Source organism: Diorhabda carinulata, chromosome X (assembly GCF_026250575.1).
Source record: "Diorhabda carinulata isolate Delta chromosome X, icDioCari1.1, whole genome shotgun sequence".
In the NCBI taxonomy this organism is placed as follows: domain Eukaryota; kingdom Metazoa; phylum Arthropoda; class Insecta; order Coleoptera; family Chrysomelidae; genus Diorhabda; species Diorhabda carinulata.
The window spans coordinates 1,832,453-1,954,348 of NC_079472.1; the positions used below are offsets into that span (position 1 = coordinate 1,832,453).

The following is a 121,896-nucleotide window of genomic DNA, read 5'->3' on the forward strand; positions in this document are numbered from 1 at the left end:
GATATACAATTAGATTCGATGGGATTTGTTGGAACTCTCGTTATGAAAATTTACTTCTGTTAAAACTTAATTTTGAACAAATTGCTCCTTGTATCATGTATACCTTCACGCTTTTCTGTGCTCCTGATATACAATTAGATTCGATGGGATTTGTTGGAACTCTCGTTATGAAAATTTGCTTCTGTTAAAACTTAATTTTGAACAAATTGCTCCTGGTATCATGTATACCTCCACGCTTTTCTGTGTTCCTGATATACAATTAGATTCGACGGGATTTGTTGGAACTCTAGTTATGAAAATTTACCTCTGTTAAAACTGAATTGTGAAGAAATTGCTCCTGGTATCATGTATACCTCCTCACTTTTCTGTGTTCCTGATATACAATTAGATTCGATGGGATTTGTTGGAACTCTCGTTATGAAAATTTACTTCTGTTAAAACTTAATTTTGAACAAATTGCTCCTTGTATCATGTATACCTTCACGCTTTTCTGTGCTCCTGATATACAATTAGATTCGATGGGATTTGTTGGAACTCTCGTTATGAAAATTTGCTTCTGTTAAAACTTAATTTTGAACAAATTGCTCCTGGTATCATGTATACCTCCACGCTTTTCTGTGTTCCTGATATACAATTAGATTCGACGGGATTTGTTGGAACTCTAGTTATGAAAATTTACCTCTGTTAAAACTGAATTTTGAAGAAATTGCTCCTGGTATCATGTATACCTCCTCACTTTTCTGTGTTCCTGATATACAATTAGATTCGATGGGATTTGTTGGAACTCTCGTTATGAAAATTTACTTCTGTTAAAACTTAATTTTGAACAAATTGCTCCTTGTATCATGTATACCTTCACGCTTTTCTGTGCTCCTGATATACAATTAGATTCGATGGGATTTGTTGGAACTCTCGTTATGAAAATTTGCTTCTGTTAAAACTTAATTTTGAACAAATTGCTCCTGGTATCATGTATACCTCCACGCTTTTCTGTGTTCCTGATATACAATTAGATTCGACGGGATTTGTTGGAACTCTAGTTATGAAAATTTACCTCTGTTAAAACTGTATTTTGAAGAAATTGCTCCTGGTATCATGTATACCTCCTCACTTTTCTGTGTTCCTGATATACAATTAGATTCGATGGGATTTGTTGGAACTCTCGTTATGAAAATTTACTTCTGTTAAAACTTAATTTTGAACAAATTGCTCCTGGTATCATGTATACCTTCTCACTTTTCTCAGTTCCTGATTTTGAATTAGATTGGATCAAATTCGATTTGAATAGTTTCCCATGGTACGTCTTCTATATTTCTACACTCCCTATAGAAATTTCATTTCAACTATATTTGGTGAAACTTTGATTTTTAAAAACCTCCTCGCTTTTCTGTGTTGCAGATAAAAAAATAAATTCGACAGGATTTGTTGGCACTCTGGTTATGAAAAGTTACTTATGGTACGTCGTATTCAAAATTAAACATGATGGAATTTGGTAAAACTTAATTTTGAACAATAAACCTCCTCACTTTTTTGGACTCCTGATATTGGTGAAGGATCATTTAGGAAAGGGGGATAAGTAATGAAACAATTTTTTTTGGTATTTTCCGTTTATTTTATTATAATTAAAAAAATTAAATTGGTCCTAATAAGGATAAAATAACATTATTATATATATGTATGTGAATTATACACATTGTACCAAATGGTTTGCTTATAGAAAAAAAAAACCCAACAGTAATAATAAAAAATGTAAAAACTCTGTCTACAACGCCGTTTCGTTTGTGCCCGTACATGCAGGACCAAATTTTCGAAACAATTTTTGCGAAAAAAAAACCAAAATCTAACAATATTTTTCCATAAAATTATTGGTAGATTGTATTTACCCCTGTTATCCTATCAGAAGTTAATGAATCAAATTTAAACAAATATATAACACGGAGTTTTGGAAATAGTTACTTCTGGTACTTCATATACCTCCTTGTATTTATGTTTTCCCGATACAAAATCAATTTCAAAGAAATTTTAGATACAATTTTCAAGAAATAGTTGCTCCTGGTACGTCGTATACATTTTCGTTCTTTTGGTAGGAAAAAAAATTAGACAAAATTTGAATAAATTAGACTTTAAGAAAATAATTATTCCTGTTGTTCATGTTTTCCTAGTACATAATCAATTTTAAATAAAATTTTGGAGGAATAGTAACTTCTGGTACGTCGTATACCTCCTAGTTCTCTTGGTGTAAAACCTAATTGGACAAAATTGAAAGAAATTAGATTTTGAGAGCACAACTACTCCTGATACATCATATAGCTCCTCGTATGTATGTTTTCCTAGCCCAAAATGAATTTTAGACATTTTAGAAATAATTTTAGACATTTTAGAAATAATTTTAGTCATGATTACTTCTGGCAAGTCTTACACCTCCTCATTTTCCTGATACCAAACCAAATTTGACAAAATGCGATGAAATTGGATTTTGAAACCACAATTACTCCTGCTACATCGTGGTACTTTTCCCCCCTTTCTACCTCCTGCTGCTTATTACTACTTATTATTCTTTTTCCTGTTGCCTCGTTTATATTATGCCTCCAGTTACTTCGTATATCTTTTCACCTCCTGTTATTTCTCACATCTTTCTACCTCCTGTTACTTTTTCCCCCTTTCTACCTCCTGCGACTTCTTCCATATTTTTATTTCCTGTTTCCTCGACAATATTTTAACTCCTGTTACTTCGTACATCTTTCTAGTTCTTGTTACCTCGCACATTATTTTGCCTCCCGTTACTTCCTACATGTTTTTATCTCCTGTTACCTTATATACCTTTCAACCTCGTCCATCTTACTACCTCCTAATATTTGGTACATCTTTTTACTTCCTATTACCTCATACATCTTTTTATCTCCTGATACCTAATCTACCTTTCTGTCTCCTGTTATTTCGTTCATATGTTTGCCTCCTGTTACCTCTTCCTTCCTGATATGATACCTCCTCGTTTTTTGCTGATCAAATAGTGATTGTATTGAAAATAGTGATTTTTTTGCAAAAAAATTGTTCCGGTTCAGTTGATCGCACAATTGTTCTATTATTTTATACAGGGGTTAATATAAATATAATTCTCAAATAGATGTTTGTGTATATAGTAACATGTTTACAACCGGTATAAATGCAGTAACAAACCATACAAAAAATATATAATAATGGCATTGTAGAGATCAATAAAGTTTATATATCAAAAAAATAATAATAATTTGAGAAATATATTACAAGTTATATTACTTTGACGCCCCAAAATGATTCATTTAGGTAAAAGGAACGTTCACAGATTATATATACAAAAAGTATTACAGGTAATTAGAACAAAAGGCCATATTTCCGTATTTACCCATCTAAAACTTGTTAGTTTAGCGTTTTCGATAATGTAGAATCCATTTATCGAAGTACAACATATCGGAAATAAGTAATAAATGAATTGGTCGTCATCCGGTTCGTATTTATTATTGGAGGGGATATTTTTAGAATTGGATTTCGATAAATGGATTCTGCGTTATCGAAAACGTCGAATTGGCGTGTTGTTGTTGAATCGGGTAGATTCGGAAGTATTTCCGGAAAATATATGAAATAAATAACCGACATCTTTAAACCCTGTAAATTTATAATAGTCGTATAAATATTTTTAACTAATTTAGGTAAAAATTGTTATAAAATTTATAAAACACGCAAAATTTCGCTACATCTGTTGAAATTTTAACTAGGTCCGATCAATTTCGTACACGAAAGTTTAACAAAAACCAAAAAAAAAATGTTACTATGTATAAAAATGGAATGAAATGAAATTTTTGATTAGACGGTTTTTTTACCGGATCGTCTATACGCACCTTAAACAATAACTTAGTGAAATAATACATAAAACACGGTACTTTTGAAAAAAAACCGGTGAATTCTTTTGTTGGACGGTTTTTTCACCGGATCGTGTATACAAATCTTAATAGATTTGATTTAAGATAATTTATGAGAAATAATGTGAATTTGAGAAAATAAGATTGGGGATGGTAAGAAACGTTTTAATATTTCCTCAAGATAAAATTTGAAACGAATTTGGAGAGAAAATAGACGGTATTTCTGCCGGATCGTGTATACACATCTTAAAAACTGGGATATTTCATGAAAAATGATGCGAAATTGTTAATATAACATTGAGGATTGTGAGAAACGTTATGAAATTTCGTCAAGAATAAATTTAAATTGAATTTGGAGAGAAAATAGGCGGTTTTTCTGCCGGATCGTGTATACACATCTTAAAAACTGGGATATTTTATGAAAAATGATGCGAAATTGTTAATATAACATTGAGGATTGTGAGAAACGTTATGAAATTTCGTCAAGAATAAATTTAAATTGAATTTGGAGAGAAAATAGGCGGTTTTTCTGCCGGATCGTGTATACACATCTTAAAAACTGGGATATTTTATGAAAAATGATGCGAAATTGTTAAAATAACATTGAGGATTATGAGAAACGTTTTAAAATTTCCTCAAGATAAAATTTGAAACGAATTTGGAGAGAAAATAGGCGGTTTTTCTGCCGGATCGTGTACACACATCTTAAAAACTGAGATGTTTCATGAAAAATGATGCGAAATTGTTAAAATAACATTGAGGATTATGAGAAACGTTTTAAAATTTCCTCAAGATAAAATTTGAAACGAATTTGGAGAGAAAATAGGCGGTTTTTCTGCCGGATCGTGTACACACATCTTAAAAACTGAGATGTTTCATGAAAAATGATGCGAAATTGTTAAAATAACATTGAGGATTATGAGAAACGTTTTAAAATTTCCTCAAGATAAAATTTGAAACGAATTTGGAGAGAAAATAGGCGGTTTTTCTGCCGGATCGTGTACACACATCTTAAAAACTGAGATGTTTCATGAAAAATGATGCGAAATTGTTAAAATAACATTGAGGATTATGAGAAACGTTTTAAAATTTCCTCAAGATAAAATTTGAAACGAATTTGGAGAGAAAATAGGCGGTTTTTCTGCCGGATCGTGTACACACATCTTAAAAACTGGGATATTTCATGAAAAATGATGCGAAATTGTTAAAATAACATTGAGGATTATGAGAAACGTTTTAAAATTTCCTCAAGATAAAATTTGAAACGAATTTGGAGAGAAAATAGGCGGTTTTTCTGCCGGATCGTGTACACACATCTTAAAAACTGGGATATTTCATGAAAAATGATGCGAAATTGTTAAAATAACATTGAGGATTATGAGAAACGTTTTAAAATTTCCTCAAGATAAAATTTGAAACGAATTTGGAGAGAAAATAGGCAGTTTTTCTGCCGGATCGTGTACACACATCTTAAAAACTGGGATGTTTCATGAAAAATGATGCGAAATTGTTAAAATAACATTGAGGATTATGAGAAACGTTTTAAAATTTCCTCAAGATAAAATTTGAAACGAATTTGGAGAGAAAATAAGCGGTTTTTCTGCCGGATCGTGTATACACATCTTAAAAACTGGGATATTTCATGAAAAATGATGCGAAATTGTTAAAATAACATTGAGGATTATGAGAAACGTTTTAAAATTTCCTCAAGATAAAATTTGAAACGAATTTGGAGAGAAAATAGGCGGTTTTTCTGCCGGATCGTGTACACACATCTTAAAAACTGGGATATTTTATGAAAAATGATGCGAAATTGTTAAAATAACATTGAGGATTATGAGAAGCGTTTTAAAATTTCCTCAAGATGAAATTTGAAACGAATTTGGAGAGAAAATAGGCGGTTTTTCTGCCGGATCGTGTACACACATCTTAAAAACTGGGATGTTTCATGAAAAATGATGCGAAATTGTTAAAATAACATTGAGGATTATGAGAAACGTTTTAAAATTTTCTCAAGATAAAATTTGAATCGAATTTGGAGAGAAAATAGGCGGTTTTTCTGCCGGATCGTGTATGAACATCTTAAAAACTGGGATATTTTATGAAAAATGATGCGAAATTGTTAAAATAACATTGAGGATTATGAGAAGCGTTTTAAAATTTCCTCAAGATGAAATTTGAAACGAATTTGGAGAGAAAATAGGCAGTTTTTCTGCCGGATCTTGTGTACACATCTAAAAAATTGTTTTTTAATAAAGTTTTTCCTGATTTTTTCATATTATGAATATGAGGCGAAAAGAAGAACCATTTTGTTTTTTTGGCGTCTAATTTCGTATACGAACGTATCGGACGTTTCGTAAGCACCATCAATGTTTGACATATTATTATTTTTTTTTATAATTCATAAATAATTTAACTACAATTTTAGAATTATATATACAAAAAGGATTATTCGCAATTCAACGTGTCCAGTATTACAAAAACTAATTTAAGAAGTTCCTTGACGTGTACACTCAAGAAAAAAATGGCACAATAAATTTAAATCACATCCAGATGCAGACTCTTCCTTCAGGCTGGCAGTTTAGGTGGTGTTTAAATCACAAAAAGAGGTAAAATAAACTCAAATAGTCTTGTCATCAATCCTTGTTAAAAAAATTACAGGTTAAAAGTACGTTTATACAACGCGGTTTTAATGGGACGTGTAAACCAAGCTTTAAATATCGAATAAATATGATTTAAATAATATTTTGATATTGAAATCAGAGGATTGGATAATTACTTTTCCAGTTATTGTATATTTTGAAGCTTAAATAAATGCACGCATATTTAAATGCAGTTTCTGTTGATAATATTTCGAATCATCAGAATCTACTTCACCGGCTCGTGTATAACTACCTTTACAAGTGATTTAGATAATGGATAAGGTTGAAATAAAAGAAAAATATTTTTTTTATTGGAACAACATCTGGGAAACCCACGGAAAATAGATAAAAATGGAGATCTATGTTTGCCGGATCGTATAGGACGTCTTTAAAAATGTTTAAATTATGCAATCACTAAACTAACTGTAGAAAATGGATAAACAAAGAAAGAAAAACACAATTTTTTAAATGGGAATCAAATTTAGTGCTACGGTATTTTGCAATAAGATTATTCATGAAATTTTAAGATATGAACAAAACCCAAGATAATAATAGAATTTATAAATTTACACAGAATTTTTTTATTCGACAGGTTTTTCTGCCGGATCGTGTATATACACCATGAAACAATGAAATATTTCGTGAAACTTATTTTAAAAAATGCGCAAGTGGCACTGTAAGAAGCGTTATGATGATACCACAAAAATAAATTAAAAATTAATTTCGAGAGAAGATAAATCGGTTTTTCTACCGGATCGTGTAACCACATCTTAAGATATTACGTATTTCAAGAGAACATAAAATATCACTTTAGTATTATATAATCCTTAAACATAAAGAAAGTATAAATGAATTTAGGGAGAAAATTGGCGGTTATTTTGCCGGATCGCGGATATATACCTTAAACAATGAGATATTGCAAAGAAATGCACAACGTTATCGATACGTACTATTCTAAAAAAAAGTTCATTATTTAAACGATTTTTCCATAACTATATTTCATCAAGATTCAATTTTTTGGACGGTTTTTTTTCCGGATCGAGTATACACCTCTCAAAAAAACGAGATTTTTGAGAAAAATAATAATAAAATGCTTTATCACACTAAAAAAGGTTACTGATAGTTAGCAATTTTATTATACATTTTTTTTACCGGATCGTGTATAAGCCCCTTAATCAGTCAAACGGTTTAGAACCAAAATTTAATTAAAAATGTGTGGTTTTAGATTCTGTTGATTAGAAATCCGAAATAACAATCAATTTATTGACGATTAAAAGCAAATGACTCGGTCGAGTTGTTGAAAATCAATATTTTATCGAATTATTTCAAAAAGAAATTCAGTCAAAACGAAGCAATTAGCGATTATATATGAATGGTCACCGTATACAAGGACCTGATATGCCAAAACTCGAAAAGTCATCAGAAAATCGTCTTTTTAGGCCATTTCAACAATTTTCGTTTCACTACCAAACAAATTTCAACCGAATCCGTTTCGCGATAGCAGAATTTCCGAAAATGTTTTTCATTTCTGCTAGAAACAGTGGCAACCAAAACGATTTTCTGACACGATCAAATCTCACGCGCCAATTTGAGGTTATTTTCCACGATTTGTATCAACACACGCAGCATCAGTAAGTCTTTGGAGTGGTTAGATGCGTAGTTTCGCTACGTTTCGGAGGCGGCGGCGGCGGCGGTCGTTTGGATTTCATCGAATCCATCGACGATACCGACGATCTGATTTCGTTTCTAACGTGTACCGGACTGGTGGCGTATTCGACGACAGCATCGGGATTATTATCTCGATAGATGTTCTCGTAAACGTTGTTCGGTCCGTAATGTTCCTGTACCCAATTCGAAACGTTGTGTTCCTTGTAATCGGGTAGAAGGACGGGGGGATCGCGGAAACCAAGTACTTCGTGCGGCGTTGTTTCCGGTTCCAGTTTGCATTTCTGAGCTACCTGTATAAACAAAAAGAAAAATTTCATTATTTATTGTAGAAAAAGAAGAAGAAACTTTTTCTTCGTTTGTTGTAAATACTGGTTTGAGTAGAAAGTTCAAAAAGAAGAAGAAAAGTTGAATATAGTCGTGTTCAAAAAGAAATAGAAAAATGTCTACTGGAAAAACCTAAAAAGAAGAAGAATTGTTAAGTGTGATTTTGTTTTTCTTATGTATATGTCAAAAAGAAAGTCAAAATGGTCAAAAAAGTTTCAAAAATGGGTACTTAATTTTACGTATCAACCAATGGTACAAATCGTCAAAAAAGAAGAAGTATTTATAGATAGCTGTTGTCATATGTTGTCAAAAAGTTAAGAAGAAGAAGTATCGTAAGTACCTAAGTCAAAGAGAAGTTGACAAAGATGTATTTCATTTTACATATCTGTCAAATAAGAAGTCGGTATGACAAAAGTAGCTGTTCTTTTGTCGTGAATGTCAAAGAAAAATTGAGCAAAGAAGAAAAAGTGTTGAAAATGGCTATTTTCCATAGTTCTTCTTAAAGGAGAAATCGTTAAAAAAAAATAGAAGTGTCAGAGAAGACTGTTTTTACGTACCTAACAAAAGAAAAGTGGAAAAAAAATGAAAAAGGAAGTTTTTGCTTTGACATATGTGTCAACAAAGAAGTTTCGAAGTATCAAAAATGGCTGATTTTTGTATATTTATGTCAAAGGAGTCGAGAAACGAGGAAAACTGTCCAAATAACTGTTTTCATCACATAACTACTAAATAGTTCTTTTTTATGTATATATATGCTAGAATAAAATCGAAAAAAACAGAAAAATGTCAACATGACTACCAAAAAAGTCAAAGAAGAATAAATGTCAAAATAGCTAGTTTTTACAAATATCTACCAAAGAAGTTGTTGAAAAAGAAAGAAGAAAAGTGTCAAAATGACTTTTCTGTCACATACCTACTAAGAAGTGTCAAAAATTATTGTTTTCGACAAATACCTACCAAAAAGAAAAAAAAAATACCAAAAATGAAGTACATACCAATCATAGAAGAAGTCTAAGATTAAAAAGTGTTGAAAATGGCCGTCTTAGTATATAGCAGCCAAATAAAAAATAAAATAGAAGAAAAAGTGCTGAAAATGGCTGTTTTTCTACATATTTACCAAAAAAAGTTGAAATACGATCAAAAAATGTCAAAATGAACTTTTTTGATATTAACGTAATAAAGAAGAGGTTGAGAAGAACATGAACTTCTATTTTTTCATACACCATTCATAGGAAAAGCAAAAAAAGAAGAAAAAGTGTCAGAAATGGTTATTTTTATCAAAAATGGAATCTAATAAGAAAAAAAAAGGAAAAAAACATCTATTTTAGTATATATCAATAAAAGAAGAAGAAAAAAACCTAAAATGGCAGCTTTGGTGAATTTTTAACTTAAAAAGAAGTCGAAAACAAACAAAAAGTGAAAAAACGACTGTTTTTGTCATAAACTTAATAAAAAAGAAGTCAAATAAGAAGATAAAATAACAAAAATGTCTATGTCATCATATATCATTGATAGAAGAAATGAAAAGAAAAGAAAACGTGCCAAAAATGGCCGATTTTGTAGATATATGCCAAAAAAGATGTCGAAAACAAACAAAAAACGTCAAATTCACTTTTTAAAAAAGAGGTTTTTACCAAATAAGAAGAAAAAGTGACAGAACCATCTATTATAGTACGTACCAACCAAAGAAGAAGAGAAAGAAGAAGAAAAAAAGCCAAAATTGGTTATTTTTATAGATGTATACCAAAAAAGAAGTCGAAAACTAGGAAATATGTCAAAATTGGCTATTTCTCTACATAATTACAAAAAAGCTAGTAAAAAATCGAAGAAATATCAGTTATAGTTTGTACTGGTCAATAAAAAAGATTAAGAAAGAAGAAATAGTGTTAAAAATGGCTGTTTCTGTAAAAATTTACCAAAAAAAAAGTCGAATTAAAATCAAAAGTGTCATAAATGTCTAAACCAATTAAAGAAGATGTCAAAAAAGAAGACAAAGTGACAGAACCATCTATTTCAGTATATACCAAACAAAAAAGAAGAGAAAAAGAAAAGAATCTGACAAAAATTGCTGTTTTCGTAGATATTTACCGAAAAAGAAGTCGAGAAAGAAGAAGTGGTAGTGAAAATGCCTATTTTATCATTCACAAAAAATTGTGAAAAAAGAAGAAATAGTGTCAAATAAGAAGTGAAAAAAGAAGAAAAAGTATCGAAAATGGCAGTTTCTGTACATATTTACCAAATAAGATGTCGAGAAAGAAGAAATAGTGCCAAAATGATTATTTCTGCTCATATTTACCAAGAGAAGATAACCAAAAAAGATCCAAAAATGGCTATTATAGTCCATTACAGTTTGTACAAGTCAGAGAAAGGGATAAAAAAGAAGAAACAGTGTTAAAAATGGCTGTTTCTGAACGTATTCACCAAATAAGAATTCGAGAAAGAAAGACAAGTGTCAAAATGGTTATTTCTGCACATATTTACAAAAAGAGGAAGTCAAAAAAGAAGATAATAAAATATTCTTATAATACACATATCAACCTAAGAAGAAAGGAAAAAAAAAAGAAAAAATGCCAAAGATGGTTATTTGTGTAGATATTTACCAAAAAATCAAAAAGGAAGAAAAAAAGTAAAAAATGACTGATTACATACATAACTTTCAAAAAGACAAGAAAAAAATGTCAACCTGTCTACCTGTCAAAGAAACCTCAAACAAATATACCAAAGAAGAAAATCCCCCTCCCCCCAAAAAAAGAAAACATTACCAAAAATGGCAACGCCCTTTACCGTCGAGTACACCAATCAACATACCTGCCATTTTTTTCTCATAACCCTTTGCAAATCCTTCAAAAATTCCACCGGCGGTTCGACCAACTTTTTCGGACTAGTCAATTTGGTGGTTTCCGCCCTTTTAGGCGGCGGCGGTTTTTTCGGTAAAGGCGGCACTTCCTGCGGCGTCAAATTAAAACTAATCTTTTTGCCAGTCTTCTTAGGACTAGGGGGCTCCTGGAAATTCACCTTCCTCTGTATACCGGGCGAATTCCGGTAGGTGTTGCCGGAAGACGAACCCGAACTGTTACTCGACGCTATACTATTACAAGAAATCTGTCTCGGTAAAGAAGAAGAAGACTGTCTAATGGAAGACCGAAGACCCGCGGTACCGTACAACATCTCCTGACCGTTGACGCATCTATGCGCCGTCACATTGAAATTAACCGGCGGATTTCCTTGAATAGGCGTACTACAACCGCTTCCGGCGTTCGATTGCGGAGGACTACAAACCGGTGTATTCAATCTCGAATGGGTTGGCGTTAAATCCGGCGACAAGGCTCCGCCGATCCTTTTCCTTATAGCGGTATCCTCTCCGGGCGGCGGCGGTAGCGACATGAGCGACAATTGGCTACCGGTTAATTCGGCGCCGGTAATCGGCGGTAAATCGATCGGATTCGGAGGCGGCGGAAGACTATCGAGGGAAAGATTCGAATTGTATACTTCGGGAGGCGGCGCCGGTAAGGAATAATTATTTATTATTATATCGTCGTGGTTTTCGGGGGGCGGCGGCGGTAACGACGTTATGGAATCCGTCATAACGGTCGATAAGTAACCGTTTCCGGTAGTATAATCCGGTAAAGTACCGCACAAAGGCGTCGTATTTCCGCTTCTGTTTCCCGTAGATTCGACGGATCCTCTGGATTTGTAGGAATGTTGCCTTTTTAGGGTACCGCTGTTGGAGGAATCGTCCGATTGGTTGGATTTCCTTCGGTTATGACCTCGCGTTAAAGTACCGGAATTTGTGTAGATTATGGGACTGGAGGGTAATGGGGTTCCGTCGGTTTCGTCCCTAGTTTCGCCGACTTCTTTCAATTGTCGAGTGATATTGGTTAACGGTAAACTGGGTTTCATCGATGGTTTTCTTTTGATGGTACCTAAAATGAATGAAAACATTTTTTATATTTAAATTTTTTTCAATTTTCCAATAGTTTTAGGTGTGTATTTACCCATGGGAAATTCGGAATCGAAAGCGTTTTCGCAACTGGACGGGGCGCTGTCCGACATACAACCGCTGGAACTGGAGCTACTAGCTCTGCTGTGTCTTCCCGAGCTCATATCGGTCGATGTGGAATATGTTTCGCTTTGGGTTCCATAACCGGCTTCGCTACTTTGATATCTATAATATTTACAACGAACAATTAGTACATAACAAAAAAAATGAAATGAAAGGAGAATCGTCGGAATAATGGAAGAGAAATCCGTTTTAAATGGAAAAAACCAAATGGGGTATGTTAAAATTGGGGAAGATGAAATTAAACTCTGAAGGAAAAGGAGTATTGAAGAAGTAATAGAATGGGAATCCTTAAAAACGATAGAATAAGATAAAGGAAGATAAAACAAAAGAAAGAAGTATCGAAACAGGAATGAAAAAGAAATCGTTTGTAAATGAAAGATCTAAAAGAGATAGGACGAGAAAAAGGTGTCAAAGTGACATTTTTTTGTACATAATTACCAAAAGAGAAGTCGAAGAAGAAGAAAAAATGTCAAATTGACTGTTTTCGTACACAATTAGAAAAAGAGAAGTCGGAAAAGAAGGAAAAGTAGAAAATTTTCTGTTTTTTGTAAAGATCCACCAAACAAGTAGACGAAAACGATCCAAAGTGTCAAACTAATCATTTTTTGTATAAAGAAGAAGTTAAAATGACAGTTATTTTGTACATATTGTCGAATAAGAAGAAAAAGTACTAAAATGACATATTTACCAAAAGAAAAGTAAAAGAAGGAGGAAAATGTCAAACTGACAGTTTTTGTAGACAATTAGAAAATTCATCAAAGAAAGAGTCAATAACGAACATTAAATATCAAATTGACTATTTTTTGTACAAAAAAGAAATTGAAAAAGAAGAAAAAGGTCAAAAATGGTAGAATAAGAATAGAAAGTGTGGAATTGATTATTTTTTGTATACATAAGATGTCGATAAAGGATAAAAAGTGTCAAACATGCTCGAAGAAATCGAAGAAAACAAATGTCAAATTGACAGTTTTTTTTGTATAAAACAGAAGTTGGGGAAGGAAAAAAATATAGTATTGACTGTTTTCTCACACAACTACCATACGAATCCAGCAAAAAATGTTGATAACGTGAAACAAATGTCAAAAATGACAATTTTTGATATATATACACCCAAAACAAAGTGGACAAAGCACAAGAAATGTCAAAAATGACAGTTATCGTACATACCCACCCAAAACAAAGTCAACAAAGCACAAAAATGTCAAAAACGATAGTTTTTGGTACATATACACTCAAAACAAAGTCAACAAAGCACAAGAAATGTCAAAAACGATAGTTTTTGGTACATATACACTCAAAACAAAGTCAACAAAGCACAAGAAATGTCAAAAACGATAGTTTTTGGTACATATACACTCAAAACAAAGTCAACAAAGCACAAGAAATGTCAAAAACGATAGTTTTTGGTACATATACACTCAAAACAAAGTCAACAAAGCACAAGAAATGTCAAAAACGATAGTTTTTGGTACATATACACTCAAAACAAAGTCAACAAAGCACAAGAAATGTCAAAAACGATAGTTTTTGGTACATATACACTCAAAACAAAGTCAACAAAGCACAAGAAATGTCAAAAACGATAGTTTTTGGTACATATACACTCAAAACAAAGTCAACAAAGCACAAGAAATGTCAAAAACGATAGTTTTTGGTACATATACACTCAAAACAAAGTCAACAAAGCACAAGAAATGTCAAAAACGATAGTTTTTGGTACATATACACTCAAAACAAAGTCAACAAAGCACAAGAAATGTCAAAAACGATAGTTTTTGGTACATATACACTCAAAACAAAGTCAACAAAGCACAAGAAATGTCAAAAACGATAGTTTTTGGTACATATACACTCAAAACAAAGTCAACAAAGCACAAGAAATGTCAAAAACGATAGTTTTTGGTACATATACACTCAAAACAAAGTCAACAAAGCACAAGAAATGTCAAAAACGATAGTTTTTGGTACATATACACTCAAAACAAAGTCAACAAAGCACAAGAAATGTCAAAAACGATAGTTTTTGGTACATATACACTCAAAACAAAGTCAACAAAGCACAAGAAATGTCAAAAACGATAGTTTTTGGTACATATACACTCAAAACAAAGTCAACAAAGCACAAGAAATGTCAAAAATGACAGTTTTTGTACATACCCACCAAAAACAAAGTGGACAAAGTGGACAAAGCACAACAAATGTAAAAAATGTCAGTTTTCGTACATATTCATCAAAAACAAAGTCGAAAAAGCACAACAACAGTCAAAAATGACATTTTTGGTACATACCCACCAAAAACAAAGTGGACAAAGCACAACAAATGTCAAAAACGACAGTTTTTGGTACATATACACTCAAAACAAAGTCAACAAAGCACAAGAAATGTCAAAAATGACAGTTTTCGTACATATTCATCAAAAACAAAGTGGACAAAGCACAACAAATGTCAAAAACGACAGTTTTTGGTACATATTCATCAAAAACAAAATCAAAGGATAAAAAATCTAGTAAATATTAAAAAGGGAAACGATTATTTACTAATTCGAGAATGGTACAAAGAGAAATGACTAAAAAATTAATTGTTAATAAAATAATGAAATGAAAATTTTGGAAAAAAAAATCAAAATATTGGTCAAATATTGTTTCCATAAAACAATAATACACACAACTCGATATTTTTAACGCCTTAAATAAAGTTTCAATATTTTTTTCTAAGCCCGTACGCCAACAAATTTTCCAAAACATTTCTGGAACATACCAGAACGTTCAGAACTTCAAAAAGGCGAAAAACCGACACGAGTAAACATTTAAGGAAAAAACGAAAGATTATACGGGGGTTAAACGACACTTACCCTTGCGTAGGTGTGGTAACATTAGACGGAAACGATTGAACGGCGATGGAACTAACAGAACAACTCCTGGCGTTGGCTAAAATGTCCAAATCCTCTTGGGCCAGCTCGTCGACGAGACTCCTGTAATTATCCATCAATTGTTTACCGAATTTCGCTATCCTCATACCGACCATCCACCTTTCCAACGTGTTCTGGTCCTCGGCGCACAAATATTTTATGTACTTCGTCGATTTCGGTTCTTGTAATCTGAATTAAAAAAAAAATTATGTATAATTTTATCTTCTTTGACCCCAAAGTTCGAATTCCGCTGATAATTCCGCGTTTACCTCGGATGTTTAACGGCGAAACAAAAATCCGTCGGAGCCTTGTACTTTTTCTTCCATCCCAAGCCGTAATAGATGTGGTTGTTGTCGAATGTGGCCAGGCAGACCAAATCCTTGGCCGATTTCGCTTTATCCTTCGGGTAATAATACAATCCCGACGCCCGGAGAACGAAATGGTGTTTTTTCCATCCTTTCTTCGAATCCGCCTTCAAATAGAGAGGTCCTTCCACTTCGGGCGGATTGTTCGAGGAGAAGTATTCTTCCAATAACATATTTCTGAAATGTTCGTCGTAGTCCTGATCTTCCTTTTTGTCGGTAGACGATAAGAGGAATCTTTCCGGTTGGGAAAACAATTTGATCTTATCTTCTCTTTCTACGAAGTAGATTTTGTTTTTGGAATCGCGTGTCCAAAGTAGGAGATTGTCCACTAGGAGTTCGTGGTCTTCGTAGAATCTCTCTGGAATGTGAATGGATGAAATATAAGAAAAGAAATGGAATAGAAAATAAGTTATCGAGATGAAAAGGAAAATAAATAAAAAAAACTAGTAGAGAAAATCGATGGGAAGAATGTAAAAGTAGAAGACAGGAGGAAAAGAAAGCAAAGAATTTACGGAGACAAAAAGAACTAAAAAAAAAAAAAGAAATAATAGAGAAATAGATAATAAAAGAGACTAAAAATAAAAAAAAACTGTGTTGTAAGTGGACATAAAGTTGAAAAACATGATTTAACGTAGTAAGAAAACATAATTCGAAGAAAAGGAGACGTATGAAAATGATTAGAATGAAAGTAATAGAAGAATAAATAAAGACGAAGACGACGAAAAACTAAAAGATATAATTTTGGAAAAAAGGTTTAGAAGAGAATGAAATTATCAAAAGAATAATTGATAAAAAACACAAATGAAAAAGGAAAATAGCCAAAATAAATTGAAGAGAATGAGAATAAAAGACAACAAACGAGGAGGAAACGTTAAATTAATGGATATAACATTGGAAGACACGATTTAAAAGTCAATGAGGCTAAATATACAAAAGGGGGTTGAACAAAATTATTTCTAAAAGAATAGACGGAAAAAGAAGTAAAGGACGAGGAATAAATGCATAAAGAACGAAAAGACATTTCTAGATTGACAAATGGATCAAAGAAACGCGTAAAAAGGGAAGGAATCGAAAGATTAAATAAAAGAGAAGACGAGGAAGAAGAAAAAATGTCAAATTGACTGTTTTGTAGACAATTAGAAAAAGAAGAAATACAATCGAAAATCGGCAATTCAGAGTGCATTTCTGGAGCTGCTATTGGGAGTTTTAAGGTAAATTCGGTCAAAAATGGAACTGCTAAGTCTAATTTTGGCAGAAAATTGGCTTAACCAAGTTAAATTGGGTCGGAAATGATTTTTTTCGAGGTTAATTTTATCAAAAATTGGAAGTACTTGGGTATATTCGGTCAAAAATAGGCGTTTCTAAGTTTAATTGGTCAAAAATGGTCTATTCTGAAGTAAATTGTATCAAAAATGGGAAATACTACGGTTAATTTATTCAAAAATTGGCTTTTCTAATTTTAATTGGTCAAAAATTGATTGTTCTGAGGCCAATTTGTTGAAATATTGAATTCGATAAGTTAAATTCGGCCAAAACAAATTTACTAGTGCAAAATGGTCTTTCTCAAAAATTAGTCTTATCGAAAATCGGATATTTAGTCAAAAATTGTATTTTGAATTCGTCCAAAACCAATATAATCAAAAATTGGACTTCTAGAATTTTAATTCGCTCTGAAATCGGATTTTTTAGGTCCCAATTTGATTTAGACATTTCTAGATTGACAAATGGAACTAAAAAACATGTAAAAAGGGAAGTAATCGAAAGATTAAATAAAAGAGAAGTCAAGGAAGAAGAAAAAATGTCAAATTGACTATTTTTGTAGACAATGAGAAAAAGAGAAGTCGTTTTTTGTAGAGTCAATGAGGCTAAAAAGAGGAAAAGGTTGAAAAAAGATTATTTCTAAAAGAATAGACGAAAAAAAGACATAAAAAAGAAGGAAAAAGAAAGAAAAAAGAGAAGCAATCAGAATACTAAATAGACTGAAACTAGTGTAAGCTGAAAAAATGATAAAATATGTAAATGACGCGAGAAAAACTCAAGTAAAAAACGCAAAACGTAAAAAAAGTTTAGAACAGAATGAAAAAGGAAAAAAGTGGAAATAAATAAAGTTTTTCTAAAAGAATACATGATAAAACACAGACAAAAAGGAAAAGAACGTGGTATAAATGAATTTAGGTTTAAAAAACATAACTAAAAGTGGAACTAAAACAAAAAAACATGCCAAAAAAATAGAATAAAATGAAGATAAGGAAAAAATAATGCGAGGAATAAAAGACAGAAAAAGTGAAATTAATAAATATAACATCAAAAAAGACTATTAAACTTATTACTAGTGCTAAAACATAATTTAAAAGAGAAGAAGATTGAAAAAAGAGTAAACGAAACAAAAAAAAAACAAGTAAAAAGGAAAGTAGTCGAAAGACTAAAGAAACAAAATAGTGGAAGCTGGAAAACATGATAAAAACAGTAAATGACGTTTGAAAAGATAAAGTAAAAAACAGGAAACGTAGAAGTTGTATAAAATTGATAAAACAGTACAATGCAAAAGACACAAAAGAATAAAAACGTGTGGAAGAAATCAATAAAATGTAGAAAAACTCGAGGAGGGTCGATAGAGAATGAAGTTAATTGAAAAATAAAAGATATAAAGAGAAATATGCGATGAAAATGGTTGAAAAGATGAAAAAAGTGATTAAAAAGAAAAATTGATCAAAAAACATAAATAAAAACGGGAGAGAGTGTGGAATAATGGATATAAAATTGAGGAAAATACCAGAATCGAAAGATAATGAAGATAGAAGAAAGAAAACAGACAGAAATAAAGAGAAACGGTGATAAAAATAGATAAAACGTCGAAAAACGTGATAAATAAGAATAAAATAAAATAAAAATTAGAAAAACGTGAGTAGAAACGGAAAAAATCGAAAAGAAATGACAAAAACAGTAACCAAAACAAAAAAAAGAATAAGAACAAACATAAGAAAAAGTAAGTTAAAAATAAATATAAAGTGTTTAATAACATGATTAAAGATATAAAACGAGACAAAAAACTTTTTAAAAACATTATAAACAAAAAAATTTTGATGAAACATCCGGAAAAAATATTAATTTTACTCACCCATATATAAATCGGGTAAATGTTCGACTATAGCCCATTTGGGTTCCATCTGCACGTGATTTTTGTCGGCCAACAATCTCGTTACGTACGAACACACCATTTTTTCATCGACCAATAACGATTTAGCCGAACCGTCTACGGTGAACACTTTCAAAAATAATTTCTGTATATTAGCTTCCTTGATCTTCTCCATGGCCATTTTGATTTTTTCCGCTTTAAGTCTCGAAGCGTCGTCCTGCTTAAAACAACATTAAAATCAACCGTTGCGTAAATTTAATTGCTCCAAAATTGGTCTTTTTCTGATTTTAATATAATCGAAAATTGGACGTTTTTGATCAAAATTGGCTTGCCGATTTTAAATTCGAGTTCGATTCGTTAGAAAAAGGATCCTATGAGTTTAATTTGGTCATATATCGGTTTATTTGAGTTTTATTCGTCAAAAAATTGGCCTTTTTGAGTTTAGTTGGGTCCAAATGGACTTTTTAGTTGAAAGTTCTAAATGGAATTCGGTCAAAAATAAATTTTCTGGGTTTGTTTCGGTTATATATTGATTTTGGCATTAGCCTTGATCTAAGTGAGGTTAACTGGGACAAAATAATGAAAAATTGGTCATTCTCGAACAAAATTGGATTGTAGAACTTCAGTTCGTTCTGAAACAACTTTTCTGGGTTCAATTTGCCTAAAATATACGTTTCATTTGGTCCAATTTTGTCTTTTTCGTGTTTAATTTGATAACAATTGGATGTTATAAACTCAAATTGGTCAAAAATTGGCAAAAATTTGGCTTTTCAAAGTTCGATTTGACCGACATGGGCTTTTCTACTTTTAATTTGATTCAATTTCGTTTTTAAAGAGTTTAATTTAGTAACAATTGGATGTTATAAACTTAAATAGGTCAAAAATTGGCTTCTGGAAACTTAATTCATTCTAAAATTGGCTTTTCAAAGTTAGATGTGTCTTTTCTGATTTTTATTGATCTGAAATTGTCCAATTTGTTGAAAAATTGAATTCGATAAAGTTGCATTCGGCCAAAAATCCAAAATGGTCCTTCTCAAAAGTTAGTTTGATCGAAAATCGGATATTTGGTCAAAAATTGGATTTTCTTGTTTGAATTTGTTCAAAATGATCTCAATTTTGTCCAATTTGGTCCTTTATGAGTTTCATTTAATGAAATGGACAATATAAGTTTAAATTGTTAAAAAATTGGCTTCCGAAAATTTATTACATTCGAAAATCGGCATTTCAGGGCTGCTATTGGGAGTTTTATGGTAAATTCGGTCAAAAATGGAACTGCTAAGTCTAATTTTGTCAGAAAATTGGCTTTCCCGAGTTAAATTGGGTCAGAAATGATGTTTTTCGAGGTTAATTTTATCAAAAATTGGAAGTACTAAGCTTATACCTGTCAAAAATAGGCGTTTCTAAGTTTAATTGTTCATTCTGAAGTAAATTGTATCAAAAATTGGCTTTTCTAAGTTTAAATGGTCAAAAATTGATTGTTCTGAAGCCAATTTGTTGAAATATTGAATTCGATAAAGTTGCATTCGGCCAAAAATCCAAAATGGTCCTTCTCAAAAGTTAGTTTGATCGAAAATCGGATATTTGGTCAAAAATTGGATTTTCTTGTTTGAATTTGTTCAAAATGATCTCAATTTTGTCCAATTTGGTCCTTTATGAGTTTCATTTAATGAAATGGACAATATAAGTTTAAATTGTTAAAAAATTGGCTTCCGAAAATTTATTACATTCGAAAACCGGCATTTCAGGACTGCTATTGGGAGTTTTATGGTAAATTCGGTCAAAAATGGAACTGCTAAGTCTAATTTTGTCAGAAAATTGGCTTTCCCGAGTTAAATTGGGTCAGAAATGATGTTTTTCGAGGTTAATTTTATCAAAAATTGGAAGTACTAAGCTTATACCTGTCAAAAATAGGCGTTTCTAAGTTTAATTGGTCAAAAATTGTTCATTCTGAAGTAAATTGTATCAAAAATTGGCTTTTCTAAGTTTAAATGGTCAAAAATTGATTGTTCCGAGGCCAATTTGTTGAAATATTGAATTCGATAAGTTAAATTCGGCCAAAAAAAATTTACTAGTGCAAAATGGTCTTTAGTCTTATCGAAAATCGGATATTTAGTCAAAAATTGTATTTTGAATTCGTCCAAAACCAATATAATCAAAAATTGGATTTCTAGAATTTTAATTCGTTCTGAAATCGGATTTTTTATGTCCGATTTATCCAAAATGGACTGATATGTTTTTCATTATATCCAATTTGATCTTTTATGAGTTTCATTTGAAAAAATGGCAATATAAGTTTAAATTGGTCGAAAATTGACTTCTGAAAATTTAATTCATTCTAAAATTGGAATTTCAGAGTGCATTTTGTCCAAAATTGGTTATTCTGGAACTTCTATTAGAGTTTTAAGGTAAATGCGGTCAAAAATGGAACTGCTAAGCCTCATTCGTCAGAAATAATCTTTTTCAATGTTGATTTTATCAAAAATTGAATGTACTTGGGTATATTCGGTCAAAAATCAGCGTTTCTAAGTTTAATTGGTCAAAAATGGTCTATTCTGAAGTAAATTGTTCAAAAATTGACTTTTCTAAGCTTAATTGTTCTAAAATTGATTGTTTTGAAGCCAATTTTTTGGAAAATTGAATACATAAAGCTTAATTGGGCCAAAAAAAAAAGTTTCGTGTGGTTTATTAGTCCAAAATGATCTTTCCAGGTTAATTCGTAGAAAATCGGATTTTCCGAGTTTAATTTCAACAAAAATTCATTTAAACTGGCGAAAATTGAGTGCTACGAGTCAATCATTGACATTTTTCGATCGTAAATCGGCACTTCCGCGATCAATTAGTACAAAAATGGAACTTTCCATAATAAATTCGTTGAAAAATTCGTATTTTCGATTTCGGTGAAAAAATATATGAAAAAATAAAAAAGAAAAAATTTAACCTGTTGTACGTTTTGCAGTCTCAGAGTTTGAGGTTTGGCTCCGCTGCCGCCGCTGCTCGCCGACGATTCGCTGGACAACATGGAAACCGTATCGCTAAAAGCCGAATCGTTATCGGGCGATTCCGTACGTCCCGAATCGCTTTTCATAAGCAGATTATCGTCGTTATCAATTTTCATTCTCGAAGCTTCCGATAACGATCTGTTGTGCGTTCGATTTTCGATTTGAGTCTGAGAATCCGAAATCGCCGATTGTATTTTATCTCTGGCTTGTCCGATTTCTCTATCGCAAACGGTTTCCAAAGCGCAGAGTTCCCCTAGGATAGCGTCGAGGTCGACGTCTTGGGAATCTTCGAGGTTAGCCATGGAGAATCTGTAGCTGTCTATCCTAGGAGCGGTTATATCGGAATTTAGTGGACGCAAGTGAGATGCGGAATTGGTGGGATCTAAACCCTGTAATAACAAACACAATTATTAGATAATTTATTGAAATTCTGATTAGAAATCTTTTCGTACGACCCACGTATTGCTCTCACGTGACTGATCATCGTCTATTTTCGAAAGCAGAGAAAGTGGAAGGAATTTTTGAAAATTATCATTATCGGTATAGTAACTGAATCTTATTGTATATAGGGTGAGTCATAAAAGAGTGTATATACAAAGGGAGATTGAAAAGTAATGATTCAAATGCAGAAATTTCTTATACATTCGTTTATTTAGTTTTACCATATAAAAAGTGAAAAAATAGAATGTTTCAACGTTTCCAAAATATAAAGAGAACCGAATTAATATTTTTCAATGTTTGATTTCGTTGTAAATTGGCTTTGTTGAAAAAAAATTGGTTTCTACACATTTGATTTGTTTTTTGGAGTTTAATTTATAATTTATGAACAAAATTGGATTTTTTTATCGTAAAAATGGAATGTTCTCCAAGTACCATTTGATGAAATGAAGTTTCAGTCGTCAAAAAAATTGGCCTTACTGAGTTCTTGATCAAAATTCGCTTATAGAAATTCGATTCGGTATGATATACACTTAATCGAGTCAAAATGGTGTTTTTTGAGGTTAATTTTATCAACGATTGTTATTTCCAAGTCGATTCGGTAAAAAAAATTAGAAATTGGACGCGTTCTTGGTCTTTCTCAAAAGATAGTTCGATCGAAAATCGGATATTTGGCCAAAAATTGGATTTTCTAGTTTGAATTAGTCCAAAATAATCTTTTTTGAGTTCAATCTAATTAAAAATCGGACGTCCTTGAACAAAATTGGCTTCTAGAAATTTAGTTTGTTCTGAAATCGAATTTTCCAGGTTCAATTTGTTCAATTTGATCCTTTAGGAGTTTCATTTAATGAAATGGTCAATATAAGTTTAAATTGTTAGAAAATTGGCTTCCGAAAATTTATTACATTCGAAAATCGGCATTTCAGGACTGCTATTGGGAGTTTTAAGATAAATTTTGTCAGAAAATTGGCTTTCCGAGTTATATTGGGTCTGAATGATTTTTTTCGAGGTTAATTTTATCAAAAAATGGAAGTGCAAATCTAAATTCAGTAAAAAATTTGGCTTTCTTAAGTTATTTGGGTCTAAATGGTCTTTTTTGAGGTTAATTTTATCAACGATTGAACCTTCCAATCTAATTCGGTAGATAATTGGCTTTTTTAAAGTTTGATAAGTCCAAAATTGGACGTTCTTGGTCAAAATTGGTTTTTATAAATTCATTTAGACTTTTCTGAGTTTAAATTGAGTCAAAATGATCATTTTTGAGGTTAATTATATCAACAATTGAAAATTCCAATCTGATTCGATTAATAATTGGCTTTTTTAAGTTCAATTGGTCCAAAATTGGTCTTTTTCTGAGTTTAATATAATCAAAAATTGGACGTCCTTGATCAAAATTGGTTTATAGAAATTCAATTCGGTATGAAATAGACTTTTCTCGGTTCAATTTGTCCAAAAAAGATGTTCTGGCTTAGATTTTACCAAATATTAGTTTTTTTAAGTTGTAGTCGCCAAAAAATTTGGTCTTACTTCAATTTTTAATTGATCCAAAATTGATCCGAGTTTAATATGTCAGAAATTGGACGTTCTTGGTCATAATTCGGTCTAAAATCTACTTTTCCGAGTGCGTTTTGTCTTCTGAGTTTAATTCGGTCATATATTAGTCAATTTGATCAACAATGGAAACTTCTGAGCATAATTCAGTAAAAAATTGTGTTTTTCTTAGTTTAATTGGCCCATTTTGAGTTTAAATTAATCAAAAAATATCAGTTTACAATTTTTAAGTTAATGACCTTCGATATAAACATTCCGCCATCTAATGTGCAAATTTACAATTTCAGACCGATCTAAATTTTGAAAATGTAACGATCGAAATACAAAAATAAATCCGAAAATTCGATTATAAGCGAATAAAACTATTTTTACGAAAATTTAAAAAAATGTCCGATAGATGTCGCTATCTACGCCGTTTGTATTAATATAGGCGAATGATAAGTTGGGTGAACGACTGTGTTTTTGTATGTCCAATTTTCTGACAAAATTAGACTAAGCAGTTCCAATTTTGACCGAATTTACCTTAAAACTCCCAATAGCAGTTCCAGAAATGCCGATTTTCGAATGTAATAAATTTTCGGAAGCCAATTTTCTAACAATTTAAACTTATATTGTCCATTTCATTAAATGAAACTCATAAAGGACCAAATTTGACAAATTGAACCTGGAAAATTCGATTTCAGAACAAACTAAATTTCTAGAAGCCAATTTTGTTCAAGGACGTCCGATTTTTAGTTAGAATTGAACTCAGAAAAGATTATTTTGGACTAATTCAAACTAGAAAATCCAATTTTTGGCCAAATATCCGATTTTCGATCGAACTAACTTTTGAGAAAGACCAAAAACGCGTCCAATTTCTAATTATATTAAACTCAGTAAAACACCAATTTTGGACCAATTAAACTTGAAAAAAGCCGATTTTTTACCGAATCGACTTGGAAATATCAATCGTTGATAAAATTAACCTCAAAAAACACCATTTTGACCCAAATAACTTAAGAAAGCCAAAATTTTTACTGAATTTAGATTTGCACTTCCATTTTTTGATAAAATTAACCTCGAAAAAAATCATTCAGACCCAATATAACTCGAAAAGCCAATTTTCTGACAAAATTTATCTTAAAACTCCCAATAGCAGTTCCAGAAATGCCGATTTTCGAATGTAATAAATTTTCGGAAGCCAATTTTCTAACAATTTAAACTTATATTGTCCATTTCATTAAATGAAACTCATAAAGGATCAAATTGGACCAATTTCAACCTGGAAAATTCGATTTCAGAACAAACTAAATTTCTAGAAGCCAATTTTGTTCAAGGACGTCCGATTTTTAGTTAGAATTGAACTCAGAAAAGATTATTTTGGACTAATTCAAACTAGAAAATCCAATTTTTGGCCAAATATCCGATTTTCGATCGAACTATCTTTTGAGAAAGACCAAGAACGCGTCCAATTTCTAATTTTTTTTACCGAATCGACTTGGAAATAACAATCGTTGATAAAATTAACCTCAAAAAACACCATTTTGACTCGATTAAGTGTATATCATACCGAATCGAATTTCTATAAGCGAATTTTGATCAAGAACTCAGTAAGGCCAATTTTTTTGACGACTGAAACTTCATTTCATCAAATGGTACTTGGAGAACATTCCATTTTTACGATAAAAAAATCCAATTTTGTTCATAAATTATAAATTAAACTCCAAAAAACAAATCAAATGTGTAGAAACCAATTTTTTTTCAACAAAACCAATTTACAACGAAATCACAACACTGTGTCAAATATATATCCTCGATTTCAATAAAATTTTACATTTAAAATGTTAATTGATCATTGACAAGTATACGAGGGTTGAAAGAAATATGAGGGAGTCAAATCGAATGAACCGATAAATCGTAACTAAGAGAAAAACATTTTTATTTAAATCACCCTGTATATGTGAAAAGAACGATATTTTATTGTTTATTCACGCTTTTTAATGTATCACACTGTATTTCATATTCGAAATAATAAATCGAGTAGTAGGAAACGACATTTTTTTTGTAGTAAAAACGACACGTTCATATTTTATTTTTCTGTCGACAGTTCGGTTGCGACTTTCAGGCGACGTCTAATGAAAAAAATCAACAATTCATTATCTTTCTCGGTTCAACATCTTTTTAGTTCAATGTACTTTGTATTGTCATTTACATGAACGTGTTCACTTATTAATGTAAACGTTGTAAACGACGATTATCCCAAAAGTACCTGGCCTGACATATAGATGGCGGTAATTGCTTGAAAAGTACACAGCGTTTTATTCGAGTTTGAAGACGCGCGAGTTAGCAGATTATTTGGCGATGTTTCACAAAATTAAAACCGCTCACATACAACGTTGTAGTACTTTTAATTATATTTTTTTTTTTTAGGTTAGTTTTGGAAATGTTTTATCGATAGTAATCAAAGAAAATTGGTTCAAAATGTCAAATTTGGTCTTTTCCGAGTTTAATTTGATAAAAAATTGGATATTATAAGCTCAAATTGGTCAAAAATTGGCTTCTGGAAATTCAAGTCGTTCTAAAATCGATTTTTCATAGGCAATTTGTCCAAAATTGGATTTTTCTTAGTTTAATTTGGTTCAATTTGGTATTATATGAATTTAATTTGATAAAAAATTGGATTTCATAAGCTCAAATTGGTTTCTGGAAATTCAAGTCGTTCTAAAATCGATTTTTCATAGGCAATTTGTCCAAAATGGACTTTTCTGGGTTTAATTTGGTCCAATTTGGTCTTTTCCGAGTTTAATTTGATAAAAAATTGGATTTTATAAACTCAAATTGGTCAAAAATTGGCTTCTGGACATTCAAGTCGTTCTAAAGTGGATTTTTCATAGGCAATTTGTCCAAAATTGGATTTTTCTTAGTTTAATTTGGTCCAATTTGGTCTTTTCAGAGTTTAATTTGATAAAAAATTGGATTTTATAAACTCAAATTGGTCAAAAATTGGCTTCTAGACATTCAAGTCGTTCTAAAGTGGATTTTTCATAGGCAATTTGTCCAAAATTGGATTTTTCTTAGTTTAATTTGGTCCAATTTGGTCTTTTCAGAGTTTAATTTGATAAAAAATTGGATATTATAAACTCAAATTGGTCAAAAATTGGCTTCTAGACATTCAAGTCGTTCTAAAGTGGATTTTTCATAGGCAATTTGTCCAAAATTGGATTTTTCTTAGTTTAATTTGGTTCAATTTGGTATTATATGAATTTAATTTGATAAAAAATTGGATTTCATAAGCTCAAATTGGTTTCTGGAAATTCAAGTCGTTCTAAAATCGATTTTTCATAGGCAATTTGTCCAAAATGGACTTTTCTGGGTTTAATTTGGTCCAATTTGGTCTTTTCCGAGTTTAATTTGATAAAAAATTGGATTTTATAAACTCAAATTGGTCAAAAATTGGCTTCTGGACATTCAAGTCGTTCTAAAGTGGATTTTTCATAGGCAATTTGTCCAAAATTGGATTTTTCTTAGTTTAATTTGGTCCAATTTGGTCTTTTCAGAGTTTAATTTGATAAAAAATTGGATTTTATAAACTCAAATTGGTCAAAAATTGGCTTCTAGACATTCAAGTCGTTCTAAAGTGGATTTTTCATAGGCAATTTGTCCAAAATTGGATTTTTCTTAGTTTAATTTGGTCCAATTTGGTCTTTTCAGAGTTTAATTTGATAAAAAATTGGATATTATAAACTCAAATTGGTCAAAAATTGGCTTCTAGACATTCAAGTCGTTCTAAAGTGGATTTTTCATAGGCAATTTGTCCAAAATTGGATTTTTCTTAGTTTAATTTGGTTCAATTTGGTATTATATGAATTTAATTTGATAAAAAATTGGATTTCATAAGCTCAAATTGGTTTCTGGAAATTCAAGTCGTTCTAAAATCGATTTTTCATAGGCAATTTGTCCAAAATGGACTTTTCTGGGTTTAATTTGGTCCAATTTGGTCTTTTCCGAGTTTAATTTGATAAAAAATTGGATTTTATAAACTCAAATTGGTCAAAAATTGGCTTCTAGACATTCAAGTCGTTCTAAAGTGGATTTTTCATAGGCAATTTGTCCAAAATTGGATTTTTCTTAGTTTAATTTGGTCCAATTTGGTCTTTTCCGAGTTTAATTTGATAAAAAATTGGATTTTATAAACTCAAATTGGTCAAAAATTGGCTTCTAGACATTCAAGTCGTTCTAAAGTGGATTTTTCATAGGCAATTTGTCCAAAATTGGATTTTTCTTAGTTTAATTTGGTCCAATTTGGTCTTTTCCGAGTTTAATTTGATAAAAAATTGGATTTTATAAGCTCAAATTGGTCAAAAATTGGCTTCTGGAAATTCAAGTCGTTCTAAAGTGGATTTTTCATAGGCAATTTGTCCAAAATTGGATTTTTCTTAGTTTAATTTGGTCCAATTTGGTCTTTTCCGAGTTTAATTTGATAAAAAATTGGATTTTATAAACTCAAATTGGTCAAAAATTGGCTTCTAGACATTCAAGTCGTTCTAAAGTGGATTTTTCATAGGCAATTTGTCCAAAATTGGATTTTTCTTAGTTTAATTTGGTCCAATTTGGTCTTTTCCGAGTTTAATTTGATAAAAAATTGGATTTTATAAACTCAAATTGGTCAAAAATTGGCTTCTAGACATTCAAGTCGTTCTAAAGTGGATTTTTCATAGGCAATTTGTCCAAAATTGGATTTTTCTTAGTTTAATTTGGTCCAATTTGGTCTTTTCCGAGTTTAATTTCATAAAAAATTGGATTTTATAAACTCAAATTGGTCAAAAATTGGCTTCTAGACATTCAAGTCGTTCTAAAGTGGATTTTTCATAGGCAATTTGTCCAAAATTGGATTTTTCTTAGTTTAATTTGGTCCAATTTGGTCTTTTCCGAGTTTAATTTGATAAAAAATTGGATTTTATAAGCTCAAATTGGTCAAAAATTGGCTTCTGGAAATTCAAGTCGTTCTAAAATTGATTTTTTATACGCAATTTGTCCAAAATTGGATTTCTCTTAGTTTTCTTTGGTCCAATTTGGTATTTTATGAGTTCGATTCGATAAAAAATTGGATATTATGCGCTTAAACTAATCAATGATTGGCTTTTAAAAATTTGCTTCGTTTTAAAAACGACTCTTCAAAGTCCGATTTGTCCAAAAAGGCGCTTTTCAGAATTTACTTGGACCAAAATGGCCTCTTCCGAGTTTAATTTTATCGAAAAATTGCGATTCTGACCTTACTTCGGCAAGAAATAATTTTTAGAAGGTCCGTCAAGTCAAAAATCAACTTTATGTCCAAAACTACATTCTCAAAATTAAAATCTGTGAATAAATGATGTTAGTCAAGCAAGAATTTGACGTTCTAAACTTAATTAGGTCGAAATAGTCTTTTCTGAATTTAATTTGGAAAAAAATTTGATATTCTAAGCTAACTGCGGTAAAAAAATGTTTTTTTTAGGTTAATTTTAAAAATTCGTATCTACTTTATAAATTCTAGGTACATTTCATCAATATATATATTCAATTAAATCAATTCTTTAATTCTAATTATTTAAAAATATTGGAGTTTGCAACATACGAAAGAGCCAGTAGGGTCCTGTTACAAATAATCGATGACGATCTAGTCCTTGACACATATTTTACGTAGTGTTCATAATCACAATTACGTCACCTTCGGAATAATAATTTTCACTTCAACATATTTGCCTTAAAACAATAATCATTTATTTTTTTCGTTAAATAAGACAAATAATGACAACGAAAAAAATTATAAAAATGCTAGTTATTACAAATAATTATTACTGGAATGTGTACAACGATTTCGTCCTTGACACAAATTCGAACGCCGCATCGTATTTGTGGGCGTTGTACTTATTTTATGAGAAATTATATGTAACGGCGGTGGTGGCTACGATGCAATTCGAAACATTCGTTATAATAAATAAAAAAGAAGAAGTATCGTTTTTCAACATTCACTACATTTCATAGAGTTGATATTAAAGATAGAACGGAATTAAAGTGAAAGTCTACTTGTTGTTAGAAAGAGAGAGAGAGAAAAATAATCGGTTTACCACCACTCCCCGTTTCCCTTTATTCGATGCTGATTGGTGTGTTTGACGTATAGTTGATATTAAACGATCTGATCAGAATAGAATAGTGCGGTAAATTGATGTTTCTCTCTCTTTTTATCTTCAATATTATTTCTTCGCTTCCTTTTCAGATTTATTTATACAAAATATGGAAAATGAACAGCGCACAATAAATCACATCGCTTTTTTTTTAATCTACAGGGTCTTATGTTATTTAGAAGCTTGTATCATGAGAAAAAATGTTTGTAAAATATTTTTTTTATATTTGTTTATTTAGTTTATTGTTTAAAGTAGAATAACATGAAAAATTAGAAAAATTTAATAATTTTTCGATTCATACAAAGTATAAAGAGAACCAAACTGTTTTTCTATGTTTAATCCATTTGAAAATTGGCTTTCTTCATAAAAAAATGACTTGTTTATCTTTAGTTTGGTTTTTGGGGTTTGATTTATAAACAAAATTGGTCCAAAATGGCCTTTTTGGGGGTTAATTTTGTAAAAAGTGCCATTGCTAAGCTGATTTCGATCAAAAATCGGCTTTTATAAATTTAATTGGTACAAAATTATCTTTTTTCACTTCAATTTCATCAAAAATTGGAAGTTCTCGGGTATAATCGATCAAAAAGCAGCGTCTCTAAGTTTAATTGGTCTAAAATGGTCTTTTTTGAGGTTAAAATTCGAACTGATAAATTTAATTCGGTAGAAAATTGGCCTTTCGGAGTTTAATAGATCCAAAATTGGTTTTTCTGAGCTCAATGTTATCAAAAATTGGATCTTTTAAGCTTGATTCGGTAAAAAATCGATTTTTCTAAGTTATTAAACAATAATTGGACGTTCTTGGTCAAAATTGGATTTTACAAATTCATTTCGAATTTTATGAGCCAAATTGATGTTTCCTGAGGTTCATTCTATTAAAAATTGGAAATGCCAAATTAAATCAGCGCAAAATTGGCCTTCTTGACTTTTATAGGTCCAAAATTGGTTTTTCTGAGCTTAATGTTGTAAAAATTGGAATTTCTAAGCTAAATTCGGAAAAAAATCGGTACAAAATGGTCTTTTTTGACGATAATTTTATAAAAACTGCAAATGCCATTATAATTTTGGTTAAAAATCGGTTTTCTGAGTTTAATTGGTCCAAAATGGTGTTTTTTGAGGAAAATTTTATAAAAATTGGAATTTCTAAGGTATATGCGGACAAAAATCGGTACAAAATGGTCTTTTTTGACGACAATTTTATAAAAATTGCAAATGCCATACTGATTTTGGTCAAAAATCGGTTTTTCTGAGTTTAATTGTTTCAAAATGGTCTTTTCTGAGGTTAATTTTATCAAAAATTGAAACTGCCAAATTCAATTCGACAGAAAATTGGCCTCCCTAAATTTATTAGATCCAAAATTAGTTTTTCTGAGCTTAATGTTATAAAAATTGGAATTTCTAAGGTATATCCGGACAAAAATCAGTACAAAATGTCTTTTTTGACGATAATTTTATAAAAATTGCAAATGCCATACTGATTTTGGTCAAAAATCGGTTTTTCTGAGTTTAATTGTTTCAAAATGGTCTTTTCTGAGGTTAATTTTATCAAAAATTGAAACTGCCAAATTCAATTCGACAGAAAATTGGCCTCCCTAAATTTATTAGATCCAAAATTAGTTTTTCTGAGCTTAATGTTATAAAAATTGGAATTTCTAAGGTATATCCGGACAAAAATCAGTACAAAATGTCTTTTTTGACGATAATTTTATAAAAATTGCAAATGCCATACTGATTTTGGTCAAAAATCGGTTTTTCTGAGTTTAATTGTTTCAAAATGGTCTTTTCTGAGGTTAATTTTATCAAAAATTGAAACTGCCAAATTCAATTCGACAGAAAATTGGCCTCCCTAAATTTATTAGATCCAAAATTAGTTTTTCTGAGCTTAATGTTATAAAAATTGGAATTTCTAAGGTATATCCGGACAAAAATCAGTACAAAATGTCTTTTTTGACGATAATTTTATAAAAATTGCAAATGCCATACTGATTTTGGTCAAAAATCGGTTTTTCTGAGTTTAATTGTTTCAAAATGGTCTTTTCTGAGGTTAATTTTATCAAAAATTGAAACTGCCAAATTCAATTCGACAGAAAATTGGCCTCCCTAAATTTATTAGATCCAAAATTAGTTTTTCTGAGCTTAATGTTATAAAAATTGGAATTTCTAAGGTATATCCGGACAAAAATCAGTACAAAATGTCTTTTTTGACGATAATTTTATAAAAATTGCAAATGCCATACTGATTTTGGTCAAAAATCGGTTTTTCTGAGTTTAATTGTTTCAAAATGGTCTTTTCTGAGGTTAATTTTATCAAAAATTGAAACTGCCAAATTCAATTCGACAGAAAATTGGCCTCCCTAAATTTATTAGATCCAAAATTAGTTTTTCTGAGCTTAATGTTATAAAAATTGGAATTTCTAAGGTATATCCGGACAAAAATCAGTACAAAATGTCTTTTTTGACGATAATTTTATAAAAATTGCAAATGCCATACTGATTTTGGTCAAAAATCGGTTTTTCTGAGTTTAATTGTTTCAAAATGGTCTTTTCTGAGGTTAATTTTATCAAAAATTGAAACTGCCAAATTCAATTCGACAGAAAATTGGCCTCCCTAAATTTATTAGATCCAAAATTAGTTTTTCTGAGCTTAATGTTATAAAAATTGGAATTTCTAAGGTATATCCGGACAAAAATCGGTACAAAATGTCTTTTTTGACGATAATTTTATAAAAATTGCAAATGCCATTATGATTTTGGTCAAAAATCGGTTTTTCTGAGTTTAATTGTTTCAAAATGGTCTTTTCTGAGGTTAATTTTATCAAAAATTAAAGTTTTCAACTTGATTCGGTCAAAAATTGTTTTATTTTTGTTTCAATTGGTCCAAAATTGTGTTTTCTGGGTTTAATACAATCAAAAATTGGACGTACTGGATCAAAATTGTATTTTATAAATTTATTTCGACTTTTCAACATAATTTTGATCATATATTAGTTTCTCTTAGTTTTATTCATCAGAAAATAGTCGTTCCTGTGTTAAATTGAGTCAAAAATGATGTTTTTTGGAATTAATTTTATCAAAAATTGGCTTTTCTAAATTTGATTGATCTAAAATTAATTGTTTTGAGGTCGATTTGTTGGAAAATTGGTTACAAAAAATTTAAATCACTCAAAAATTAAGTGTGGTCTTCCCTTGGGTTAATTTGTTCGAAAATCCGATACATAATTAGGTAAAAATAAAAATTTCATTCAAACATTCATAAAATTATTAAAAAATTGATCATTATGAGTAAACTTGATGAAAAACTGACAATTTTCAATCAGAAATCGTATTTCCCACGATTAATTCCAACAAATATAGAACTTTCCATAATAAATTCGATCAAAAACAATATCATGTATTGATCTATATAAAATTTTCAAGACAATTTACCTTATTTACAAATTTCCACCCCTTAAACATCCTCCCCCATAATGGAAGTTGTTACAATCTCGAGTACTACCCGACGACCGCGTGTTGATACCGCAAACAACCGACTAACACTCTCAAGGTCAAAGTAAAACAAATTTCCATAGTTACTTAAACGCCACTACGAAATATCATGAGGAAACGTTCGACGTATTTAATGGAAAACGAGAGAAAATCGAATCCGGACGGACAACAGCCCCGCGACCGGCTAAACGGCATGGACGGATCTGGCAACGTGATGCTTCCGCGTGTGACGTCACACTGCCAGGGATCGTCGGCGAGTCCCTTTCCGTAGAGATAAAGAAGTTATTAACACCCGGAACGATATTACAAAATAATACCGTAAAATGTATCACAAAAAAAAATTGAATTAAATAAATGTAAATTTAAAAAAAAAAACATCTTCAAATTAATATCAATAAAAATTGCTAGTTTGGTTAACTACATTTCGACGTAACTGATTCAGTTTGATAATGAAATAACTTTCCGCATCTCTAATCATCGGAAATGAATCGTGAAGTTTCGTGGACGATCGGATGCTGGGGATTGGTATAAAAACATGACGTGCACGAATTGTTTAAACAGTTTAGGGGATAATTACAACTTATTATCATTTACAGGGGGTGTTGAAATGTCGATAATTTCATAATTAAAACCAGGTAACGTTTTATTCGATTTCTTCTTTCTCGATTAGATTTTTCACCCTTAATCGTGACTTAACTTCCTGGTAATTGTCTTACAAGTTGCCGGTGGATCTGATAAATACGAAAAAGGATTATAAACAAGATTTTTTGCGAAGATAACGTTGAAGGATTTAGGTCGATGAGGTCAGTTTAATGTAACCTCTGTCTAGACAAAGCCAGAACCGGATCGAGGATTTATTTATGTTTATTAAGAAATTGCGATTCGATTACGTATGTTTGGGGTACTTGAAACTGTCAAAAAGTATTTAATAAAATGACAGGATCAATTTCAATATATAAAAAATTAATTTTATCCACGTTGAACATTGTAATTAGTGGAAATTGATTTCGTGGAAAAATAAATTAAGTAACTTGTAGAAAATTGAGTTTTGAGGGTTCAATTTGGTTGAAAATTCATCTTTTCGAATTAAATTAAATCAAGAATTTGCTGTTGATACGCTGAAATTGGTCAATTGGCTTCTAAAAATATAATTCAGTGTAAAATCTGAGTTCAATTCGACCAATATCAACTTTCCTGATATTGATTTGACCATACATTGGTTTCTATTGGTTTCATTTTGAGAAAAATGACTTTTCCGAATTTATTTGATCCAAAATGTGCTTGTTTGGGTTAAATTTGGTTCAGAACTGAGTTTTCGGAGTTTTTTCTCAACCACAATTGTGTTTTTCTGAGTTGAATTGGACCGAAATTGTCTTTTCTGAATTTGTTTTGATCCAAAATGTGCTTGTTTGGGTTAAATTTGGTTCAGAACTGAGTTTTCTGAGTTTTTTCAACCACAATTGTGTTTTTCCGAGTTGAATTGGACCGAAATTGACTTTTCCGAATTTATTTGATCCAAAATGTGCTTGTTTGGGTTAAATTTGGTTCAGAACTGAGTTTTCTGAGTTTTTTTCAACCACAATTGTGTTTTTCCGAGTTGAATTGGACCGAAATTGACTTTTCTGAATTTATTTGATCCAAAATGTGCTCGTTTGGGTTAAATTTGGTTCAGAACTGAGTTTTCGGAGTTTTTTTCAACCACAATTGTGTTTTTCTGAGTTGAATTGGACCGAAATTGACTTTTCCGAATTTATTTGATCCAAAATGTGCTTGTTTGGGTTAAATTTGGTTCAGAACTGAGTTTTCGGAGTTTTTTCTCAACCACAATTGTGTTTTTCTGAGTTGAATTGGACCGAAATTGTCTTTTCTGAATTTGTTTTGATCCAAAATGTGCTTGTTTGGGTTAAATTTGGTTCAGAACTGAGTTTTCTGAGTTTTTTCAACCACAATTGTGTTTTTCCGAGTTGAATTGGACCGAAATTGACTTTTCCGAATTTATTTGATCCAAAATGTGCTTGTTTGGGTTAAATTTGGTTCAGAACTGAGTTTTCTGAGTTTTTTTCAACCACAATTGTGTTTTTCTGAGTTGAATTGGACCGAAATTGTCTTTTCTGAATTTGTTTTGATCCAAAATGTGCTTGTTTGGGTTAAATTTGGTTCAGAACTGAGTTTTCTGAGTTTTTTCAACCACAATTGTGTTTTTCCGAGTTGAATTGGACCGAAATTGACTTTTCCGAATTTATTTGATCCAAAATGTGCTTGTTTGGGTTAAATTTGGTTCAGAACTGAGTTTTCTGAGTTTTTTTCAACCACAATTGTGTTTTTCCGAGTTGAATTGGACCGAAATTGACTTTTCTGAATTTATTTGATCCAAAATGTGCTCGTTTGGGTTAAATTTGGTTCAGAACTGAGTTTTCGGAGTTTTTTTCAACCACAATTGTGTTTTTCTGAGTTGAATTGGACCGAAATTGACTTTTCCGAATTTATTTGATCCAAAATGTGCTTGTTTGGGTTAAATTTGGTTCAGAACTGAGTTTTCGGAGTTTTTTCTCAACCACAATTGTGTTTTTCTGAGTTGAATTGGACCGAAATTGTCTTTTCTGAATTTGTTTTGATCCAAAATGTGCTTGTTTGGGTTAAATTTGGTTCAGAACTGAGTTTTCTGAGTTTTTTCAACCACAATTGTGTTTTTCCGAGTTGAATTGGACCGAAATTGACTTTTCCGAATTTATTTGATCCAAAATGTGCTTGTTTGGGTTAAATTTGGTTCAGAACTGAGTTTTCTGAGTTTTTTCAACCACAATTGTGTTTTTCCGAGTTGAATTGGACCGAAATTGACTTTTCCGAATTTATTTGATCCAAAATGTGCTTGTTTGGGTTAAATTTGGTTCAGAACTGAGTTTTCGGAGTTTTTTCTCAACCACAATTGTGTTTTTCTGAGTTGAATTGGACCGAAATTGTCTTTTCTGAATTTGTTTTGATCCAAAATGTGCTTGTTTGGGTTAAATTTGGTTCAGAACTGAGTTTTCTGAGTTTTTTCAACCACAATTGTGTTTTTCCGAGTTGAATTGGACCGAAATTGACTTTTCCGAATTTATTTGATCCAAAATGTGCTTGTTTGGGTTAAATTTGGTTCAGAACTGAGTTTTCTGAGTTTTTTTCAACCACAATTGTGTTTTTCCGAGTTGAATTGGACCGAAATTGACTTTTCTGAATTTATTTGATCCAAAATGTGCTCGTTTGGGTTAAATTTGGTTCAGAACTGAGTTTTCGGAGTTTTTTTCAACCACAATTGTGTTTTTCTGAGTTGAATTGGACCGAAATTGACTTTTCCGAATTTATTTGATCCAAAATGTGCTTGTTTGGGTTAAATTTGGTTCAGAACTGAGTTTTCGGAGTTTTTTCTCAACCACAATTGTGTTTTTCTGAGTTGAATTGGACCGAAATTGTCTTTTCTGAATTTGTTTTGATCCAAAATGTGCTTGTTTGGGTTAAATTTGGTTCAGAACTGAGTTTTCTGAGTTTTTTCAACCACAATTGTGTTTTTCCGAGTTGAATTGGACCGAAATTGACTTTTCCGAATTTATTTGATCCAAAATGTGCTTGTTTGGGTTAAATTTGGTTCAGAACTGAGTTTTCTGAGTTTTTTTCAACCACAATTGTGTTTTTCTGAGTTGAATTGGACCGAAATTGTCTTTTCTGAATTTGTTTTGATCCAACATTGGCTTCTGTAATTTAAATTATGTTGAAAATCAAAATTTCTGAGTTTGCTCGGCACAAAATTGATTTTGAGTAAAATTCTAATTTTCGGAGTTTTTAATGTGATCGAACATTGACTTGCTCTATTCCAGTTCCATCGAAAATTGAATTTTCTGTCTTTATTTGGTAAAAATTTGATATTTTTGAGTTTAATTTGATCGAAAATGGGCTTTTCTGAGGTAAATAAGATCCAAATTAACCTATCTGAGTACAAAATTGACTTTTCCTAGTTTAATCGAACTAAAACTGCCTTTTCTTTGCTTATTTTGTTCGAAAATTGACGTCTTTTATTCTGATTCTGTCAAAATTTAAATTTTCTGAGTTACTTGATACAAAATTGACCTTTCTGAGTTTAATTGAACCAAAATTATGTTCTTCTGAGCTGATTAGGACCAATACTGTCTCTTTCAAGCTTAATTTGTTCAAGAATCCTGTTAAAAAATAAATTTTAGAAATTTACTGAAACCAAAATTCTGTTTTTTTGTTTTTTGACCAAAATTGACTTTTTCGGGTTTAATAGAACCAAAACTGATTTTTCTGAGTTTTATTTCTTTGAAAATTGATGTATTTTATTGTTAAAAATTGAATTTTTTGGTTACTTGGCACAAAATTAATTTTTCTGAGTTTAATCGAACCAAAATTGTGTTTTTCTGAGTTTCTTTTGATCAAAATACCAATTTTCGGAGTTTTTAATTTGATCGAACATTTTTTTCAAACTTAATTCTATCATATATCAAGTTTCCTCAGTTTTTTTGATACTAAAATGACTTTTCTGTTTTTATTTGGACCAAAATTGTGTTTTTCTGAGTTTCTTTTGATCAAAATCCCGATTTTCGGTGTTTTTAACTTGATCGAACATTTTTTTCAAATTTAATTCTATCATAAATCAAATTTCCTGAGTTTTCTTGATACTAAATTGACTTTTCTGTGTTTTTTTGAACCAAAATTGTGTTTTTCTGAGTTTCTTTTGATCAATTACCGATTTTCGGAGTTTTTAATTTGATCGAACATTTTTTTCAAACTTAATTCTATCATATATCAAGTTTCCTCAGTTTTCTTGATACTAAATTGACTTTTCTGTGTTTTTTTGAACCAAAATTGTGTTTTTCTGAGTTTCTTTTGATCAATTACCGATTTTCGGAGTTTTTAATTTGATCGAACATTTTTTTCAAACTTAATTCTATCATATATCAAATTTCCTGAGTTTTCTTGATACTAAATTGACTTTTCTGTGTTTTTTTGAACCAAAATTGTGTTTTTCTGAGTTTCTTTTGATCAATTACCGATTTTCGGAGTTTTTAATTTGATCGAACATTTTTTTCAAACTTAATTCTATCATATATCAAATTTCCTGAGTTTTCTTGATACTAAATTGACTTTTCTGTGTTTTTTTGAACCAAAATTGTGTTTTTCTGAGTTTCTTTTGATCAATTACCGATTTTCGGAGTTTTTAATTTGATCGAACATTTTTTTCAAACTCAATTTTATCATAAATCAAGTTTCCTGAGTTTTTTTGATACTAAATTGACTTTTCTGTGTTTTTTTGAACCAAAATTGTGTTTTTCTGAGTTTCTTTTCATCAAAATCCCGATTTTCGGTGTTTTTAACTTGATCGAACATTTTTTTCAAATTTAATTCTATCATAAATCAAATTTCCTGAGTTTTCTTGATACTAAATTGACTTTTCTGTGTTTTTTTGAACCAAAATTGTGTTTTTCTGAGTTTCTTTTCATCAAAATCCCGATTTTCGGTGTTTTTAACTTGATCGAACATTTTTTTCAAATTTAATTCTATCATAAATCAAATTTCCTGAGTTTTCTTGATACTAAATTGACTTTTCTGTGTTTTTTTGAACCAAAATTGTGTTTTTCTGAGTTTCTTTTGATCAATTACCGATTTTCGGAGTTTTTAATTTGATCGAACATTTTTTTCAAACTTAATTCTATCATATATCAAATTTCCTGAGTTTTCTTGATACTAAATTGACTTTTCTGTGTTTTTTTGAACCAAAATTGTGTTTTTCTGAGTTTCTTTTGATCAATTACCGATTTTCGGAGTTTTTAATTTGATCGAACATTTTTTTCAAACTTAATTCTATCATATATCAAATTTCCTGAGTTTTCTTGATACTAAATTGACTTTTCTGTGTTTTTTTGAACCAAAATTGTGTTTTTCTGAGTTTCTTTTGATCAATTACCGATTTTCGGAGTTTTTAATTTGATCGAACATTTTTTTCAAACTTAATTCTATCATATATCAAATTTCCTGAGTTTTCTTGATACTAAATTGACTTTTCTGTGTTTTTTTGAACCAAAATTGTGTTTTTCTGAGTTTCTTTTGATCAATTACCGATTTTCGGAGTTTTTAATTTGATCGAACATTTTTTTCAAACTCAATTTTATCATAAATCAAGTTTCCTGAGTTTTTTTGATACTAAAATGACTTTTCTGTGTTTTTTTGAACCAAAATTGTGTTTTTCTGAGTTTCTTTTCATCAAAATCCCGATTTTCGGTGTTTTTAACTTGATCGAACATTTTTTTCAAATTTAATTCTATCATAAATCAAATTTCCTGAGTTTTCTTGATACTAAATTGACTTTTCTGTGTTTTTTTGAACCAAAATTGTGTTTTTCTGAGTTTCTTTTCATCAAAATCCCGATTTTCGGTGTTTTTAACTTGATCGAACATTTTTTTCAAACTTAATTTTATCATAAATCAAATTTCCTGAGTTTTTTTGATACTAAATTGACTTTTCTGTGTTTTTTTGAACCAAAATTGTGTTTTTCTGAGTTTCTTTTGATCAATTACCGATTTTCGGAGTTTTTAATTTGATCGAACATTTTTTTCAAACTTAATTCTATCATATATCAAATTTCCTGAGTTTTCTTGATACTAAATTGACTTTTCTGTGTTTTTTTGAACCAAAATTGTGTTTTTCTGAGTTTCTTTTGATCAATTACCGATTTTCGGAGTTTTTAATTTGATCGAACATTTTTTTCAAACTTAATTCTATCATATATCAAATTTCCTGAGTTTTCTTGATACTAAATTGACTTTTCTGTGTTTTTTTGAACCAAAATTGTGTTTTTCTGAGTTTCTTTTGATCAATTACCGATTTTCGGAGTTTTTAATTTGATCGAACATTTTTTTCAAACTTAATTCTATCATATATCAAATTTCCTGAGTTTTCTTGATACTAAATTGACTTTTCTGTGTTTTTTTGAACCAAAATTGTGTTTTTCTGAGTTTCTTTTGATCAATTACCGATTTTCGGAGTTTTTAATTTGATCGAACATTTTTTTCAAACTCAATTTTATCATAAATCAAGTTTCCTGAGTTTTTTTGATACTAAAATGACTTTTCTGTGTTTTTTTTGAACCAAAATTGTGTTTTTCTGAGTTTCTTTTCATCAAAATCCCGATTTTCGGTGTTTTTAACTTGATCGAACATTTTTTTCAAATTTAATTCTATCATATATCAAGTTTCCTGAGTTTTCTTGATACTAAATTGACTTTTCTGTGTTTTTTTGAACCAAAATTGTGTTTTTCTGAGTTTCTTTTCATCAAAATCCCGATTTTCGGTGTTTTTAACTTGATCGAACATTTTTTTCAAATTTAATTCTAGCATAAATCAAGTTTCCTGAGTTTTTTTGATACTAAATTGACTTTTCTGTGTTTTTTTGAACCAAAATTGTGTTTTTCTGAGTTTCTTTTCATCAAAATCCCGATTTTCGGTGTTTTTAACTTGATCAAACATTTTTTTCAAATTTAATTCTATCATAAATCAAATTTCCTGAGTTTTCTTGATACTAAATTGACTTTTCTGTGTTTTTTTGAACCAAAATTGTGTTTTTCTGAGTTTCTTTTGATCAATTACCGATTTTCGGAGTTTTTAATTTGATCGAACATTTTTTTCAAACTTAATTCTATCATATATCAAGTTTCCTCAGTTTTTTTGATACTAAAATGACTTTTCTGTTTTTATTTGGACCAAAATTGTGTTTTTCTGAGTTTCTTTTGATCAAAATCCCGATTTTCGGTGTTTTTAACTTGATCGAACATTTTTTTCAAATTTAATTCTATCATAAATCAAATTTCCTGAGTTTTCTTGATACTAAATTGACTTTTCTGTGTTTTTTTGAACCAAAATTGTGTTTTTCTGAGTTTCTTTTGATCAATTACCGATTTTCGGAGTTTTTAATTTGATCGAACATTTTTTTCAAACTCAATTTTATCATAAATCAAGTTTCCTGAGTTTTTTTGATACTAAATTGACTTTTCTGTGTTTTTTTGAACCAAAATTGTGTTTTTCTGAGTTTCTTTTCATCAAAATCCCGATTTTCGGTGTTTTTAACTTGATCAAACATTTTTTTCAAATTTAATTCTATCATAAATCAAATTTCCTGAGTTTTCTTGATACTAAATTGACTTTTCTGTGTTTTTTTGAACCAAAATTGTGTTTTTCTGAGTTTCTTTTGATCAATTACCGATTTTCGGAGTTTTTAATTTGATCGAACATTTTTTTCAAACTTAATTCTATCATATATCAAGTTTCCTCAGTTTTTTTGATACTAAAATGACTTTTCTGTTTTTATTTGGACCAAAATTGTGTTTTTCTGAGTTTCTTTTGATCAAAATCCCGATTTTCGGTGTTTTTAACTTGATCGAACATTTTTTTCAAATTTAATTCTATCATAAATCAAATTTCCTGAGTTTTCTTGATACTAAATTGACTTTTCTGTGTTTTTTTGAACCAAAATTGTGTTTTTCTGAGTTTCTTTTGATCAATTACCGATTTTCGGAGTTTTTAATTTGATCGAACATTTTTTTCAAACTCAATTTTATCATAAATCAAGTTTCCTGAGTTTTTTTGATACTAAATTGACTTTTCTGTGTTTTTTTGAACCAAAATTGTGTTTTTCTGAGTTTCTTTTCATCAAAATCCCGATTTTCGGTGTTTTTAACTTGATCAAACATTTTTTTCAAATTTAATTCTATCATAAATCAAATTTCCTGAGTTTTCTTGATACTAAATTGACTTTTCTGTGTTTTTTTGAACCAAAATTGTGTTTTTCTGAGTTTCTTTTGATCAATTACCGATTTTCGGAGTTTTTAATTTGATCGAACATTTTTTTCAAACTTAATTCTATCATATATCAAGTTTCCTCAGTTTTTTTGATACTAAAATGACTTTTCTGTTTTTATTTGGACCAAAATTGTGTTTTTCTGAGTTTCTTTTGATCAATTACCGATTTTCGGAGTTTTTAATTTGATCGAACATTTTTTTCAAACTCAATTTTATCATAAATCAAGTTTCCTGAGTTTTTTTGATACTAAATTGACTTTTCTGTGTTTTTTTGAACCAAAATTGTGTTTTTCTGAGTTTCTTTTCATCAAAATCCCGATTTTCGGTGTTTTTAACTTGATCAAACATTTTTTTCAAATTTAATTCTATCATAAATCAAATTTCCTGAGTTTTCTTGATACTAAATTGACTTTTCTGTGTTTTTTTGAACCAAAATTGTGTTTTTCTGAGTTTCTTTTGATCAATTACCGATTTTCGGAGTTTTTAATTTGATCGAACATTTTTTTCAAACTTAATTCTATCATATATCAAGTTTCCTCAGTTTTTTTGATACTAAAATGACTTTTCTGTTTTTATTTGGACCAAAATTGTGTTTTTCTGAGTTTCTTTTGATCAAAATCCCGATTTTCGGTGTTTTTAACTTGATCGAACATTTTTTTCAAATTTAATTCTATCATAAATCAAATTTCCTGAGTTTTCTTGATACTAAATTGACTTTTCTGTGTTTTTTTGAACCAAAATTGTGTTTTTCTGAGTTTCTTTTGATCAATTACCGATTTTCGGAGTTTTTAATTTGATCGAACATTTTTTTCAAACTCAATTTTATCATAAATCAAGTTTCCTGAGTTTTTTTGATACTAAATTGACTTTTCTGTGTTTTTTTGAACCAAAATTGTGTTTTTCTGAGTTTCTTTTCATCAAAATCCCGATTTTCGGTGTTTTTAACTTGATCAAACATTTTTTTCAAATTTAATTCTATCATAAATCAAATTTCCTGAGTTTTCTTGATACTAAATTGACTTTTCTGTGTTTTTTTGAACCAAAATTGTGTTTTTCTGAGTTTCTTTTGATCAATTACCGATTTTCGGAGTTTTTAATTTGATCGAACATTTTTTTCAAACTTAATTCTATCATATATCAAGTTTCCTGAGTTTTCTTGATACTAAATTGACTTTTCTATGTTTTTTTGAACCAAAACTATCGTTTCTGAGTTCAATTATATAAAAAACTTCATGCTATAAGCTCGAAATAGTCAAAAATTTGTTTTAAATCTAGTTTAAAATCGACTTTTCTAAGTCAATTTGTCCAATGTGACTTTTTTTGAGTGTGTTTTATTAGAAAATTGGGTTCTATTACTTTAATTGGGTACATTGGGTTCCATTAGTTTAATTCGATGGAAATTTGTGTTTTTTAAAGTTTAATTAGATCAAAATTGTTCAATTTATTCACACATTGGTTTCATTTTAATGGAGTAGTTAATGATTGTACGTATAAATTGGCCGAATTCCATTTCTGACCTCAATCAACGTGAAAATAACTTTTCCGAACTTAGTGCAATAAGGGACGAAAATTCCGCGCACAACAGTGAAATTTAGTGTTTTTCAAAACAACTAGGATCGTAAAAAATTATTCAAACAATCTAGCCCAATGGAAAGAACAATTTATTTATTTTTACTATTAATGATTTCGAATAAATGATTTGTGCGGTCGGGTCGGTCCGTCTCTGTACCTTTCACAATTCGCTTTATTCAGTATACGATTAATTGATTTTGCGCTCGGTATATACATTCACCATAATTTCCTATCATTTTCCTTTTTCTAAACGATCAAAAATCCAAAACGCCGGAATCAATTTGTATGCAAATTTCTTTGTTGAAATCAATCGACCATGATCAGATTTCTACAGTTTCTACGTGTGCTACTTCGATCCTACGACGAAATTTTGCACAGATAAGAAATTTCAACACCATACTGTGGACATCGACCGTTTTTCCCACACACAAAACGTGATTTACGAGGTACGTTGAATGTTTCGCGGGAACGGCACGGAAAGTTGAATGAATTCGAACCGCGTCGGACTGTCGTGCAACTCCACGGTCAAAATTACAACAGAGGAACGCGAAAATCATACGATAACAGAAGTTACACTCCCAAGTAATAATTTATCGAGTGGAAAATACCATTTAACTGCATCGGAGTTACGAGGTTCGACCGTGAGTTTCATAAAACGATTAGACTGAAGTTAGGTCGATCCGGGACCATATCAGAGCAGTTTTGGATACGAAGTGATGTCACTAAAGTTGGCAGAGCTTTTTTACTCTCAGCAGAACAGCAAATTTCTCAAAAACTCGCTCTATAGCGTGCGAACCGAGAACCGCGCGTTCTGATCGTAGCCTTCGATGTAAGCTCGACAAATCGTCCGTCCTGTATACTTAATGGTTAAATCCGAATTGGATATGTACCTCCACGGTTTGAAATCAATGATCCCCGTCGAAATTAGTTGAAAAAAATTCAACACGCGCCCGTTCAATCCGCACCGGAAGTTCGTATATATAAGGGATAAGTGGTACACGTTTCCGGTTCTTCATTGTCGTAAATGGTCATTGCCAGATGTTCTACGGTATTTTTATTTTAATAGTTGTCAATAACACGTCTCGGTTCGAGATAGATTTAGAGGTGGGAACTTTGGAATAACGCCAAACAATCCAACTCTATACGTAACGGATTTCGATCTTAATTTCGGTAAAAAAGGGTTGTTGGAGCGGTTATTAACATCAAAATCGATAAAAAAAAGAAATTTTCTACTTAATCTTTGATAAGATTGAGATAAATAACTGGATTCGTACGTTTCTTCTATTTTGAAATATCAATTCATAATAATAAGTCATTATTAGTGCATAGCCCTCGTATATTATGGTCTTACATCGTTTAGGGTTGAGGTAGATTGCCCTGCGTATTCTCCAGATCTATAACCCTGTGATAATTATATACGAGGATTGCAACGCCGATGTTAATATGTCAAATCTGTCATTGCCATTTTGAATTATGATTTTTTTTAATGGTGAACATACCCAAAACGTATTGTCATACTATTTGAGCTGTTAACTGATACTGGAAACTATCGTCTTGATAAAAAAGTGGAATTAAATCGCTTTATCGATACCACAATCGGATTGGTATTGGTATTGATGGGAAGATGGTATATCGAAAGACCCCGTACATTGTGGCGGTTTATTTACAATATTTCTTCTAAATAATTTCGAGGAAAGTTTATTTATTTATTTCTTTTCGTTTTAGAATTTTATTTAGGTATATAAATAGTCGTAGTGAACAGAAAGAATAGTTATAAGTAAATTATTGCAAGTTAAGTGTATAGTAGTGTTAATAATTACGAAAAACGTTACAATATAATAGTTTATGGATTTATGGATAAAATTACGAATATATCGTTTCTCAAAGGACATATTAACCTTTAAAGCGCCTCGATTTACCATCCATCAATAAATTTTATCAACTCTAAAGCATTTCCATTAAAACACAACCGATTAATCGAAATTTAACCATGACAATTCGATTGCATTGTATATTTTAACAGCGTTGCCACATCGTTTATCTTTTTTCTCTTAGTATGATTCGTACTCTCGTATTTTTGTTTAAGAAATTAGGCAACAAGGTCGTCATGGTACATTGCCCAATTACCAAGTAATGGTATTATTTTTTTTTTTGAAATCAACACGATGCCATGGTCTGGTGCCTTTATGTCTAAATTTTAACCTTCACCCAAGTAAATAGTGGGCGTCGACCGCCCATTATCCCTGGTATAATAATAATAATAAGTTGGTGTCTGTGTATTTAAATGAAGGGACGTTTTGTTGGATTCGACAGATGTTTCACCCACACGTGACTAAATTAGAAAGTCGCATCATTAAATGACATATTAATGAAAAAATTGATTATTTAAGAAAATATTTAGGATTCGGGGATTCATTTGACAAAATGGCCGCGGCAAATCCTACTGACTGCGCCAATTAAAGATTCCACAACCAAAAAACCCTTAATGGGGAATTGTTTGAATCGTTTTAAATCTTGTGATGATCTTAGGATTGATTTAAGCGAATTTTTTAACCGATGCGAGATACGAATCGAAACTTATACGATTTACAACGATCCATCCATGGTTAATAAGAAAAGCTGATGTCATGATGGGAAATACCTGGCCTAGAATAAAAGAAGCGTGGAAACAATGTTTTAAAATCCAAACTGTACATAGAATAAGTGAGGTTATTGAGAAACGATGCCAATTAAATCCTACTGACTGCGCCAATTAAAGATTCCACAACCAAAAAACCCTTAATGGGGAATTGTTTGAATCGATTTAAATCTTGTGATGATCTTAGGATTGATTTAAGCAAATTTTTTAACCGATGTGAGATACGAATCGAAACTTATAAGATTTACAACGATCCATCCATGGTTAATAGGAAAAGCTGAGGTCATGATGGGAAATACCTGGCCTAGAATAAAAGAAGCGTTGGAACAATGTTTTAAAATCCAAACTGTACATACAATAAGTGAAGTTATTCAGAAACGATGCCAAATAAATCCTACTGACTGCGCCAATTATATATCTCACTACCGTGTACCAATTTAGGGGTATTTTTTCACAAGGGGTCCAGAAACCACCGCAGGGAGGATTTGGTAAGATCCCGAATTCTCATAGCTTCAAATTTAGTGACGAGTTGCACTGATTTTTTGTCTAATTCCAAACAAGATAAGGGCTTGATGGAATGAAGAAAATACTGAACTTTATCCAGTTTTTTTTGTGTTTATAGAATTTTATTTATTGATCTAGTGTCGGGGATTTCTGTCGCCCGGCGTTGGCAACCCCGATATAACCTTTTGTTTGAAATCTTTGGAGACGAACCTGACGGATTGTACCTGATTGCGAAAACGGATATTATGACACAATAGACTTCGATCGCATAAAAAAGAAAATATTTTTGTCGATTTATTATTTACCGCAAATCAATTGTTATGATTCAAGAAAGAACTATGGACTTTGTACTTGAACGGTACGTTTGGAATTTAAAAAAAAATGTTGTCAACAGCAAAAAATTTGTTTTATAAGAAAAGTCATTAACCTATGATACCCTCGTCGAAACGTATCCCCAAAAATTAAGTGACATTCAAACTTCACCCTCATAACTCACCCTCGAAGTTGCATTTCCGGGCGTCTGGTGAACGCGCCCCGACGATGATGACTCATCCGTATTATCTAAGCTTCGAAAAAATAGATGCGTCACCGTCTTGTCGGATTCTGGCCGTCTCATATAGAAATTTACCCTTTTTCTTATATATATTCCTTTGAATCAATTTTGAAAATGTAGTTAAAACTTTTATTCGTATAATGGAAGTTTTTGTAACACCCAAAAGTAGATAATACCGCTGAGAGAAGCCTGAAGTATGGTTAAATTATGGTATTAGTCTTAATCGATTATTCCTACAGTTTGCATGATACAATTTAGTGTTTTTAACAACAGGAGGCCGTTATAAACAGCAGAATCCTTTATTATTTTTTGCTTCTTGTAATAAAATTATAACAACTACGAGGGTGGTTCGAATATAAACCGGAATTTTTGAATAGACGCGTGAAAAATTTCGTGTCGTATGAGTGGACGTTATACTGATGTGTTACAAAACGTCCAAAACAGGATGGTCCCAGAACTAACTAACTATTTATTTATTTTCTCTTTCTAGCTCTATACACTTTTTTTAATGAGTTCGATACCCTTTTTATAATAAGAATTTTTAACCACAGAGTCATTTTTTCAAGTCCGGGTATGGAAAATAATCCGATGGGGCCGAATCTGGCGAATAGGGTGCATGAGGTGACAATTTATTAATTTTTGGTCAATGCAATAACGGATATGTGATTTGGTGCTTGGTCTTGATGAACCAACACTTTCTTCTTAACCAAATACGCCCATCCCAAAAAACCGACGACCCATGACCTTGAAACGGCCTTCACCTTTTTTTTGGATCCTGCTTTCCCTTTTCAGTCCATCGTTTCATCTACGGTTGTGAAACGGCGGAATTAAGTTTTCGCACGTCTCCTGTAACGATATGAAGTGGAAAAAACCAAATTTTTACAACGAAAATTATTAGACCAAGATCCGGCTTATATTTGAACAACCCTCGTATACTAACCCCAACCGAATTTACTTTAGTTGCGCAGTATATAAATTCGTGTTGGAACGGCAGTTATACGAAAATAAAAAATTTAAAATTTCCATCAAACCTCCCTCGCGTCAACCCAATTGTTTGTCAGTGTAAATAAATAAAAAAAAAAAATGGTTTAATGATGACGAAATTACGGATGACGTGGTAAACAGAATATGACACATGTTTAACACATGTTCTGCTCGCAATGGAGATTTCAATTTTTTTTTTTTTTTATTCAAATCGTGTTCAAAAAATCAAATCGATTCAACAGAAATATATTACGAATTATATTAATCATAAATTAGGTTTATACGAGGCGTATACGATTGTTACAACAATAAATAACGGTTTATACGGGGCGTATACGATTATTAGAATAAATAACGGTTTATACGGGGCGTATACGAAAAAATACCTGGAATAATTTTTTGTAGAGAATTTTATACACTACATTTTTTGTTACTGCAGTTTTTTTCGAATTTCTCGTAGTTTTCGAATTATTCGCGATCCAAAATATTTTTGAGTGTATAAACCCATTTTAAAGTGAAAATTTTGAGGTTATTAACAAATACCTGGGATAATTTTTTGTAGAGAATTTTGTAATCTACATTTTTTGCACAAGCACCTTTTTTCCAATTCCTCGTAGATTTCGAGTTATTTTCGATTCAAAATATTTTTGAAATTATAAACCCATTTTGAGGTGAAAATTTGAAAGTTTATACAGGGCGTATACGATTATTAGAATAAATAACAGTTTGTACGGGGCGTATACGATTATTACAACGATAAAAAAAGTTTATACGGGGCGTATACGATTATTAGAATAAATAACGGTTTATACGGGGCGTACACGATTATTACAACGATAAACAACAGTTTATACGGGGCGTATACGATTATTAGAATAAATAACAGTTTATTCGGGGCGTCTATAACAATGTTTATAATACTACTGTTAAATGATGTTTATACGAGGCGTATACAATTGTTACATCAATAAATAACGGTTTATACGGGGCGTATACGATTATTAGAATAAATAACAGTTTATACGGGGCGTCTATAACAATGTTTATAATACTACTGTTAAATGATGTTTATACGAGGCGTATACGATTGTTACAACAATAAATAACGGTTTATACGGGGCGTATTCGATTATTAAAATAAATAACTGTTTATACGGGGCGTATACGATTATTAGAATAAATAACAGTTTATACGGGGCGTCTATAACAATGTTTATAATACTACTGTTAAGTGATGTTTATACGAGGCGTATACGATTGTTACAACAATAAATAACGGTTTATACGTGGGGGGAATTCGATTATTAAAATAAATAACGGTTTATAAGGGGCGTATACGATTATTATAACGATAAACAACAGTTTATACAGGGCGTCTATATAAAAGATAATAATACTACTGTTAAATTAAATTTTGGGGTGGAAAAGTGCTTTCTACGAAAGAGTTTTTCAAAATATTGGAAATATCGAATAACACAACGTATCTTGATGCTTTTCTTTACGATTATTTTAAAGAAGATGTTACATCTTGGCTTTCAATTGTTTACAATTGTTTTTTTTTTTTTGATGAAACGACTAATTGTACGGAAAAAGGTCGAGAAATCATTTTTGCGGGAAATCTGAGAAATTTTCTATGTTGGCCTCACAATTTATTTGTGATCCGAGGGAATAAGGAGAAATCATTGGGTGTCAAACCGCAGCGGATGACGATTCAAAAGTGTTTTTCTTTAAACTGATGTGTGAAAGCTCGCATTGTCGCGGTGGAAAATGATTCTTAGTCTGCGATTGATTTTCATGATTTTTTTCGAACACTTCTGGCAAACAAATGATGATGAAAAAATGTGGCAGCTCCTAAGTGTTTGCTTCTCGTTCTATATCTAAACGTATTTATTTATAATTCAAACAAGAATGTCTGATATATATATTTTTTTAAGGAAACGAGTTCATACGACTAACTGGGAAATTTTTATTAAACAACTGTGACTCTGCGTTTACCAATTAAACATCACTCGATTAGGGTCACTTAAAAGTTGTTGCCCGCATGTCTGTTGCATGGTGGGTTATTTGTCTAATTTCTGTTTCCCGCTCGACTGATTTCAATGAAAAAGTTACGATTTCAAATTTGTTATTTTAAACGCAATTGGGTCGGGAAATATGGTCCAATCTCGGTCCAATTTTTTTAACTTTTACAAAGAAAACGCACTTTTCGGACCGATGAAATCGTATTTACCGTTTTAGGGGTGGATTCACCCTTTGCAATTCATTTCCGATACATTTTGATTAAAATGCGTCAATAATTTCATTCATTTGACGACAACATAAATAACAAGTTAGAATGAGGAAGAAACAACAACAACAACAATGGCAACACTGATGTGAATATGTCAAATCTGACATTTGGCATCATTAAGTTTGACATTTTTAATGGTGAACATACTCGAAGGAACGTGTTTTGCTAGATTTCCGAATTCAGTGAATTCCAAAAAAATCTGGACGAACAAAAAATGTAGAGTACAAAATTTTCTACAAAAAACGTCTCCAGTCATTTTTTAGTTGGAGCTACTATTTCTGAGTAAATCTCCCTCAACTCTCGCGATTTGAAACCCATTTCATGATGGAAATTTTGAGGTTAGGAAAAAATTTAAACCATTTTTGTACAGAATGTTGTGCTACACATTTATTGTCTCGGCGGTTTGTGTTGAAATCCTCATAGTTTTCGAGTTATACACAATTCAAAATGTTTTTGAGTACATTAACCTATTTTTCGGTGAAAATTTTGAGGTTAGGTGAAAGACCAATCTGTAGAGAATTTTGTGCTTTACATTTTTTGTCCAAGCACTTTTTTTCGAATTCCTAGTAGTTTTAGAGTTATTTTCGATTCAAAATATTTTTGAGTATATAAACCCATTTTAAGATGAAAATTTTGAGGTTATGAACAAATAACTGTTATAATTTTTTGTAGAGAATTTTGTACTCTACATTTTTTGTTACTGCAGTTTTTTTCGAAATACTCATAGTTTTCGAGTTATTTTCGATCCAAAATATTTTTGAGTATATAAACCCATTTTAAGGTGAAAATTTTGAGGTTATGAACAAATACCCGGAATACTTTTTTTGTAGAGAATTTTGTACTCTACATTTTTTGTTACTGCAGTTTTTTTCGAAATATTCATAATTTTCGAATTATTCGCGATCCAAAATATTTTTGAGTGTATAAACCCATTCTAAGATGAAAATTTTGAGGTTATGAACAAATTACTGGGATACCTTTTTGTAGAGAATTTTGTACTCTACATTTTTTGTTACTGCAGTTTTTTTCGAAATACTCATAGTTTTCGAGTTATTTTCGATCCAAAATATTTTTGAGTATATAAACCCATTTTAAGGTGAAAATTTTGAGGTTATGAACAAATACCCGGAATACTTTTTTTGTAGAGAATTTTGTACTCTACATTTTTTGTTACTGCAGTTTTTTTCGAAATATTCATAGTTTTCGAATTATTCGCGATCCAAAATATTTTTGAGAGTATAAACCCATTCTAAGATGAAAATTTTGAGGTTTTGAACAAATTACTGGGATACCTTTTTGTAGAGAATTTTGTACTCTACATTTTTTGTTACTGCAGTTTTTTTCGAAATACTCATAGTTTTCGAGTTATTTTCGATCCAAAATATTTTTGAGTATATAAACCCATTTTAAGGTGAAAATTTTGAGGTTATGAACAAATACCCGGAATACTTTTTTTGTAGAGAATTTTGTACTCTACATTTTTTGTTACTGCAGTTTTTTTCGAAATATTCATAGTTTTCGAATTATTCGCGATCCAAAATATTTTTGAGTGTATAAACCCATTCTAAGATGAAAATTTTGAGGTTATGAACAAATTACTGGGATACCTTTTTGTAGAGAATTTTGTACTCTACATTTTTTGTCCAAGCACTTTTTTTCGAATTCCTAGTAGTTTTAGAGTTATTTTCGATTCAAAATATTTTTGAGTATATAAACCCATTTTAAGATGAAAATTTTGAGGTTATGAACAAATAACTGTTATAATTTTTTGTACTCTACATTTTTTGTTACTGCAGTTTTTTTCGAAATACTCATAGTTTTCGAGTTATTTTCGATCCAAAATATTTTTGAGTATATAAACCCATTTTAAGGTGAAAATTTTGAGGTTATGAACAAATACCCGGAATACTTTTTTGTAGAGAATTTTGTACTCTACATTTTTTGTTACTGCAGTTTTTTTCGAAATATTCATAGTTTTCGAATTATTCGCGATCCAAAATATTTTTGAGAGTATAAACCCATTCTAAGATGAAAATTTTGAGGTTATGAACAAATTACTGGGATACCTTTTTGTAGAGAATTTTGTACTCTACATTTTTTGTCCAAGCACTTTTTTTCGAATTCCTAGTAGTTTTAGAATTATTTTCGATTCAAAATATTTTTGAGTATATAAACCCATTTTAAGGTGAAGATTTTGAGGTTATGAACAAATACCCGGAATACTTTTTTGTAGAGAATTTTGTACTCTACATTTTTTGTTACTGCAGTTTTTTTCGAAATATTCATAGTTTTCGAATTATTCGCGATCCAAAATATTTTTGAGAGTATAAACCCATTCTAAGATGAAAATTTTGAGGTTATGAACAAATTACTGGGATACCTTTTTGTAGAGAATTTTGTACTCTACATTTTTTGCACAAGCACTTTTTTTCGAATTCCTAGTAGTTTTAGAGTTATTCGCGATTCAAATTTTTTTTCAGTATCAAGTACCAAAATTTCGAAAATCCGTTTCCGTAATTTTGTTTCTAGACTTATTTAGTATCCCAAAACCTCTCAGAATCTAGAAAATCAAAACTGCTCAATTTAATATAAGGTTTTAGCCCAAAATAGCTTAATTTTCCTGTACTATATATAAAAATCTCTATGCTTCTGTTCTCGATTTTAGGTTTTCTGATATAAAATTAATTTTTTTTTTTAATAATATATAAATATATTTTGATAAAGACTTGAATAGAAGTCGAAACGTCAATTTTTATCTTTCAAAAATTAAAAATTTCTAGACTATTCAGTATCCCAAAACCTCTCAGAATCTAGAAAATCAAAACCGCCCAATTTAATTTGAGGTTTTATCTCAAAATCGCCTAATTTGCCTGTACTAATGAAGCCAAATCCAATTGTAAAAAACTGTCCCAAAACTTGAGTAACAACCCTCGTAGAAGCAAAATTTTGAAAAAACTTTTTTCGGATTCTTATAAAGAAAATACTGATATCGAGAGTGGAATAACCCTTTTCGAAAATTATTCACTAATATATTAATAGTCGAAGTATTTAAATTGAAATTTCTATTTTGAAAATTTAAAAAACGATATCTCGTTTAGAATTTTGTAGGTCAAGCTCACGGACCATAAACCAGTCTGTGGTTCCGGCGCCAGAGTCGATTTAAATACGTCTTAACCATGTGTTTGCTTTTTCTTGTGTTATAAAAGTGAATAGCATTAACACGTTCAAGAATTTTCTACAATCTCGATACATTCCTTTGTAAATAATACGAGAGGCGATTGGAAGTTCGTTATAAGAAAATTTGCAAACTAATCAGCAAGATATTACGCGTATTAGCTTTAAAAAAAAACATAAATATACTTTATATTGCTGTCTTCAAATAAACATCGGTCATCAATCGACATGCGGATTAAGTTTCACACACCAATTGCGGAAATGAGTTGCTCAGATTGAATTTCTATTTAATTGGGACGTCCCGTATATTATTTTCGACTGATTCGACGTGATTTACCGTATGCTTAGTAAGCAATATTAGTGAAGATTCCAGAAAACTCGTAACTCTAATTTTTTTTACGTAGTCAAATTTTTAGTATCGAGAAATAACAAAAATGGCGCTCAAATTTCATATAAATATCAAAAAACTTTTTTCGCACTAATTGTAATACAAAACGTAACTGAAAATTCTCGGGTCATTCGAAATTTAATTCTGGAAAATTCAATTCACGGGAATTATCGCCAAAATTTGAAGTTATATTAGACAGGGACGGTTTCAATGAATTTCTGTTTCATAAAATCTGATAATGAAACAAATTGTTGCTGTTTTTTCAAAAAACTGACGGTTCATGTCATTCTAAATTGAATTAAAGTAATTAGAGTTCAGAAAAATCGATTACCACCCTAATTAAAATTAATAATAAACATTGCATTCAAGTTGACAATAAAATCGAAATCGATCGGTATCAATAAAATATAATAGCGTCGAAACCACGAAAAATAATATTTTTCTCTAATATAGTGGGGAAACTCGAAATATTTCAATAGGAAATGATTTTTTCATGACATTTATAGAGTTGTAGAAAACTTTTTCATCACACCTCGTAGGTATACATCATACCTGTCACGAATATCTGATCGAATTAACAAATATCTTCCTTAAAAAATGATCTCGTTGATTAGATCTCTTTGATATAAAATCGTTTAAAGCGTTAGTTAAATTAGATAATATTTCGTATGAAGCTATTTCGGTAATAAGGTCTTTGCCTTGACAGAGCTAGAATGGAAAAACGTATATAGTTTAGTACGTGAGCAAAGATTGTAAATAGATTGATACGAAACATTTTTTATTCAAAATCGAACTTAAAATTGAATTCTTTGACGAAAATCGTCAACAACTTTTCCGAAAATCCCGTTAAAGCAAGCTTGAAATAAATAAAAATGCGATTTTTCCAAACATAACCTCAAATAACACGACAACATTACTGCACCATACGTCAATTTTGACAGAAAAATTACGTAGAAAATAATATTTGAACGTAAATTTGACATTTTCTAACACATAACCCCAAATACTACAAAATCTTAACGCGCTATGTCAATTTTGACAGTAGAATGAATTAAAAAAAATGATTCTAACGTAAATATGAGGTTTTTACAAACATAACCTCAAATGCTACAAAATTTTAATCTGATATGTCAATTCTTACAATAAAATAATCTAGAAAATAATATTTGAACGTAAATTTCACATTTTCTAACACATAACCTCAAATATCACAAAATTTTGACGCGATATGTCAATTCTGACAGTGAAATTAAGTAGAAAATAATATTTGAACGTAAATTTGACATTTTCTAACACATAACCCCAAATACTACAAAATCTTAACGCGCTATGTCAATTTTGACAGTAGAATGAATTAAAAAAAATGATTCTAACGTAAATATGAGGTTTTTCCAAACATAACCTCAAATAAATTAAAATTTCAACGACATGTCTTTTCTGACAGCAATATCAACCTGAATTGGTTATTCTGAAATACATAACTTCACATACGACAACATTACTGCACCATACGTCAATTTTGACAGGAAAATTACGTAGAAAATAATATTTGAACGTAAATTTGACATTTTCTAACACATAACCTCAAATACGACCAAATTTTAACCCGATATGTCAATTCTTACAATAAAATAATCTAGAAAATAATATTTGAACGTAAATTTGACATTTTCTAACACATAACCTCAAATACGACCAAATTTTAACCCGATATGTCAATTCTTACAATAAAATAATCTAGAAAATAATATTTGAACGTAAATTTCACATTTTCTAACACATAACCTCAAATATCACAAAATTTTGACGCGATATGTCAATTCTGACAGTGAAATTAAGTAGAAAATAATATTTGAACGTAAATTTGACATTTTCTAACACATAACCCCAAATACTACAAAATCTTAACGCGCTATGTCAATTTTGACAGTAGAATGAATTAAAAAAAATGATTCTAACGTAAATATGAGGTTTTTCCAAACATAACCTCAAATAAATTAAAATTTCAACGACATGTCTTTTCTGACAGCAATATCAACCTGAATTGGTTATTCTGAAATACATAACTTCACATACGACAACATTACTGCACCATACGTCAATTTTGACAGGAAAATTACGTAGAAAATAATATTTGAACGTAAATTTGACATTTTCTAACACATAACCTCAAATACGACCAAATTTTAACCCGATATGTCAATTCTTACAATAAAATAATCTAGAAAATAATATTTGAACGTAAATTTGACATTTTCTAACACATAACCTCAAATACGACCAAATTTTAACCCGATATGTCAATTCTTACAATAAAATAATCTAGAAAATAATATTTGAACGTAAATTTCACATTTTCTAACACATAACCTCAAATATCACAAAATTTTGACGCGATATGTCAATTCTGACAGTGAAATTAAGTAGAAAATAATATTTGAACGTAAATTTGACATTTTCTAACACATAACCCCAAATACTACAAAATCTTAACGCGCTATGTCAATTTTGACAGTAGAATGAATTAAAAAAAATGATTCTAACGTAAATATGAGGTTTTTCCAAACATAACCTCAAATAAATTAAAATTTCAACGACATGTCTTTTCTGACAGCAATATCAACCTGAATTGGTTATTCTGAAATACATAACTTCACATACGACAACATTACTGCACCATACGTCAATTTTGACAGAAAAGTTACGTAGAAAATAATATTTGAACGTAAATTTGACATTTTCTAACACATAACCTCAAATATCACTAAATTTTGAGGGGATATGTCAATTCTCGCAGTGAAATTATGTTGAAAATAATATTTAAACGTAAATTTGACATTTTCTAACACATAACCCCAAATACTACAAAATCTTAACGCGCTATGTCAATTTTGACAGTAGAATGAATTAAAAAAAATGATTCTAACGTAAATATGAGGTTTTTCCAAACATAACCTCAAATGCCACAAAATTTTAATCTGATATGTCAATTCTTACAATAAAATAATCTAGAAAATAATATTTGAACGGAAATTTTCGATTTTTACAAACATAACCTCAAATAAATTAAAATTTCAACGACATGTCTTTTCTGACAGCAATATCAACCTGAATTGGTTATTCTGAAATACATAACTTCACATACGACAACATTACTGCACCATACGTCAATTTTGACAGGAAAATTAAGTAGAAAATAATATTTAAACGTAAATTTGACATTTTCTAACACATAACCTCAAATACGACCAAATTTTAACCCGATATGTCAATTCTTACAATAAAATAATCTAGAAAATAATATTTGAACGTAAATTTCACATTTTCTAACACATAACCTCAAATATCACAAAATTTTAACCCGATATGTCAATTCTTACAATAAAATAATCTAGAAAATAATATTTGAACGTAAATTTCACATTTTCTAACACATAACCTCAAATATCACAAAATTTTGAGGGGATATGTCAATTCTCGCAGTGAAATTATGTAGAAAATAATATTTGAACGTAAATTTGACATTTTCTAACACATAACCCCAAATACTACAAAATCAACGCGCTATGTCAATTTTGACAGTAGAATGAATTAAAAAAATATAATTATAACGTAAATATGAGGTTTTTACAAAGATAACCTCAAATGCCACAAAATTTTAATCTGATATGTCAATTCTTACAATAAAATAATCTAGAAAATAATATTTGAACGGAAATTTTCGATTTTTACAAACATAACCTCAAATACGACCAAATTTTAATCCGATATGTCAATTCTCACAGTAAAGTTATCTAGAAAATAATATTTGAATGTAAATTTGACATTTTGGAACACACAACCTCAAAAACTACAAAATCTTAACGCGCTATGTCAATTTTGACAGTAGAATGAATTAAAAAAAATGATTCTAACGTAAATATGAGGTTTTTCCAAACATAACCTCAAATAAATTAAAATTTCAACGACATGTCTTTTCTGACAGCAATATCAACCTGAATTGGTTATTCTGAAATACATAACTTCACATACGACAACATTACTGCACCATACGTCAATTTTGACAGAAAAGTTACGTAGAAAATAATATTTGAACGTAAATTTGACATTTTCTAACACATAACCTCAAATACGACCAAATTTTAACCCGATATGTCAATTCTTACAATAAAATAATCTAGAAAATAATATTTGAACGTAAATTTCACATTTTCTAACACATAACCTCAAATATCACAAAATTTTGAGGGGATATGTCAATTCTCGCAGTGAAATTATGTAGAAAATAATATTTGAACGTAAATTTGACATTTTCTAACACATAACCCCAAATACTACAAAATCAACGCGCTATGTCAATTTTGACAGTAGAATGAATTAAAAAAATATAATTATAACGTAAATATGAGGTTTTTACAAACATAACCTCAAATGCCACAAAATTTTAATCTGATATGTCAATTCTTACAATAAAATAATCTAGAAAATAATATTTGAACGGAAATTTTCGATTTTTACAAACATAACCTCAAATACGACCAAATTTTAATCCGATATGTCAATTCTCACAGTAAAGTTATCTAGAAAATAATATTTGAATGTAAATTTGACATTTTGGAACACACAACCTCAAAAACTACAAAATCTTAACGCGCTATGTCAATTTTGACAGTAGAATGGATTAAAAAATATAATTCTAACGTAAATATGAGGTTTTTAAAAACATAACCTCATATATCACAGAATTTCGATGCGATTGGTCAATCCTGATAGTAAAATTACCTATAAAACAATATTTAAACGTGATGTTGACATTTTAGAACACATAACCTCAAATACCACAGCATTTGAAGGCCATATGTCAATTAAGACAGTAAAATTACCAAAAAATAATATTTGAACGTCAAATCGACATTTTGGAACAGATAACCTCAAATACCACAGAATTTTAATGCGATATGTCAAATCTGACAGTAGAATGCCCTAAAATATGATATTGACGTAAATTTTAACACAATATGTCAAATCTGACAGTAAAATCATATATGTAATACTATACGGACAGTTTCCACATGTAGAAGCCGTTCCGACTAAGGAAGACAGAACGACAACGATTTCTCTATCCTCCGAGGGTCCAGCTCGTTTCTGCGCATTCTCAAACATGCGCAGTATAGATAAAGTGTCTCGAACGAGAGAGAAAATGAATATTGTCGGTACCGTAACGTAGGGACGTTTTTTCCCATACCAACTGTCCATATATATATGGGGAAAATAATATTTGAACGTAAATTTGACATTTTGGACACATAACCTCAAAATCTTAACGAGATATGTCGATTCTCACGGCAAAATTACTGGGAAATAAATATTTCAAAGTAAATTTCAAATGTATAAACAGAAATTACCTGAAATGGAACTTGGAATTTTTGAAAAATAATTCGCCCTATTTGGAAGTAGAAATAACGACAAAAACCTGTTTTTCGTACAAGATTATCTCAAAGCACATTAAAATAAATACTATTTATTCACTTAAAATGGAAACTGGGGATTTGATACAACAAAGAACAGGTTCTTTTCAGTTCAATTACCCAAAATAAAAAACGCAATGAAGAGTTTACTTATATAAATCTCATTCATGTATAATTATGGCGCTTGTAATTGCATAGGAATGTGGAAAAAAGCGAGTTAATTGGCCACTATTTGGTGTTCATTGGTTAACAGGGTCGGATCGACCTTTGGGGAGGACACAGAAAAATAATCCTACAAATAAAAACGACAAAACACTTTCTCTATTTGTTATTTCAATAACAAAGACGAAATAACTTGGAAAAAAAGGGATAATAAGTTCAAGAATTCATTAAATCTTAAGATAGGAAAATTTGGGAACGAATCCAGCAGCCATAGGAATCAATTGAACGCAAAAAACCCAGGACCGAAATAAGGCAGATTTAGTCTTTAACTTTGTGACACTTTTAGAACTTGAAAGATGTTTTACCCTATAGAAGGCATACCAAAAACTTATTATTTCATTGCCTGAATCAACTTCAGACATTTTTTTATCGTCCACGTCTACGAGGGTTGTTTCAGAACATTTTGAACTTGCTTAAACATTCAGGAACACTTTATTAATAAAAAAAAAAACAGAAGAAAATTATAAATCAATCTCCTGAATCACCCTTAAACAATTATTTATCAAAAAAAAGTTAGATCTTGTAGATAACACGTATATACCCCCATGTACGAGGGTTGTTTCATAATAAAATACGTTATTAGGGTAATGGGGACAGTTTTTTTAATAAAAAAAAATAGAAGGTATGTTTGAAACTTATTTCCTGAATCATCCAAAAATATTTATTTGTCAGGTACGAAGAAATTAAGAAAGGAAACTGTTTATACTAATGTAAATATTGTAGTCCAGCCCTGTACTCGATCGTGTGTCACTATATAACTGACAATATCGTGCGAATGCGAAACACTGAAATTTCCTGTTGTTGGTTTATTTATAAATACACCAAAGTAATTTTTTTATTAGTATTAACACATAATTATTCTATGAAATAGATGATTTAGAAGAAAGTTTAAATTCGCACAGTTTGAATCATTTTGCCTTTTTCAATTTATTTTGTACACATATACTAAATAATAATTATATATACAGTGTGTCTTTTACACTAAAGAGGTAACAAGTTATTACAAGACGAGAGGTTTAATTTACGTCAAATTTTGGCATATTGTCGTGCTGATCAGTTCCCAAGGTGAATAAAGAGTGTACTGAAGTCTGTCTTACTTTCATTGACAGGCGGAATATGTCATTTTTATAACGTTTTAGCGTTCAAATCGTTGATTTCATCTATCATAACCTACAATTTTACTCCACCGCCATTTTGTAGTCTAATGAATGATTTTCAAGCAAATGGATGGAGATTTTTGTTGTTTCACAATTATGAGCATGATTTTTAGTACATAATATCACGAATAGACGTAGAAATGGTTAATAAAATAAATATTTTGCTTTATACGTAAGTTATAGTGACATTTATAGTAAATTTTCACATTACTTTTTGCTTTAATTCCGAATTTTTATGGCCAAAGGGGTCGAAGCTACCAAGTTTTCAATATATTGTAATTATTAGATGATTTCCATATTTATTTTATCATAAAATGAATAACTACGAGATTTCTGAATATTTTATTAATAAATATTTCGATTATACCACGTATATACAATGAAAAAGCTTCCAAACAATATTTTGTTTCTCTTTTATACCCCTATATTCATACAAACTCCACGAGTGACAAATTCTATTCAAAAAAGGGACAACTGGTATTCTAATTTTATCACCTACGCCATAGCAAAGATTACAACGTTGCCATTCACTCTATTTTTTTATATATGAAACGTAAAGTTGTTCAAAATAATTAAAATTATTCAAATTGAGAACATAAGTCGTTTATAGTTAAAAAAAATTGTTTCATATCGAAAATATCTATTTTATACTAATTTAATTATAAAAAAATTCTAAATTTATCAAATATTCGATTTTTCTAATACACTTCTTCCTAACAATCTGGTTAAAATTAAAAAAAAAAGTATCTGGATTATCTTAAAGTTAATTTATTTTTAGTTATAAACATGGCAACAGCGCCGAACACATGTCTTTCATTTCCATTTGGTCCAGACATCGTCTTAAGAGAGAAGCTTACTGCATTTTTATGATAAAAGAGTTATTTATAGTAATCTTGATAAATAAATCGAGTTTATTCGTAAAAAAAAACAATTATTGTAAGTATCGTACATCAGACGAAATTATTTTCAATTTAGTAATCACGTTTTCAACTATATCATAATGTTATTGTTGGATTTTTTACCATTCGTTAATAATTAACCGAATCTGTACTAATTCTAATTTTGAAACACATTTACAAACAATTATTTTACTTACTGAATCATCTGAATAATTAGAACTATTATCATCGTCATTATCGTTCATCTTCTTAACACCCATTTTAATATTGGCCTTTTTTATCCAAGACATGTTTTCACGTAAGTACACTCACGACGAGATAATCGCATCGTTTCACGAATCCTCTCTTATTCTATTTGTACACATATTATTATATCTTTCTAACGACGCGTTTATTTCAAATTTACTTCGCCCGTTGTATTCGTTACCCCAAACTCGGAGCGACTGAACTTGATGCATATAACAACAACAACGCAAAGGTTCACACGAAATCAGCCATGCCGGTTCAAATATATAGTAGACCAGATAAATAATACATGTTATTTAACAAGAATCATCCACACTGATAATTTGTTTACTAAAGAGCATCAATACGTAATGATTAAAATATACTAATAACACTTTATATATTTGAAAATTAAAGTAGAATCAGTTTTAAATATTAAATAAGTTTATCAATTATTAAAAAAAACGTTTATTACTCCGTTGGGCGACTATAATTAATAATTACGAACTGGATACGTTCGGGGGAATCATAAGCTCGATATAGCACACAACTATCAACTATATTATTAGTACAGATAAATTGTGTAGAAAAAAATAGATATGTTGATGCCATATGTTTTTTTGTTGTTCTGTACACTAGATAATCGATGTTTTTTAATAAGAATCATACACAACGAGAATTTGTTTACTGTATGTTTTTAAAAACTAAAGTAGAATCAGTTTTAAATATTAAATAAGTTCATCAATTATTAAAAAAACGTTTATTACTCCGTTGGACGACTATAATTAATAATTACGAACTGGATACGTTCGGGGGAATCATAAGCTCGATATATCAACTATATTATTAGTACAGTTAAATTGTGTAGAAAAAAAGAAACTTTTAGAACAAAAATTGATATGTGGATGCTACATGTTTTTTTGTTGTTTTGTACACTAATAACGTGAAAAATAAAGATGATATTTTATTTATATAGTTTGTACTTTGTATATTTGTAGTTTGAAGTTATGAAAAATGGTTTTAAAAATAGAATTTAGTCGGTGAAAAAACCTATTTACGAAATAGGAATTTCTTGAGCCGTGATATTCATACTGTGAACAGTGTTTTTGTACTACACCGATACTCACAATTACACGTTTCGAAACTAAATTATCGTCTTCAGAGACTTGAAAGGTTCACTTTTAGTATCTAAATACGACATAAACAATTCCGTCAAAAGTTATAATCTCTATTTTTAACAGTATTGGCGTAATGAACAAGAAAAAACAAGTGACATCGATATATTAATTTTCTTTTTAGATAAATCTAATTTGACTGGACTATAGAAATAGAATTAGTCACCATTGTCGTGCACAGTTCAATTTTGATGAGATTAGACATAGGCGCGGCTTTGGGTACGGTTTTGTCTAGACGTTACATACTGGGTGAACAATAATGATTCAATTATATACATTAATAATTTTTTTTTTAATATCGAAAATGATTTATAATGACATCTTTTACATGAAAATTGAATTAGAAGTGGAAATAGTAGCGGAAAGATTTAAATAAAATTGAAATAAACAAAAAAAAACGAAATAGGAAAATTTTGAGGTTATGATTTTTTGTTGACCTTCACGTACCGCCCATGGCGGTTATCTAATCGCGTCCCAGTGATTTTATAGGAAACAGTGGGTGATATAAAAAAAAATAAATCGAAATCAACAGTAATAAAATTATCATTTTATCAAGGTCAAATGTGCTAATCATCAAACCGATTAGTAAAAAATGATCTAACATATTTACAACAATAAAAAAACAAATTTTCTAGAAATTTCGATGATTTTATAGTCCGTTCGTACACTATCCGACTGAAAGCAATAATAATGAGGTTTTAAATGTGATTTATATAAATAAATCTATAATCTATTTATTTCTGTTTTTATCTAAATACTTTTTCTGCGTGTACCGCGATGTACGAATATTATGCAGCGAATGCGTTCGAACGGGCATTCCTGAGATAGTTCGTAGGCTAAATTTCTTTCGGTGGTAATTGGCAAAAAAAAATCGAAAAGATCGGATCTCAAGAACAGGTATTTCTATTTTTGGTTAGGTGCGGGATTTCATCAATAATTCAAAGTCCGTCAGCGGAATGCAGGTAGAAGAAGAGAACGAGAAGCGACACGCGGTCCACTTCAGACAGGGACTTGACCAAACAACGAAATGCGTATGGGAAAAGTTCTAAACGATTTTTTTTTTTAAATAAACAAAGTTCGACGTTTTTTTTCCCGCCAATAAGTATTTGTCTTCATCAGGGAATTCGTAATTATGTGAATTACATTGGCATAAACTGGATTTCCACTCAACAGCTTCAAGAATGTATTTAGGCATATCTACTTCACGCCAGATTTAGCCCCCTTGGATTTTCTGTCACAAACGTGGTTATTTTGAGGAGCTTGACGATTCTTATTATCGAACTTATTGAAAATCGTGGGGAAAAGTTTTTTTTATGGGGCCAGGTACTTTCGGGACCCTTCTCGTAATAAGAGATCTATACAGGATGTCCCACGACGAGTTAAAACTATCTGTATATGACAAAATACTTATAGTAAAATCATGAAAATTTCTACGTTTGGGTTTTCGGATACGATCTTTTTAACTAAAATATTTTCAAAGATGGCCGACTTCCGGTTCTACCGGAAGTCGACTGTAAGTTTGTTATTTTTAATAGAACACCCTGTATATTGATACATTTTTGAAATATACGTAAAATTTTAGTATACTTTTGTCTAAAAACTTTTTTCCAAAAATGCGTATTTTTTGAGTTATTAATTTTTTTGTAAAAAATTTGACCCTTATAAATTATTTTCTCACGAGAATACCCTTAAAGATATGAAAATGGTATCTGCTCGGTTACTTTTAGCAAGGTCAGACGTATTTGAATCTACGTTGAAAAAGTTTTTATTTTATACAGGGTATGTATAAAAAGTGTTCAAAGTTTAACTTCATAAATATCAAATTTTTTTATTTTTTCAAATAGAACCACCCGGTTTTTTCTATTTTAATGCATTCGGGGGTAAAAAATAGAACAAATTCATGTATACTTTCCTATACAAAAACCTTACCGCTATCCAGATATTAAATGTTTTCTATAACTTTTTAGAAATGCATGTGTTTATAGAAAATATTTAATATCTGGATAACGGTAGGGTTTAAGTATAGAAAAGTATACATGAATTTGTTCTATTTTTTACCCCCGAATGCATTAAAATAGAAAAAACCGGGTGGTTCTATTTGAAAAAATAAAGAAATTTGATATTTATGAAGTTAAACTTTGAACACTCTTTATACACACCCTGTATAAAATAAAACATTTTCCAACATAGATTCAAATACGTCTAACTTTGCTAAAAGCAACCGAATAGAAACCATTTTTATATCTTTAAGGGTATCCTGGTAAAAAAGTAATTTATAAGGGTCTGCAACGGTAAAATTTTTTACAAAAAAATTAATAACTTAAAAAGTATGCATTTTTCGAAAAAAGTTTTTAGACAAAAGTATACTAAAATTTCACGTAGATTTCAAAAATGTATTAATATACAGTGTGTTCCATTTAAAATAATCAAATTTTAGTCGATTTCCGGTAGAACCGAAAACCAAAACTTATGGGACACCCTGTATACTTAAAAGGCCAATAATTGAAGCTTGTATCCCGCTTATTTTTCAATAGAATGAATCGTAATCTGGTGAATAAGAAAAATACCAAAATCACACGACGCTAAATCCGAACAATAGAGCAGTAGTTCAAAGCCAAGAACACAAAATTATATCACATTTTTCCAAAAGTTTATAAAATTCGCAGTTGATTTTGATTCATTTCTATTTTTTTTTTCATATATTATCCAAATATGCTTCGAAAAAAAAAAGAAAAAAGCGGTTTTCGAATAAAAACATCAAAAAGTTCATTATTTCCGTTTTTCCCCGTATAAAACGTACTAGAACCATAACCTCACACCCACTACATAGTAAATCATAATAAACGCATTCATGAGATATTTCAATAGAGCCTTAAATCCAACACATTCAAATAGACTCGGATTTTAGTATCACATAAATTTATTCGGACGAAACCTGCGGGGTGCGAAACGAAGTCATACCAACAGGGTCGACAAGTGGTTTTGACCCTTCTCGAAACACTCCAAGGTCATAAAAAATGAGCGTCATAAAATATATATACGCAGGTATCTCAAGAGAAAGTTGCGCGAATCCCTAACCGGAGGGGTTGTATGTTTTACACTAATTTCTAACGAAATACCTTTTAAAATAAACAACTTTAATTAAACTGTTAATTACAATAAAGCACGCAATAATAATATTAACGAAGTTTTCTCGATACGATGTTCGCATCGAGCACAGGCTCGCTTGTAGTCTCGCGAGCGTTGCGCGCGCGTAAATTTTTTCATCGATTCGGAAATAAATCGAGGAGGTTGAAAATAACATTGGAGAAACCAAAATAAAGGCCTCCGAGGTCCTCTAGAACCTAGATAGTGTTATTCGGTCTGTTCGTGCCGAGCCTGAATCGTAAGCGAGCGTGCACACTTGAAAAATTCATTTGGTACAAGATTTGAAGCCTCAGGATGCTTGACTTCGTAAACCAAAAGCTTTTTCAACATTTACCAACATCTTTGATGGTTAGTTACGTCGAATCGACTTACGTAGTCACAAAATGACGGTCAATCACGCTATAGACGAATGAATTGCCGAGCATTTTATTTTTGTACGGTATTTTTTGAAATGTAAACTTTTTTTGGGACATCTTGTGAATAAATTTCAAAGAAAAACGTGACTTGAATAATATCCGACGGTAGGGGTATTAGACACTACCAATATTTATGGTTTAACGACGTAGTTGTTGCAGAAACCGGCATTTTACAAAGCGGAAACAACTTTACAGTTATTTTTACGATAAATTCACAAAAACTGAACTGGTTAATGTTTATTATATAAAAAAGCCAATTTTCTATAACATCTATTCAAATTTAAAGTTTATAGTACAAAATATTCGGGAATTTACGAAAATCTAAGTATAGGTGGTTTATTTTGATTGAGACTGTACTTTAAATAAAGTAATAGTCAAAAATAGTGAACCGTTCATAAAATTCCGTGTAATTCTTCACTAATATCATATAAAATTGATAAAAATAAGTTTTCTATATTAGTATTTGTAAGGTAGACACTACTTTCCAAAGTAAATAGCTCAAAGTTAAGTACTAAATGTTTATTTATCTAATTCTTACCGTTACTGTATTTAGGGGACATAGAGGTGACGATATATAAATATTACGCCCTCGGGCGTTATTAGTACCACAAAAACTCGCGCTCCTCAAGATTTTTATGGTACTTTTATCGATAGTAACCATTCGATATTGGTCATTTTCACGGCCACTTTTTAATCTAAAACTACCGCCGCAAAACATGACGAACGATTATCGGAATTGACGCAAAAATAATAAATACCGTTACAAACAATCAAAGTAGCCTCATTTTTTTAGTAAACAAAATCGAAATGAACCGTACGACGACGTTTCTTTACACAGCTGCCCACTGCACTGCAATGAACTGAAATCTTTTACGGCCAACCTAGTGCCGATCCACACCTTTGCTTACCTGTTCGGCGGTTCGATAGGGGAGAGCGGGAAACATATATTCCTCTATTCAAATTGAAAATTTAGTTCACAAAAAGCTCTACAAAAAAAGTTATATACATTTTTTGGACTGTTATGGCCCGAAGTAGTTTTGCAGATACACTGCCCGCCAAAATTTCAAGTCTACATTGAAAACAACACAATTATTTGATTTGATTGAGGCTCTTTGGACCGATGAATCTGATTTTGATCAATTGAAATCTATTAATCGATTCCTCGGACCAAATAAATCGATATGTTGTACTGAATAGATTCAGTGGATCGATATTTCACTCGGCATTCGATTTTTTACCGTTTTTGGTAAAAATAATTCATTACAATTAGTTGACAGACCTATATTTACTTTGTAAATACAAATTTGAAAAGAAAATCGATTTTTTATAAATCGATCTTTTAATCCTCGATTGTTTTATGAATCGATTAATCTAGAATTATTTGATTGAAGTTCTTTGGACCGATGAATCTGAATTTGAACAATCTGTAATCTATTAATCTATTCCTCGGACCAAATAAATCGATATGTTGTACTGAATCGTTTCAGTGGATCGATATTTCACTCGGCATTCGATTTTTTACCATTTTTGGTAAAAATAATTCATCGCAGTTAGTTGACAGACCTATATTTACTTTGTAAATACAAATTTGAAAAGAAAATCGATTTTTTATAAATCGATCTTTTAATCCTCGATTGTTTTATGAATCGATTCATCTAGAATTATTTGATTGAGGCTCTTTGGACAGATGAATCTGAATTTGAACAATCTGTAATCTATTAATCGATTCCTCGGACCAAGTAAATCGATATGTTGTACTTAACCGTTTCAGTGGATCGATATTTCACTCGGCATTCGATTTTTTACCGTTTTGGTGAAAATAATTCATCACAGTTAGTTGACAGACTTATATTTACTTTGTAAATACAAATTTGAAATGAAAATCGATTTTTTATAAATCGATCTTTTAATCCTCGATTGTTTTATGAATCGATTCATCTAGAATTATTTGATTGAAGTTCTTTGGACCGATGAATCTGAATTTGAACAATCTGTAATCTATTAATCTATTCCTCGGACCAAATAAATCGATATGTTGTACTGAATCGTTTCAGTGGATCGATATTTCACTCGGCATTCGATTTTTTACCGTTTTTGGTAAAAATAATTCATTACAATTAGTTGACAGACCTATATTTACTTTGTAAATACAAATTTGAAATGAAAATCGATTTTTTATAAATCGATCTTTCAGTCCTCGATTGTTTTATGAATCGAATCATCAAGTTACGATTCGAATCGATTCAAAAATCGATCTTTTTCGGAAAGAATCGCCATCTGTAACTATTCGTCTTTTTTTTAAAAATAGACTTCGAATGAGGTGGTATTGAAATTTTGTATTTTTGCTCAAAAAAGAATAACTTTACGTCGAAAATGTATATAACCTTTTTTGTACATCTTTTTAAGAGCTTCAATTTTTGTGCGAAACTTTTTTTTCTAACATCAATATTTTCGAAGATATTTATAAGTTTGAAGGGGGCCATTGGGCAAACGAAGTTAAATCTTCTTCTATAATCCAGAAGCTTCGGAAAATTTTGTGAATGATATTTATAAGCAATTCTTCTTTACTAATTTATTTTAACAAACTCTATACACCGGACACTAAGAATTTTCTTTTTGAAATGATGTATTGCACAAAAAATAAGACGCCGTTCACTCAAACTGTCATCTGACGTCACAAATTACACAACATTACGTCACTATATAGTAAACAAACAACACAAATAATGTGGTTTCAACCACGTGAAAATTATTGATTTAATATATAAATATGAAGATAGAGAGTTTGTTTTGGAACGAAATGACTTCAGTCTCCCCTACCGAATCGCCGCGTGAGACCAAACAATAGTTATTAGTGAGCGAGAAAAGGATAAAATAACGTGATGGCTTACTAACCAATGAAGAAAAGGGCTTTTTACACGCTACGTCCATTAAAATAACTAAAAATCATTTTATCTTAGTTCGTTCGTGAAGTATTTGCGGTCGACGTAATTTAAAATACAGAATCGAAACTATTAGACGTATTCGGCGATTATTTTATATCAAACTAATTAGTATTAGAGTATATGATACGAGGGAAAATATATTTGTATCGATATCAATATCGTTACAATGAATTTACTCAATTTACGAATTTATTCAAATAGGATAATAATTATGTAATATTGGCAACGGTGTAAGACGTAACCGTCTGCGTATGTTCATAACATACACCTGTCACTAATGGTTGAATCGTATACGGTCACTTCTTGTACGTTTTAACAGTTTTTTTTCATCGGATTTTCATATTACAAATGAAAATAATTAGGATTGATTCGAATCGACGAAATCGATAGACACGAGGGAGATAATCAAGTTATTTTCCTCCCCTGTAATAGAAAAACTACCCTCCCGAAGTGAATACGAATGAAAAATCTAATTTTTCGATATTTATTAGTTGGGTTCTTGTATGTACGAGGACGTATTGAAAAATTCTTAGCCTACTATTGAACCGAACAAAATTTCAGTGTCGAAATATTTTATTACTCAAAATATTCTCGTCTTAATCGGATTTACGACATTTTTTCAGTTGAGGAAAGAGATGATAGTCGGACGGAGCTAAATCTGGTGAATATAGGGGGCGTTCTAATAATGCAAACCTTAAATTACGAATTTTTTGCATGGGGAGTTGTCCTGCAAAAACAAAACACCTTCGGATAGCTTTCCGCGTCTTTTCACTTTAATTTTTCCCGTAGTAATGTCGAATAGTTATTCTCCAGTTATTTTCCTACCCATATCGAAAAAATCAATCATGATTACTCCATGGAAATTCCAAAAAAACTGAAGCAACAACTTTTCCAGCAGATTTTTGGACACTTGGAAACTTCTTAGGTGTTGGAGAACCTTTCCATCGATTGTTGCTTTGTTTCTGGATCGTAGAAATGTTCCCAAGACTCATCCATAGTAACAATTCGGTTTAAGAAGTCTACATCGTCTAAATCGAGCACAGATCGAACGCTTCTGGTCAACATTCAAACATTTGGGGATCCAGTTTGCAGCAGTTTGTCCAAACCAGACCTCCACAGAAAATTTACGACCTTTCAAACTTTTTTTCAGTTGAGGCAAGAGATGGGAGTCGGACGGAACTAAATCTGGTGAATAGGGGGGGTGTTCTAATAATTCAAACCCTAAATCACGAATTTCTTGCACAAAACATCTTTGGATAGCTTTCCGCGTCTTTTCTCTTTAATTTTTCCGGTAGTAATGTCGAATAGTTATCTCCAGTTATTTTCCTACCCATATCGAAAAAATCAATCATGATTACTCCATGGCAATCCCGAAAAACTGAAGCAAGAACTTTTCCAGCAGATTTTTGGACACTTGGAAACTTCTTAGGTGTTGGAAAACCTTTCCATCGATTGTTGTATTGTACAAATGTATTTTCTTTTGAGATTCGATCCTGGATGTCATTTAGACAGCTGGGAATGAATGTTGAACATCAATATTGAAGTAGAAGCTGATTGCAAGGCAAGATTTTAATGTTTATATTCGATAATGGGACGGATGAAGGTTTGTTACGTATTAAGTAAGGATGGGTCCCTTTTGGAACGCCTCCTCTATCTAGATTATCGTTCCTATAGACTCCCCAAAGACTCGAGTAGAAATTTTGGAGTAAAAATCGTTCGCTCCAAGAATTTTTTCGTCTTTGTCAGTCGACCGAGTGGATTGCACGTGACCAACAGATTCCGAAGTGTTTTAAGACGGTTATGGCGTTAATATTTTGTGATACACACGGTATAATATCCATCGACTATTACATATTGTTTTTGAAACATTTAAAGGATGAAATTGCGGAAAAACGACCTCTTTTGAAAAAAAAAAAACAACCAAACCAAAGAAAAGTTTTTGATTTGTGCTTAAACGAATTGAATACGAGGTCTGGTTATTAAATAACGAAACTGGTTATAAAAATTATTCTACATCCGAATGCTACCCTTCAATATACTCCCATCACCTCGTCACACGCCTTTCCATAAGTTTTTTCCATTGATCTAAACAGTGCTGGAAGTCTTCTTTGGTTAGTGCCTTCAGGACTCAAATCGGGTCCGTTTAAAAGCAGATTTCTTTCTAAACTTTCAAGGAAATCTCGACAATCATCCGGACGTTTTGCACGCGCAATTCGGTTGATTTTGGTCACTGTTTCGGGAGTTGGAACAGTTAAAAGACGACCTGGGCGCTTACACCACTCAAAAACGCGTGCTTCAGATAGAGAATTGTCTCTATAGGCCTCTTGAAACAATTTCTAGTACTCAATCGGAGTTTTTTTCCAATTTAACGCGAAATTTAAAATTAATACGTTGTTCCAAGGCGCGCAGTTTCTTTATTTAATAACCGGACCTCGTATCAACATTGGACTGACTTAGTATAGTGATAAAAATGAGCTGGCAACATCCAGTCAATTAAAATTCAATGCTTAACGTACTTTTTAACTATGTATATAATTACGCGGCAATTTATTCGCAAATACGGCCATAGTAAAAAATTAACAGTCATTTTTCGATTTTTTGGAGGTTATATTATATATTTTATGTTAATTAACGAGTGGCGATGGGATCATAACTCATAACCTCACATAACACCATCGCGATAATTAATTTAAAAAGAACAGACACGAGTGAGATGTCGGAAAGTAGTAGATTTAGAGACCGATAGAGCACAAGCCCTTAAAACGAAAACCACCTGTCTCTGGCCCGTCCAACACGTTCTACAAACTCAGTGCCGTTTTCTTTCATTTTTAAAAATAAATTTACGAATGGATTTTCAGTTTATAACAGATTGAAAGGTTGTAAATAAAAAAAAACTGTGATTATATTTCAAAATCGTCAGTGACAAGTCTCAAAAGGCTTTACGCACGCAATTTTTAGCTGTTTGGATCCATTTTAAAGAAGAATTAAACGCCAAAACAAAATGGAAGCTGTTTACGGTGACTTGTGTCCACCATTTGCAAAGTTGTATCGCTGGCATGGTGACCGCGGAGTTTTTGAAACAAAATTCCCCAACTTTTGAATTAAGAAATCCCTAAGTTTGAAAATATTCGATGTATTTGAAGAATATTACTTAGGAAAAGTGTAGTAAATCAGAAATTATCGTAACACTTTTATTTTATTTATATTTGTTTAAATAAATATGAAAAATTGACAATTTTAGCGCAAAAAAACTAATAACCACAAACAATTTAGTTTTTGTTTTAGTTTTGACTTAAAATAATTTAGGATTTCATCTTGAAAGGATGATTTTCCGCATAATTTCTTGTATCTATATTTTATTACGAAAAAAATTGTTATTTAAGCGATTTTCAAGGTCGCAATACGCCACGCCACGCTACGCCAACCCAATCCACGTATCGAACATCTTTTCCCCTTTAATTCACTACCTTTGAACATTTTGAATCGTTACACGTGGAAATGGAAAAATATATGCGGACATATTCGAAACGGGGCGTGGCGTGGCGTGTTGTTGGTAGGATTTCGGCCTTTAGAGCTTCGCCCCGATGGTCAAGAAACTGTATTCCGATCAAATGTGGCGGTGGACGACACTATGATTCATACGACGTTCAAAAGAGATTCCATGGAATAGTTTGGGTTGGGATTCGATTACAATGCGGCAAATTATCGAAAGATTTAAGATGGTATGTGAAAATTTAGACTCTAAAAATACTTAGAAGCTTTAGTTATGAGAATTTTGTGGATGTAATCACGAAAAAACGGCCCTTTTTAAAGAAGATAATCAAACTGATGAAAACGATACAAAAATTACATGAAATGGGATTCAAATAACTTTCCTGTTACCAAACCTCAAAACAACGCTAATTGGATATACATTTTGGGCATACGAAGAGATTGTCGATTAAACTTTTGCCTATTTGCAATCTAAAATCAAAGATTTTAACCCACGTGTAATTTATTTTAATTTTCGTGAATTTTAACAAAGTATTTGATTCGGTATGATGTTTTTATTATATTAAATGAATAATATAATGAATTTTGGTTATGTTAAGGCCGACCCTATTAATTCTAGTTCGAGCACAGACTCTCCTCTTATACATTAGTTGTCAAAAGTAGCAGCTGCCAGGCCATATGGGCAACGATGAAGACGATAATAACTGCAGCCTCTTTGCCCTTCGAATCTTCGCGATAACATACATTTCTAACACCAGCTGGTATTATAATACCTAATAAGATACCTTATATAAAGAGATATTTAGAAAAAAATAAACAATATACGATGTAAATCGAAAATTCGCTCAATTATTTTCTTGTTAAATAAATTTTCGAGAAAATCTTTTTGCTCATTAATGCAAATTAATACTCAGTCAATTATTCCATCAACTACCATTTTAGTTAGTTGTGGAAAATAATTCCCTCGATTTCGAAAAAAGGACTCAAAACTCTTCAGAAAACTCCACCATCACACTGTCTAATATATCTACCAAAATATAATTTCTCTGTCATTCCTACAGGCTCTATAACTAGCTCCGGTGGTTATACACCCTTGTAGGACATTTATTCCCAAACAAAATCCACGGATTGATGCTAAAAACATAATTTCACTACCCCCTGTCATTCCTACAGGTTCTAAAACTAGCTCCGGTGGTTATACACCCTTGTAGGACATTTATTCCCAAACAAAATCCACGGATTGATGCTAAAAACATAATTTCACTATCCCCTGTCATTCCTACAGGTTCTAAAACTAGCTGCGGTAGTTATACACCCTTGTAGGACATTTATTCCCAAACAAAATCCACGGATTGATGCTAAAAACATAATTTCACTACCCCCTGTCATTCCTACAGGTTCTAAAACTAGCTCCGGTGGTTATACACCCTTGTAGGACATTTATTCCCAAACAAAATCCACGGATTGATGCTAAAAACATAATTTCACTACCCCCTGTCATTCCTACAGTTTCTAGAACTAGCTCCGATGGTTATACACCCTTGTAGGACATTTATTCCCAAACAAAATCCACGGATTGATGCTAAAAACATAATTTCACTACCCCCTGTCATTCCTACAGGTTCTAAAACTAGCTCCGGTGGTTATACACCCTTGTAGGACATTTATTCCCAAACAAAATCCACGGATTGATGCTAAAAACATAATTTCACTACCCCCTGTCATTCCTACAGGTTCTAAAACTAGCTCCGGTGGTTATACACCCTTGTAGGACATTTATTCCCAAACAAAATCCACGGATTGATGCTAAAAACATAATTTCACTACCCCCTGTCATTCCTACAGTTTCTAGAACTAGCTCCGGTGGTTATACACCCTTGTAGGACATTTATTCCCAAACAAAATCCACGGATTGATGCTAAAAACATAATTTCACTATCCCCTGTCATTCCTACAGTTTCTAGAACTAGCTCCGATGGTTATACACCCTTGTAGGACATTTATTCCCAAACAAAATCCACGGATTGATGCTAAAAACATAATTTCACTATCCCCTGTCATTCCTACAGTTTCTAGAACTAGCTCCGATGGTTATACACCCTTGTAGGACATTTATTCCCAAACAAAATCCACGGATTGATGCTAAAAACATAATTTCACTATCCCCTGTCATTCCTACAGGTTCTAAAACTAGCTCCGGTGGTTATACACCCTTGTAGGACATTTATTCCCAAACAAAATCCACGGATTGATGCTAAAAACATAATTTCACTATCCCCTGTCATTCCTACAGGTTCTAAAACTAGCTCCGGTGGTTATACACCCTTGTAGGACATTTATTCCCAAACAAAATCCACGGATTGATGCTAAAAACATAATTTCACTACCCCCTGTCATTCCTACAGTTTCTAGAACTAGCTCCGGTGGTTATACACCCTTGTAGGACATTTATTCCCAAACAAAATCCACGGATTGATGCTAAAAACATAATTTCACTATCCCCTGTCATTCCTACAGTTTCTAGAACTAGCTCCGATGGTTATACACCCTTGTAGGACATTTATTCCCAAACAAAATCCACGGATTGATGCTAAAAACATAATTTCACTACCCCCTGTCATTTCTACAGGTTCTCGTTGTGTTTCGCGTATAGTTTCCTTTTTGTCCCATTAATACTATAGGAGATTCCTGGAGGTCTTCTCTTCTTGTTAAAGGCTAGCTCCGGTGGCTATATATAAGATCGAAAGCAACTAGCAACACGCTACGCCACGCCACGCCACGTAATACATCGTCTGTTCACGTGGTACATTGTCGTGTACACATCGATAACACGCCACTTGACGACACGCTCATTTTATTCTATAATTTCAAAAAGAAAAATTTTCAAATAACTTTGATTAGTAATTAGTTTGTGAATTTAGAGTTTTTCGAACAATCACCCATAAACTCAACAGAATGAAACACGTTTCAACACGCGTCGGTTACATCTGAGAATTTTGCATCCCACGTGAAACGGCGTAGCGTGGCGTGGCGTGTTGTTAGTGAGTTTCGGCGGTGGTGGGATCTATCACCTAAGTTCCCTAAAGTATATTTTTAACAATTTTTCTATAAACAATGTAAATACAAGTCGACACAGAAGGCGTTACGAGCATTCGTTATTTTTTGAATTTGGAATGTTGAAAAACGTTCATTTTAGACACACTTTCGGGCGCGTAAAATTTAATTTTACGCACTAGCGCGGAAAGAAATATACTTTAACGAATAGTGCGTACAAAAAAACGTATTATTAAGGTCTCCGTACTATGGTGGATAAAGTACGAGGCTTATATGCGGAAAAGGTCCCAGGTTCAAGTCTTTTTATAGGTGTAACCAGATAAATGACCCCATAACGATTTAAAAATCTCTCTTTTTAGATTAATTAAATTGACGACAACGTGTTTATTATATATTTTTTTGTTTTTTTTGTATATAAACAAATCTGTACGGTCTGCACGGAAATTTTAATTTAACATCAAATTAAAAATGATTATAAACAAACAAAGAATGGCCTGAATTTATGAAAGCAGTGCCCCTACAACACGCAAGATTTATATATATATATATATATATATATGTAAAAAAAAAAAATGATGGCAACTGCTAATGGACGCCGCAGGAAATTGATCGAGCGAATCGCACCTGCGACAGGTGAAACATCGGACTCGACCAAATCCAGATTTTAATTTTAAACATTTAAATTATAAAGCGTAGTTGTTTTTTTATTAATTTTATTATACGGGGTATCGTTTTTACGTAATTATTTCAAATTTAATCTCAATTCAACACAAAAACTTTGTAATTCGTAATTTTGGTACAGATTTGGTAAAACATTAAATTTTATCGACTGGTTTTTGAAATATACGGTTGTAAAGAGTTTTATTATAAAAATTATTCTACATTAGACACCTTTCCATACGTTTTTTCCATTGATCGAAGCAGTGCTGGAAGTCTTCTTTGGTGAAGGCCTCCAGGAGCTCTTCCATCGACTCAAATCGGGTCCGTTTCAAAGCAGATCTTTTTCTAAGGAAATCCGAGCGGTCCCATCGATCCAGGAGCCAGATTTTTTGGCGTTTACATCCTCGGCAATCATCCGGATGCTTTGCAGGCACAATTCGGTTGATTTTGGTCACGGTTTCGGGAGTTTCTAGTACTCTATCGGAGTTTTTTTTCAATTTGAAAAAAAAAAAACACAACGCTACCGCACAAATAGTTATAAATTACAATTGTTTTTATTTTTCTATATCGTAAATACGAAGCGAGTTTCATATCTGTCTCCGAATAGGAAAGGAAGTAAACTGAAACGTTGAGTGAATCTTAAAACAAGTCGGTAGAGAATAGATTTCCATGTTTGGTTTTATTAATTCCTACTACATCGCGATGATGAATAAAGGAAGTGATATTTGAAATAAAAACCATCATTGTTTCTATAAATTTAAAAGAAATTAACATTGTTATACTCGTATACAAAAACATGGTAATTATCGATCAGATTTCTGTTTCCATCCAGGTCTTGGAGTCGTTCTACTGCTTTCCTCCATACAATTTTGTTCTCCGTCGCTTCACGTCACTTCTCTAATCCCATTCTTTCCAAATCTTCTCCTTCCTAGAGCTCCAAAGGTTTTGTTCCCGCTCGCCAGTCTTTTATCGGTTTCACCTCCTTCGTTACTCCAAGGTATCGAATCTCCTGGACTTTATATCAAATCCATACTCCTTATTTTGCTCTGCCGTCACTTTGAGATCTTCAGATCCCTTCCCATCTTCATGAGAGCTTCTATATGGGGTTCAAAGTACCACCAAAATGACCAACGAGAAAAATCTCGCCCTCGGTCGTCGTGGACATCCCCGCGAAGACATAGGAGTTTTCTTCGCCGGCATTTCGACCTCCTAAGAAACATGGCACACGGACACAAGATCTGGTTACAACTAAACAAATTTTTCTACGCCACAACGCCGCAAATTCTTACTGAAATTGGCCACCGAAACGACAATGGCGTGACTATCCACCTACGAAGTCAACAGGCACCTGCAGAACCCCAATCCAACCCCAATTTAGTGACGTTTCGTTCAAAACTGGTTAATCCATCCTCCAATATACTTTTTAGGAAAAACCTATATACCTGTATCATTCTACCTGCTCGTGGTTTCATATTTAGACGAATCTAAGCGAGACGAAGTTTAATTTTTCGCTGTATGTATTTTATTACTTAGAAGTTCGTTTAATAGAAATTTTCGTATTGAAAATTATTTATATGATTGAAGCAATGTTTGAAATGTGTAATTTCTCATTAACCACGTTCACCCGACCGTAAATTATGACATATAAACGTATTGTTGATGTAATACCTAACAATACTTAATTCGTTATCTGTTACGGTTGATTTATGAAGAGAAAGCATTTTATACAAGAAACTCGATATTATAATTTTGTTCTGTTCGGTGATTTGCTAATAAATTATCGATTGGAGATTAAAATGACAATGCTATGTATAAATTTGTAAAGCGGAATCAAGATAAACCTTACTATGAAACACGACATACCAAATTTTATTGATTACTTTCTATTTATATGTACGATTTACGTAAAGCCGGACCTGGAAGGAAGTTGTGATTGATTTTCGATGTAGATTCTTCTAAATTATTTTATAACTATACATCGGGTGTGCAACTAAAAAAACAAAATTGAAAAATCAATTTTTTTCAAAATTTACTCGATTACTCGGCAATTTGTATACGATAATCGAAATCTACAACAAATTCTGCACATTTTTCATTGTTCAAGTACAAGTCTATTTCTTTAAATGAACTATGGGGGAGAGTGGGAACTTTGTTGCGGACAAATGCTTGTAAGTCCGGTTCTGCTCAGCCGATTTTAATAAACTTTATGTTGTTTGAAAGGACTTTTGTTCAGCATTACAAAATATATAAATTGTGATATCTTGAAATATCTAAGAAATTCTAAATTATTGTATAACTATACACCGGGTGTACAATTAAAAAAATAAAATTATATTATAAATTTTTTTCAAAATTTACTCGATTACTCGGCAATTTGTATACGATAATCGAAATCTACAACAAATTCTGCACATTTTTCATTGTTCAAGTACAAGTCTATTTCTTTAAATGAACTGTGGGGGAGAGTGGGAACTTTGTTGCGGACAAATGCTTGTAAGTCCGGTTCTGCTCAGCCGAGTTTAATAAACTTGATGTTGTTTGAAAGGACTTTTGTTCAGCATTACAAAATATATAAATTGTGATATCCTGAAATATCTAAGAAATTCTAAATTATTGTATAACTATACACCGGGTGTACAATTAAAAAAATAAAATTATATTATAAATTTTTTTCAAAATTTACTCGATTACTCGGCAATTTGTATACGATAATCGAAATCTACAACAAATTCTGCACATTTTTCATTGTTCAAGTACAAGTCTATTTCTTTAAATGAACTGTGGGGGAGAGTGGGAACTTTGTTGCGGACAAATGCTTGTAAGTCCGGTTCTGCTCAGCCGAGTTTAATAAACTTGATGTTGTTTGAAAGGACTTTTGTTCAGCATTACAAAATATATAAATTGTGATATCCTGAAATATCTAAGAAATTCTAAATTATTGTATAACTATACACCGGGTGTACAATTAAAAAAATAAAATTATATAAATTTTTTTCAAAATTTACTCGATTACTAGGCAATTTGTATACGATAATCGAAATCTACAACAAATTCTGCACATTTTTCATTGTTCAAGTTTAAGTCTATTTCTTCAAATGAACGGTGGGGGAGAGTGGGAACTTTGTTGCGAACAAATGCTTTAAGTCCGGTTCTGCTCAGCCGATTTTAATAAACTTGATGTTGTTTGAAAGGATTTTTGTTCAGCATTACAAAATATATAAATTGTGATATCCTGAAATATCTAAGAAATTCTAAATTATTGTATAACTATACACCGGGTGTACAATTAAAAAAATAAAATTATATAAATTTTTTTCAAAATTTACTCGATTACTCGGCAATTTGTATACGATAATCGAAATCTACAACAAATTCTGCACATTTTTCATTGTTCAAGTACAAGTCTATTTCTTTAAATGAACTATGGGGGAGAGTGGGAACTTTGTTGCGGACAAATGCTTGTAAGTCCGGTTCTGCTCAGCCGATTTTAATAAACTTTATGTTGTTTGAAAGGACTTTTGTTCAGCATTACAAAATATATAAATTGTGATATCTTGAAATATCTAAGAAATTCTAAATTATTGTATAACTATACACCGGGTGTACAATTAAAAAAATAAAATTATATAAATTTTTTTCAAAATTTACTCGATTACTAGGCAATTTGTATACGATAATCGAAATCTACAACAAATTCTGCACATTTTTCATTGTTCAAGTACAAGTCTATTTCTTCAAATGAACGGTGGGGGAGAGTGGGAACTTTGTTGCGAACAAATGCTTGTAAGTCCGGTTCTGCTCAGCCGATTTTAATAAACTTGATGTTGTTTGAAAGGACTTTTGTTCAGCATTACAAAATATATAAATTGTGATATCTTGAAATATCTAAGAAATTCTAAATTATTGTATAACTATACACCGGGTGTACAATTAAAAAAATAAAATTATATAAATTTTTTTCAAAATTTACTCGATTACTAGGCAATTTGTATACGATAATCGAAATCTACAACAAATTCTGCACATTTTTCATTGTTCAAGTACAAGTCTATTTCTTCAAATGAACGGTGGGGGAGAGTGGGAACTTTGTTGCGGACAAATGCTTGTAAGTCCGGTTCTGCTTAGCCGATTTTAATAAACTTGATGTTGTTTGAAAGGACTTTTGTTCAGCATTACAAAATATATAAATTGTGATATCTTGAAATATCTAAGAAATTCTAAATTATTGTATAACTATACACCGGGTGTACAATTAAAAAAATAAAATTATATTATAAATTTTTTTCAAAATTTACTCGATTACTCGGCAATTTGTATACGATAATCGAAATCTACAACAAATTCTGCACATTTTTCATTGTTCAAGTACAAGTCTATTTCTTTGGGGGAGAGTGGGAACTTTGTCGCGAACAAATGCTTGTAAGTCCGGTTCTGCTCAGCCGATTTTAATAAACTTGATGTTGTTTGAAAGGACTTTTGTTCAGCATTACAAAATATATAAATTTAATTAGCAACGTGAATGCCAGAAGGCGTTGTTTCATATATTTCGGAAATTGTGATTTCTGTTAACAAATTTGAATGGAATAATAAAAATTCAAAAAAATCTTTTAGAAGTGAGCTAAATCAACATTAAAATAGCGAGAACCGCGAACCGATATCCTGAAATACCTAAGAAATTCTAAATTATTTCCATTTCGTTAATTATAATTCACAAATTTAAGCTAAACCGGCCCTGGAGGGAATTTATAATTTAATTTTTAAAGTAGATTTTCCTAAATTAATTCAGTTTTTTTATTAAAAAAATGTTTATAACTATATACGTACTAAAATTTCATATATAATTTGTAAAATTGATTTTTTCAATTCGTAATTTAAATATCTCGCCATCTATATATGAATAGTCGAATCAACTAATGTTGACAGTACAGAACGCTTAATTTAAATTTTACAACCGACTCGTGCTGCCACCGATTAGCCTACTACTAAATAATATATATTTAGCAACGTTGCCGCTTAGTTAAAATTATCCGTAATTTTAAAGTATTTATTTGAATTACAATGGTTTTGAACTTCTTGGGTATTTAAAAAGATTATATAATAAAATATTAAAGTGTAAGTTCTAATATCACTGAATTTATTTTTATATATTTACATTGTTGTCAAGTTTTCTGTATATATATTATGAAGAAATTATATTTTTCCAAATTAATTTCACAACCGGAAGCTGTCAAAAGCATTTGTTCTTGCTCGTATTGTGATCAGAAGAAAAATGGGGGAGTTCTATAAGATCCGATAACGCCTTTAAGGTATTGACAGGTTGGTAAGGGTTTGATATTTCTCTATAGAAAAAATTCTGAGAAAAAGAAAATAATTCTACGTAAGATTTTTATAAATGAAATTTTTATAAAAATTTATCCAGAAAACCGACCCAAACAAAAAGAAACTATTATCTGTTGAATGTATTGTTAAATAAAGCGGTGTTGCCAACTCGTAAATGTGAAATTCTGAACAAACATCTTGTAGTAATATTTCTTAATATTCTAATTTAAGGACATCCTTTATACAGGTATGTATATAAATAATTTCCCGGATGCTATGTGATGATTCTAGGTTTATAACAAAAGATAATAAAGATGTTAGTAGAAATTATATTTAATTTTTTATTATAATTTCCCTTTTTATGAAAATATAATCTAAAATTACCAAACAAGAAAAAATGGATCATCCAACATCAAATTTCAACTAATATCTTTCAAAATACTGCTTTTGATTATCAAAATTGCTTTCCCAACGTTGTTTTCGTGACTTCGAGGTTTCCTTATTTTGGAATATCTTTTATTTGCTCAGTCGCAGTCTTCCAAACGCTAATAATATTGTCAAAATGTTTCCTTTGTAACCAAGACTCACTCGGTGCTAAATCTGGCGAATAAAGTGGACGTGGTGACACCAAAAGACTTGCGAATCAAGACAGCTGTATAAAAATTGGAAGGTAGTATCAAATTTCAACTAATATCTTTCAAAATACTGCATTTGATTAGCAAAACTGCTTTCCCAACGTTGTTTTCGTGACTTCGAGGTTTCCTTACTTTGGAATATCTTTTATTTGCTCAGTCGCAGTCTTCCAAACGCTAATAATATTGTCAAAATGTTTCCTTTGTAACCAAGACTCACTCGGTGCTAAATCTGGCGAAAAAAGTGGACGTGGTGACACCAAAAGACTTGCGAATCAAGACAGCTGTATAAAAATTGGAAGGTAGTATCAAATTTCAACTAATATCTTTCAAAATACTGCATTTGATTAGCAAAACTGCTTTCCCAACGTTGTTTTCGTGACTTCGAGGTTTCCTTACTTTGGAATATCTTTTATTTGCTCAGTCGCAGTCTTCCAAACGCTAATAATATTGTCAAAATGTTTCCTTTGTAACCAAGACTCACTCGGTGCTAAATCTGGCGAAAAAAGTGGACGTGGTGACACCAAAAGACTTGCGAATCAAGACAGCTGTATAAAAATTGGAAGGTAGTATCAAATTTCAACTAATATCTTTCAAAATACTGCATTTGATTAGCAAAACTGCTTTCCCAACGTTGTTTTCGTGACTTCGAGGTTTCCTTACTTTGGAATATCTTTTATTTGCTCAGTCGCAGTCTTCCAAACGCTAATAATATTGTCAAAATGTTTCCTTTGTAACCAAGACTCACTCGGTGCTAAATCTGGCGAAAAAAGTGGACGTGGTGACACCAAAAGACTTGCGAATCAAGACAGCTGTATAAAAATTGAAAGGTAGTATCAAATTTCAACTAATATCTTTCAAAATACTGCATTTGATTAGCAAAACTGCTTTCCCAACGTTGTTTTCGTGACTTCGAGGTTTCCTTACTTTGGAATATCTTTTATTTGCTCAGTCGCAGTCTTCCAAACGCTAATAATATTGTCAAAATGTTTCCTTTGTAACCAAGACTCACACGGTGCTAAATCTGGCGAATAAAGTGGACGTGGTGACACCAAAAGACTTGCGAATCAAGACAGCTGTATAAAAATTGGAAGGTAGTATCAAATTTCAACTAATATCTTTCAAAATACTGCATTTGATTAGCAAAACTGCTTTCCCAACGTTGTTTTCGTGACTTCGATGTTTCCTTACTTTGGAATATCTTTTATTTGCTCAGTCGCAGTCTTCCAAACGCTAATAATATTGTCAAAATGTTTCCTTTGTAACCAAGACTCACTCGGTGCTAAATCTGGCGAAAAAAGTGGACGTGGTGACACCAAAAGACTTGCGAATCAAGACAGCTGTATAAAAATTGGAAGGTAGTATCAAATTTCAACTAATATCTTTCAAAATACTGCATTTGATTAGCAAAACTGCTTTCCCAACGTTGTTTTCGTGACTTCGAGGTTTCCTTACTTTGGAATATCTTTTATTTGCTCAGTCGCAGTCTTCCAAACGCTAATAATATTGTCAAAATGTTTCCTTTGTAACCAAGACTCACTCGGTGCTAAATCTGGCGAATAAAGAGGACGTGGTGACACCACAAGACTTGCGAATTAACACAGCTGTATAAAAATTGAAAGGTAGTATCAAATTTCAACTAATATCTTTCAAAATACTGCATTTGATTAGCAAAACTGCTTTCCCAACGTTGTTTTCGTGACTTCGAGGTTTCCTTACTTTGGAATATCTTTTATTTGCTCAGTCGCAGTCTTCCAAACGCTAATAATATTGTCAAAATGTTTCCTTTGTAACCAAGACTCACTCGGTGCTAAATCTGGCGAATAAAGAGGACGTGGTGACACCACAAGACTTGCGAATTAACACAGCTGTATAAAAATTGAAAGGTAGTATCAAATTTCAACTAATATCTTTCAAAATACTGCATTTGATTAGCAAAACTGCTTTCCCAACGTTGTTTTCGTGACTTCGAGGTTTCCTTACTTTGGAATATCTTTTATTTGCTCAGTCGCAGTCTTCCAAACGCTAATAATATTGTCAAAATGTTTCCTTTGTAACCAAGACTCACTCGGTGCTAAATCTGGCGAATAAAGAGGACGTGGTGACACCACAAGACTTGCGAATTAACACAGCTGTATAAAAATTGAAAGGTAGTATCAAATTTCAACTAATATCTTTCAAAATACTGCATTTGATTAGCAAAACTGCTTTCCCAACGTTGTTTTCGTGACTTCGAGGTTTCCTTACTTTGGAATATCTTTTATTTGCTCAGTCGCAGTCTTCCAAACGCTAATAATATTGTCAAAATGTTTCCTTTGTAACCAAGACTCACTCGGTGCTAAATCTGGCGAATAAAGAGGACGTGGTGACACCACAAGACTTGCGAATTAACACAGCTGTATAAAAATTGAAAGGTAGTATCAAATTTCAACTAATATCTTTCAAAATACTGCATTTGATTAGCAAAACTGCTTTCCCAACGTTGTTTTCGTGACTTCGAGGTTTCCTTACTTTGGAATATCTTTTATTTGCTCAGTCGCAGTCTTCCAAACGCTAATAATATTGTCAAAATGTTTCCTTTGTAACCAAGACTCACTCGGTGCTAAATCTGGCGAATAAAGAGGACGTGGTGACACCACAAGACTTGCGAATTAACACAGCTGTATAAAAATTGAAAGGTAGTATCAAATTTCAACTAATATCTTTCAAAATACTGCATTTGATTAGCAAAACTGCTTTCCCAACGTTGTTTTCGTGACTTCGAGGTTTCCTTACTTTGGAATATCTTTTATTTGCTCAGTCGCAGTCTTCCAAACGCTAATAATATTGTCAAAATGTTTCCTTTGTAACCAAGACTCACTCGGTGCTAAATCTGGCGAATAAAGAGGACGTGGTGACACCACAAGACTTGCGAATTAACACAGCTGTATAAAAATTGAAAGGTAGTATCAAATTTCAACTAATATCTTTCAAAATACTGCATTTGATTAGCAAAACTGCTTTCCCAACGTTGTTTTCGTGACTTCGAGGTTTCCTTACTTTGGAATATCTTTTATTTGCTCAGTCGCAGTCTTCCAAATGCTAAGAATATTGTCAAAATGTTTCCTTTGTAACCAAGACTCACACGGTGCTAAATCTGGCGAATAAAGAGGACGTGGAGACACCGAAAGACTTGCGAATCAGCACAGCTGCTTTAAAATTGGAATGTAGTATTAAATTAAGCTTTTATATACTCAATCGTAGTCTTTGCAATGCCAAGGATATTATTAAAATGTTTTATTTGTACCCAGCACTCATTTGGTGCTAAATCCGGTAAATAAAGATATGCATTCAGTTATTTCGCAATACTTTTGGGGATCTTGAATCTAGATTGGAATATTCTTAGGTCGTTTTTATTGTTAAAGAAGCTTCTCGAACACTGTTTTCGACTCCTGGGACGTCGAAAAATGTTTTTTAAGCGATTGGAAACTTCCTAGGCACTTTTCTATCATTTTAAACTCTCCTGGACACCGATCTGTGCAGATTTGAAAGTTGTCGATTATAACAAAAAAAATTCTCATTTTGGATCCTGTTTTTTTTTATTAAGGCGCTCTAAGGTGTACGTTTGTCGTGGCACTACCTCAATTCGTAAGAAAATTCAAATATGTTTACAAATATTCTAAATTTAAACGATTGTGTTTATCTTTCTAACCGACCCACAATTCCGGGAAATATTTTTAGATGGAACGTCATACAAAAAAAAATCGTGATTCACGCTAAAATTAATACAATACGTTAAGATATACGAGAGATGGTAAAAAATGACGCGTTCAAATAACGAAATTCAATAAACAGAACCGGATTCATACAATTTTATGTTAATATGAGTCGCTTTGTATAATCACGATCGAGCTGTTGTGTTTTTCCTATAACAGAAGTTCTTTTTCCGTTTTTCTTTTTATTACAACGTTGCCATTGCACAAATGTAGCTGCTATTAATTTATTAAGTGTTATTTTTCGAAAAAAATGTATTTCAACTTTCACCCTGTATATTTCTTATAAATATTAATCTGATGGAATCTAATGTAAACAGTCACTTAGACACATGTTGTCTCTATTGATTTATGTCAAAAATAAATCAATATCTTGGGAAATATGGGATTTTTTATACAAGCAAGTCAAATTTTTTTTTCAAAATTTCTGAAAATACTTTTTTATAGTAAAAATACGCGTAAAATCATTTAATATCGTGTAATTTTTTCCGAAATTTCCAAAAATCTTGTTAATTTCCGGATCAAATGTGTAGTTTTTTGAAAAATCCTGGATTTTTCGAGCAACCGATACTTTTTTCGAACTCCGCCGTTTTACGTTGTTGTACCCTGTAAAATACCACATTTGCCTTTTCGTTCGGCCCTTGAAAGATGTAAAAGTGTGTGATGAAACTCTCCATGCCCTCTTGTTTACATATTATAAAATAAAAGGGACGCAAAGTGCCCTTCATTCAACTGTCTACTCATGTGTTGAGAAACAATTCATTTCACCTACTCGTATACGCATGAATAGATTTTTTTATACGAGGTTTTCGTAAATTTCACTGATTATTCAAACGAAGAACGCGAAAAGGCCTTCGGCAGTGTTAAGTTCCTACAAAACACTCAAAACTTCAACGCGACTTTTTGCTTTTTCGTTTGAGCTAAAATTAGCATTTTTTTAAGATCAGTAGTCACCGGGGACAAGATCTGGACTATACGGTGGATAGGGAAGCAATTCGAAGTGTAATTTAATCGGTGTATTGTCTTGGTGAACCAGTTATGAACGCATCCCAAACTACTGAAGCTACAACCTCCCCGGCTGACCGCTGTGCCTTCGGACGTCGTTCAACGGCTGCGGTCCATTCGGATGATGATCGTTTTGATACCGGATTGAAGTGATGTCTCACGCTATTCCAATTTTGGTGTTTTCTGGAGCTGCAGCCTCAAATGGACGACCAGAACGTTCACGACGGAGCGGACGCTTTTTGAGCCATTGCTGAGCTTGTACAATATTTTTTTGTTCATCCCGATGCTCAGAATTGTTTTGAATTCGTTGTTTTGAAAGTAGCTTCACTAAAATGTCTGTCACTTTTTGGATTTATATGGATTTAAGTGGATTTATTTTCTCGCGGAAAGTAAGAAAATTTGTTTATCAGTGTAGCGGTTCGGCGCCTCGATTTTTATAATAATCGCAACGAGATTGAAAATTTCGATAAAACAACATTTTTTTTTTCTCCAAATACCCGACGCATACATTGTCTTCTTCTTTTTTAATAGTTATGGATTTCCATTATCTGCTTCGCGAAGCGCTGCGAATGCTTCGTACTTGTTCACATTATGCTGATAAAATCGATAAGATAAAATAGTGGAAAGTCACATTAGCGAAGCGCATTGTATGCAGGCTGGTGATAACATTATTTCAGTATATACAAGGCGAGCACGAAAAAACCTCCCAAGTACTCCAAGTTTTGTTTGCGGAATTTGTCGATGTTATTTCGACAATTATTTCGAACAACCTGGTATAATTTCACTTTGATCATCATTACTAGGCGTATTGTTATAAAATAACGGTTCATAAAAAATTCAAAAGATCATATTGTGCCTTATTTGGTATACGGACGGTACATCGGTCTTTTGTGTGAGATGATGTATTACACATGAAAAAAAAAATAACTGTTTTCCTTTTTTAGACGATTTCAATTTCTGTATGGCGGAGATAAAAAAATAAATGAATCCCTTCCGGCACGAAAATTTTTTTCTAAGCAAATTTACGATGCAGTTTTGTTAAAACATTTTCTTATAAACGTTCAACGTGCACGTTGATTCGCGGGGAATCATTGTTCTAAAAATGAAACAGCAACCGTGTAGAGCCTCTAATTGTTCTAAAAATGAAACAGCAACCGTATGGAGTCTCTAATTGTTCTAAAAATGAAACAGCAACCGTGTAGAGCCTCTAATTGTTCTAAAAATGAAACAGCAACCGTATGGAGTCTCTAATTGTTCTAAAAATGAAACAGCAACCGTGTAGAGCCTCTAATTGTTCTAAAAATGAAACAGCAACCGTATGGAGTCTCTAATTGTTCTAAAAATGAAACAGCAACCGTATGGAGTCTCTAATTGTTCTAAAAATGAAACAGCAACCGTGTAGAGCCTCTAATTGTTCTAAAAATGAAACAGCAACCGTGTAGAGCCTCTAATTGTTCTAAAAATGAAACAGCAACCGTGTAGAGTCTCTAATTGTTCTAAAAATGAAACAGCAACCGTGTAGAGCCTCTAATTTTTCTAAAAATGAAACAGCAACCGTGTAGAGTCTCTACATGTTCTAAAAATGAAACAGCAACCGTGTAGAGCCTCTAATTGTTCTAAAAATGAAACAGCAACCGTGTAGAGTCTCTAATTGTTCTAAAAATGAAACAGCAACCGTATGGAGTCTCTAATTGTTCTAAAAATGAAACAGCAACCGTGTAGAGTCTCTAATTGTTCTAAAAATGAAACAGCAACCGTATGGAGCCTCTAATTGTTCTAAAAATGAAACAGCAACCGTATGGAGCCTCTAATTGTTCTAAAAATGAAACAGCAACCGTATGGAGTCTCTAATTGTTCTAAAAATGAAACAGCAACCGTATGGAGTCTCTAATTGTTCTAAAAATGAAACAGCAACCGTATGGAGTCTCTAATTGTTCTAAAAATGAAACAGCAACCGTATGGAGTCTCTAATTGTTCTAAAAATGAAACAGCAACCGTATGGAGTCTCTAATTGTTCTAAAAATGAAACAGCAACCGTATGGAGTCTCTAATTGTTCTAAAAATGAAACAGCAACCGTATGGAGTCTCTAATTGTTCTAAAAATGAAACAGCAACCGTATGGAGCCTCTAATTTTTCTAAAAATGAAACAGCAACCGTGTAGAGTCTCTACATGTTCTAAAAATGAAACAGCAACCGTGTAGAGCCTCTAATTGTTCTAAAAATGAAACAGCAACCGTGTAGAGTCTCTAATTGTTCTAAAAATGAAACAGCAACCGTATGGAGTCTCTAATTGTTCTAAAAATGAAACAGCAACCGTGTAGAGTCTCTAATTGTTCTAAAAATGAAACAGCAACCGTATGGAGCCTCTAATTGTTCTAAAAATGAAACAGCAACCGTATGGAGCCTCTAATTGTTCTAAAAATGAAACAGCAACCGTGTGAAGTCTCTAATTGTTCTGAAAATGAAACAGCAACATCCTTTCTTTCTTTGATTTACGCACAAACCAAAAAAACCACAAACGTTGATCAATTACTCCTATTAAACTCTCTCCCGCTCTTCATGCGACCAATTTGTTTATTCTTTAGTCTCCTGCAACTCCTTGATACTATGCTGAACACACTGTTTAAACTACAACTACACCAACACTGTTTGACGCGCGTTTCGATAACCAAGTTGTCGTCTTCAGAGATAGAAGGTAAACATCGTAAGTGTGCGCGATTTTCAGCGATTAGTACGAGGTCGATTTTCGATTTCTATTTATGAATTTCGACAATGAAACAGTTTTCGTATCAATCAAAACCGATTTAATATCAACATATTTACACAATAATTAAAAAAATAATATCGGAATATAAGATTTTCACTCTACTAATTTTACTTTGATGTACATTCAAATTAAACAGGTTGTGATTATTAAAAAATACCAAAAAATTCATCACGAAACATTACTGGTTAATTTCTTTCATTGTTTGTTACATTATTTCGAAAATTAATTCGCTTCGATCGATTTATATTTGAAAGAACAAATAAAAACTTACCCCCGTTAGCGAATCAAGTTCTCCCAACCATTCGTTGAGCAATTGTTCCGGATCTTCCGTATCCGAATCGACATCCCCGCCATCTATACTTTCACAAAATTTATTCATCTGCAAGAAAACGGAATTTTCAATCAAAACATACCGAACTGATTATCAAAAATAAATAAAAATATCACAACCCTCTTAATCCGGACAGTGAAACTAAAGCCATGAAATCTGATAGGTCACACAAGGATACTAGAGCTAATAGAGTTAGAAACCAATGACAAATCAAAGGACTATGTTGGACAAATTGACCCTGATGTGGATTCCAGGGAAAACGACTCCATACCTTGGACCAGAACCCTTCTGTGTCGAACGAATGGCTGATTGATCAGTTGGAGTCAGGACTCCAGGACTATGACCATCTAAAACATTCATAACTTTATCAGCTAAGAAGTCTGACCAGAAATTATATGAAATTGGTGGTTAAAATACTACGTCGATGGGCATAACTGCGGATTCTGCCCTTAGAGGGAAATGGGACACAAATAACCTAAAAAAACCTCCTTTGGTTGTTTTATTTTTGTAGGACCGCCCTGTATGTAATCTGGGTGATTATTAAAAAAAATTTTGTTAAACAATATTTGCACCTCGTGAAAATGTTCGTTCATTGAAATGCCTTTCTCATATAAACGTGCAAAAATAATAAACTTTATCTAAATTGTTTATAATATTTTATAATCATTTAAAAAATTTACGTGATTGTTGTAGATAATTATTATAATAATCATACTACTCGGAATTTATTGGGGAATTTTTAAAATAGAAAAAAAATTCCATGAGTAACGTAATAGAAAAAAAAATCAAATTTTATGTTAAATTTCGAAAAAACCTTAAAAAGTTTCGAATCAAAATTGTAGGGCTTTCATTTTTAAACAAAAATAGTTTTTTGAATTTTTTTATTTTTGTTAATATTTACAGAGTTAGGGGACTGGATGTTAGAGGACGTTTTAGTGATTTACTAACGATTTTAGATGACTTCTGATTTAAAAATATAAAAAAAACTAATTTTAAATCAAAAGAGACCTAAAATCAAGAAGATTTAGAAACATAAACACATCAAAATATATAATAAATAAAGAATTAAAAAAAGTTATAAATTACGAACTCTGGTGCGCCAGGTATTTTATTTTTTATTTTTTTGGGAATGTGTGTGTACCTTTTTGTAACTGTTTTGATTTAATTTATTTACAACAATCTAGAGATTTCGAGAATTCTAATGTTCCGGAAGTTTGTTTTAATATATAAAGCGAAACAAACTGATGGCATCCCACCCATTTTGTCGTTGAATACTGTTTAAATGAATAAAAAAATTACATTAATTTGAATTAAATACTGTTAATAATCATTATATAGCGTAATTCATCACAAAATTATAGAAAAATAGTTAAATGTTTGTTACAGAATTGAATGTTTTATATTTCTACTGAAAATTTGTGGAAAAATTTAACCAGACCAAAAAATTTTCTATTTTTATAGCTCAATAATCGCCTCTGATAATTTTTTCGAAAAATTTCCCAAAAAAATGACCTCGACTTCAACTTGAACGATCTTCGCCTTGTTTAAAACAGATTCTTGCTTTCTAATTCATTGTTTTGTTCATTTTATTGGGCCAATTTCCACATTGATTGATAGGATTAAGGGATGCAGTGGAAAGGGCCGTTATATCACCCGATCTGAGCTCATTAAACTATTTTTACGAAGTTCTATAAAAACTAACTCTAATTAATTAACTTGTTGTACGTAATGATTAAATGTTTCAACAGGACTTCAAGTTTAAAACGTTTTTTACCCTTAAAAACTCACCCCCTACCATTTCAACACCTCATTTCGTTCGTAAACTATTTTTTCTTTCATTTTTTGTTATATTACTTTCTAATAGGTTTCGTCCTACTACTTTTTTTTCAAAAATCATCGATCCCGGTCTATATCCCACAAACGGATATTGAAATGAATTTTATTATATTTCATTATTTTATTTTTAATAACACCTCGTATATTTGCAATTAAATCGTTTGAAACAATATCAATAATAGAAGATCCACTCGGTATCTCGTATTAGTGACCATATGGTCGTAAGTGTACGTCCCATCGGTCTCGCCTTAATTCTTCAAAACCACCAGTACACCCGACGGGTACCACGGGTACTTTCAATGATCCATACCCACACAATACGCTCGGACTTATATTTTTTCTACCTACGAAGCGTAGGCGCGCCTATTTCATGAATGGATTGTTCATATTTTTTGTTTATTCCAATTCGAATCTGTTACAATGAAATTCGTCGTATATTTCACTAAAATTTGACCACGAGTTAATTTTTCAACTAAAATTCGCTCTCGAACTTCCCCTCGTCACTTTTTGTACAAGAAAAGACGATTAAAGAAACCGAAGAAAAGTTACGTAAATATTAAAATGTCCCATTCATGATTTTTTGGTGGTTTTTTGTTAATTTCATGAATAGATTGTTAATATTATTTTATTTATTTGAATTTGATCATTTTTATAACGAAATTCGTCGTATATTCCACCAAAATTTAACCACGAGTTAGTTTTTCAACTAAAATTCGGTCTCGAACTTCCCCTCGTCACTTTGTATACGAGAAAAAACGATTAAAGAAACCGAAGAAAAGTTACGTAAATATTAAAATGTCCCATTCATGATTTTTTGGTGGTTTTTTGTTAATTTCATGAATAGATTGTTAATATTATTTTATTTATTTGAATTTGATCATTTTTATAACGAAATTCGTCGTATATTTCACCAAAATTTGACCACGAGTTAGTTTTTCAACTAAAATTCGGTCTCGAACTTCCCCTCGTCACTTTGTATACGAGAAAAAACGATTAAAGAAACCGAAGAAAAGTTACGTAAATATTAAAATGTCCCATCCATGATTTTTTGGTGGGTTTTTGTTAATTTCATGAATAGATTGTTAATATTATTTTATTTATTTGAATTTGATCATTTTTATAACGAAATTCGTCGTATATTCCACCAAAATTTGACCACGAGTTAATTTTTCAACTAAAATTCGCTCTCGAACTTCCCCTCGTCACTTTTTGTACAAGAAAAGACGATTAAAGAAACCGAAGAAAAGTTACGTAAATATTAAAATGTCCCATTCATGATTTTTTGGTGGTTTTTTGTTAATTTCATAAATAGATTGTTAATATTATTTTATTTATTTGAATTTGATCATTTTTATAACGAAATTCGTCGTATATTCCACCAAAATTTAACCACGAGTTAGTTTTTCAACTAAAATTCGGTCTCGAACTTCCCCTCGTCACTTTGTATACGAGAAAAAACGATTAAAGAAACCGAAGAAAAGTTATGTAAATATCAAAATGTCCCATCCATGATTTTTTAACGTTTTTTTGTTAATTTTACGAATAGATTGTTAATATTATTTTATTTATTTGAATTTGATCATTTTTATAACGAAATTCGTCGTATATTCCACCAAAATTTGACCACGAGTTAATTTTTCAACTAAAATTCGCTCTCGAACTTCCCCTCGTCACTTTTTGTACAAGAAAAGACGATTAAAGAAACCGAAGAAAAGTTACGTATATATCAAAATGTCCCATACATAATCCATATTAAAATTACGAGGGTGAGTTGAATTATTATATATTTTGGTTTTTGTAAAACTAATATAAAAGTTATTATGATTTTTTTCTTATCGCAGGTCTGAAATATGAATTTATTTCATAGTAGAAAAATCGGAAACGCCTACTTACTTTACGGAAATACTAAAGTTTAATTTCCTCTGAATTTTCTCAATGAATTCGTCATATTTCCTTTATTAGTCATTCGAATGTTGATTAAAAGATAAAATTTGAAGATTTGCACTACAAAAAACTGTTATAATCGAAAATTTTCAAAAAATGTACGGGGGAGAACGAAAATTATGAAATCGTAACTTTTGAAATATAATTTTTATAATTTGAATGCCAAAATGTTTTTAGAAAACTAAATAAAATGACGAAGTCGTCAAGCACTACTAGAAACGGGTTAGAAATTTTTATTGTTGGATTACGTTGATTTTTCATGGCCCTGATATAGGATTCATTTCCTCTGCAGAGGATTTTATTGTATTAAATGTTTCGTAGGGGTATGTTACAGCAATGAAATCAGGGTTGGATTATAATTAAAAAAATGGGAGGTGGAAAATAATTGAAAACTAATTTAAAAATCACTTTTTTCAAAATATATCTAAAACTAGAAAAGATATGGGAAAAATGTTTAAACAAAAAATGTAGAGACTGAAATTTCCTTGAAATTAGTATATAATCATTTTTGACGTAATTCCCATAGAAACAGAGTTATTCACAATAAAAGATCAAAATTTATTGATTCCCATCATAAAATATCGAAAGGTTTTATTTTTTTGCACTTTTTTCCAACAGATAATCTCTGGAATGTAATTTTTGGCTTTTATAACTTTAAAATAGATTATTTCAAACTATTACGGAAATTTAAATTATTTAAAAATAATATAAACAAGTAGTAAACCCCTCGTATTATAATAATTACCGAAAAAGCGCAATTTTCTCACAAAAGTACTTTTGACCTAATTTTGAAGTGCCTTTTGTGTCGAGGAAATTTTCCGGAAAATTAAACGACCCCAACTGTGAATAACTTGGTAAATGGAAAATTCTTTCTTTGTAGCACTCCAAGTAATTGGTCGAAATTTAAGAATAGAAAAAATAAGAAAATGGTAAAAACTTGATTTTTTCTATAAAAAATTAATTTTTTATTCGCTTCCGCAATTTCAAAAATAATTTGTTTGAAATTTTTATTTATTAAGGAATTATGGAATTTGAAAAATTAAGTCAATAGATATGGGGCGATGTTCAGGTAAATTAACATTTTTTTTATCTTCTACGACTAATACGTACAAAAATTTTCACCATAATGAAAATTCCTACTGAATGTTAAACTTGATCAAAGTTGATTTATTAATAGTTCGGTTGACAGCATTGGAATTGAAAGTACATGCCGACGACAACTCTGAAGCGCCGCGGACGTGACTGTGTTGACGAATTTAAGGTATATATCAACATATACAGAGTGATTTTTATAAATGCTATTTATATAATATTACAACTAAAACAAAACAAAAATATATAGGGTATTTTATACGCAAACTGTAACGTATGGGGTGTTTTTTTAACCACACTGCAATATATAGGGTGTTTTATAAACAAATTGCAATATATAGGGTGTTTTATAAACAAATTGCAATATATAGGGTGTTTTATAAACAAATTGCAATATATAGGGTGTTTCATACAAAAATAGCAACGTGTAGGGTGTTTTTTAAACCAAACAGCAGTATATAGGGTGTTTAATGCACAAACTGCAATATATAGGGTGTTTTATAAACAAATTGCAATATATAGGGTGTTTTATACACAAACTGTAACGTATGGGGTGTTTTTGTTAAACAAACTGCAATATATAGGGTGTTTTATAAACAAATTGCAATATATAGGGTATTTTATACGCAAACTGTAACGTATGGGGTGTTTTTTTTAACCACACTGCAATATATAGGGTGTTTTATAAACAAATTGCAATATATAGGGTGTTCAATATACAATTTGCAATATATAGGATGGTTTATACATAAATAGCAACGTGTAGGGTGTTTTATCAACAAACTGTACTATACAAATATTTATTATTTTCGGTTGCGATGTTTTTTTTTCAGTGTGGCATTCTTCCACCGTCAAAATTTGTAATGTTCGTACTAAAATGGAATTATAAAACTAAACAAGGAAAAAAAAACAATATAGACATTATAGTATTTACAGGGTGTGTCTTGTAAAAATTGAAGATGAAATTCACGTCTTTCTCTCGGTTTTTCCAGGTTGTTTATCACATTTTCCCGATTGAAATTTCGTGAATTCTTGCTCCACAGCTGCAAGTTGTTTTTGAGATTACCACAGGTACGTGAGCCAGTAATATTGCAGTTACGAGGGGCGTTCGACAAATTGTTTCGATTGGATGATACGATTTTCGACATTAACCGAAAGATGTTTGAGATATACCAACACCAGCTTGTTACGTCTGGTTGACTCATTCAAAATTCTCGTCGAATTCCCGGTTTTTCTGGGTTCTGCGCATTTCCCGTTTTTTTTTCCAGGTTTTCAACGTTCCTAGACGTTAGTTTTATGGTAACCATCGATCTAACGACTATTAATACACTGATTCAAGAGGAAAACTCATCAATTTCCACATTTCGTGCGTTTTTTTTTCTTATCTTATCGTTACGTTGCATTATTTCTGTATTTAATCGAATCGGATTATTCCTTTTGGTTTCATTGACCACCTTGTATACCTGTCGGCTCCGTAACGCCTTTTCTCTCGCTTCCTTTTGCCGTTCCTTACTTCCTAGCCCACATACAGTGTCATTGCCCCACGTAATCGTGTTTGGTTTTTCATTGGCGGCTAGACGGAAGCTAAAAATAATTTCTATCGCCGATTGTTCTTTTTAAATTAGGATATTGGTCGATTTCAGGATACGTGATTGGATTATAGAATCGATTAAATTGTTTTCTGCAGTATCTTCGCGATTTTTAATTGATAAAAATCCGTATTATGGTAAATAAAATCAGTTTGATCACCCTATATATTTCAATATGATGATAATAAATTTTTTTTTATAGGGTTCGACGTTGTTAACTTTGTTGTTGAAGATATATAAACCTACACAACAACCGGTGCATATTAAATGCATTTTGTATGCATCTTCTAGATCTACCTTTCCGACATTTTGTCTTCTACAACGTTTTTCAGATTGTCAACGAGATAAATTTACATGCTGTATAGTTAAAACAGGTAAAAAAAGGTGATAAAAACCGTGATTGTAAATCAAACAACAATTCAAATACGGCAATTTTCAATTTAAAATAAAAATAATTATTGAAACTGCTTTTTTTATTATTCCTAATCGTAAAACTCAAACTTTTACAAGAACAATGCATTACTATTGACTGTCGTAATAACTATAATTAAAACTATAGTTTTTATGTGTTAATTTCCTTCACAAATCAAAGTAGTACGTGTATTAGCAACCGGACCAAAGTACAGTACTTAAATCTACATACTTTTATCTTATCTATTACCAGAATAACCGGTTAAAAGTGAAAAAATGGTATCGATATACAGCGTCTGGTAGATAAGACGAAAAACAAACAGAAAATACGAAATTGTGTAACCTAACCTAAAAAAAACTGACAGTCGAAATTGGAAAAAAAAGTAAACAAAACTAAAACCCGATAAAAAATATTATTTCGTTACTTACTTTAATAAAATTGGTTGTTCCTTGTAAAGAATACATCACAAATCACTATACATCCATTAATAATAGTCAAATTTATCACTAAATTAATTTATTGTTTGTGCAACACGAAATTTCACGAGACTTGCTTATACAACTTCCGAAACCGACTGAGCAGATCGTAGAATACATGAGCGTGAAACATGACCGCGGCGTTGCCAAATCTGAGAAAAATCTTTGAATACGAAGCAATAAAGATTAATATATTTTTTTCTTTTACAGCTATACGTTTTCAAGCTTATTTTTTCGAGGGATTAGTGTTACAAAATTTAAAATGATAAAAATCAGTATGTTTTGGACATTTTTTTGTCGTATTCGTATAAAAAATAAAAACGAAATTTCATAATAATTCGATATTTGTCTGATTAGTGTTTAAAATGGTGGTAATCACTCAACATGACAACACAATAACTCTTATTCCCTCCATTTTTGACAAATGTAATGGAGTATTTATTGCTAGGGACTTTCTCCCCATTCGTAAGAAGCCAGAAGAAAAGTGATAATTCCCTTTGGAATCTATTTTATTGGTTTATATCCGACAGTGATGCAGTGCTCTTGTCGTAGATAATTTTTCTATAAAGACAAAACTTTTCTTGTTGCCAGTCACTTATGTAAAGTGATTTTAACGATTTATATTTCGATATACCGAGAGGAATGATGACTTCAAATTATAATTTGTAGTATGAATTATAGAAAATAATCAGAATTACTTAAAATCCAGGTTTGATTTTTGCAACATCGCCATTTTTTATGTTAATTGCTTATGTCGTCTTGATCTTCTAAAATCTACGTCTCAAATGTATTCAATGAGTGAAAAATCAGTGAAATTGAATTCGAAAAAGTAATAAATCTAGAATAATACTAATTTTCTTAGCGATTGATTAATAATTCATTGAACGCCACCTATTACTAAATAGCCTAACAAACATATTTGTATTTTAAGAAAACTTCGGGATTCTTCAAAAGAACTAAGAACAAAAAAAAAGAGTACCCATTTAAAAACATGAAAATATGGAGTTATACATTAAGAATTTATCTTATTTTCTTTGTAATTGATTATCAGGGAAATGTACGCTACCTATTATTCAGTAGCTCAACAAACTTATCAGTATTTAGTAAGAAAACTTGACTATATCACGCTTCAGGTTTTTTTCCAAAGAACAAAGAATAAAAGGAAAGAGTACTCATGTATAATTTTGAAAAGATGGGATTGCTACATTTAGAATTATACTAATTTTCCTTGTAACCGATTAATAATTCAATGAGCGCCACCTTTTATTCAGTAGCTTAACAAACTTATTCGTTTTACAAAGAAAACTTCACTGTATCATACTTAGAGTTTGATCCAAAGAACTAAGAAGAAAAGGAAAGAGTGCTCATTTAAAAACATGAAAAGATGGAGTTATACATTAAGAATTTATCTTATTTTCTTTGTAATTGATTATTAAGAAAATGAACGCCACCTATTATTCAATAGCTTAACAAACTTATCCGTATTTAGTAAGAAAACTTGACTATATCACGCTTCAGGTTATTTTCCACAGAACAAAGAATAAAAGGAAAGAGTACGCATATATAATTTTGAAAAGATGGGATTACTACATTTGGAATTATACTAATTTTCCTTGTAACCGATTAATAATTCAATGAGCGCCACCTTTTATTCAGTAGCTTAACAAACTCATTCGTTTTACAAAGAAAACTTCACTGTATCATACTTAGAGTTTGATCCAAAGAACTAAGAAGAAAAGGAAAGAGTGCTCATTTCAAAACATGAAAAGATGGAGTTATACATTAAGAATTTATCTAATTTTCATTGTAATTGATTCTTAAGGAAATGAACGCCACCTATTATTCAATAGCTTAACAAACTTATCCGTATTTAGTAATAAAATTTCACTATATCACGCTTCAGATTTTTTCCAAAGAACTAATAATAAAAGGAAAGAGTGTTCATTTACAAACTTGGGATTCAATTTTTGAATAAATAATTAGATCCGAAACGAGCTCACTCATCCATGTAGGGACTCAAAAAAGCGAACTTTCTCCGATAAAAACAAGATAGAACTGTGTACCCCGGTTAATCAGTCAAAAATTCCTTATGAAACTATGAGAACCAATCAGAAACAGTTAGCAAGTCAAATTAGTCTTATGAAGCTAGGTTAGGTTATGTTATGTTGCTTTAGGTTTGATTAAATTAGGTTAGGCTAGTTATGGTTAGGTTTGCTAAGATCAGCTTTGTATAAATTAGGTTTACTTAGGTTAGTTTAGGTTTCGTTAGGTTCGATTTTGATTAGGTTAGGTTAGGTTAGGTCAAGTTAGATTTCGTTGGATAAGCTTTGGTTGAGCTAGGTTTCGTTAGGTTTTGTTTCGTTATGTTAGGTTAATTAAATGAGACTTCCATTTTATTGAGACAAAATTTTGTCGTTGCGTATCGATCTCGTCTCTAGAAACCCTTTTAAACTTCATCCCCAACTTTTAATAATAATTCTATTATAGGCGATCCTTCCTTTGGTTCTTTATTCGTTCATAACATGGTAATTGCTATGAAGACGAATATTTTAGTCGATCGTTCCCGAGATTTCACGACTTACATTCCGATAATATATACAATGGGATTCAAATTGAATATAAGGAGGGAAAAATAAAAAAATATATATATGAATATTAATTTATATAAAACAAAAATTAAATAAGTGAATCACGTATAAAAATATTTATTTACAATTCATCTTTAAAATCTTGAATAGGATCGTTAATGAGGTTTCTCCAAAATACTGCTCGATGTTTAAAAATGCCCTTTCTCGTCTCTAAACCATCGCCATCGATATTAAAATACTCTTCATTTTCCAAAGTATAAGGTTCCCATTTATTTGGTATCAAATCGTTAATTTCGGGAGTAGGATTTCTAACAATTAAAAAAAAAATAAATTTCGACGAATATACAGTACGATTCAATAAAGTCCGTACCCTGTTTTAGCAAAATTCGTCCAAAGAGTAGTTAAAACTGTCGCCATTTTTTTGTCACTTTCTGACGGGATAACATCAGGAAATAATTCATCTACCACGGGGAATAAATACTGCAAATCATCGGCATGAATAGTTCCTAGAAAATTTGGTAAAACAAAAAAAATATCGGAGGACGAACGCGATTATGGGAACTCACCGAAGTGGTCATTACCCCCACCGAACAATCTCGAAAAACTGACGCTTCCGTTATAACCGAAAAGGTAAAAATATACAGGCTGTTTGTAAAATTTGACATGAAGTCTGGCGACGTCATCGGAACATTTGAAAAACCACCCGTCGGTGTATACCTGAAATTTAAATTATAATAAAAAACATCTTTTCAACAGCATCATATCATTAACCATCTAGAAGAACATATGTCGTTACTTGGAAAACAAACTTTAAATATAAGTTTCTACTGTTAATAAAAAGATATAGAATATGTTTATTATTAACGACATCTAGTAGTCATTTTCTTATTTTCATATTATTACGTAGGTATTGATGAAAAAACTCACATCTACAATAGCTTTCAAACTATCCTGTATTTTTTTGCCGGAAAAGTAGAATTCTTTAATTTTTTCAGTAATTGCGTCAGGATTTTTTTCTGTTCTATCGTAGAATAATGAAATCGGTAGTAATTCGTTGAACCTTTCGGCAAATTCGTTAAGCATATTCCCATTTTTGTAACCTAAAATCGATTTCTTCACTTTTATTTATATAGTGATAGATAACGTCCAATAGATGGCGCGACTACTATTGAGCAGTATCCACCATTGTTTATAGACGTCGTTTTCCATTCAAACGATTTAATAATTTGAATACCAACAATTTCATAAAATTTTATGTGAAAGAAAAAATATTTATTTCTAATTATTTTGAATATATTGCGGGTATTTTGTTGTAAAAGGATCGATCACAGTCGCGCTGCGATGACATCACCGAAAGTAAAGTTCAATAGACAGGTCCGGCGCAAGGGTTAAGAACGCACAAACAAAATAATACAATTTAATATTCAGTATTTTTGCGTGAGAAAATTAATATTAATATGATAAAAAACGAGATTTTACGCAATGCGATGATGTCACTGAAATTAAAGTTCAATAGACAGGTCCGGCGCAAGGGTTAAGAACGCACAAACAAAATAATACAATTTAATATTCAGTATTTTTGCGTGAGAAAATTAATATTAATATGATAAAAAACGAGATTTTACGCAATGCGATGATGTCACTGAAATTAAAGTTCAATAGACAGGTCCGGCGCAAGGGTTAAGAACGCACAAACAAAATAATACAATTTAATATTCAGTATTTTTGCGTGAGAAAATTAATATTAATATGATAAAAAACGAGATTTTACGCAATGCGATGATGTCACTGAAATTAAAGTTCAATAGACAGGTCCGGCGCAAGGGTTAAGAACGCACAAACAAAATAATACAATTTAATATTCAGTATTTTTGCGTGAGAAAATTAATATTAATATGATAAAAAACGAGTTTTTACGCAATGCGATGATGTCACTGAAATTAAAGTTCAATAGACAGGTCCGGCGCAAGGGTTAAGAACGCACAAACAAAATAATACAATTTAATATTCAGTATTTTTGCGTGAGAAAATTAATATTAATATGATAAAAAACGAGATTTTACTCAATGCGATGATGTCACTGAAATTAAAGTTCAATAGACAGGTCCGGCGCAAGGGTTAAGAACGCACAAACAAAATAATACAATTTAATATTCAGTATTTTTGCGTGAGAAAATTAATATTAATATGATAAAAAACGAGATTTTACGCAATGCGATGATGTCACTGAAATTAAAGTTCAATAGACAGGTCCGGCGCAAGGGTTAAGAACGCACAAACAAAATAATACAATTTAATATTCAGTATTTTTGCGTGAGAAAATTAATATTAATATGATAAAAAACGAGATTTTACGCAATGCGATGATGTCACTGAAATTAAAGTTCAATAGACAGGTCCGGCGCAAGGGTTAAGAACGCACAAACAAAATAATACAATTTAATATTCAGTATTTTTGCGTGAGAAAATTAATATTAATATGATAAAAAACGAGATTTTACGCAATGCGATGATGTCACTGAAATTAAAGTTCAATAGACAGGTCCGGCGCAAGGGTTAAGAACGCACAAACAAAATAATACAATTTAATATTCAGTATTTTTGCGTGAGAAAATTAATATTAATATGATAAAAAACGAGATTTTACGCAATGCGATGATGTCACTGAAATTAAAGTTCAATAGACAGGTCCGGCGCAAGGGTTAAGAACGCACAAACAAAATAATACAATTTAATATTCAGTATTTTTGCGTGAGAAAATTAATATTAATATGATAAAAAACGAGATTTTACGCAATGCGATGATGTCACTGAAATTAAAGTTCAATAGACAGGTCCGGCGCAAGGGTTAAGAACGCACAAACAAAATAATACAATTTAATATTCAGTATTTTTGCGTGAGAAAATTAATATTAATATGATAAAAAACGAGATTTTACGCAATGCGATGATGTCACTGAAATTAAAGTTCAATAGACAGGTCCGGCGCAAGGGTTAAGAACGCACAAACAAAATAATACAATTTAATATTCAGTATTTTTGCGTGAGAAAATTAATATTAATATGATAAAAAACGACTTATTAGATATATTTGTAGCTAATTGACTTACCTGCTGCTTTTAAGCCACCATCTTCAGAAGTTACCCCAATTATAATAGGAACGTCCATACTTTTACCTGATTTAATAATATTCAAAGGATGATCTGGTAAAAAAGGATCTTTTGTACCTTTTGGTTCTACTACAGGTTTGAAAGGGATCATAGGATCGTAATCCCAAACCTGAAATAGTGCAATACACATATACCGCGGTGGTCTTATATCTTATTTTTGAATTATTAACCTTAAAAATTTCATCTAATTCGACGAATTTTTCCGCGTCCACTTTCCTCAAACATTCGATCGTATTTTCGCTCGAATCGGTAGGACAATTTAAGGCTTCCGCTAATTTTTTGGAATTATTTTCGGTTTCTTTGTTTTCGCTTAAGCCCCACGGACATAACGTCGTGCCGCTTTGAAGAATGGCCCTTGAAAACAACCCTAAAAGTATATCACCCTCGAACATCATCGATATTTTGAAATATTTGAGGTTATGTACAATATTTTCGGGTCGTATTTCGTGACTTACCCCTACTTAACGGTGATATCATGTGATAATTGGAGCTAACGCCCCCTGCGGATTCTCCAAATAAAGTAACTCGGTTAGGATCACCTCCGAAATTTTTTATATTTTTTTTAATCCATTTCAAAGCTAAAGTTTGATCTTTTAACCCGTTGTTACCGGGGACTACTGTATCTCCTGTTGCCAAAAAACCCAACGGTCCTAAAGTTAATAAATTTATATAACGACAACTGACAACACTGTCAGATATACCGAATTTCAGTTGAAATACAAAATTGTTTTTATTTGTTATCAACTGCACGCCACTGGCGTGTTAATTAATGTTTTTTTTAAATGAATTTTTATCTTTTGGCGTGACGTTTTTAAAAATTCCGATTGATTTACAATTCAATCGCTAGTTAAACAACAATTAGCTTAACAAAACGAAATTAAAAAAAATGAATCGTAGCTTCAAAAGGTATTACGTTTTAAACAAGGAAAGAAATATACAGATGAGGAACCTGCAAATGTTGTATAACTAAAACATAACCTTGAAATCGTGGCGTCCGAAACTTATAAATAAAAAAAAAGATTTGACCTTCTTACTTCCTTATAACCAACATCTTTTTGTTGGAATTTTGACGGTTCAATTTAATTTACACGCGAAATAACTTACACTGAGAAAAATATATTTTTCGAAACCATTAAATAAACATATTCTTTAAGAATCCAAATCTAGTTTGGTTAGAAGTAAAAAATTATAATTTTAATCTTATAAGGTGAAAATAATTCATATAAAACGTTAATAACGGAGACATATGAACTACTGCAACTGTAAAACGTCGAAATAATTATTAAGACAATTGAACTACTTTCAAAAGTTCATGTTTATAATAGATAAATCATCTAATTCGAAAGTGAAAGATACTGAGGTCAAATTAACAACTCTTGAACGTTAATGAAGCAAATGAACTACTCTGAAACTTATTGGGTCAGATGAACTACTGTGAAACGTCGATAAACTCGAAATAACATATGAACTACTCGTAAATATCGCTGATTATAGAAACAAATGAACTATTTTAGGACTTAAAGCTTGAATGGTCGAACGAACTACTATCCAAGCTCTATATTTATGATTTTAAACTTATAGGGTGCAAATAATTGAGTAAGTCGAAGATTTTATGGTCAAATTAACAACTCTTGAACGTTAATGAAGCAAATGAACTACTCTGAAACTTATTGGGTCAGATGAACTACTGTGAAACGTCGATAAACTCGAAATAACATATGAACTACTCGTAAATATCGCTGATTATAGAAACAAATGAACTATTTTAGGACTTAAAGCTTGAATGGTCGAACGAACTACTATCCAAGCTCTATATTTATGATTTTAAACTTATAGGGTGCAAATAATTGAGTAAGTCGAAGATTTTATGGTCAAATTAACAACTCTTGAACGTTAATGAAGCAAATGAACTACTCTGAAACTTATTGGGTCAGATGAACTACTGTGAAACGTCGATAAACACGAAATAACACATGAACTACTCGTAAATATCGATGCTACATTGACATAATCATTAGGTTAAATGAACTACTCAGATAAATCAATGTTTATAATAGATAAATGAACTAATTTCGAACGTCAAAGGTTCTATACTCAAACGAGATTGAAAGAATCAAATGAACTACTCTGAAACTTTGTACAAATGGACCATTTTGATACTTTGAAGCTTATAGGGTGATGATAATTTATATAATTCGTTGATTATAGGGACATACGAACTACTTTTAACTGTAAAACGTCGACAAACTTATAAGATCAAATGAACTATTGAATATTTGAAATATTTATGCTCAAATGTTACAAATTGTAACTGTTATGTTCAAATGAACTACTATTAAGTGTGAATGTTTATAAACTCAAATGAACTACCTTGAAATTTTGTAAATTATAGTAACAGATTAAGTGCTGTGGATCGTAGATAATATTAGAGAGACATATGAACTACTCTCAAATTTTAATATTTATTATGGGCCAATGAACGCGTGTCTGGTCAAATGAACTACTATTCATAGTTAAGGATAATACCGACGAATAATTTTGATAATTTGAAACTTCTAAGGTAATAAAATTTGATACTAAAGGTTGATAATGGAGACATATGAACTACTTTTAACTGTAAAACGTCGATATGGCAATAAGACAAATGAACTACATTCAAAATCAATGTTTGTAACTTTGAAACGCCGATCAAACGAACTACTTTTCGTTTATTATTGTTATTATATATAAAAGTATACAGTGAATAAATGATTAATTTACTCACCTAACCTATAATTTGTAGCGACTAAAACTATATCTCTATCTAACAAAATATCAGGTCCGTACCATTCGGCATTTCCGCTACCCGCCAATAATCCGCCGCCGTGGAACCAAATCATAACAGGCAAGAGTTCATCTTCAAAATTTGACAGCTACAAATATAGTGACGTAATGGAATAAACCTTAACCTAACTTTTTTTGAAAAAACGTTGATGTAACTATCGAATTTAATCGATGAGGCCTATAGGGTCAAATGAACTACTGTGAAACGTATTTATTGTTATAGGGACGATTGTTCTACTCTTAAATGTCAAATAGTTAAAAAAAATATTTCAAAACACGAAAATGTGTGTTTGAACTACTAAAGTCAATGCTGATGAAAACAAATGAAATACTTTAAAAATTTAAAGCTTATAGAGTCAAACGAACTACTGGAAATTCATATGATTATCGAGATGAATGCAGTATTATAAAATGTCAATGTCAATGCAGTTTAAACGTACGTTAAATCGATCCTAACCTAACTTTTATCGAAAAAACGTTGATGTAACTATTGTACTTAATCGATAGGCCTATAGGGTCAAATGAACTACTGTGAAACGTAATTATTGTTATAGAGACGACTGTTATACTTTTAAATGTCAAATAGTTGAAAAAAAATACTTCAAAATACGAAAATGTGTGTTTGAACTAATAAAATCGATACTGATGAAAACAAATGAAATACTTTAAAAATTGGAAGCTTATAGAGTCAAAAGAACTACTGGAAATTCATATGCTTATCGAGATGAATGGAGTATTATAAAATGTCAATGTCAATGCAGTTTAAACGTACGTTAAATCGATCCTAACCTAACTTTTATCGAAAAAACGTTGATGTAACTATTGAACTTAATCGATGAGGCCTATAGGGTCAAATGAACTACTGTAAAACGTATTTATTGTTATAGGGACGACTGTTATACTTTTAAATGTCAAATAGTTGAAAAAAAATACTTCAAAATACGAAAATGTGTGTTTGAACTAATAAAATCGATGCTGATGAAAACAAATGAAATACTTTAAAAATTGGAAGCTTATAGAGTCAAACGAACTACTGGAAATTCATATGCTTATCGAGATGAATGGAGTATTATAAAAAGTCAATGTCAATGCAGTTTAAACGTACGTTAAATCGATCCTAACCTAACTTTTATCGAAAAAACGTTGATGTAACTATTGAACTTAATCGATGAGGCCTATAGGGTCAAATGAACTACTGTAAAACGTATTTATTGTTATAGGGACGACTGTTATACTTTTAAATGTCAAATAGTTGAAAAAAAATACTTCAAAATACGAAAATGTGTGTTTGAACTAATAAAATCGATACTGATGAAAACAAATGAAATACTTTAAAAATTGGAAGCTTATAGAGTCAAAAGAACTACTGGAAATTCATATGCTTATCGAGATGAATGGAGTATTATAAAATGTCAATGTCAATGCAGTTTAAACGTACGTTAAATCGATCCTAACCTAACTTTTATCGAAAAAACGTTGATGTAACTATTGATCTTAATCGATGAGGCCTATAGGGTCAAATGAACTACTGTAAAACGTATTTATTGTTATAGGGACGACTGTTATACTTTTAAATGTCAAATAGTTGAAAAAAAATACTTCAAAATACGAAAATGTGTGTTTGAACTAATAAAATCGATACTGATGAAAACAAATGAAATACTTTAAAAATTGGAAGCTTATAGAGTCAAAAGAACTACTGGAAATTCATATGCTTATCGAGATGAATGGAGTATTATAAAATGTCAATGTCAATGCAGTTTAAACGTACGTTAAATCGATCCTAACCTAACTTTTATCGAAAAAACGTTGATGTAACTATTGTACTTAATCGATAGGCCTATAGGGTCAAATGAACTACTGTGAAACGTAATTATTGTTATAGAGACGACTGTTATACTTTTAAATGTCAAATAGTTGAAAAAAAATACTTCAAAATACGAAAATGTGTGTTTGAACTAATAAAATCGATGCTGATGAAAACAAATGAAATACTTTAAAAATTTGAAGCTTATAGAGTCAAACGAACTACTGGAAATTCATATGATTATCGAGATGAATGCAGTATTATAAAATGTCAATGTTAATGAAGTTTAAACGTACGTTAAATCGATCTTAACCTAACTTTTATCGAAAAAACGTTGTTGTAACTATTGAACTTAATCGATGAGGCCTATAGGGTCAAATGAACTACTGTAAAACGTATTTATTGTTATAGGGACGACTGTTATACTTTTAAATGTCAAATAGTTGAAAAAAAATACTTCAAAATACGAAAATGTGTGTTTGAACTAATAAAATCGATACTGATGAAAACAAATGAAATACTTTAAAAATTGGAAGCTTATAGAGTCAAAAGAACTACTGGAAATTCATATGCTTATCGAGATGAATGGAGTATTATAAAATGTCAATGTCAAACGAACTACTGTCAATGTCAAACGAACTACAGTCAATGTCAATACAGCCGAACGTACATACGTTGAATCATTGCTAACCTAACTTTCCAAAACTTTTTAAAGAAAAAACTGCAAAATAGAGTCAAACGTCAAACAATTTACTTTCCAGGACAGAAAATAACAAATTCTAATACAGCTGATGCCATTTTTATTTCCTGAACACACTATATAGTGTACCAACTAAAAATATTGAACTTTACCTTTGGCGTATACACATTTAGATATAAACAGTCTTCTTCGCCTGATATTTTCGGGTTTCTTCTGTACACATCCCTTTGGGGACATTCGGCGTGCACCCCCGTTGCATTCAATGCACCTTTCCAAGGTTCGTTCGGTACCGGGGGCTAACAAAAACAAAACAACATTCAAAAGTAATAAAATAGACAATTTACAACTTCGATTTTAATATTTTGTATTCAAGTATCTAGTCGGTGATGTATATAGACTCGTATTTAATTATTTCGTTGCTAATTTCTTGTATTTAGGAAGTAAACAGATAAAAAGTATTTTCAGTAATGTACCATGACTCAGTAAACACAATTTTGACAGGATTCGAAAGGTAGTTTTCAAAGAAATTGATTCGTGAATCGATATTAACGTTAAATCGATATATTTGAATCGATTTATATATTGGCGAACGTACCCAGACTCCTAATCGACTAGAAGTTTCGATTAAATCATTTTATAGGCGAGTTTCGATTACTAATATCACGTTGAAGTGTATGGAAAACGAAATTATCGATTCGATATGCCTCACGTGTTTATTTCTAAACGCTTTAATAAATTTTGTGAAATGACAACATGCAAAACAGAATGTTGCAAAGCACTTACGAATACAAGTGATAACATGTCATTTTGTTATTGATAGTTGTAGCAACGAATAAATAAAATACAATGAAATTTTACACATTTTACATATTAATACCGTTTAAATTAATATAAATGTAAGATTAGAACCTATTAGAAACCGAGATATGCGTTTAGAAATATGGGAATGGTTTTTCTTTGATTCTAAACTTGACTTAAATCATCAATCAAAAACCCACATGGGTGTTTATATGAAAAGTACGACTCATAGTGAATTCCAAGTTTTTATTTACTGAAATATATGAAATAAAAAGATTAATTTATGAATTGATTGGAATAGTATTAGTACAGGATAGCAATAGGACTAAATTTCCGATTTTCTCAGAGGTTATTACCTAATTTGCCTGTACTATATATAAAAATAATTCTAAATTTTCTTGATTTTGGGTCTTTTCTACTTTTTTTAATAATTTTCGAAAGATGAAAATTGTTTTCTATATAAATGTTTATCAAAATATATATAATAGAAGTCGAAACGTCAATTTTTATCTTTCGAAAATTATTAAAAAAAAGCAGAATACACCCAAAATCAAGAAAATTTAGAATTATAAACATACCAAAAGTTCTAATAAATAAGAAATTAAATCAAATTTGATATTTGGTTGTACGTGGTTAACGTGACTTTACATTATATACAAGGGTGTTTCAAAAAAAGGTGATACCGTCTTTACGATAGATAAAAAACTGGAAAATATTTTACAGACAGGGTTGAAACGGGGCTACTATAACCAGAGAAGGTCTGCTGTATGTTTTAACCTAAGTAAGAACACCTGAAGACGCTAGACTGTCAAAAAAAGACAGGACGATCGAAGAGGATCTGGAAAAAGATAAGAAACAAAAAAGGATTCGACTACATCAGACATTACACTTAAAAATATAAAAAGGCATCAAAATAAGTGGATTATTTGTAAGTTCGACGAAATAAAGCACAAAATTAAGGAATTTCTGAGCAGTAAGACGGATCAAGACGCATATCTATTGGGAAGAGCATCAGGAACAAAAATTATGAATGAAAAATAAAAATAGCTCGAACTGCTCGAAGGTTTTCGTACGACAGAAAAGGTCTACGAGGTACCTGGTGCTCAGGATGGACAACATCTACGTCGCCTCTTGGAATCCCATGGAAATTGACTAAAAATATGCATTCAGAGAGTTTTCGAAGTCGTCGAACGGCATTAAATTACCGTTACTATAAATTGTCTGTGTTTAGTATTTCTGTGAGTTTTATAGATTCCACTTCAACCCCATTAAAGTATCGTCTTCAATTATTTATTATTAATGTGATTATAACGAACCATAAATATATTTATCTAATTTTATAATTATTATTGTATAAGTCCGTAAAACTAATACAGGGTTCATTCAATTTGATATTTGTCTAGTTCGCACTTTAAATTAATAAATCCTCAGTTTTTAAGCTTTTTATTCAACTTAAAAATTCTTTTATTTGTGCTGAGCGAATCACGAAAACCGCCCCGATTAGTTTATACCATATCTGAACGAAAATCTAATCGATTTTCACAGTTATCTTTGATTTTACTCGACTTAAAACTTTGAAAACGCCCTTCGTTTGTGCTGAGCGAATCACGAAAACCGCCCCGATTAGTTTATACCATTTCTGAACAAAAATCTAATCGATTTTCACAGTTATCTTTGATTTTACTCGACTTAAAACTTTGAAAACGCCCTTCGTTTGTGCTGAGCGAATCACGAAAACCGCCCCGATTGGTTTATACTATTTCTGAATGAAAATCTAATCGATTTTCACAGTTATCTTTGATTTTACTCGACTTCAAACTTTGAAAACGCCCTTCGTTTGTGCTGAGCGAATCACGAAAACCGCCCCGATTAGTTTATACCATTTCTGAACGAAAATCTAATCGATTTTCACAGTTATCTTTCATTTTACTCGACTTCAAACTTTAAAAACGCCCTTCGTTTGTGCTGAGCGAATCACGAAAACCGCCCCGATTGGTTTATACTATTTCTGAACGAAAATCTAATCGATTTTCACAGTTATCTTTTATTTTACTCGACTTCAAACTTTGAAAACGCCCTTCGTTTGTGCTGAGCGAATCACGAAAACCGCCCCGATTGGTTTATACTATTTCTGAATGAAAATCTAATCGATTTTCACAGTTATCTTTGATTTTACTCGACTTCAAACTTTGAAAACGCCCTTCGTTTGTGCTGAGCGAATCACGAAAACCGCCCCGATTAGTTTATACCATTTCTGAACGAAAATCTAATCGATTTTCACAGTTATCTTTGATTTTACTCGACTTAAAACTTTGAAAACGCCCTTCGTTTGTGCAGAGCGAATCACGAAAACCGCCCCGATTGGTTTATACTATTTCTGCATGAAAATCTAATCGATTTTCACAGTTATCTTTCATTTTACTCGACTTCAAACTTTGAAAACGCCCTTCGTTTGTGCTGAGCGAATCACGAAAACCGCCCCGATTAGTTTATACCATTTCTGAACGAAAATCTAATCGATTTTCACAGTTATCTTTGATTTTACTCGACTTAAAACTTTGAAAACGCCCTTCGTTTGTGCTGAGCGAATCACGAAAACCGCCCCGATTGGTTTATACTATTTCTGAACGAAAATCTAATCGATTTTCACAGTTATCTTTTATTTTACTCGACTTCAAACTTTGAAAACGCCCTTCGTTTGTGCTGAGCGAATCACGAAAACCGCCCCGATTGGTTTATACTATTTCTGAATGAAAATCTAATCGATTTTCACAGTTATCTTTGATTTTACTCGACTTCAAACTTTGAAAACGCCCTTCGTTTGTGCTGAGCGAATCACGAAAACCGCCCCGATTAGTTTATACCATTTCTGAACGAAAATCTAATCGATTTTCACAGTTATCTTTGATTTTACTCGACTTAAAACTTTGAAAACGCCCTTCGTTTGTGCAGAGCGAATCACGAAAACCGCCCCGATTGGTTTATACTATTTCTGAATGAAAATCTAATCGATTTTCACAGTTATCTTTGATTTTACTCGACTTAAAACTTTGAAAACGCCCTTCGTTTGTGCTGAGCGAATCACGAAAACCGCCCCGATTAGTTTATACCATTTCTGAACGAAAATCTAATCGATTTTCACAGTTATCTTTGATTTTACTCGTCTTAAAACTTTGAAAACGCCCTTCGTTTGTGCTGAGCGAATCACGAAAACCGCCCCGATTGGTTTATACTATTTCTGAATGAAAATCTAATCGATTTTCACAGTTATCTTTGATTTTACTCGACTTCAAACTTTGAAAACGCCCTTCGTTTGTGCTGAGCGAATCACGAAAACCGCCCCGATTAGTTTATACCATTTCTGAACGAAAATCTAATCGATTTTCACAGTTATCTTTGATTTTACTCGACTTAAAACTTTGAAAACGCCCTTCGTTTGTGCTGAGCGAATCACGAAAACCGCCCCGATTAGTTTATACCATTTCTGAACGAAAATCTAATCGATTTTCACAGTTATCTTCGATTTTACTCGACTTCAAACTTTGAAAACGCCCTTCGTTTGTGCTGAGCGAATCACGAAAACCGCCCCGATTAGTTTATACCATATCTGAACGAAAATCTAATCGATTTTCACAGTTATCTTCGATTTTACTCGACTTAAAACTTTGAAAACGCCCTTCGTTTGTGCTGAGCGAATCACGAAAACCGCCCCGATTAGTTTATACCATATCTGAACGAAAATCTAATCGATTTTCACAGTTATCTTTTATTTTACTCGACTTCAAACTTTAAAAACGCCCTTCGTTTGTGCTGAGCGAATCACGAAAACCGCCCCGATTAATTTATACCATTTCTGAACGAAAATCTAATCGATTTTCACAGTTATCTTTTATTTTACTCGACTTCAAACTTTAAAAACGCCCTTCGTTTGTGCTGAGCGAATCACGAAAACCGCCCCGATTAGTTTATACCATTTCTGAACGAAAATCTAATCGATTTTCACAGTTATCTTCGATTTTACTCGACTTCAAACTTTGAAAACGCCCTTCGTTTGTGCTGAGCGAATCACGAAAACCGCCCCGATTAGTTTATACCATATCTGAACGAAAATCTAATCGATTTTCACAGTTATCTTCGATTTTACTCGACTTCAAACTTTGAAAACGCCCTTCGTTTGTGCTGAGCGAATCACGAAAACCGCCCCGATTAGTTTATACCATATCTGAACGAAAATCTAATCGATTTTCACAGTTATCTTTTATTTTACTCGACTTCAAACTTTAAAAACGCCCTTCGTTTGTGCTGAGCGAATCACGAAAACCGCCCCGATTAATTTATACCATTTCTGAACGAAAATCTAATCGATTTTCACAGTTATCTTTTATTTTACTCGACTTCAAACTTTAAAAACGCCCTTCGTTTGTGCTGAGCGAATCACGAAAACCGCCCCGATTAGTTTATACCATTTCTGAACGAAAATATAATCGATTTTCACAGTTATCTTCGATTTTACTCGACTTCAAACTTTGAAAACGCCCTTCGTTTGTGCTGAGCGAATCACGAAAACCGCCCCGATTAGTTTATACCATTTCTGAACGAAAATATAATCGATTTTCACAGTTATCTTCGATTTTACTCGACTTCAAACTTTGAAAACGCCCTTCGTTTGTGCTGAGCGAATCACGAAAACCGCCCCGATTAGTTTATACCATATCTGAACGAAAATCTAATCGATTTTCACAGTTATCTTTGATTTTACTCGACTTCAAACTTTAAAAACGCCCTTCGTTTGTGCTGAGCGAATCACGAAAACCGCCCCGATTAGTTTATACCATTTCTGAACGAAAATCTAATCGATTTTCACAGTTATCTTTGATTTTACTCGACTTAAAACTTTGAAAACGCCCTTCGTTTGTGCTGAGCGAATCACGAAAACCGCCCCGATTAGTTTATACCATTTCTGAACGAAAATCTAATCGATTTTCACAGTTATCTTCGATTTTACTCGACTTCAAACTTTGAAAACGCCCTTCGTTTGTGCTGAGCGAATCACGAAAACCGCCCCGATTAGTTTATACCATATCTGAACGAAAATCTAATCGATTTTCACAGTTATCTTCGATTTTACTCGACTTCAAACTTTGAAAACGCCCTTCGTTTGTGCTGAGCGAATCACGAAAACCGCCCCGATTAGTTTATACCATATCTGAACGAAAATCTAATCGATTTTCACAGTTATCTTTTATTTTACTCGACTTCAAACTTTAAAAACGCCCTTCGTTTGTGCTGAGCGAATCACGAAAACCGCCCCGATTAATTTATACCATTTCTGAACGAAAATCTAATCGATTTTCACAGTTATCTTTTATTTTACTCGACTTCAAACTTTAAAAACGCCCTTCGTTTGTGCTGAGCGAATCACGAAAACCGCCCCGATTAGTTTATACCATTTCTGAACGAAAATCTAATCGATTTTCACAGTTATCTTCGATTTTACTCGACTTCAAACTTTGAAAACGCCCTTCGTTTGTGCTGAGCGAATCACGAAAACCGCCCCGATTAGTTTATACCATATCTGAACGAAAATCTAATCGATTTTCACAGTTATCTTCGATTTTACTCGACTTCAAACTTTGAAAACGCCCTTCGTTTGTGCTGAGCGAATCACGAAAACCGCCCCGATTAGTTTATACCATATCTGAACGAAAATCTAATCGATTTTCACAGTTATCTTTTATTTTACTCGACTTCAAACTTTAAAAACGCCCTTCGTTTGTGCTGAGCGAATCACGAAAACCGCCCCGATTAATTTATACCATTTCTGAACGAAAATCTAATCGATTTTCACAGTTATCTTTTATTTTACTCGACTTCAAACTTTAAAAACGCCCTTCGTTTGTGCTGAGCGAATCACGAAAACCGCCCCGATTAGTTTATACCATTTCTGAACGAAAATATAATCGATTTTCACAGTTATCTTCGATTTTACTCGACTTCAAACTTTGAAAACGCCCTTCGTTTGTGCTGAGCGAATCACGAAAACCGCCCCGATTAGTTTATACCATATCTGAACGAAAATATAATCGATTTTCACAGTTATCTTCGATTTTACTCGACTTCAAACTTTAAAAACGCCCTTCGTTTGTGCTGAGCGAATCACGAAAACCGCCCCGATTAATTTATACCATTTCTGAACGAAAATCTAATCGATTTTCACAGTTATCTTTTATTTTGCTCGACTTCAAACTTTAAAAACGCCCTTCGTTTGTGCTGAGCGAATCACGAAAACCGCCCCGATTAATTTATACCATTTCTGAACGAAAATCTAATCGATTTTCACAGTTATCTTTTATTTTACTCGACTTCAAACTTTAAAAACGCCCTTCGTTTGTGCTGAGCGAATCACGAAAACCGCCCCGATTAGTTTATACCATTTCTGAACGAAAATCTAATCGATTTTCACAGTTATCTTTCATTTTACTCGACTTCAAACTTTAAAAACGCCCTTCGTTTGTGCTGAGCGAATCACGAAAACCGCCCCGATTAGTTTATACCATTTCTGAACGAAAATCTAATCGATTTTCACAGTTATCTTTCATTTTACTCGACTTCAAACTTTAAAAACGCCCTTCGTTTGTGCTGAGCGAATCACGAAAACCGCCCCGATTAGTTTATACTATTTCTGAACGAAAATCTAATCGATTTTCACAGTTATCTTTTATTTTACTCGACTTCAAACTTTGAAAACGCCCTTCGTTTGTGCTGAGCGAATCACGAAAACCGCCCCGATTAGTTTATACCATTTCTGAACAAAAATCTAATCGATTTTCACAGTTATCTTTGATTTTACTCTACTTAAAACTTTGAAAACGCCCTTCGTTTGTGCTGAGCGAATCACGAAAACCGCCCCGATTAGTTTATACCATTTCTGAACGAAAATCTAATCGATTTTCACAGTTATCTTTCATTTTACTCGACTTCAAACTTTAAAAACGCCCTTCGTTTGTGCTGAGCGAATCACGAAAACCGCCCCGATTAGTTTATACCATTTCTGAACGAAAATCTAATCGATTTTCACAGTTATCTTTCATTTTACTCGACTTCAAACTTTAAAAACGCCCTTCGTTTGTGCTGAGCGAATCACGAAAACCGCCCCGATTAGTTTATACTATTTCTGAACGAAAATCTAATCGATTTTCACAGTTATCTTTTATTTTACTCGACTTCAAACTTTGAAAACGCCCTTCGTTTGTGCTGAGCGAATCACGAAAACCGCCCCGATTAGTTTATACCATTTCTGAACGAAAATCTAATCGATTTTCACAGTTATCTTTCATTTTACTCGACTTCAAACTTTAAAAACGCCCTTCGTTTGTGCTGAGCGAATCACGAAAACCGCCCCGATTAGTTTATACTATTTCTGAACGAAAATCTAATCGATTTTCACAGTTATCTTTTATTTTACTCGACTTCAAACTTTGAAAACGCCCTTCGTTTGTGCTGAGCGAATCACGAAAACCGCCCCGATTAGTTTATACCATTTCTGAACAAAAATCTAATCGATTTTCACAGTTATCTTTGATTTTACTCGACTTCAAACTTTGAAAACGCCCTTCGTTTGTGCTGAGCGAATCACGAAAACCGCCCCGATTAGTTTATACCATTTCTGAACGAAAATCTAATCGATTTTCACAGTTATCTTTCATTTTACTCGACTTCAAACTTTAAAAACGCCCTTCGTTTGTGCTGAGCGAATCACGAAAACCGCCCCGATTAGTTTATACCATTTCTGAACGAAAATCTAATCGATTTTCACAGTTATCTTTCATTTTACTCGACTTCAAACTTTAAAAACGCCCTTCGTTTGTGCTGAGCGAATCACGAAAACCGCCCCGATTAGTTTATACCATTTCTGAACGAAAATCTAATCGATTTTCACAGTTATCTTTGATTTTACTCGTCTTAAAACTTTGAAAACGCCCTTCGTTTGTGCTGAGCGAATCACGAAAACCGCCCCGATTGGTTTATACTATTTCTGAACGAAAATCTAATCGATTTTCACAGTTATCTTTTATTTTACTCGACTTCAAACTTTGAAAACGCCCTTCGTTTGTGCTGAGCGAATCACGAAAACCGCCCCGATTAGTTTATACCATTTCTGAACAAAAATCTAATCGATTTTCACAGTTATCTTTGATTTTACTCTACTTAAAACTTTGAAAACGCCCTTCGTTTGTGCTGAGCGAATCACGAAAACCGTCCCGATTAGTTTATACCATTTCTGAACGAAAATCTAATCGATTTTCACATTTATCTTTTAGGAAAATATATCAAATAGTTACCTGAAATCTCAGTTGACCGATGGGCGGTTTGGCAAACGGTATTTTATTGAATCCGCTAAATAATCTACCGTTTTTTGTTGTTAAAAACCCGCCGTTGAGTAAACCATCACTAATTTCAACCTGAGGATAGTTATCACAAACAACGTAATTCCAAACGATAATGAACACAACAGTGAACGTTGAAGTGTTCCTCATTTTACCGACTTTCGTCTTTTTGTGGTCTCGCCGATCAATTAACAATATTTTATATATTTACCAAATCAGTAGCGTACGAAGAAATCTATCAAAAAAACCGGTCTACGATTGATTTGATTTTTATGTAGTGTTTTAATTTAAACGAAAGTAGTATGTACCTAGTAGAAATAATTTGTTTTCGACGTATTGTATTTGATATACGTATGGTGGAAATGGGAATTCCTTGTTTTTTTTTTAAATCGGTAACGTTGGGGAAAAACTATTTATTAACTTAAAATACTGTCATTTTATACTTTATGAAAAAATATGGCAATAAAAAAATGAAAACTTATATTGGTTAGGTTGCGATTAAGTTAAGTTAGGTTAGGTTTAAATTAGGTTAGGTTTGAATTAGGTTAGGTTTGAATTAGGTTAGGTTAGGTTAGGCTAGGTTAGGATTAGATTAGGGGGGATTGAAATTGTATTTAAAAGAGTAAAAACTTGCATAGATGTTCATGAAAATGGACTCAATCACGTATAATTGTTGATAACTTTTTTCCGAATAATCAAATGAAGTTGCTATATTTTTTTTAATAATATACTCAAAAAAACGAACAAATTGAAAAGAAAAGTTGTACAAAAATATTGATTTATCATGTTTTTACAATTAAAAATAATAAAAATTTCTCTTAAAATTGACCTTTTCTCACTTAAAATAGTTTTTACTTTTTTTATTAAGTAATCATTAAAGTTATATGGACAAAAACATTCTTAAAATCACTTATTGTAATCAAGTGTGAAATATTAGAAGTTAAATTTGGAAAATTTAAAATTTTTACAATTTAAAAAATGGTATCTAACTAAGGTTGTCTGTTAAAAAAAATTCAAAGTCATTAAACCATATAAAATCTTCGAGTGAGATATTTCCAATATTTTTCCACATAAACTCGTCGTAAAAACGAAGATTTTCAAAAAAAATTCATCGAAATCGAATGATTTCTCGATTTTCTCGAAATCGATTAAGTTTTCGATTTTCTAGAACGTTTATGATAACATCTAAAGGTCGAAAACCATATAAAATCTTCGAGTGAGATATTTCCAATATTTTTCCACATAAACTCGTCGTAAAAACGAAGATTTTCAAAAAAAATTCATCGAAATCGAATGATTTCTCGATTTTCTCGAAATCGATTAAGTTTTCGATTTTCTAGAACGTTTATGATAACATCTAAAGGTAGAAAACCATATAAAATATTCGAGTGAGATATTTCCAATATTTTTCCACATAAACTCGTCGTAAAAACGAAGATTTTCAAAAAAAATTCATCGAAATCGAATGATTTCTCGATTTTCTCGAAATCGATTAAGTTTTCGATTTTCTAGAACGTTTATGATAACATCTAAAGGTCGAAAACCATATAAAATCTTCGAGTGAGATATTTCCAATATTTTTCCACATAAACTCGTCGTAAAAACGGAGATTTTCAAAAAAAATTCATCAAAATCGAATGATTTCTCGATTTTCTCGAAATCGATTAAGTTTTCGATTTTCTAGAACGTTTATGATAACATCTAAAGGTAGAAAACCATATAAAATATTCGAGTGAGATATTTCCAATATTTTTCCACATAAACTCGTCGTAAAAACGAAGATTTTCAAAAAAAATTCATCGAAATCGAATGATTTCTCGATTTTCTCGAAATCGATTAAGTTTTCGATTTTCTAGAACGTTTATGATAACATCTAAAGGTCGAAAACCATATAAAATCTTCGAGTGAGATATTTCCAATATTTTTCCACATAAACTCGTCGTAAAAACGAAGATTTTCAAAAAAAATTCATCGAAATCGAATGATTTCTCGATTTTCTCGAAATCGATTAAGTTTTCGATTTTCTAGAACGTTTATGATAACATCTAAAGGTCGAAAACCATATAAAATCTTCGAGTGAGATATTTCCAATATTTTTCCACATAAACTCGTCGTAAAAACGGAGATTTTCAAAAAAAATTCATCAAAATCGAATGATTTCTCGATTTTCTCGAAATCGATTAAGTTTTCGATTTTCTAGAACGTTTATGATAACATCTAAAGGTCGAAAACCATATAAAATATTCGAGTGAGATATTTCCAATATTTTTCCACATAAACTCGTCGTAAAAACGAAGATTTTCAAAAAAAATTCATCGAAATCGAATGATTTCTCGATTTTCTCGAAATCGATTAAGTTTTCGATTTTCTAGAACGTTTATGATAACATCTAAAGGTCGAAAACCATATAAAATCTTCGAGTGAGATATTTCCAATATTTTTCCACATAAACTCGTCGTAAAAACGAAGATTTTCAAAAAAAATTCATCGAAATCGAATGATTTCTCGATTTTCTCGAAATCGATTAAGTTTTCGATTTTCTAGAACGTTTATGATAACATCTAAAGGTCGAAAACCATATAAAATCTTCGAGTGAGATATTTCCAATATTTTTCCACATAAACTCGTCGTAAAAACGAAGATTTTCAAAAAAAATTCATCGAAATCGAATGATTTCTCGATTTTCTCGAAATCGATTAAGTTTTCGATTTTCTAGAACGTTTATGATAACATCTAAAGGTCGAAAACCATATAAAATCTTCGAGTGAGATATTTCCAATATTTTTCCACATAAACTCGTCGTAAAAACGAAGATTTTCAAAAAAAATTCATCGAAATCGAATGATTTCTCGATTTTCTCGAAATCGATTAAGTTTTCGATTTTCTAGAACGTTTATGATAACATCTAAAGGTCGAAAACCATATAAAATATTCGAGTGAGATATTTCCAATATTTTTCCACATAAACTCGTCGTAAAAACGAAGATTTTCAAAAAAAATTCATCGAAATCGAATGATTTCTCGATTTTCTCGAAATCGATTAA

At 31.4% G+C, this 121,896-nt stretch overlaps 2 protein-coding genes across 5 annotated transcripts; both read right to left on the reverse strand.

The window, feature by feature from the left end:
- Positions 1-1,588: 1,588 nt before the first annotated feature.
- On the reverse strand, positions 1,589-98,680 carry LOC130900842 (amyloid beta A4 precursor protein-binding family B member 1-interacting protein). Of its 4 annotated transcripts, XM_057811747.1 has the most exons (9): positions 98,532-98,680; positions 91,171-91,278; positions 21,942-22,391; positions 18,986-19,220; positions 15,772-16,225; positions 15,446-15,691; positions 12,526-12,695; positions 11,339-12,453; positions 1,589-8,496 (listed from the first exon to the last, which is right to left on the reverse strand). In XM_057811747.1, exons 1-9 carry the CDS (start codon positions 98,565-98,567, stop codon positions 8,167-8,169), a joined length of 3,144 nt encoding a protein of 1,047 aa, XP_057667730.1. In that variant the 5' UTR covers positions 98,568-98,680; the 3' UTR covers positions 1,589-8,166. The 4 variants fall into 4 exon arrangements, with proteins under 4 accessions (XP_057667730.1, XP_057667729.1, XP_057667731.1 ...); XM_057811746.1 differs by lacking the exons at positions 91,171-91,278; positions 98,532-98,680 and adding an exon at positions 67,811-68,146; XM_057811748.1 differs by lacking the exons at positions 91,171-91,278; positions 98,532-98,680 and adding an exon at positions 62,507-62,941.
- Positions 98,681-101,224: 2,544 nt separating this feature from the next.
- Positions 101,225-119,166, reverse strand: LOC130901104 (juvenile hormone esterase-like). Its single transcript, XM_057812204.1, has 10 exons — positions 118,808-119,166; positions 109,820-109,963; positions 107,102-107,249; positions 104,793-104,987; positions 104,508-104,704; positions 104,278-104,446; positions 102,095-102,267; positions 101,734-101,884; positions 101,538-101,673; positions 101,225-101,475 (listed from the first exon to the last, which is right to left on the reverse strand). The coding sequence occupies exons 1-10, from the start codon at positions 119,000-119,002 to the stop codon at positions 101,289-101,291; spliced, it is 1,695 nt and encodes a 564-aa protein (XP_057668187.1). The 5' UTR covers positions 119,003-119,166; the 3' UTR covers positions 101,225-101,288.
- Positions 119,167-121,896: the final 2,730 nt, after the last annotated feature.

Bases quoted from the DNA above. Each gene is read 5' to 3' on its own strand.
- LOC130900842 (XM_057811746.1), bottom strand. From the start codon at position 67,990: ATGTTTTGCGGCGGTAGTTTTAGATTAAAAAGTGGCCGTGAAAATGAC. The intron at 22,392-67,810 runs GTAAGAATTAGA...TTGTTATTACAG, and splicing joins GTCCCCTAAATACAGTAACG to GGTTTAGATCCCACCAATTC. The intron at 8,497-11,338 runs GTATGTTGATTG...TTGTTTATACAG, and splicing joins TTATGAGAAAAAAATGGCAG to GTAGCTCAGAAATGCAAACT.
- LOC130901104 (XM_057812204.1), bottom strand. From the start codon at position 119,002: ATGAGGAACACTTCAACGTTCACTGTTGTGTTCATTATCGTTTGGAAT. The intron at 104,988-107,101 runs GTGAGTAAATTA...TATTAACTTTAG, and splicing joins CGCTACAAATTATAGGTTAG to GACCGTTGGGTTTTTTGGCA. The intron at 104,447-104,507 runs GTTAATAATTCA...GCACTATTTCAG, and splicing joins AATTAGATGAAATTTTTAAG to GTTTGGGATTACGATCCTAT.